Source organism: Dermacentor variabilis, chromosome 3, assembly GCF_050947875.1.
Source record: "Dermacentor variabilis isolate Ectoservices chromosome 3, ASM5094787v1, whole genome shotgun sequence".
Lineage (NCBI taxonomy): Eukaryota > Metazoa > Arthropoda > Arachnida > Ixodida > Ixodidae > Dermacentor > Dermacentor variabilis.
This window is the reverse complement of record NC_134570.1, coordinates 169,821,810-169,965,988: the sequence shown is the minus strand read 5'-3', so window position 1 is coordinate 169,965,988 and position 144,179 is coordinate 169,821,810. Positions and strand designations below refer to the sequence as shown.

At 45.6% G+C, this 144,179-nt stretch overlaps 1 protein-coding gene across 1 annotated transcript; it reads right to left on the bottom strand.

Annotated features, from left to right (window-relative positions):
- Positions 1–29,776: 29,776 nt before the first annotated feature.
- On the bottom strand, positions 29,777–123,090 carry LOC142574315 (neprilysin-1-like). The gene is made up of 23 exons (XM_075683432.1): positions 123,048–123,090; positions 121,946–122,054; positions 115,826–115,929; positions 113,511–113,549; positions 110,564–110,623; positions 102,039–102,218; positions 94,884–94,976; positions 92,799–92,998; positions 91,875–92,042; positions 88,747–88,830; positions 81,345–81,472; positions 80,717–80,954; positions 75,942–76,040; positions 55,516–55,593; positions 52,624–52,727; positions 52,383–52,441; positions 51,905–51,956; positions 50,069–50,136; positions 48,025–48,155; positions 47,830–47,895; positions 34,527–34,634; positions 32,301–32,377; positions 29,777–29,963 (listed from the first exon to the last, which is right to left on the bottom strand). The coding sequence occupies exons 1-23, from the start codon at positions 123,082–123,084 to the stop codon at positions 29,864–29,866; spliced, it is 2,382 nt and encodes a 793-aa protein (XP_075539547.1). The 5' UTR covers positions 123,085–123,090; the 3' UTR covers positions 29,777–29,863.
- Positions 123,091–144,179: the final 21,089 nt, after the last annotated feature.

Below are 144,179 nucleotides of genomic sequence, written 5' to 3'. Positions count from 1 at the left end.
TCGGCTTTTACCCCTGTAAAAACGCATTTGTGAGAATTATTTGAACTCGACATGACCGTTTACCTTATCAGTATACCCTGCGTACTCGAAAAGAGAAACGAATCATAGGAAGTGGGTACAAATGATAATGTATGTGCAAAGTGCACCAGAGGATTAATGATTCTTTTGTTTTGCAAGATGAGTGAAACAGTTACAAATAATGAGACCGCAATGCATTTCTGAGCCACTACTATCTCGCAGTTCCTGGCATATAATTCTTCCAGTCTTGTCATTTCGTCCACCGGTAACAGCTATCTACAAAGGCTGTTTACAGTCTCTTGGGTTATAATCGAATTTTCCTGTTGCATTTCTTCTGGATGAAACAAGATGCGTGATATACAACTCAACACTGCTCTCGCTTAGCTTTTGTCCTCAGCTTCCGTTTTGTGTACAACATAGGCACAACAAGTGCCTCTTAAGCTGCCACCGACAACCGACAATCAAGACTAATTTGCATGCTGACAAGAAGCACACCTAATGATTGCCTGGAGCTGCACGCAACCAGAACCAGATCAGCTGGCACGGCTAACTCCCAAGCTTCTGGGCACCAGAAATGTAAACAAGGCATCTCGTCACTAGCCGCACACAATCACATTCACATGAGCCAGCGCACACCGTGTTAGAGCTCCTGTAAACCACTCATTTCGCTGACACTACTGTCACTGCAGCTGCTGGAGTCGGAACCTAGAGGAATTATGATGCTGTCGAGCCTGGTGTCAACTGCACCATCCCGCTCCCAGGCCCCTTTCTCAAGACGCTCCACATGAGCGCAGTGCCGTACCTAGTTTTCTGGAGTCGTGAGGGCGATGGCTTGGTTCAGCAGTCCTCGGGCTCCAGCGAGAGTGAATGAAGTGTTCTTGGAAGCAATATACCCCTTGACCAGGCTCCATATCATTTCGATAGGGTTGAACTCACAGTGGTAAGGAGGAAGTCGAACAATGTCATGACCAGCAACCTTGGCCAGGGCTTGAATCAGGTATGCAAAAAACTTGAGTTAACCAGCTGAAGGAGCTTGGGCTTCAACTGGTCATTAGACCACGGGATGTTTTCTTCAGTCAACCAAGACTCAATTTCGGCCTCGAGTGACCAAGTTGAGGGCAACTTTTCGAGCTGCACGCTATGGTACGGAGCATTGTCCATGACATTAAAGCTCTGTGGTTCAGTGTTTGGTAGAAGTTGTTTTGTGAACCACATCTCAAAACGTGGGCCACCCATTTCACTGTAGTAGTCAGTCGTAGCACTCTTTTTTACCCGGAAAACGAGACATGCCCCGTCCACTTCTCTTTTCCCTTCCAACATGAAGGACGATGAGCAGACCAACTCTGCCGCTTGGTGCGTGAAGCCCAGTTGTGAGATCCTTGCGAAAGGCGTCCTCACGTGATGACACAGTGGTGTCCCGCCACGCCTTCTTCATGGTGTGCCCAGCATTCACCCACGTCTCGTAGTAGTAGTCTACAGCCTTGCGTAAGCAAGAGAAATGTGTTTTTTTTTTTTGCTAGAGAGGTAAGTTAAGACAGAGAAGGCGTTTGTGACGTGCATCTAACATCATTCTACCGTGCAGGCACGTATTTGTAGTTTTTGGTGGCACCTCAAAATACCAAATCTCCAACCACGATGAGTTGAGCCCTAGCCGCTAGCCGTTGCGTCTTTATCAAGAGGTCTGGCAAGCCCACCCCATTATCTTTCGGAGAACAATATACATTAAGAACAAAGAGACTCTTATCGTCCTTTCTTCTGGGCAGAACCTCTAGCAGGACGTAGTCCTCTCTGCGGCTATCTATGGTATGCTGAATCGCTGTGGTGTTGCGGTAGACTAGCACGGCCGTGAAGACGCTCAATACGACCCCCCCCCCCCCCCCCTATCAATCTCTGGCTGTGTAAATGCCTTAAATCCCGGTAATTTCACCCAGCCACTAGCCTCTTGCAAAGCTATAATGTCCGGTTTACTGTCCAGATTTTGTATGTGCAACTGCAGGTTCCCACGCTTGCGACGGAAGGCCCTGCAGTTCCTCTGCCAAACCTCAATTTGCAAGCGAGGGCCCATGATTAGGCACTAGGTTCTCGAACATCGGCGCCTGGCCGACTACGGGAAGCAAGCTAGCCTGTAGCGTAGCATTGAGCGGTTGAAACAGGCCCATAACCTGAGTTTGGAAAGCCCGCATGTCATTGGTGAAGGTGTCAAGATGCCCCTCAATGTTGTCTAGTCTGGCTTCAATCCTGTCGACCCGAGCTTCCAGCCTATCCTGTCTTTCCTCCAGTTTTCCTATTTTGCCCGCAAGGGCAGACAATTCCCCCCTAAGACTAGTGACTTTAACGACTGGCTGTGGCGTGTCCGCCGTCGAAGTTTCTGCCACTCTTTTTGCATTAGCTTCCTCATCCGCCAACGGCGGATGGGGAAGCTCTTAACCGTCCCGCGATTCTCCACATCCATAGCTGTGCTCTCGCTTTCGCGAGAAGAGGTCGCCTGCGCCGCTTTCAGTGGGGCCTGGACCACTGGCGTCTGTACCTTTTGTCCTTTGTCGCTAATTCTTTGTCGCTTGTCCTTTTTCGTGTAATGGATCAAGCCCTGGGACATTTAGCGATCGCCACTCAAGGCCATGGCAGGCTCTTGTAGAAGATCCTTTTCTGCCCGATGGCATCACTTAGCGCGCCAACTTAGCAAAGCGCGCACTTGGCTAACGGACCCTCGTATGCTAGCTATAATGGCATCAAGGCTTCCACATTCCAGATGTTCACTATGTCTGTCTGAACAAGGAGAAGGGAAACAGAGCAGCTTGATTTTGGTTAATCAAGACGGCCCGCTATTGTGGGCCACGCCATTGTTCTTGTGATCTTGTTGCCAAACCACTGCATACGAACAGTTGTGGTGATGTGTCGATAGACACACAGTCATCGTGAATTTGTAATGAATTACAGAGGGGATATTGGACAAGTCAGGAAATCATCTCAATGCTTTACAGCTTTGAACAGTCCCTGCTTGAATATCTTTTTAAATACGAAGCATTTGTAGGTGAACACTTCCCAACTTGACAGTACCTATATATCTGTTGAGCATCCTACGCCTTGGTGTCCTCATGGTCGTTTTGTTAACTTGGTAGGCTCCCCGCATACTGCTTCGCATAACATCGATTCCCACTGGGTGTGGGCTCTGGCGGTTTTTTTTTTCTCGCGTGGGCACAATTTAGTGTCGCCTAAATAGTCGGCCGTCCAAGTTATGGTGCATCCATGCTTGTAGGTATTAGGTATGCTTCAAGAAAATATCAGCAAGCTTTTCTAATATATCGAATGCGGTTGTGAACTCCATGGGCAGCCACTCTGCCCTGCACGCAGAGTGTCGACGCCACGTTGCCAATCATCGCACTACATTAGTTTTTGAACAAACCAGATTTTGTCATCGCGATATAAGCTCATGAGAAAACTTGGCGGTGGGACCAAAAAAAAAAGAAAAGAAGGAACGAAATCAAGAAGACGAAGTGCTATGTGATGTTCCCTTACTAATTTTGCCCGTTCGTTTGTTTGGTTATTGGTCGTTGATCTGCTGCTGTGTTCAAGCTCCGCAACCATTATGGGTAAGCAGTATGGCACTTAGGCTTAAAACAACGACTCTGAACCGTGTTTATAGCGACTCGTTTCAGCAGATAGAGATTGAAATGGCATGCAGTGGATATTTCTAAACAGCTCGTGCGAGCAAGAAGATCGGCTCTTGGTCGGTAGGTGCATACCGCCGATAGTAGACTAGACAGCTTTTACATGCTCTGCTGTAGTAGGCCGGGATGAATCAACCTAAAAAAAAAATTGGCTCCTACTAACGCCTGATCCTCGTACATGAAGGCGTCTGGCAGAGTGGCATGAGTCCAAAAACATTTCACAAGCCGCGAGTTTTGGATTTGTCTCACGGAGTGGTGGGTAGGCAGTCCATCGATGCCCCATCATCCTGGACCAAGTGGATGCGAAACGGTTCCAAACGCACCGTCGCCAGTCTTCGCATTTGGTGCTCAATTTATCTACTTTTTTCACATAACGGAGCATCACCCATCCTAAAGCACGACGCAGCTAAGGTATACACTAAACGAGCAATAAAAGTAGCAACTATGCTTGTCAAACGACGCTTGTGTATGCGTTGGTGCCAAAGGCTGCTTATCCGCGATCCGATCAACAGCGGCGGACAAAGGATGAGAAACGCTGTCCAAGACTAGCGAATGGATGTCTTAAGGTACTTAGAATGACAGAAAGCTGAGCTAGTTGGTAAGGATTCATTATGCAAAAAAGAGGTGAGGCGTGCAGCCAGGACACAAGAGTAGACAAGTGGACAACACGAACGCCGACTATCATCTGAAGGGAGCACTGAGGCGAAAAAAGAAAGAAGACACAAAACTCTTCTGCGCAAGCTCAGGAATAGTATCACCACTTGTCAGTCGGGTACATGTGCCGGTCTACGTGAAAGATAACTGTTAAGGCACTTAATCTCTTCCTTATGTAAAGTAATCGAAGGCTGACTCACGCACGCACTTCCACCATTAGAGATATACTATGCCTCTACCATAAGATGCGTATCTTCATTCTTGTGCCTCATAAGCTCGGTAAGATATGCGCTGCCGTACAGAAGAAAAAGGAGCAGGTAAAAGGCATAAAAAGACCAGATATTTGTCCAGTAAAGCACAATAAGAACAACAGTTTTACTTACTGTCGTATGGGTGTGGTTTATAAAAATCCCTTTAGCTGTGGCAAGTTCTACGTAGGGCAAACGGGACGGTGTATCAATCAGAGGCTAATGAAACATAAAAGGCCGTTAACCGGTGGATTACCTTCTAACATTTCCCTACATTGCCAAGATTATAACTGCACGCCAGAGTTAGATGAATGAGCGATATTGTACAGGTATAAGAATGAATATACGCGTCTTATGGTAGAGGCATGGCATATCTATAATGGTGGAAGTGCGTGCGTGAGTGAGCCTTCGATTACCTTACATAAGGAAGAGATTAAGTGCCTTAACAGTTATCTCTCACGTAGACCGGCACATGTACCCGAATGACACGTGGTGATACCATTCCTGAGCTTGCGCAGATGAGTTTTGTGTCTTCTTTCTTTTTTCGCCTCAGTGCACCCTTCAGCTGATAGCCGGCGTTCATGTTATCTACTTCTCTACTTTTGTGTCCTGCCTGCACGCCTCACTTCTTTTTTGCATAATGAATCTTAAGGTACGTCCTCACTCGCGGAAACAAACGCGCGCTAGGCGGCGCGCTAACAAACACGAAAGCGCCGCGAAAGGCGTTTTCGCGGCAAGGATTCTCTGCCGCGCGAGGATGGATCCCTAACCCATTTTTTCGCGGCGCCGAGTTTTCGGAAACCCGAGCAAGCCAATCACAGGCACCGAAATCATCACGTGGGCGGTGAGGACCGGCGCGCGCGCCGTGGCCCAGAAGCCGGGGAGAAACGACGACTGAAACGCGCGGGAATTCTCGCGGGCTCCTGAGACATTTCGAGAGAGGGCGAGAACTCTAGCCTAAAACTCCTTAAACTTCGTTAAGTGGCGACACTTCCCTCCTCCGCCTTCACTCCTCCACGTTTCTTGTCTCCTTCGCACTCCCTCCTCGACCGTGGCGCCGCCTACACTGCTCGAGCGTAGCAACGGCGCCAACATGCGCTCCTCGCCACTCCATAGACGCTTCTCGACCAAAAATGGCGCTGATGCGCGGCGCGCGGTTCCACGTGTTGCTATTAGGCCAACGGCGGCGCGGCCTCGGCCAGAGCGCGCGACGAGGAGGCGGCATTCTCCAAAGCGTGGTACTACTTTACGAAGTTTAAGGGGTTTTACTATCGCCTGCCCGCCGCTCTCCGCGACCGCGAACGCGCAGTGGTGTGGCCTTCGGAACGCGGCGCGCGTTTTTAAGCGTGCCGCTTCGTGCGCCCTTATTTCCGCAAGGGAGGACGCACCTTTACACGACGACAAGCGATTCTTTCGACGTTCACTATAAGACTTAGGAAACATTATTAGGCACTTTTATGCACGAACGTCCAGTGTTACTTATTTGATGCATTGTGCTACTCTATCTGTAAGAACTCTGTACTTACAAGTGTGCATTTTCTTCGTTCATTTTTCCTACAGGCAAATCGCTGCCGGGAGGAGCACCACCGGAGCCAGAAGGTCCTGACCGATAAGGTGGGAACGAAGCATTAAACGCAGCACGTTAACCGAATAGAGGAAGCGGACCAGGGCCAAATAGATTTGCGGCAGGTTTAGGGCTGACTTACGCTCGATCCCCACTAATTCTACACGCGTCCGGACAGGAGAAAGGCAGCACATGTCACACACAGGTGCACAAATTTCAATATACAGTAATTGTATGGACGCAGTGTCAGCCGAAGTTTGTGCGTCTGTCTTCGAAATGTGCAGTTTTTCAAACGTTCGCACTTGTACATAGGTAGTGCGGATTGAGCGTGAGTCGACCCTTGAGAGTCGAATCACTTTTATGGTATACGCTCGACAAACGAGTGGAAAAGGCGAATTTTGAATCGTAAAGTACCAAAACATAAAGAAGTCAGTGTTGTTAAAAATATTATATAGTGTTGCTAGAGTGGTGTCGGCAAGCCAACTTATTGAGAGAGCCAACAGGCAGAAATTCAAGGGTATTCAATCCGTATTTAGCATGCACTTTGGTTCCTTACGGGCTTCAGATTTTAATAATAATTGCTGTAATAAAAAAGCGTTAGTTTTCTCCACATATTAGTATTATAACAATATAGAATTATAGATCTTGAAGTCATAGCATCCCCTGAAATTCTTACAAAGTACAAAACAGCATTGTGCCAGCCCTAACATGCAGTAAATATGTGTGGGTGTTGTGTTCTTCAATGAGAAAAAGACACTGCGCGGCTTGAACTATTATTGTCTCGCCAAACTATTTTGCCGGGTCAAGGACATACTTAGGGTGAAAGTCAGCGGGGTCACGGTTTAAATCCCGGATAAGGCAGGCGCACTTATATATGAGTGACTTCCATAGAATTGCAATATCGCTTGTGTACATAAATTTGGGTGTACGTTAGAGAACCACTAGTGGCCCACATTAATCAAGAGTCCCCACTAAGACGTGCTTCATGATCATATTGCGATTTTAGCATGGAAAACGCCAGGTTTCATAATAAAATACAGTCTGTTAAGGCTAACAAAACAAACCCAATACAAAGCAGTAATAAAATGGGTGCTATCTCTAAGTATAACGCAACGCAGGAGGGATGGAGGGAGGGTGTATTGGAGGTGGTGCAAACATCGTCGAAGTTATGTGCTTGTGCTGCGACATCGCACGTACGACTTCTCGGCGTTAAGCTTGAATAGGGGTTCCATAAGTCTGATGTTTTTGCTCAGGTCAACGTAGTTATTCCCAGAGTACAGTGCTATTTTCCACTCGGCTCAAGTTAGGCCACATGAGCATTTTGAGCTAATCTTAACTAAGCCTGGAGCGTTTCTGCAAATCTTGTTGTGTGGCGTTAGTGTAATGTTTCAGAACGTAATGTTGCAGGAAAAACTAACAGTTGCATGAAGTGCCTCATTTAAGCTCGAGAGAGACCTGAATATTTTTTTTTTCACTCATGAGATTGTACGCCTAACAGACTGCAATTTATCGGCGACTTCACATTTATAGATGTGAAAGTTTTGAACGTCTGGTCAAAATAAATCTATTCTAATTCTTTACAATCGTATGCGGGCTATACCAAGCATATCTGTTTTGTCAACCAGTCACGATGAAGCAACGTTTATTGTTGGAGTAATTCCAGTAGATAACCTTTAATACTCGAGGCCAGATTGCTAGGCATTGAAGAAGTACGCCTTAGGTAACAAAAATAGGCAGGCAAGACAGCATATCAGGCGTCCAACTTTGTAAATATAGGCATCAAAAGTTTTAGCAAAAATGACAAATAATTTTAAGACTTGTGCGACCTATATCTACATCAAACAAAACAAAAATTTCATGAATTGTGATTATACAAACGCGTCAACAGTCAAACATGGCCGTTTAGCTGTCTTATGATACAGATGGACTAGCGATGGCCAGTTGGCTTGCTTCAACCAGCACAGCTCCCATTCATGTTCAATGGCCATCTTTCGGTTTACAAAAAAAATGAACATGCATAAAGAAAGAAGTTGCAATTATCACGCTAGGACTGTATAAGGTAAAGCTCTGGCAGTATTCTCTCTCTCACACACACACACACACACAAATATTTTATTGCGATTCCACAGGCGAGACGCCCCAACAGTGCCCATTACTATATCACACATATCAAGAGAATTTTTCAAATATTGTTTCACAGCTGAGGATATTTGTAATAAAAAAGCGTATTTTAGGGCCCATCAGGCATGTGTATTTTAAGGCGTAAAGAAATGCAGCTGCTCAGTGATGTATTGTCGTTGGGTCTTCAACAGTGGGGTGATTCTATAACCGAGGCACGTCAGATGTTGACACGTTGCGTTGAAGATAGACTTGAATTTGAGCATGCTTTTAAAACAAAGGTGTACTGGCACATATAAAAAGAAAATCTACTAGAAAGCACGTAGATAATAAAATTCGCAGTTCCGCCGGAAAGGCAAAACACTGATTGCGATAGCAAATTACTACATAGCTGTAGCAAGTAAGGATAGTAGTTTTAGGGGCCGTATCAACTTGTAAACATTCGCTTATTAACTAAATTAACAATGATATAATGCGTAAGGGTGACTCAACGAGGACGTAGAAATAGACACACGGAGACCACGCTGTCTTTGTGTGTCTGCTTCTTTCTACGTCCTCGTTCAGTGGCGCTTACAGATTCTATCATGGATTCAAGCCAACTAGTCGGTTAACGTGTTTTAAATAAATTAACCAGCACGGTGTCAGGCGCGCAAAGGTAAACATGAACACAAATCGCTCGATGACAGCGGAACCTGTCTGTGAAAACGCTGGAGATAGGAATCGCGCCAGTAGCCGCGAGCCAATTGACCTCCGTGCATATGTCTGCTCAACGCGTACGAAACGTCGAAAGCACAGCGCATACAAAGCTACCGGCACTATGCGCACTCTGCAAATATCGCAGATCGCTTTGAAGATGAGGTCCGCGCGGGCGCGCACTTTAGCCACGTCGTGGAGCACTTTGAAGACACACGAGCGCCGGCAACGCGTCCCTACGGCGTCCGCCAAAGGCGTCTACTACGGCGTCCGCGATTCCCGTGGCCAACGCCGCAGTAGACACCACAGTTCTGTCCGCTCTGTACGAATCGGTGGGCGAGGAGGACATCGAGGAACCATAGCAGCCGCCAGAGAAGAACGCCCCTCCCCCCTCGCCTCACCCTCCTGCCTTGCTGGCCACACATGAGGGCACGCATCCGGGCCACGTCCCTCGCTCGCGCACGCGGGATAGAACCGCGTTCGCCAGCTCACCTTCATACGCTTTCACTCATATGGAACCTCACGGCGACGTGAACGGCAGAAATACGCCTGGAGTGTCCCTATAATTGCTATTGCAATAACATAACAATAACGGCGAATACTGTGGTTACAATATCCGACCAGCACCAGCTCCATATTCCTGAATTCAAAGTTGTGCCATATGGTTGTGCCTCTTGTTGCGGAGAATGTACGCCCAGAAGGAACACTCGACGGCGAGAGAGATTTTTGAGCGTTGTTCTACTTAGGAACACTCGATGGGTTAAATAACCTAAGGACTCACCGGTACGAACCTCTGTAATCTATTTTTGTGCAGAAAATTCTTCGTTTTGGTCCAAGATCTATTGTAACGTTGCACCTATCATCTCGGCTACTGGTCCCTTAGGAACAGTGGCAATTTGTTGCTGTACATTTAAAATTAGCGCCATCTTTCTAATTGGTCTATTTCCCGAAATACCAAGTTTATTTATAGTGTTTGCGAGGAATGAACAAGATGGCGCACAAATACGCGAGGTCTCCTTGAAGGCTTTCCTCCGAGAGGGCAGCATGAGCCTTCCTGAGTGAAACTCTCCCGTCCCATCAAAAGGCGTTGATCACTGCTTTCACTACAGAGAAGTTGCTGTTGTAATACTCACCAGATTCAAGATATGTTTCCCAACATGTGATAAAGGTCACGAGGGTTGCAATGTGAGCTTGTTGGTAATGCATCTTGAAGTGGTGTACGGTAGCACCATTAAAAGATGGGACAAAAAAAGACACACAGGGACACACACAGCGCTAACTTCCAACAATGTTTGTTATCGAAAACCAGGTCGTACTTATACACTCAGCCAACTTGAGTCACAGCCACGTGATCAGGTAAACAATCAATCAGAGCAAAAAAATTTTGTGAGTGATACGTTATGCCATGCGCAAAAATATCAGTTTTCTTTGTTTTTCAGAGAGAGCCAATGACGGTTTGCTGATACATGAATAACCTAGGGCATCAATCTTCTCGGCTTCTATTATAAGTCTTGTGAGTAAGCACTTATTTCTACCAGTAATGGTTGTTGATTCGAAGAGAGGGGAGCACTTATGTTGCTTACAATGAAGGGAGAGAAACCCATCTGTTAAAAATAAAGTCGACAAAGTTGTATCAGATGGGTTTCTCTCCCTTCATTGTAAGCAACACAAGTGCTCCCCTCTCTTCAAATCAACAACCATTAGTGGTAGAAATAAGTGCGAACTCACTAGTCTTATAATAGAAACTGAGCAGATTGATGCCCTAGGGGATTCATGTATCAGCAAACCGTCGTCGGCTCTCTCTGAAAAAGAACTGAAATTTTTGCGCAAGGTTATAACGTATCACTTCCAAAAATGTTTCGCTCTGATTGATTGTTTATTTGATCACGTGGCTGTGACTCATGTTGGCTGAGTATATAAGTACGACCTGGTTTTCGATAATAAACATTGTTGCAAGTTAGCGCTGTGTGTGTCCCAGTGTGTCTTCTTTTGTCCCGTTTTTTTAATCACTCTACCGTACACCCCTTTAAGATGTGATAAACGGTTCAGGTGAAAGGGGTGCGTCGGGCACTCTCTCCTTCTACGAGCGCACGTGAGAGGGCGCCTGCAGGAACACAGCCTTGACTGGAGCAATGACGACCTTGAAGTACTTCCTTAATTCAGAAACGCGGTGTAGTACATGTTCTAGGCGTGTGACATGCATCATCCGGGGGTAGAATGTCTTCAGCCGGTGACCAGCATTGTGCGTGTAGGCTGCGGCGTTCGTGTAGAGTAGCAGAACCTTCGCGTCTTCGATTTCTGTAAGGTACAGGGCTTTGAGGAACTGATACGCGATAGACTCCCCCTTCATTCTCTCCAGAGGATTCGAGCGCACTAGGAAAATACTTGTCCTCTCGTCTGCCGCATGCTTCCCAGCTACAAAGTGGGCGACAATGCGCCCCCTCATGTTTGTCGCCTCGTTACTGGAAAAACAAACGCAGTAGTCGCCAAGCTCTTCTCTGATTTTTCCTAATCTTTCTGCATACACATGCCGGAGGTAGTGCTTCCGCAATGTTGGCTTAGGTGGAACCCTGGGATTGCAGTCTTCCGTACGAATTGTTTCAGCTCATGAGTTTGAGTACAACCACACGGTTAGAAGAACACGGCATCTCAATCAGACGTGTAGCATGCGGAGTCAAGTGTCTCCTGCCGAATCAACACACTCCCGGATGTCTTTCATTTCGGAATGGCTGAGCAGCACAGAGGAGATTGCCTGACCACTATACGAACACAAGAAAAGTAATGTAGACTTGGCCGACGATTTGTTATTGAACCCGGTAGAATTCGAGAACTATTAGTGTTGCTAGGTAACAAGAGAATCTGAAACTGCACTTGAAAGCGTAAAAAGAAGGCTAAATATTGTTTTATAGAAGCCGATGTTCAAAACAAGCATGTATAAGCCCTAATGCCAGAAGCAGGCGCAAAGAGCGTTAATATGTCAATGGATCTTTTTAATCGACTCTGCCATAATTGTTACCCTTGAGTTGGATTATTCGAAGTCGTGGACATTATCAGCACGACAAATCGAAACACATATTCAACTAATTAGCAACAATTCATTAATTAACTCCTTAATTGCTTTACGGCACGTGTTCCAATTTAGCCGGTGTGCTTGCAATACATATCCATTCGAAATGAATTTCAAGGGTGACACCAGTTCGAGGTATTTCCTAAATTGTGGGACGAAAAACATTGGCGTTCCAGTTACTTTCTTGTTCAATTCAAACTCCAAACTGCAATCTCCAAACTGGTGTCATTCTGGAAATTGGAAATTAATGTTCATTGGATGCCCCTTGCAAGCGCGCCGGCTATATTTCGTAAATTGCAGTATGTGACGGACATGAATGAATACATAGTTATTTAGTTAATTTTGGTTCATTAGTGGAATGTGTTTCGATTTCTCGTGCAAGTATTGTCTGCCTCTCTGAATAATCTAGCTCAAGGACTGGAATTATGTGGCCTGCCACAGGCTATCCATAAAAAGTCCTTACAACGTCAAATGATCTCCCTGTATAGGCATTATAAAGACAGTACTGAATGTTTTCCCAACCCTCAGTGTACGCTCGTATAACGAAAAGTTTGATTATGCAGCGAGGAACAAAATAGGGATCCGGTCTCTACTTATTACCTTTTCCCTCTTTGTTCGTTGTATTTTTACCCGTGACATTGTGCACTGCAGGTCAGAGCTGTAGAAGTGACGCAGTTCGTCAACAGACCTGCGCTCCCTTGGGAGGGTGGCTGGAGGACCAGTGGCACCATCGAAACAGCGACATTCGAATGCGGCCCGACACTTGGGGAAATGGATTCCCGGGTCAAGCGCAACGCTGCCCCAGTTGTGCCCTGGCATCACAGCTAGATGAATAAAACGCTCTAAGAAGCAGCATACTGAAAGTGCCCTTTCCTACATCTATTGATGAAGTAAATTTATGCGCACTACCTTACGATGAAAAAAAAATCCTTGTTAAACCACTCTTCGGCTTCACATCTTTGTAGACGACAGCTTTGTAATCATCCCTCAGCATATCATGTTCTGTAGTAATGTACTCACGCACACAGATGCACATATTTAACATTTTTACATATTTACGTATGTTTTTTTACTAGTGCTTTCAATAAATGTCTGCACATTCTTCTCTGCTCCCATCTTCCATCTGATTTTCTTCGTATAGCTGTTCTGTCCGACGCGGTAGATATTGTCGTTCTTTTTCTTCAACAATGCCACTGTCTTGGGAGATGGCATAGAGCAGCGGTCTTTGTTGGGAGGATAAGCTGGTGTACGTTTAGAAGTTTGTACTTGCAGAGCCCTGTCACAAACATGTGATCTAATATTACTTGGCTTTCGCATGTAGCTACAAAGTCCTTTGATGGCCCTACCACGCAGAATTTTATGAAATTGGTGAACCGCACGTTTCCGTGCTTTCCCGCAATAATGAGAATTTCTCCTCCAATACCTTGGCGGCACATCAAGGAGGGCCCTCCATTGGATGAACCGTAGCCAAATAATGGGAGAATATAACCACAGAGCAACCAGGCTATAACGCGTAAAACGTTTACAGGTCTCAATGGTAGAACATATCGTGACACCCACCGCTATTATTGTTCCTCTGCCCACGCAGTACGTACCCACTATGGGAGATCGGCCAAAGTTGGGCGGTTAGCACAAAGTAGGTGAAAGAAGCTGAGGTAGGAATGTACCGGGAAAAGACGTCTTTTGCTCGGTGCTCAAGACTGGAACAGTCATCATTAATAAAAAAAACGTAATGCGGAAAGTCGTATTTTGCTCGGTGTTCAAAATTGAAACACTCATCACGCTAGACTGAGTAAAAATAGATAAATAATTATCAGAAATTTACTGTCTTAGGAAGACAGCCGATTGGTCTGGAGAATAGTCTTTCACTCTTGCGCAAACATTCTTGTGGCTGTACCACCACAGGGGAGTGAGTGAGTGAAAACTTTATTAAATATAAATAAAATAAGGCACGATGGTTGGAGTCCCCATTCCAGGGCGCCACTGGCAGGAACGGTTCGCTGGGCTTTGTCCTGAAGAGCCAACTGGCTCTCCCGACCCTCGTCCGGAAGCCATGCCTCCCATTGCCGATTCCTTATTAGTGGATGTTGGTGTAATATGGGACTGCCTATGTGCGGAGGCTTCCTGTGATGTGTTTTAGTGTGGGTTTGTCTGTGAACCTCGTGGGGTGTATTCTGTGTAGGTGGTGCAGGTTGGGGAATGTATTCGTCTGAATACGACGCCAGTCCCTCTCCTGTTGGCCGTTTAAATCGGAGTTTGCATGTCCGAAACGCCTCCGCTCCTGCCTTTGCTGTAGGAGGATGTCACGAGAATTCGGTGGAACGTCGTCGCTAGGCCATGCCGTTGCTCGGACGTTTAATCCTCGAGCAATACTGCCTACCCTCGCGTTTCCTTCCAGTAGCTCGTGTGCCGGATACCATATGATAGTTTGGTGCCTCTCTAGTTGATTGCCTGAAACTTTGATTATTGATTTGGGTGCCGTTCCATGTAGAAACAGGCGGCAAGCCGCTTGTGGGTCGGATAATATGACAGCCGAATTGGTTTGCCGCTCGGCATCCCGAATGGCCAACGCGATGGCTGCAGCCTCTGCGACGCATGCCGAGGCGGTACTGAAGGATGGCGTTGTTATGTTGTTCTTGCATCTAGATGCTATTGTGAAAGTGTCTGAGCTGCCTCGACTATCATCTGTAAAATACACCCCCGGTCTCATGCCAAAACGTTTGTGAAGAGTCTTTGCCCTTGCTCTGCGTCGTCCGGGACGGTACTTGGGGTGCATATTTTTGGGAATTGGGGCCACCGCGATGTGCGATCGAACGTTGCGGTCTATCTGTGCCGTTTCTTCTCCGCAATACTGGGATCTCAGGGGAAAACCTAACCTGGGCAACACGTTCCTGCCCTGAGTTGAACAAAGTCGTTCTTTCTGAGCATATAACGTCGCGACTGCGTACTCGTCAAAAGTATTGTGCAAACCCAGTCCCTCGAATCTCTGTGCTAGCGCATTCGGGAAGACCAAGGGCGACATTGAAGGCTTTTCTTATTATTGTGTTTGTCTGCATAATCGCTTGGTTTGTCAAGGCCTGATACGGAAGGGCGTATGTGATTCGGCTAATTACGAATGCGTGAACCAGGCTGACGGTCTCTCTCTCCGTTAGGCCGTCTCTGCTTCTTGCCACTCTCCGTATCATTCTGGCCACGTTTCCTGTGACCACCTTTAGTTTTTGAAGGGTGTGGGATGTTCCAGCGTTCTGCTGTATCCAAATCACCAATATTCTGAGCAACGTTACTAGACTAGCTTCAGTCTTGAAACTAGGTTGCGCGGAACCGCAACCCACCCGCGCCTTTGTGGCGCTGCAGTCGCGCCCAGCTTCACTTCCTCACTAGCCGGCTACGCAGGCGGGCCGGACTAAGGACGTGGTGCAGTGTTGGTGTATTCTATGGTTCGTTGTTAACGGAGAATTTCAGCAAGCATGTCATCCGTGAAACTGTAGCCTTCGCCGAGTTAAGAATATCAGCAGACGATGCCGACGTGCTGCGTACTTGGCTGCATAGGGGGCTATCGGAACGATGTCGACAGTTCGGCGCGCCACTTTTTCTGTGCTCCCAGCAATGCGACGCTTCGCTCGGCGTGGAACAGAGCGATTCCTAGCACCGACGGGGAACTCTTTGCGAAATCCACAGCACGCGCTCGTGCCACTGCTAACGTGTTCGTCGTCGTCGTCGTCTTCAACAGCTGGCTGCGTTGCCTTTGATCATTCCAGCGTAGAATTACACTTCTGTCATCGTAAAGGGAAGGCCGCGTTTACGGGGGTATGAACCATTGCTTAAGGCAGTATGGAGGAAGGATGGAAATCAACTTTATGCAAGGTCCTGCAGGCAACGAGAGCTTTGGTCTCTCATGGAGTGGGCCTCTTCCACGACGGAACCGGGAGGTTGGGTTTCCTGGCGGCGTCGGGGACCTGCTGGACAGCCCAGTGTTGGGGAGTTGGGGAGCGAGTTCTTCGCTCCGGATTGCTTCTTCAAACTTGCGCATGTCCGGTTCAGAGTTTATGGGAGCTTGCGAGCACGGCCAGAGTAAATGATAGATGTTAAGGGATGTATTGCAATTGGTGGTAGCGGGGCCGAGCGGTCTAAGGGAGTATAAGCCACTCATTTCCTTACGTAACAGACAACTTTAATTTTGAAGAAATTTAATTTCGAAGAACCACAAGCGGCAAATAGCCGACGAAGGCTGCTAACCATGCCGCCGAGCAAACTCGAGATATCGAACGCAAGCGATAACGGCGGACTGCGGGCATACCGTCAGTGACGTCTTCTCTCCGTCGCAGCCGATTGTGTATGGAACCTCATAATTGCGAGATACTATAATGAACCCTCGGGATTTCCCCAGTGATAAACACAGGGGCCGCACGCATCAGCTTCGCTGGTTAACCATCTTCACCGAGTGTAAGAGCCGACGATTTTTTTTTCGTGGCTTGTGCGTTCAGACTGACCTCATCTTTCTTTTTTAGCGTTTCTTTGGCGTGTTGGGAAGCTTCGGTGGAGATGAAGATCATCCTACAATCACGCACTTTGGCCAGATCTTCAGGCTCCTGCGCCTAAATTGCGCGAAACGTTAAGAAACTGCGCGAAACGCAAAGGCGACAGGAAGAAACACACGACGCTTAGAAACGCAGCTTCTGCGCTTCGCTGTATGCGTTACTTTCTTTCGTGCAGTTTACCCTTCTTTCAGTATGAACCAACTAGATCGCTAATGTTATTGCTGTAGGTGGATACCGCTTTCTTATGGCATCACTAATTCGGACAAGGGAGAACGCGAGCGAGCTTGAAACACGCGCAAACTGCCCGTCCGCACGAGCTCAAGGCTGCGGCGAGGCGTCTGCAGTAGAGCGCGATGGAATGGCGCTGCCATCTGGCGGCTGTCACAGAAGTGGCGACAGCAGCTGTAAGCGCGCGGGCGAAAAGTTTTACAACTGAAGCTAGTCTGGTAACGTTGATTCTGAGTGCCTCCACGTCATGAATTGGCGCCCCGTCGGGAGTCAGAGTGAGTGGCACCCAGTCCTTCTTTCTTGCGTATTTCGCACGCACCCGGATTAAATTCGAATTTTCGGGTGCGCATGCCATGTCCGCCGCCCTCGCGTATTCCATGACTGCGTCTATGGCCTTTTGAAGAGATTCTTGCTTGTCCCCATAGGACCCCTGGTGAGCCCAGAACGTGATGTCATCGGCAGATATCGCACAGCCGAGATTCGAGTGTTTATCTAGCTCCAGGGCTAGCTTTCTCATCCCCACATTAAATAGCAGTGGAGAGAGTATAGCTCCCTGAGGGGTGCCTCTGTCAGGACAGTTGAAGGTGTCGGACCTCGTGGAGCCTAATCCGATTGTGGCCGTGCGACCGCTGAGGAACGAGCGCACGTAGTTATAAATTCGTGTACCGCAGTTCACCGCTTCCAGTCCCTCCAGAATAGTGTGGTGGAAGATGCTGTCGAAGGCCTTTTTGATGTCCAATGCCAGTACAAATTTATCGTTCGACCCTCTGTTGGGGTGCAGGACCTCGTGCTTTAGTAGTAGAAAAACGTCCTGCGCCGACACGTGGGGTCGGAAACCGCACATGTTGGAGGGGAACATGTTTAGCTCTACGTGGTTCGAGAGCCGAACCTGCACAAGCTTTTCAAAGAGTTTCCCCGCGCACGACGTCAGGGAGATGGGTCGAAGGTTGTTGATGTTACGAGGCTTACCTGGTTTAGGAATGAGAATAATTTTTGCTGCCTTCCATTCTTTTGGAAGGACGCCGTCCTCTGCCCAGACCGTGTCGTTAAAGAATTTGGTCACGCTCTTTAGCGTATCGTCACTTAGATTGCGAATCATTGCGTTTGTGATCTGATCTACCCCTGGGGTCGTGTTATTCCTGAAGGAGTGTGCCGCTGCATAAACCTCTTCGAAGGTTATGGGGGCGTCCAGTTCTGGTTGGTCCTGACCTTCGTAAACTGGTTTGGTGGATTGCCGGGTCGGAACAGTTCCCTACGTATTGTTGCGTTTCGCCTGCGACACGTGGTTTTGCCGGCGCGACTGCGGCGGGGCGGCGGACATTTTGGCCCGATCGTCGTCGCCGCAACACTCATCGCCAGGTGTTTCCAGGCGCGACTGCGGCGATGCGACCGCCTAGGGATCATCCTCGCATTCCAGTCATTGTGCCCGAAACAGGCGATGCCAAAGCAGGGATCTCATTCCAGTTATTGGGCCCGAAACAGGCGATGCCCAAAGCAGGGATCTCGTTCCAGTCATTGTGCCCGAAACAGGCGATGCCAAAGCAGGGATCTCATTCCAGTTATTGGGCCCGAAACAGGCGATGCCAAAGCAGGGATCTCGTTCCAGTCATTATGCCCGAAACAGGCGATGCCAAAGCAGGGACCATCTTCTCGTTACAGTCATTGTGTCCGACCGGCAGCGCCACGACAGGGTGCTACGAGATCGTGCGCAGCGCCACGACAGAGTGCTTCGAGATCGTGCGCAGCGCCACGACAGTGTGCGTCACCATTAGCCCATTGTACATTCACGTGCTCGTCTTTTGAGGGGTTCCTTCTTGCCCTCAACTGCGAGAGTATAAAAACAGCTGCCCCCGGACGCCAAAAGGAGGGCTCCGATTTCTTCAGTTGAGTGAAGTGCTCTCCCGTCTCTCTACTTCGGTCAAACCTGACCGCCAACTCTTTGCGATGTTAAAATAAACAAGTTGTTTCGTTGTTGCCAGTCGACTCATGCTTTGCCGGGACCTTCGGATGCTTCGAGTTGTACCCCAGGCCGCCAGGCCAACGCTACCCTTGGGGCTTGCGACCCAGGTACAACCACGGGCGTCAGCGCCGAGTTCCCATCTGATCGCTCCAGTGTCGGATCCAAATATCTGGTTGGCAGCGGTGAGATCGCCTCCGACTTCAAATATCTGGTTGCCAGCGGTGAGATCGCCTACGACTTCAAACAACTGTCTGCCAGCGGCGAGATCGCGACAACGGAGGCCAGCAGCGAAGAGATGCAGTTGACTGTATGCTGAGCAGCTCAACGACGATCCGGGAGCAGTGCAACGAGCCCTGTGTGACGACTGGTTGCCTGCAGCGGAACGACTGCGCGGAATTCCTGCCTGCGAGGTTTGGTGAGTGCGGGACTTTCTTCTTCTGAGCTTTGCCAGGCTTTTGTTAGTGTTAGAAACAGAGCTGGTAATTGTGGTTGTCGTTGCTGCCGGGTTAGTTTGCGGCAAGACAATAGTAAGCAGTAGAGAAAGCAGCATTCAGAGCAGCCATGGATTTGAAGTCGTTGCGCAAACCGAAATTGTTGGAGCTTGCAAGAGAGTTGGGTCTGGATGTCTCAGACAAACTAAGAAAACCGGAACTGATAACGGCTATTCTTGAGTTAGAGGCTGAGGATGACGAGCTGTCGGAATGCCTTGAGACTATTGAGGAGAGGTCAAAAAGACAGGAGCGCGAACTTAAAGAGCAGAAAGAAAAAGAAGAGCGCGAACACGCTTTGGAAATGAAGCGTCTCGAGGTAGAGATGGAACGCGCTCGTAATGGAAGTCAGGCACACGGTGCAGGAGAACGCGTATTGTTCAAAATGACTGACCTGATGCGGCCGTTTAAGCTTGGAGAGGACATTGGTTTGTTCCTAGTTAACTTTGAGCGAACGTGCGAGAAGCAGGGGTTCTCTCGGGAAACGTGGCCACAGCGCTTGCTCACTTTGTTACCCGGCGAGGCGGCCGACGTAGTCGCTCGCTTGGATAGAGAGGAAGCAGAGGATTTCGACAAAGTAAAATCGAGTCTGCTAAAAAAGTACCGGCTGTCTGCGGAGGCGTTCCGTCGGAAGTTTCGGGAAAATGAGAAAGGCAAAAGTGAGTCATATACAGAGTTTGCGTATAGGCTTATGTCGAACATGCAGGAGTGGCTCAAAGAAGAGAAAGCGTTTGGTGACCACGATAAAGTTCTGCAGTGCTTCGGGCTAGAACAGTTTTATAGTCGGTTACCGGAGAACGTGCGATACTGGGTCTTGGATAGGCCAGACGTTTGTACGGTGGCTAAAGCCGCTGAGCTAGCCGAGGAGTTTGTGACGCGTCGAGCTCGCGGAGCTAAGGACGGTCAAAAGGGTGAATTTGGCTCCAAGTCTGAGAGGCCAAGGTTCACGCCCATGAGATTTAAGGGGGACACGCGTAGTGAGGATGCGAGTGAAAGCAATCCGACCAAACGTAAAGAGACGGCAGCCGAAGCCGAACGCAGAAAGCGGTTCGAGATGAGGCGAGCGGGCGTTTGTTATACGTGCCAGAAGCCGGGTCACTTTTCGGCGCAGTGTCCGGAAACAACACCAAAAGTTGTGTTTTTTTCAATAGGCAGCACTGACGAGAACATGAAGCTTCTCGAGCCTTACATGCGAGACCTCCTCGTAAACGGGAAAGAGTGCCGAGTGCTTCGCGATTCCGCAGCTACGATGGATGTAGTTCACCCGTCTTACGTAGAACCCCATATGTTCACGGGCGAGTGCGCATGGATCAAGCAAGCCGTGGAAGCTCATAGCGTGTGTCTGCCGGTAGCAAAAGTGCTTATTGAAGGACCTTTCGGAGCGCTTGAGACAGAGGCGGCAGTGTCATCTATGCTGCCACCCCAGTACCCGTACCTATTTTCAAACAGGTCCGATCACCTCCTGCGCGAGAAGGGGCTTTTGTTTGGTGAAGCTAGTGTTCAGGCCTTAACCAGATCGAAGGTTCGGGAGCTCGCTGCAAAGGCGGTAGTTGCGGGGCCGACGTTATCAAACAACGAAAAAGGGTCAGAGGCGCAGCAAGCTGATATTCAGAGCACGCCCGAACTGAATAAAATTGAGTCTGTAGCGTTGAAGGCGCCAGATACTGGAGAGGAAAATCCCGATTCGGGAAAGTTAGAAGAGCTATCTACTGATTTGCTCATCACGCCTACGTCAGACGGACTTGATAGGTTGCTAAAAGTCAGCCGGTCGGCTTTGATAGCCGAGCAAAAAAAGGATGGCAGCCTGGAAAACGTGCGCTGCAATGTCCAAGAAGGTATCGCCAGGAAAACTGCGCGTTTTGTGGAAAGAGGTGGAGTCCTGTACCGGAAGTATCTAGACCGCCGAGGAGTGGAGTTCGATCAGCTGGTCGTGCCTCAATGCTATCGTCAGGATCTGTTGCGCTTGTCACACGGGGGTTCATGGTCCGGACACCTAGGAGTTAAGAAAACTAAGGACCGTCTCTTGCAAGAGTACTATTGGCCAGGGTGTTTTCGGGACGCAGACCATTTCGTGAGGACATGTGACACTTGTCAGCGGGTGGGCAAACCAGGGGACAAATCGAGGGCGCCGTTGAAATTGGTACCTATCATTACGGAGCCTTTTAGACGGCTCGTTATTGATACTGTGGGACCTCTGCCGGTAACAGCCACGGGGTACAGACACATTTTGACTGTGATCTGCCCAGCGACAAAGTTCCCTGAAGCAGTGCCGCTTAAAGAACTCAGCTCAGTTGAGATAGTTAATGCACTACTGTCCATATTTGCGCGAGTTGGTTTTCCTGCAGAAATTCAATCAGATCAGGGCACAGTGTTTACTAGCGCTTTGACGACAACTTTTCTCGAAAGGTGTGGGGTAAAGCTGTTACACAGCTCAGTGTACCACCCACAGTCGAATTCCGTTGAGAAGCTCCACTCCGTCATGAAGCGCGTGTTGAGAGCGTTGTGTTTTGAACATCGAACTGACTGGGAGCTGTGTCTGCCTGGGGTGATGTTTGCTTTAAGGACCGCGCCGCATGCGGCTACGGGGTTTTCGCCAGCTGAACTGGTGTACGGTCGCTCGCTTCGATCTCCGCTTCGCATGCTTCGAGAATCATGGGAAGGTAGGGGCGACGACCCAGTCGTGGTGGAGTACGTGCTTAAGCTCCTCGAACGCTTAAGAAGGGCACAGGAGTTGTCAGGTGAAGCAATGACAAAGGCCCAGCAGAGGGCCAAGGTTTATTATGATCGGACAGCCAGGGCCCGTCGTTTTGAGGTGGGCGATGAGGTCATGATATTGCGTACATCGCTAAACAACAAACTAGACGTGCAGTGGGAGGGCCCAGCACGAATTGTTCAGAAACTGTCGGACGTTAACTACGTGGTAAGTCTGCCAGGAAAGCGGAAAGCACAGCAAGTTTACCACTGTAATCTGCTCAAACCTTATAGACAAAGGGAAGCAGTGGTGTGCATGATGGTAAACGTTCCTGAAGAGCTTCCGGTCGAGCTTCCGGGACTAGGCTCAGTGACGAACAGGGAAGACACCGGTCAAGTCATTAGTGACCTTATCAGTAAAGCACCGCTGTCGCCTGAGCAGAAAACCGAACTACACCAGCTATTACGAGAGTTTCAAGGTCTGTTCTCTGAGAGGCCTGGTAGGACTTCTGTACTTACTCATGATATTGAACTTACCTCCCCAGAGCCAGTACGATCCAAGGCGTATCGGGTGTCACCCCGCCAGAGCGATATTATGGAGGCTGAGGTAAAGAAAATGCTACAGCTCGGTGTTATTGAGGCAGGTGAGAGTGATTATACCTCCCCTTTGATTTTAGTTGAGGTACCGGGCAAGGAACCTCGTCCTTGCGTCGACTACCGCAGGCTTAATTCCATCACTAAGGATCAAATTTATCCGATCCCTAACATCGAGGAGCGCCTTGAGAAAGTTAGTAGCGCTCAGTTTATTTCCACCCTAGATCTTGTCAGGGGTTATTGGCAGGTTCCACTTACAGAAGAGGCTAGTAGGTATGCGGCGTTCATTTCACCAATGGGAACATTCCGTCCTAAAGTGTTGAGTTTTGGTTTGAAGAACGCGCCATACTGTTTTTCAAGTCTCATGGATAAAGTGTTGCGGGGACAGCAAGAATTCGCTTTACCGTATCTAGACGACGTAGCGATATTCTCCGCATCCTGGTCTGAGCATATGACACACTTGCGGGCAGTGCTAACCCGCCTGCGCGAAGCAGGCTTGACAGTAAAGGCTCCTAAGTGCCAGTTAGCACAGGCCGAGGTTGTCTACCTCGGTCACGTGATTGGTCAGGGTCGTCGCCGCCCCTCTGAAATAAAAGTGGCCGCTGTGCGAGACTTTCCGCAACCGCGCACAAAGACCGATATTCGGTCGTTCTTAGGTGTCGCCGGCTACTATCAGAGGTACATCCCTAGGTACTCTGATATCGCGGCTCCCCTGACGGATGCTCTAAGAAAGACAGAGCCTCAAACAGTCGTCTGGGACGAGACAAAGGAAAGAGCTTTTAGCGCCCTAAAGAGTGCCCTAACAAGCCAGCCTGTGCTACGATCGCCAGACTATACAAAAGGGTTCATTGTTCAGTGCGATGCTAGTGAGCGAGGCATGGGCGTTGTACTGTGCCAACGGGAAAATGGAGAAGTAGAACACCCCGTCCTGTATGCTAGTCGTAAGCTGACCAGTCGTGAGCAGGCGTATAGCGCCACCGAGAAAGAGTGTGCATGTCTCGTGTGGGCCGTTCAGAAATTGTCATGCTATCTAGCCGGCTCGAGGTTTATCATTGAGACAGATCACTGCCCTCTCCAATGGCTGCAGACCATCTCTCCCAAAAATGGCCGCCTCCTGCGCTGGAGCCTCGCTTTACAACAATATTCCTTTGAGGTGCGTTACAAAAAGGGGAGTCTCAACGGTAACGCCGATGGCTTAAGTCGAAGCCCCTAACGTAGGAATCAGCCTCAAAATTGTTTGTTACTGATGTTTTTCTTCCTGAGGCAGGATTTTTTTTAACATATTGCTTTTGTTTAGTGTTTCAAAGTGATGATATGCTTTCTAGTGCAATTTTTCAATTTGTGGACGCGTTCTGAGTGATGCTAGACTACTGTAAGGAACTAGGCAGTGGTATAAAAAGGGGAAAGAGCCTGGCAGGGCTTAGTGAGGGTTGTGCCGTGCTTGCTGACTGAGCGGTTGAGTTTTCAGCGTAGTTCTAACGCTTGCCGGGAACGAGAACAAAAATGTGAACTCTCCCGAAGTCACTTTGCAGTGTCCCGTGCGAACCTGAACGAGAGAACGAGGCCTTCTCTGTGCGCTGCGCTCAAGAAACGTCAAGGGACGCCCGACTTCGGTTATGAGCATCATCGAGCGACATCCCTCCGGACAGCGGATGCAGTCCCCTGTCCATCGGGATCTCCTTCCCCCGGCGGGGCGGTCTGTTGCGTTTCGCCTGCGACACGTGGTTTTGCCGGCGCGACTGCGGCGGGGCGGCGGACATTTTGGCCCGATCGTCGTCGCCGCAACACTCATCGCCAGGTGTTTCCAGGCGCGACTGCGGCGATGCGACCGCCTAGGGATCATCCTCGCATTCCAGTCATTGTGCCCGAAACAGGCGATGCCAAAGCAGGGATCTCATTCCAGTTATTGGGCCCGAAACAGGCGATGCCCAAAGCAGGGATCTCGTTCCAGTCATTGTGCCCGAAACAGGCGATGCCAAAGCAGGGATCTCATTCCAGTTATTGGGCCCGAAACAGGCGATGCCAAAGCAGGGATCTCGTTCCAGTCATTATGCCCGAAACAGGCGATGCCAAAGCAGGGACCATCTTCTCGTTACAGTCATTGTGTCCGACCGGCAGCGCCACGACAGGGTGCTACGAGATCGTGCGCAGCGCCACGACAGAGTGCTTCGAGATCGTGCGCAGCGCCACGACAGTGTGCGTCACCATTAGCCCATTGTACATTCACGTGCTCGTCTTTTGAGGGGTTCCTTCTTGCCCTCAACTGCGAGAGTATAAAAACAGCTGCCCCCGGACGCCAAAAGGAGGGCTCCGATTTCTTCAGTTGAGTGAAGTGCTCTCCCGTCTCTCTACTTCGGTCAAACCTGACCGCCAACTCTTTGCGATGTTAAAATAAACAAGTTGTTTCGTTGTTGCCAGTCGACTCATGCTTTGCCGGGACCTTCGGATGCTTCGAGTTGTACCCCAGGCCGCCAGGCCAACGCTACCCTTGGGGCTTGCGACCCAGGTACAACCACGGGCGTCAGCGCCGAGTTCCCAACAGATCGTACCAGCAGTCGGATCCAAACAGTATATATGTTTAATTTTGTCTATCATGTCAGCTTCGCGAACTTCAAACTCATTTTCAAGCAGCTTGAGTGTGCGACTCGTGACTGTTTTCATTCCTCACGGGTCAATCATACTTCGAAGAATGCGCCACGTTTTCTTTGTAGTCAACGTGCCCCGAAGCGAGTCGCTGAACTGACGCCAATTGCTGTCGCTTAACTTTTGTGCGTTTTCATTAGCTTCCTGCGCTAGCTGAGCTATCCAGATCCTGAGTTTACCATTAAGCTTCTGCCTTTTCCATCTTTTTGTGAGGCCTCTTCGGGCTTCCCAGAGGTGCAAGAGGTGACGATCCATGGTTGGAGCCTCCATTGTCGTTTCAATTGTTTTTGTGACCCCAGCGTGAATAACTGTGATCCGCTCGGCCCATTCTCCTACGTCTGTTATGCTGCCGATTGTTTTCTCTTCTTCACGAAATTTGGTCCAGCCGGATAGCCTTGCCTTGCCAATAGCTCTTCGAATCCTGGCTGCATTAACCGATTTGCTTGAGATATAGTGATCGCTTCCTAGGTTTTCACCTAGGTTCGTCCATCGCGTCTCACTTTCGTTGTTGGTGATACATGAGGTCGGGGGAAGTGTCCTTGGACACGCTGTTCCCGATTCGCGCTGGGAGATCCGGTTGAGTTAGCTGGAAAAGTCCGTAGCGCTCTACAACGTCTCCTAACAAGATGCCCTTGGGATTATCTCTACTGTAGCCTCAGTTTGAGTATTGCGCGTTAAAATCGCCTAACAATATTAATTTGTCCCAACCTTGAGCGAGTCGCACCGCGGTGGCCACCACGTTTTCGAAATCCGCCTGTTTTTCTCTGGGGGAACTGTAAACGTTGACAATTATTGTTTTAGGTTTGCCCCTTTTCTGCGGCCAAATCGTGATTATCTGGTGCTCAATAGGTTCCCCGAAAAAATATTTTCCGCTAATGGCGACATCCTTCTTGGCAAAGGTGGCTACTTCAGGGTAATCTGGGTGAGCATAAAGCTCGTATCCTTTTAGTTTTTGATTTTGTTTCCCTATTTCCTGAATACAGGTAACGTCGGGAGGGTTGGCGCCGATTCTATGTAGTGCGTGAAATTAGCCAATTCCATGCGTAGCGTGCAGCAATTCCATTGCCAGATTTCAATGTGTCCGGTCTTTGTGTGGTTTGCCATATTATCCATGGATATTACTGTCACTATCAGTGTGCTCTATAGCTTTCGGTGTCCTGGTAGGAGCTCCCGGACTTTGATTGACCCTCTTTCGGGGGACGGCTGCGGCTTTTGTTTCACATCCTCTACCATTCGCTTGAGTTTGTGTAGCTCTGCGAACATTAGTTGCATGTTTTGTGCTAACTGTTCCAGCGTTACCGATTGAGCGCTGGAGGCGGTACTTTGTTTCAGTGATGTCTGGGGTGGTGATTCGGAAGTGTGCTCCCCAATTTGTATGGGTTGCTGGAATGTGCTGTTGTTTACCGTGCGCTTAAAAGCCTAAAACGCGGCACGTAGCTAGGCTAAATTGTTTCGAAGAATTTAGTTTTCTTCTTCTATTTTCTTGTACTGTGGGTTTCGTGTGATTGGTGTAGGTGTATTCTTAGCATTGGCAGTGGGAGATGTGACACGGAAACTCCAAACAAAAACAGGACGCGAACGTTCATTCTGAGACCAAGCTAGATTATAGGGACCTCGAGCAACCTTCTAAGTGAGTAAAATCTTCGACACGTACCATGACACGTAGAACCGCGTACCATGACTTCTTTTTCATGCGATGGGATCAAATGGCCCATTGAGCGAAAAAGTTGGCGTCTGTCGGCTGGACAAGCAAAAACAGCACCTAAATGCTCATTGGCTGTGACGTCACATCATGAGCGCACCTTGACCAGCAAAGCGGGCGAAAAGACACACCTGCTGCTGCACTGCGAGCCAGTTGTTGCGTGACGGTAGACGGCATCGCCACGACGCCACGTCACCCTCGCTCTCGCTCTCGAAAGCCTGGGTTACCCGCGCGTTCCTAGTCCGCGCAAACTCTCGCCTGCATTATAACCGCGCCTGGCTAATCTTTGTAAAGAAATTAATGTATAAAAGAAAATGATTCGCCATCCAAGCCCTGTAAAATTGGAGGTCCAGCGAAGCTGTTGAGAACCACCACTGCAGCTGCTAAGGGCGGTATGCAATGCTTTATTGCTCGATTCCTCGTCCGACGCCTCCTTTAGTGTAACATAACTATGTGGTTCATAAGGCGGAAAATCCGGCGTTGTCGACGTTGGTGTGACCACGTGATAGTCCAAAAAGGCTACGCGCCCCCCACTTTTAGTGACAGTCGAACCCACGACCTTTGGTGTTAAGGCTACACCCCTGGACGTTACGCGGGAGACAAGCGCACGACCTTTCAAGTGATTTCGCATTCATCTACGTAGGGGCAACTAAGTGCCCTCTGAATTTTTTTTCAGCCACAGGGGAATACGTACGTGCGGTTTCCCTTTTCTCAAATTACGTGGGTACACGACCAGCGGCAGCCCACCGCTGCTCTTCATACTATCGTCTCTTTTTCCCTTGCCGTTGCTCGTGTTCCCGCTGCTCCTCAGGAGTCCTAACAGTGCGTTGCCTACGCGTAGCGGTGCTGCAACAACAGTGAAATCAGTTTCTAGGTTGGTTCTTTTGTACAAGGTGTCCCAATTATGATGCACCAAGATTTATATATGTGCAAATGCCACGTAGCTGGACGCAACCAAGGTAATGTTGTTTGCCGTCGCTTGGAGATACCCTGATTATTTTTTGCATTCCACCTAATTAACTATTTACTCTCAATACATAATGAACTTCTCAAATGTTACATTGATATTGCTACGGAACAGTATTTGCGATCACGAAGAGGCGAGCAGTGTGAAGACGACGACGACGACAATTAGAGGCTATAGCGCGGGCTGTGGCCTCTTGGCCAAGTGCGGCGTATTTACCTGTAAATACACTTGTATATACCTTTTCGTCTGCGTCTTCCTACGTAACAATATGAAGAGTGTCAATGCAAGAATTGTAGAACAACGTGAAAAACTCCCGATATAGCTTTCTATTACTCAATACATGCTAGATAAAAGTGTTTTTCGTGCGTGAAAGAAGCTCGCAAATACACGCAAAGTGACTCGAGCGGCCCATAGCGCGGTAATTTTGCGTCTATTAGTGGGGGGCATTGGCCCGCTCCCTCTTTCAGTGGCGCGCAGCAAGTAATGCGACACAGCCCTCTCTAGAAGTATGTCAAGCGCTTCATGATGTGACCCCACAGTCTTCGCGTAACGCGAAACTTGTGCGTCTGGTCCCTACCGGTGACAAGTTACCTTTTCGTCCACTTTCATTTCCCCTTCATTATTTTCTACATTTCATTTTCAAGTACAGCTGATTAGCTCGATGTTTTTCTTGGCTTCATTGCCTGCTGCCTCTATATGGTCGTGATTAACAAAAATAGTGCCCTCTAATTGCCTTCTTCTCGTTCAGACGCAGCATCTTGCGTTTCGTACCACTGTTTCACTGTGAGGCTGTAGACACCACGCGTGGGCCTCCGTCACACGTTACCTCACGCGTGAGGGAATCATGTGAGGACACGAAGTTTTGCAGCAGTACATGAATTTATAACAAATAACTAAGTAAAGCCTCGGCCGTTGAGGCAGTGGGGCGCAGTTACCTGCGATGTACTAGAGTCACCTTGCGATTTACCGGACACATCTCTATCACACTGGATGTGGCAGCGCGACGCAATCGAATAAAGTGGCTATTTTCTTTCGGCGTGGGGCTTCCAGAGGCAATAGCTAATATCCCGTAGTGTCATTATTTGAGGAACAAGGACCACCACAAACGTCCGCACAGTAACCATGCCTGTGTTCAAAATGAGAGTGCAGCTCATTCTGCCTGCGCCAAACTACTGTATCGCGGGTCATGCAGGTGGACAGAAGAAAAACATGTGATGGTGCCCCAACGGGCAACTCTAAGGTAATGAAAACCAAATTCAATTTAGGAAAACAGATGATATTCTTCGGCTTTGTAAGTAATGTTACTTTGCTATAGTGAAGCAGCAATGCTCACGGGGTTAATGTTTCTTTATCTTACCAACTTGCCAAAACAAAAATCCTAATGAAGGCTATATCATGCAGCTGCATTATGCCCAAATCAGTTCGGGGAAGAAAAAAATCACGACTTTCGAAATCTGGTTGGCTCCACTAAAGCAGAAAAAAAGGAGGCTCAACTTGATCGTCACTTTTAACAGGGGAAGCTGGATTTCTTCCTCGCTTCGCGCGACACGTTGGTTACCACTGCTACAAAATCATCAGCGATGACCCATAGGAACCAGTCATAAACGCTAGTCGTTGCAACGGCTAGGCGCGGTAACATCTGCACCTGCGTATGAGAGCCGAATTCTCGCCACTTTTATTGCGCATTAGGTGTTTCAAAGTGGAAAAATGTATGTGTGCATAGTGCGGGAACCTGGGCAGGTGGTGTAGATAACTGGTTGTGGTGTGCTTCGTACTTCCGTCAATTGCACTTCGCTCCTCGAACAGGCAGTACGGGTGCTGCGTGAGCTCCTGATTACTTTAAAATACTGCGAACATGGTTTAAACCACGGATATGGTAACTCTACGCGAACCGCAATTTCTTCTATGAAATGTTTATTTCCATCGTCTGTCAGAAAAGCCCGGTCCAACAAACAAAGCCGGCGCAGAACTCGAGTAAACGAAGCAGACAACCGGAAGTGATTGATGAGTTGGAAGGTGGCGTCACCAGAAGGTGCACCGCAGGGTCCTGTTCATGGGGCTGTCCTCGGAGCAGCCGAATGCTTTTGCGAATGACGGCATGTTGCTGAACGGGAGGTTCACCCTGCGACACAATGTCGACGAACGTATACATTTGAACATGCTAAGGATTTGCGCGGTCGGGTACTTTCAACAGACCTATTAACACAATCCGTCTTTTTTTTTTTACCCACAGTGGGACTACCACGCCTACAACCCGCTGTACGCTTTTGAACTGCTCAATTGACTCGTCTGCTCAAGATTAAGCTAAAGAAATCTCGTCAACCTGACTAACAACCAAAATCTTTTGTTTCCTCCTTGTTCCAACGTATCGTGCCGGAACACGTTGACATGAACCGACGAGCCATACTTTGAGCTGCGCTTCTGACAATTCAAAAGTGCCTGTTGCGTAACAAAGTAATAGAGACTGAAAAAGAAATCAATTCAATTCAGAATTTTGACGTACCAAATCTAAGACATCATTTATTTCATTTATTTCATTTCAGCATCAGACGAAAACAGAGCCTGATGCCGGGACAGAAGCTAAAGGCTAATGGAGCCTGACGAGGCCTCTGACCCTAAACTGTCTACAGCGGTAACAGACACAACACAAATCTTAGAAACAAAGGAAATAAAGTAAAAAAAAACGCAGCATTTGACACCTGTACACAAACGTATTGCATGTACGGTTGCACACAAATGACACATAACAAATCATACATAATAGGACGCTAAGCAATTTACTTGAATAAATCCGCACAAACAACTGTTGTACAAAAACATACAAGTGAAATATAATTGTCAGTGAAACTGAATAATGTTGGTTGAAACCACACAAAAGTAAAATAAGAGCAATTGCTAGAGTCATTTTGTGTTATATAGAGTTTTATGTATCCTTTGTGAGAAGACAGTAAAATATGAAAAAGCACTTCAATTTTGGCTATAGTTAAATTGGCAAGATAACAATAGCTCCCTAAGTTGGCTTTTAAATGCTTTTAATTTGCATTCAAAGTTTAGCTTACCTTCACATTTGCTTAAGATCGCAGGTATTTGATACGCCATTGTTTGCCTTCCATAATTTGTTTGGATTTTTGGTGTTCGGTGTTTTCGGTGCCTCAAAAGGTATTCAGCGTTTTCAGAGTCCATAATTCCGTATAGTTTCTTTTGATGGATTACTTGCAGCGCTTTTAAATAATATAACTGGTCTGCCTTTAGGATGCCGTGTTTCTTAAACAGAGGAGCGGTTCTTAAGTCTTGTGCATTACCACAATAAGATTCAAAACAGCGCAGAATAGAGATAATCAATTTACGGTGTACACGGTGTATTTACAGTGTACTTACGGTGTATACGGTGTACCTCATCATAATGAGGTACACCGTAATGAGAGACTCGAGATTAATTTGATCACTTGGGGTTCTTTTACGTACACACATAAACCTAAGTACACGGATAATTTTCAATTTCAGCCCATGGAAATGCAGCCTCAGGAGCCGGGAGTACAACCCACGAGCTCCAGCTCGCGCAACGCCATAGCCGCTAAGTCACCTTGGAGATTACCCAGAAGGAAAGTGCGAAGGGAGAACAGATGGAATATCCAGAAGCCAGCAGAATGTTACGCACGTGAAACTCAAGCACTAGTTTACGCTGCTGTAAGCCTTTATATATAAAGGATGTAGAACTTATATATGCTGCCGCCCAGCCTGCCCGTTTACAAATTTTTGTATTACCTGTTAATCATTTTATCGACTAGTTCGCTTCAACGAGCTTTCTAGTAAAGATGCGAAAGTCCCAGGTTCTTGCTTTCTGTAGTAAGAACAAGATCTACTTATGTTTACTAGTGACGCATCACGGCGGTCCCATATTTAATTTCCTCGAATAATTATAAACGTTCTTCAAGAGGATGGCTTGTGCTTGCTTTGCGAGTAATTTCTCAAGAATTTGTTCACCAACGATAACATTTATGTGGTGCTCACGTATGCATCCTACTTACAAACTAGACTCTATAAAACAAATTAAATTATGAGGTTTTACGTGCCAAAACCACATTTTGATTATGAGGCACGCCGTAGTGAAGGACTCTTGAAATTTTGACCACCTGGGTTCTTTAAAGTGCACCTAAGTACACTGGTGTTTTCGCATTTCGCCCCCATCGAAATACGGCCGCAGTGGCCGGGATTCGATCCCGCGACCTCGTGCTCAGCAGCCCAACACCATAGCCACTGAGCAACGAAGGCGGGTAACTCGGCTCTTCATGCAGCAAGTCTCTCAGTTCTGGAGAGTTACATTAGGCACCAGAGGTACTAAAAGATAACTGAAGCGCATATTACGGAACAAACAATTGAATAGACAAATTATTTTGCACAAAGCGACATTACTATCAGGCCTCTCCCACCCTAAATCAACAAAGACAAGTGCTCTCACCTGTACTTTGCCGGACTTGTGGTACCATGGAGTATTTGCTTCCTGAGAAAGTCCTCCTTCTGCTCTTCACAGAATCCCTGCGTCCAAGCGGTCAATATACAATACATAAGCGCATCCCAGCTTGCAGTGCTTGCTATAATACATTTCATGATAACGTGCGCTGTTTGCAGTACTTTATTCTAGAGTTACCGTCTAAAACAGGTCAGCGTGAAGGACTACTAAACTGAATGCCACCAGAAAGATGATTATGCATTTTGTACCATAACTTCAGGATGAAGAGGACCACAACTGCTATTTTATTCCTGCACTTTATATATCTACAGCTTTATATGATAATCTTGGTTGCACTGAAAGCAAGTCCATATTAACACATAGATATGTGCGTATGTGAAATTCGGCCCTGTTAACGTCGCAGAGCGGGAATATAGCTGTAGAGCATAGTGTATGTATGATTCTGCAATATGTGATTTGCGTCGTTCCGCACGCCTATGCAAGTTCTGTCAGTTATTTTTTAGATCAGTTGCGTTCAGTGGCCTCATGCCAATGTTTCTATAGGTAGTTTTTGCATGTTTCACGTCCGTAACACATTGAATAAGGCGCAAAATTCTGATATTGCATAAACCAATGATAAGCGAATGTGTCTAATCACATCTACAGAGACAGTCTGACAGTGGGTTAGATATATATCCGGCGTGTTTCAGCGAACACTTCCAAACAATTTTAAAGGTTGCCTGTTGCAGATAGTAAAGTTCTAGTTCATGAGCTGGCTTACTCGAAGAGACGGACAGTACTTGCACAAAATTGTAATGCATAATCAACTAATTAAGTCAATTGACTAATTAAATCTAACTAATTACCCTATGGGCCATGTTGCAATTTACAAATTCTTGCCGCGGAGTTCGCAAGACAAATCCACTTGGAACGAATTCTCAGGGTGACACCACTTTCGAGGTATTAATTCCCGAACATTGCGGAGAAATACATCGGCGTTCCAGTCACTTTCTTAACAAAACGTCGTTTTATGCATTGAAGCACAAAAGCAACTGGAACGCCAATGCATTTACCCGCAACGTTCCCCTCATGTAACGTCCCGTTTTGGGACCTTTGAGGTATATTAAATAAATGAATCAAACAACGCTGCGTGTTACCGCCCGATCCTTGCGTAGGTGGTTACGTAAATTTCACGTCAAGAGATTGGAATAAAAACTGATTGACTTAGCTTTACCTTACAGGGCTTCTAGCTTCAAAAATAGTTCTAAGAGAATGTTCCTTTTGAGATTACTGGTTCGATTCCTCTATTCCAATATGTCCGTCTAAAAAGTGAAGAATAACTGGTGAATTTTGTTAATTAGTCAAATATGCGTTCTCACATGCAGTGTGTGTAACATTTATCTCTTCTAGTATTACAGATCAATAAGTGCGTTTGTGCTAAACGACACTGGCTATACTACAGAAATCGGTTAACGTTAAAGTAAAATACCCGTTATGATGTATGTAGATTGTTTGATATCTACAGAGACCATATTGACGGCAGTGGATTCGCAGCCCTTATAGGAAAAATTACGCGAAGCATTTGCATTCAGCGAATTTGCGATTCCGGAATATTTTATGGTTTCTTAAGTAGCCGCAATATCGTTACGAGGGGGAAGTTTACGCACATTTCAGTTCTCCCTTTGAATATCGCGCACTTAAGCCATCATGCTAACGGCTGACGAGGACACTATATACCGATTTGCGCCTAGTATGTTACTACAAAATGGCGCTAACTCTGAAGTGGTTATCAGGGCAAAATAAAGTAGAGTTCACAGAAGGTGCTTATTTTACGCGCGAGCATCGAGGCGCTTTCGCAGCAAGAAAATCCCTACCACCTGACATGAATTTGGGCGAGTTGCTGTTTTTCTTTACAGCAGCTTTTATTTTTGCCGATCATACAATTTTCACGAAGCCGAAATTTCAACCTAAGTTTTCTCTGCGCTGGAGGCTAAAGCTCAGCACCGATGTGCTGCAGCCGTTATCTTTGTTTGTGCCGATTTGTTTGTGTGGTTGACCAATTTCAAACGCTGCGACTTGTTGGCGGAAACATGTTTTATGCACGAGTTCCGTTTCTGTCAAAAGTAATGTAGACAGTACCAACCCTATTATAGTGAAAGAAATTCTTAATTTGTCCTTCGAATGTTTCGAAATGGTTAAAATAAATATATTGTCAAGGAATGTCAATGGAAGTACCATGGCATAGGAAATAAAGAAGAGCTGATCCAGGGTGAATTTGTTGAGTCCAGACATGGAGAAGCGCCGGTTGTCTATGTCCATGTCGTCGACCGTCTGTCGGAAAGCCTGTGATGATGAAAAAAAATGAAAATGGCATACAGTAACAAAATGACGAATAAAGCCTGAGCCATTAGCATATGCTGTTTACATTTTAGGTGAATAACGCAAATTTTTCGTAAATAAGAAAAAGAAGGCCCAACTTCCGAAACCTTCCTTACTTCAGTAAGGGAGCATGAATGGCGGTTGGGCTGCCTTATCTGAATTCTGATAGCTCCCTTAATTAGCCGCCCTCAGTGAAAGCTTCCTTAGCGCTCCCTCACCATAAGGCGGGCTCGAAATTACCTTCGTGCTGCTTTTCCTCGATTTTTTCAGTGAACGAGGATTTCTATGCTATGTCTTTCTCCATTCCTTTCACTGTACGATGGCTTCTCGGCAATGATTGCCCATGTGATGCTCGTCTGCGCACGCGCTATCATTTTGTACTGGCCGGCCTAAAGTTACAATATCGGGGCCGGCTGACAGGCGAGAAGGAAATGGCGGTTGAGAGTTTTGATAAAAAACATCAATGCTTAAATGCAGCGCCACGTCCACCGTTCTCCCCATCTACACGCACGTTCTTGACTTTCAGGCGCCTACTCTTCGACGGTGGCGGCGCCTTCACTGCTGCCACGTAGCAGACGACTTCCGGTATTGTTGGGCCTGTATGGTAGTGGCTGGAGTCGGATGCTTGCAGTCTGACCGCAATTTGTTTCGTTTTTTCTTAGAAATTACACCTTTGATGTGTACCTCTGAACTGAATCGAAAAATAGGTATTCCATTGCTTGCGCGATTACGCGTTTAAATGAGCTACGACGAGCCGGACATTGTGCGCGCATGTACCCGTTTTCTTTCATTCGGTCGCGCTAGAGCACAGTGTGAAATGCTTGGTGCTAATAGAACTCTCCGCAAGCACAGTTGCCGTGGTAAAGCCCCTAATACGTTGCGCGCCTTCTCTGGTGTGGTGTGCCTTTTCGCATATTGCGCTTAGTTTTGGTACAACTGTATGTAATAATTTACTTTTCAGCGTCCCAGCGCACTCGGCGTCGCTGACATAACTCGGCTAACGTGCAACTACTTCAGCGTAAACATCAAGGTAAAACTCAATGGAACAAGTGAGGGGCTCCAAAGCTTAGCTGACAATCTCAGGAAGTCTCCTGCACGGTGCCGCAGTGCCACTCTACCTGTTACTTCAGGTACAAAGTTCGTAAACAGGGATAAGGTGCCTCAGAAAGGCTGGCCGACGTTTCGATAGGGGGACCTATCTTCGTCAAAGGCAGCCTCGTCATCCTCGGCGTGTTAGTTTTAAAGGGTTAGTGCAGTGACGTCACGTGCGGGTGTTGTCGCTGGCGGCTGGTTTTAAAGAGAGAGACTACCAGAGGAAACAAGCGCTGTCGTCGGACGTCTGAGCTTCGTTCCCAAGACGAGGGGACAAGAGCGTGAAAGTGGACACGCGGGGAGAAGAGAAAAGAAACAAAAGCAGAAAAAAAGGAAAAAAGGGGGGGAAGCCAGGGCGGCAGCAAGACAGAAAAAGGGGGGGAGAGAGAAAAAGAACAAGAAAGAGATAAACAAAATTTTAAGAAAGACGGGGGCTAGGGAGCGCTTTGGGGATGCGAGAGGTTAGGAGGCATTTAGGGGGAGTCGTTGGCGGCATGTTTTTGCGGCATTAGAAGGGCCGGTCAGGCGGTCACTGCGCGAGTAACACAAAAGGCAAAAAAAAAAACCAAAAAAGGACACGCACACACACAGAAAAAAAAAGATGAGTTGAAAAAGTGACTTGAGTAGCATAGCAGCAATACGTCGAGTAATCTTGAAATAGTTAAGATGGCGACGAGGAGTCTGCGGTGCAATGTATGGGGTGACTGAAAGGCAGCGGCGTGGTATTTCAAGGGGCATTGCCCCAGTCGCTCAAAGTAGGTGTCGTTACGGCGGCATCCAGAAATGGCGATACTCTGGGTTGAGGCGCCGAAAAGGGCATATTGACTTCGGAATGTGTTGATTAGGGGGTTTAAAAAAATAGATTTAAAGAAAAGGAAGGGAAAAGAGAAGGGGAGGGGGGACCGAAGCCAGAATATCAAACAGGAGGGTGACGCGCGTAGAAGCGGGCGGGGGCAAGTGTACATGGCAGAAGGGGGTCGTAGAGTTGATATAGACGTAAAAACCTGAAAGAGTACATTAAATTGAGTAGTAGGCAGGAAAAAAAATTTCTTCGAAATGGAAGAGTAGGTGAGGTTAAGAATTAAGGTTAGCTGGCGGCCTAATGTGTTTTGTGTCTTGGTTGATGATATGAGAATTTCAGATTTAAGTTACCGCTTTTAAAGATTCTAAGTTGCCGCGTGCCAAATTAATTCCTGTCGGGTGTAGGCAATTAAACTTGTGTATGAGGTATGATTCCGTATACTTCCTTTCGCGAGGGGAACGGAAATTTGTTTGTAGTATATAGAGCCTTGCTTTGTCAAATATATGACCATGTTCATTAAAGAGGCTGGCTGCTGCTTTGGATAAATTGTGTTTTGTGTCCGCGCGGTGACCGTGGAGTCTTGTATGAATTTGTTGTCCAGTCTCACCTATGTATTCTTTGCTACAAGCGGAGCATTCTAGACAGTAGACTACATTGCTTGATGTGCAGGCGAAAGCCGAAGTTACCTTGTGTGCGTAATTCGACGCTGTGGGTTTTACTGTAGTAGTAGATTGAATATGTTTGCATGTAGAGCACCTGGGGCGGCCACAGGGATTGGTTCCCAACTTCCTCTTTGTCTGTAGTTTGGCGTGCACAAGAACATCTTTAAAATTAGTGTTCCGTCTGTAGGCTACTCGGGGAGGGTCGGGAAAAATCTTCCTAAGTTTCTGGTTGCTGGTGAGAATTGGGTAGTATTTATTAAGGATGTTATTCACGTTTGGGAGTGCGTTTGAGAATTTAGTAGTAAGAAGAGGCGTTGTTGTTCTTGTGATCCTCGGGCGGGGCTTGTGGACCTCGGCTCGATCAAGTTTGGTTGCAGCGATGTAGGCTGTTTGAAGGTCACTGTTTGGGTGGTTCCTGTTTGATAGAGTTTCTTTAAGGCGATCGAGTCTATCTATGTAGTCTTGGATTTCAACGCAAATGCGACGTAGTCGTGTGGCTTGGCCTTTAAAGATGCCTTGTTTGCAATGTCTGGCATGGTGGCTGGTATATTCTAGGTACTGTTGTTTGTCGAAAGGTTTCCTATACAGCGTTGTCTTTAGCTCACCATTGTCAATGTATATTGTTGTGTCCAGAAAGTTTATGCGCTCAGTTGAGGATTCTGATGTGAATTTTATTGTTGGGTGAACAGAGTTTAGACTATGCTACATATTTATCTAGACTGTCTTGACCATGTCCCCAGATTATCAGTATGTCGTCTATGTATCGTAGGTATGTGTGGGGCTTGGTAGTGCAGCGCCATAGAAAATCTGTTTCTAGAATCCCCATAAATATGTTCGCGTAGGTTGGTGCAAAAGGCGTGCCCATGCTTGTACCATGTATCTGTAGGTAGTAGCTCTCCTCAAATTCGAAGTAGTTATGTGTTGGAACTAATTCAAGGAGAGACAGGTAGACTTCAGTAGAGTGTTGTGCATTGTGTTTAGACAGCGTTTGTTTTATCGAAGATCAACCATCAGGGATTGGAATGTTGGTGTACAGCGCCGTGACGTCTACGCTGCGAGAATTGTGTTGTGGGGCAGTGTGCCTATAGTATTAATGTCCTCTATAATTCTCAGCAGGTGGGGCGTATCTTGTACAAATGACGGAATGGCTTTTGGCAAGTTACCAAGGTAGTGGTTAAGGAATGTGGAGCTGCTCTCTGTCGGGGTGTTGTTGTTTGATACTATCGGACGGCCTGGGATAATAGCAGTGTATAGTTCAGCGGATGGAATTTTATGAATTTTTGGAAGGAGGTAAAAACGCCCGGCAGTTTTGTTGCTTGGTTTAAGAAATTTGTATTCTGACGGTGTTATCAATTCATCAGCCAAAAGTGATTTCAGCCTGTTGGTAATTGTCACTGTGTAGGACCAATGTCGGATCGTTATCTAGTTTGCGGTAGTGTTCTGGGTTGTTTAGTTGTTTGTAAGCCTCGTGCTTGTACTTTTCTACTGGCCAGATAACTATACTTCCACCCTTATCTGCTTCCTTAATAACAATGCCATTCCGGCAATCCGATTTGAAATGATATGACTCTCCAACGCAGTTTTGTTTTTAGGTCGCTTAGATGTCTTGGATTGGCGTATAATTTCTTTAGTGACAGTCTTAAGGTATATGTCAAGTTCTATGGCTTGTTCTGGTTCGGGAGTCCAAGTGGATTGGGCTCTAAGCGGGGTCGTCCTGGTGTCTGGTGTGTTTGCGAAAAAGTGTCGGATAAGCATTCGTCGGGAGAGTTCTGAGAGGTCCTTGTGAAGCTCGAATTCATTTATTGTGTTGTTCGTGGGGCAAAAGTTTAGGCCCTTTCTGAGTACGTCTACTTCTTTTTGACTTAAATGTTTTTGAAATGTCTATAAAATTGGAGCGGTTTAGTTCTGTGGAAGTTTCCTTCCGGTCTGGTACTTCTAAACTCGAGGTCCCTCTTGTCGGCGTGTGGTGGCTGTTTGGCTGGAAGGTTGTTTTTTGATTAAAATTTACTTTTTTCCTTTGTTTTTGAACCAATTTTCTAGACTGTTTTTCGTCGTAATATTCTAAATCTCTCTTCTCATCTGGTGTCAGGGTTATGTTCCGAAGTCTGTGGCTAAAAGTTTCGATTTGCTGTTCGCAGTATTCCTTGAGGATATTCAAAAGTGAAAGTGAAGCATTGTGCAATGCTGTTTGCTAGTTTGCGCGATGTTGTGGTGGGAGTGTTCCTAGAGCTGGTACAGCATTCAGTGTTAGACCTTTAGGAATTATATTTTTCTCTGTGCAGATTGTGTAGGTTTTCAGATGGGAGGTGTAGCTCACATGTTTTTGGTAAGTTTTCTAGCCTGTAGGAATTCGGTGCTTCATGGCAGTGAAGAGTTATTGATTTGCGATGTCTGTCATTTACTTGTCTTCTTGCGGGCAGATTTGCGTGGGGTGTTTTTCTGTTTGACCGATTTATTACCGCATGCCTGGCTTAATTCGATCTCGGTGTCTGTTTGAATTTGTGTGTGTGCAGGCAGGCGTGTGGGGGTCTGTGTGAAGACTTCGGTGGTGGGTTTTCTGTTGTCTCTTGCAGTTGTGTCTGTTTGCACTGTGGTTGATGTCATTTTTGGTGTTGTGTGTGCCTTGTGGTTCTTTGCACATTCCGCTGTCTGTGTTTCAACTGTTCTTGAGGTGACTGTCGCAGTTGTGTTGTTCGCGGTGGCACGCTCCGCAGAGTTGGTGGGGGTGGTATTTGAGGTGGAATTTAAAAGAGTTTTTCTGTACTTGTCCTTAATAAAGGACTTGATGTGTTGGGAAACTAGCTTTATTCCACTGCGGTTCAAGTGGAGGCCGTCCGAAGCTAGGCGTTCGTGGGGTGCTTCGTGTATTTCTGCGTGGTGCATGGTGTCAACATTCTTATGGACGTGTTCTAAGTTGAAAATTAATGAGTTGAGCTTGTCAATCTCCTCATTGTGCTTCTTGTTTTTGTTACTTCAGGTAGTAAGACCGTGAACAAAGTTGTTATGCGAGAGCAAGAGCGCTGTTAGTTTGTTATTACTCGCTTTTAATAATAGTCGCCTCATTTTGTCTGAGTGCACGCCATATGGTCATTTGCGACCACATGGCGTATACTTGTACATGGCGTACATTTCTCTTATCCCTGCAGTTTTGTGGCCACAATGCTTCTGCGGCGGGTCCCCTTAAGCATCATTCCTCGTAATACTCATGGTGCTATTTTGCTGTGTGTTCGTTTTTGGTTTGAATTAAAAACAGCTTTGCACCCACAGTGCTGTGTTGCGTTACTCCTGTGCCTGAAAGGACGAGATTCATTATTAGACTTTACATAAAAGTGTGAACCTCATCTGGAACTAGAAGCTATAAAATAGCACTTCATTCTTATTTGTTTGTTCGGTTGATTGTCTGGTGCTGGTCATTCTTTGCCAATAAACGAGCTTTTATGGACTGGACTGGACAAACCTTTATTGAGAACCTGCAGATTGGCGGCCTGTCCTAGGCCACCAGGGTGCTCGAGGTGAGGCTAGCCTTTGCACCATTTGCCGCGCCTGCTGAATGGTCCAGACTTGTTCCTGTAATTCTGAGCTAGTTTGAGCTTCGTGCCAGGGCTCCTAAAGGACGTCCGTAATTTTATGATCAAAAAGCATTGTAGTGTATTTCCACTGTCATAAGTTGTGTTTTAAGTATGCGTATTCGTGTTTACATAGGCTGCAGCCAGCGTCGGAGAATTGCCTGTGGTATAGACCGTTTCATCGGGCCAGGAGGATAGGGCGGCCGGAGAGCCTTTCCTCCTCTCTGGCTTGGGCGATCCAGCGCGGCGCTGCTTGAAAGTAATGCTGTCGCGTGCTGCGGAACGATTTCGATATGTTTTAGATCTTACTTTGTGAAATTTACGTCACGTTCGTTCATATAAGGTCGTCAGGGAAGCCGTTCGGTGCATCGGTAACTACTGGAGGCAGAAATATGTCTTGGGGGCGTGAAAATGTGACGCGCAAAATCAACCGCGGTGTGCGCGCATTATCAGTCGCGGTGCGTGTATGTGTTGTTTACTATTTTGCTTATATCGATTTTAATTCAACAAAGAAAACCGGCGTCTCTGTATTACCAGCAATAAATGGTAAATCAGCTCACTGTCTGATCGATTGGCGTAGGGAGTAAAACATAAAACATAACAGCACATACTCGTGCACGGCCAACCTAAGGCAACCACGAAACATCTGAGCGGCAGGCGCTATCAAATATTTGTGATACACTGGCATCGTTCTCACGCATTTCAAGTATAGTATGCTTGAAATTACCATATGTCTACGCTAGCCTTTCTGCATGAGGCCCATGGCGCTGCTCAACACAGCGATCACTGCAGTTGGTGAGCCAGCACGATACATATATAAGCTGTGTGCATCGGCATTGCCTTTTTGGCCTGTATACAGCCATAATATATGAGAGGGTTCGCATAAAAAGAATGTGATGGCTATTTTCGAGCGCAAAATTTCCGTGATACGTGTGAGTCCGTTGTAGAGACCTCAACGAAAACAACCGAAAAAAGAAATTCGGTTATCATCCCCTTTCACTAAAAAGCAAGAGAAAACGGGCGAACGCCGCACAACGTTTATAAATATATAACCGCTGATGCCGTACGCTTTGACCATGCGCTATATAGAACAAATATATCTGTAAACCAGCACCTATTACTACTTAGGACGTTCGCGCAGTTCGTAAACGGTCGCTTTGCTGGACAAGCTTAATTCAGAGTGTAAGGTATGCCCCTATTACTCGCCAAATCTATTTTATTCATGGGTGGAAACCTCATCCATCCAACCAAGTAGTCACACAATGTAACCTGCAGCGAACAGTTTGAACGCTTGTCAAAGTATAACAGTACAGCCCCTATCGTAGCAGAACGGTACCCACGCTGTTACGATCGTCGCGTATGTTTCATGGCTCCTAAACCGCAACTTAGAAATAGAGGATAATACTGAAATAAGGTGAAATTAGTGATTGGAACATTCAGAAAGAAACAATTGATCTCCGAGGCTGCTTGTAGGCTCAAATATCCGTGCACACATCGCGCTGCGTGTTCCGTCCACCTCAACGCGAGCAGAAATTCCGGCCATGACGCCTTAACCACTTCAGCATGTCTCACAGAACCGTTTACCACGTAGAAAACGCACGTCCTACTAAATAGACCACACGACCACGAAAACAAACGCCAGAACGTATAGCTGCCATGCAAAAGACCGCTTTCACCCAAGCCAGTATGGCGCTGCTCATAGGCGGCGCCACTGCGTTCACAATATCGCGGCGCCTACGAAAAAACGGTCTATAGATGCAGCTTAGCTGCACTGCGTTTTGAAACGCTCTTCTTTGTAGACGTATCCAGCCTACTTCTTGTGATCTATGGTGAGTTGGCGCTGGTGAGTTGGCGTGCGACAAGGTGGGCCTTCTCATTCAGGTCGGGAGGGGGGACGGGGGGGGGAGTGTCTGGGTCCTCTTCATCTTCTCCTATGTGCGTCGGCATCCATTTCAATCATTCGGTTGTAATGACTCCGTTCTTGAAGACCTCTGCCGTGCTATTTAGGATCCTGGCCGCTTCACTGGAGAACCACGCTCCTGTGTAGTTTCTAATTGCTAGTTTAGATTAGAGTCACTGATAATTCGGTTGTAGCCCCTGCTGCTGAGTACGGATAGTGCAATGTACACTTTCTTCGTGGCTTCTGAGTGCCTGGCTTTGAGCAGGCCGATGCTGTTTCTCATTTCGTGTCGATGGCCACGGTCGTGAAAGCTTCTTTATCCGGCTACCTGACCGCATCTACGAATAGGGAGTTCTCGTCCGTGCCGTGGGTTTTCGGAATTGCTATCGCATGGCATTTCCGCCCTTCCACATTGTAGATATGGTGTATATTTTTTGGCAGTGCTACGGTGACAATTTTGGCTCTAACGTCAGGGTGGAGCATTTCTTTGGCGCTCCTCATTCCGCGGCAATTTATCTTCAATTTCTCCATGATTTTTCTGCTTGCCCATGTGCTGGAAAGCCTTTCGAGCTTTTATGGTCGCCTGTACTTTTAGAATATCCCATTTGTTATACCTGTTTCTTCTTTTGTGTGTACTTGTGTTTGCCATGTTTACATTGCTATTATTTCCGCTCCTGCATAGTCCTATAAAAAGTTGCAGTATAATTAAAAAAATAAATAAATAAGCAATCATGTAATGTAATATCACGTGTGAAAACGCTTCGTTACTACTGATAGCATTACACAACTTTCCATAAATAAATTTCGAAATTATTGACAGATTGCAATGGTCCTCTTCCGAACTTCAGCGCATTTGCATGCTCAAAAACCAACAAAATGCAACAGCACACAGTACAAACGAATGCACAAGTGACGTGGCATCGGCGAGACGAGTATGCGGTGCAAAACCTCGTAGTATCCACTGCGATTTTGCAGCATCCCATTTACCTCACAATACGGAAGTATGGCCGTTCGTTAATGCTTATGGCTCCCCCTTACTCCGGGAGGCTCGGAATCGCGTTGACTGCACATCTCGTCGGAATCGCATCTCGCCGTCTGCGCGTTTGCACCGAGTAGCTGGTGTCCCTGTATACGCTCCCGCAGGCAACGGGAGCAATAAAGTGACATTAAGAGTAGCAAGATGACAGCGCCGTCGTGGTTGCCGATTTCAATGCTTGGGCGCTATGGGCGAGCGTTTCCTCTAGTTATTTTATGTGTTCTATCGGAGGACTGGCGCGGAGCCAGCGGGCGAACGGCAATATTCAAAGGACAGCTCAACTTTTGTTTATTGAGAAACTTTACGTTCTGACAAACGATAGCGCCCTCTATATAAATTTTTAAGTACAAGCATATTTCAAGCAGGTCCCGAACACTGCAGCTCGATCCGTGCCCCTGCGAGTGATGGCGCCGCAGTTGTAAATTGCATTTTACGCCTGCCACCAGGAACGCTCTTTTCTTAAAGGGCCCCTGAAACAGTTGGGACAAATTTTGTAGACGTGTAGGGTACAGCTAAACTTAAACATTTGCACCACAATTTGTGTGAAGCGTGTTATATTAAGAGAGCTACGGACGATTTCAAGTTACCCTCCTCCATAGCCTTGAATTTTCTCCTCGACTCGTTCGCCGAGTGATGGGGGCTAAGCTCCGCCTTCACTGGCTGTGCGTCATGGTGGCACGTCGTGTCATCTACTTCCGGTTCTCTAGGAGCGCGCGTGCGAAGCCTCTGCAAACTCTTCGCCAGCTGCTTGGCAGTCGATCCCAAGCGAGAACCATCGAAGCAGCGTGCGTTGCGAGCATTCTGTCGCAGCGCCGAACGTCTAATATTCCAGTAACCACAGGCGAGTTGGGCGTTTCGACGGATGGATGGAGGCATCAACTCAAGCTGATGAAGGAACTTTAGCGTAGACATACGTGAGCAGCCAGGTTGGTCTGCACGGTCAAGCCACCGATTGGCGCAGAGCTTACCCAGCCAAACAAAGAGCTAATATTGCTCTAATTGAGTGTAAAACATTTCAGACATTTACAAGAACAACGTGTTAACGATTACGCTCGTGCGAAAAATTCACACCGGCAGCAAAAAAGAATACACTTCGTTACTGCTACTGTGTTTGCTTGAGCTCTATGCCTCCAGGTGGCTGCACCGTGCGGACCATTCACATTTGCGCTCTGCTCATCCCGCGAAACGGCACGGTCACACGGCCAGGCCCTGTCCCCTTGCGCTTGCGTTCACCCGAATACCGGATTGGCGAAACGCTGCTGCTGTTGTAATCCTCCGGTGTAAAGTAACGGCCGCAAACACGCAAATCCTGGCACCGATCGGACAGCGGTAGTCCGATGCGCTGCAGCCACTCCGCTCGTCTGCTGCCTCGCAGAGGGACACGATGTCGTAGCTTGACATATTACCAGTCGCTACTGACCGTGGAGCTATCGTCGAAAGGGAGCGCGTTGTAACACAAGCAGACGACACTTGCTGTGTGCCGGAAGTAATTAAATGTAGTAAGAAATGTTATTGTGAGTTTTTTTCCTGTTACTTTCTTTTTATAGGAGCAAATTAACTAACATTCCAACTATTACGAACAGCATTTGTTCACCATAAAGTTGAAAAAATTATTGATGACGCGCCCCGGGCCGCCCATCGGATAGCTCGCCCTGCTAGTGTCATTAGGGCGATTTGCTTCAAATGGTTAGAAGGGGCTAAAAATTTAGCACAGCGGTGTGCTGCGATCGGCAGCGATGTACATATTTAAAACCTAATAATAATTTACACACTTTACGCGGAGCACTTAGACGCGTCAATGAATGATCAGAAGGACCTACTCTAACGACTCTTTATGTTTGTACAAAATCGTCAAAATCGTTTCAGGGTGCTTTTAAGATGTAATGCTCTATCGGGCCTCATGAATTTTTGTTGCAGAAAAGTTATTCTTATGGAACGAAAATTACCCAAAATTAAGTGTTTGATAGCTTTGCGAATAATGAGGCCACACAAAGCGGCGATTGAGTCCATAGGCCGTGTCCATAGGCGAGCCTGTTTTGGCTGTGCTTTTGCCGTGTATAGCTTCAAGCCCGCCTTTTTCATCGTCATTTGAATCAGAAATGGGGAAGGCGCCATTTACTCCTGCTTTCAGTACGTTGTAATAACGCCTGCAACACGAAAGTTGCGACCGTTGTACACGTGACTGAATACCGAGAACTTTTCGAGGTAAGACGCTGGTTGTTCTAGGGGTGAGTTTAAACTGGTGCAGGCTGTAGGGTACTACTTCTATTCCTTGATTATCTGCGCCACAGATGCATTTTGCGCAAATTGTTCTGAGCAACCACAACAATTTTCGCATAATAACGGGCACGGTCTCTATTTTATTGGTGTGCAGAAAGCCAAAACCTCTCCCCAATCACACGCAATCACACAAAGACAGCGATCTACGTGTAAGAAGCACTGATGTGAGATAGGACTTGCGCAAATCTTCGCTCAGTTATGCATAGCTTTAACGTGCGTCACTTCCGGCGCACTACGGGAGTGTGTCAGCATTTTCTGGGTACCTGCTGCGTAGTTGCTCGCGCTGCTGTATTGCTGATCTAAGGTTTCTGCTCGCACTGCGATCATGCCGATGCGCACAATTGTCGGTTGCCGTGCCAACATAACACCGCCAAGGAAGCAAACTATGCAGAGCGAATTATGTATAGGCCTGCATTGTTTACCAACAGCGATGACGGGGCAGCGCAAACGCACAGTGCCGTCAGAATAATGTAAATGCATGTGGCTAGCCAGGTGAGACGGATAAAACCGAGTGATTTACAGGGAACGAATGACTCCCTTCCAGATTTAAGAACGGATCCATGGTTGAGAGGAGCACAGAAAAAAAAAGAAGAAAGCAAGCGAGGCGATAAACATGGCCTGAGCGCTGTGCAAGCGCCTTGGCTCGTTTTCTTTGTACGTTCCGCTGCCCCATATGCAGTCCAGTCATTTATTTGTTGCTACTTCCAGATGCTCATTACATTGCTGGCGCTCGTTGCCCATCATTGATGATATGAGGGAGTGAGTGCGTCTTTCGTAACAGATTAATATTTCACTATTCGATTTTGCTGCTACCTGCGTGCCTCACAAGTGATATTTGTTAAGCTCGTTGAGCATAGTTATGGCTGTGCAAGTGGAATCACAAATGCTTATCAAAGAAAAGTTTAGCCTGCTTTAGCGTCTTTAGTTTGGGTGTACAATGAAAAAAGAGGGACGTGAAGCCGGAAGGAGGCTACACGTGAATGCCTTATCACTACTGCTGCGCATCGAACCTGCGCATGAGCCAACCGTTCACGCCGAACAGCAGTGGTCACAAGAACGTTAGCCGAAGCGTTTCTCATTCCTTTTAGCTCTATCGCAGTGTCCATTCTTCAGCTAACTGTTCTGTGCCTCTAGCACTATCGTTGTGCGATAGTGGCGATGTGTATCCGAATTTTTCCCTGCCTCAAATGTTACATTTCACGCTCCAGGCTACGTTATCGCGGCATGCTAAAGCATTGTTATCTATACCGGTTCCGCGAAGATGTGGCACAAGCGCATTACGATAACGTATTACACATGAAGCAAACTCTAAGTGGTATGCGTAGCCCACGCGCAACGTGAGAACATAGACTTTCGCTGTAGAATCATCAACAGCGACAGCATTAAAGAAATTCCGGACACAGAAGCACATCTTGCAGTAAGCCATAACTGAGTAACAGTGACAACGGTCACCGGCGAATAGCAAAGCAATGATATTCGCGATAATAAATGTTATCAACGTCTCACATTGGCACCGGCGGCGTAGACGAAAGTAACATCGCTGGTCACGGCACCTTGTGAGTAAATATTGGACTATAGAGCTGTTCCTCGCCCGAAAATTTCTCGCAGAAACGAAAGAAAGGCCGAAAACGTTTTCATGAAGAATATCATGTTCCTGTGCACGTCTCTGCGCGCCGGCGCATCAACCTAGCCGAACATAGCTTCTGCGCCTTCCTTGCGAGAACTGCGCCGGAAGTTGTATTCTGCCAGTGCCGACGTTCCTTTCTACATTTGTGGCATCGCGAATCGCTGCCGCTCTCACGTTGACTGCTATCCTCTCACCTCGAAAAGTACTTCCGGTGCTGCATTGTCGGCGACGTTCATTTCGGAGGTTCCGGAAGAAGTAAGCTGAAAAAAGAAAAAAGAGCTTAGACGTAAAGACAGAGAGACCATCGTTTCTAAGTTACCGAAACATGCGGAAACTATTCCACGAGCCCCTGCATGCCTCTACCCCTCTTTGGGTACGAGTGATCTCACCCGGAGATGGAGCTTGCGGTCGACGATGCCCTTGTACTGTTCCATGAAACAGGACAGTACCTGGGCGTACCGGTAGTGCGTCTCCTCTGTCCACCACTTTCTGTAGGTGCTCGACACGGTGTACAAGAAGCCTGCGTGGATTTTCTTATTTAGAGTCGTGGCGTAGCGCTTGGCACCGTGAGCAAAGTGACAGCACGTCCCAATTTCTGCGGGACGAACCCCACATACGTATGCATACTTATATAATGGTGTCCTTCTATTTTCCTCGTGGTATTAAAATTTAGGAACTTGCCTAAACCCACACTTTACCTAACGATACTAGTCAAAGGCAGCTGCATTGATGTCCACTCGACTCTGCCACGCCTTCGATCCTCCGGCTCGCTCATCCTAATATGAAACGCATCTTGCTGTGACGAATAGTAATACCCAATGTGAGGTTACCCGTGAAGTAGTGAAAAGAATACGACAATATACGTAGACGTCCCTCACTGGAGATCTACGGAGAAAGCAAACCAGTAACACAAATTCTCTCTACGTCGCGATGGTCTTCTTAACTTTTTTCGGGTGAGATCGAGCATATGTAACTCCGAATCTTAATACTTGAGAACCAAAAAAAAAAAGGAACCAGAACTCCGATGAGAAATTCCAAATGAAGGAATCCATACGTTTTTGCGGTTTAAAGTTTATTTGAAATTTATTTTTGCAGCCCTACAGAAAAACAAGCATACATTTAAAGCAGTACATTAAGAGGTATCCAAGTAGAACTATATGGGGCAGCTGCTCTTACACAATGCAAACAAAATGACGATATAAGCAGATCTTGCCTCTATTCCCTAATGCTCGAACGCACTGGATAAATATTGTTACGGCGCAACCAAGAGAGGCGCCAGCCAGAAGAAGACGATTTGACGTTTTTAGGGTTGGCCAGAAGAATTTCAACCGACCATCTCACCCTGCATCATCGAAATGAGGCGTGGCTTCGCCTGCTATTGCTGGCGTCCCGCACCTCGTGCACAAACAACTTTCTCTCACCCGACCTTCTTCCACCAGCCTCGTCGAAATGAAGCGTGACTTCATAATTCGCCATGACCGTTTCGAGTGTCCGCCTGTCTGCCGGAAGCCCCGCAGTGTACAGGCCTCTTTTGTGTGTGTAAGTGTGTGTGGGTGTGCGAGTTTAGAGAGGCCCTTTCGTCGAATTGGACCTAAAGGAGAACTTCGACGAACCCGCAACGCGCAGAAGAGACGGACAGGCGTCTACAATTCCAGGTGGTGTGACGACCTCCTCTCTGCAGCAAGCTCGGTATAACCAGAGGAGGCGGGGCCCTCTTTCTGTGCCGGTCACGTGACGTCGATGGAAGCAAGATCGCGCCCATGATTGTAGAGAGCCTATTTAAGGGGCTCCGAAATGTACTTTTAATGACTTCATGCTCTTCTCATTTTGGTTCATCTACCTCTGAATAAACCGTGCAAGTTTCGCACTAGAAAATCGTCTCGTCCTTGCTTGGTCGCCATGGTCTACCGGATGTCTGCAGCCCGCCGACAACGCCGCGCTACCCAATAAGTAGCCTCGGTCGAGCTTCGATAGGCAGGCGCCGTTACTTCTCGGCAGCAGTACGGTACGCTACCCTGTAGTACGCAACAACGTTTAGAGGTGCAATGGCTCTCGACAGCCATCTTGTATGTGCATCGTTATCTTTCGTGTAAATACTGTAAATACGTCTTTATATGTGACTTCTGCGATGTAACAACATACTTTTCTGCGCTTGTGTTATCGCTCTGCGCTTGGATTCCATGTCAGCGAAAACGTGTGCTGTCTGCCAAATCAGGGTGGCAGTTATCTTGTTCATGCTCTTACGGTCGCCTTGTATGGCGTTTTCAGCGTTTCAGTTCGACGAGTAGTTTTGGCCACCCACGTAGATCGGTACGAAGATATGCATCTCTTTTCACCCTAAAAGGTAATCTCGTCGGTAAAGCGAATGCGATAAGCCACACGAAGAAATAATAGTAGGCTTGTATTAAAGAGTTTCGTATCATGGTTCCTTACCTCGTTTGTCGATAGCGCCGAGCATAGCATGGGCAATCCTTGCGCCTGGCCGAGAGATGCTGAATATACTGGAGAAATTTAGACGGATAATTCACATTTAAATGTACGTGCCAAGCGTTAGTGTTTTTCATATACATTGCTGACTACGGCAGCCACGCATGTCACTTGTTCATCCGTGCAATGACCTATTTTTCGAAAGCGCTTTTATCCAGGATAACACCAATACCAACTTTTCGAAGCTAATTAAGGCGCGCAAGCCACTAGTTTCAGCGACGAAAACCAACTTGACTCCTGAGAAAAGTTGTTTTTACTGCGTATACGAAGCGCCGCACATTCGTAAGTGAAAAGGCACAGTGCCCACACGAAGCGAAGACGACTGTGTAAACACTTGTTTTCTTCGCAGGGCCAATTTGGAGAAATGTGTTTCCTGAGTAACTTCATATGCAAAAGGAATGAAAGTTGGGCGAGTTGGTACGGTAAGATATCCTTATCTTACAGCGTGAAGGGACTTAAATGAGGATTTCAAGCAGACAGGACGAGCGCTTAATCTCAACTGAATCATTATTGAAAGGATCAACACATATAAGTGATTGCAAAAACCTAAGCAAAGAAACATCACATGGCCTAAAGAATATCGCTAGACACATAAACATATCAGCAAGTAGAAAAGCCATAGAAACTAAACAAGAAAAGGCACTACCTGGGAGAGACGCACGTGCTGAGAAGATAATCAAATTGGCTGTCTAACCATGACATTGATACCTGGCTCAAGCAAGTCTCTCCTAGTCTTTAATGTCAAAGAACTCAATTCATTTGATGCTGATCCTGTATTTGTAGAAAGTTCAGAGACTTTGAAATTGACAAAGTGCATTCTTTCTTCTTTTGTGAGCAATGAACGTGACGGCCGAGCACAGCAGCTTCTTGATCTAACGCTCTGCCAAAATGAATATCGGAAAACGAATGCAATATCTCGTTGTCTCTTCGGCCTTTTCGCTGAAATAAAATCGTTGTGCCCAGTGACATACAATTTGTGACGCCTAGGAAACTAGAAAAAATACTGTTGGTAATTTTGTATCAACATTCGCAGGGATAAAAGTAACTTATTTCACATATTCTCACGCAGAGTCAGCGCTTAATCCGTCCTATACAATGCGATTGGATGCAGACTGCTGCAGTTTGACAATACGCACACATCCCCTTTCGAAACTCACATTTTCTCGCCACTGGCGACTCTCGCCTAAGCTACACCCGCCGTGGTTGCTCAGTGGCTATGGTGTTGGGCTGCTGAGCACGAGGTCGCGGGATCGAATCCCGGCCACGGCGGCCGCATTTCGATGGGGGCGAAATGCGAAAACACCCGTGTGCTTAGATTTAGGTGCACGTTAAAGAACCCCAGGTGGTCAAAATTTCCGGAGTCCTCCACTACGGCGTGCCTCATAATCAGAAAGTGGTTTTGGCACGTAAAACCCCAAATATTATTATTATTATTATTATCTCGCTTAAGCTACGACTGCACTTCGGGTTTTGTGGCGCGCCGGCGTCCGACAAGCCTTACCACGATCCGAGGCGTGGTTTGCAGTGCTGGCTTGGCTCCTTACGTCCTCACACTCTCAAGATTTATTACCCTAACAGACTTTCGTCTCACCAGGCTGATGATGAGACTGTTGTCAGTCGCCAGCCCATTATATACGATCACTGCACGAACGAACCACGAAACAACATACCTAAGAGTAAGCACTTCCTCTTCCGCTAACGAACTTCTTGAAGTCGGGGCTGGTAAAGCGTACATTGGTATACTAAGATGAGTGAAAGAAGATCTGGCAACTGATAACTTACGCAGACACGTCCGAATGCAGAATAGGCTCACTGAATAATCCCATTGGTATATCTGAAAGCATTAGATTTGTTTTCAACGTCAACATCAAGTAGAATGAAAGAATATATTTACTTTAATGCCAAGACTTGCCGTTACTATATGCGTCACATGTTTTAAGCACGTTTTCTGACGTTTGTGAATAGGAAGTAACATTTAAGACATATTTTCGCTTTGTTTTTGTAAATGGGCCCCAATTAAAGGAGAACGCATAACACCTATGCTAATCAACACGTTGTAGGATTCTTGTACCTTGAAGCGCAGAAGTAATAAAAGAAGAGATTAGACTATGTCTGTCGTGCCCAAGGCACGAAAAAGGCGCTATTAGAACGAGTGGAACATGACAAAGGCACCTATAATAATACACAATGCCGATGAGATTCGCGGAAGCGACACAGAATGAAACAGAGAATTCACGCGTGTATGTATCTTGTCACGTACACAAGGCGTTGGCTTCGCAGTCGTATCTGCACTCCAAGTCGAAGGCGGAGCCCTGCCACCTATTACGTAAGGAGAAAAATGTATTTCAACATAAATACGTTACTGCTATTTCCTGACATCACAGTGAAAGCAAGCAACGCAATTACTCGCACTTTGTTTGACCTTTTGGCGATTCTGGCCATTAGTTGAGGATAATTTTAAGAAAGAAATCGTCATCATGTGAAGCGAGTGAATCGCTTACTCTGGTTCGGCTTGATCCTTGGAGAACTTGGACCAGTACCGGTGCATGGTTGCCCGGCGGAGGAGGTAGTAGCTCTCGGCTATTTCCTTGCGGTTCACCATGGTCTGCGATGTAGCATGGAGATACAAGAGCAACATGCTTGTCTTTTTTTCTCATTATCACCGATCTACTCTGTTGTGTATCTTAGCTGATGCATTACGTGTTATTTCGGCAAGCTTGGCTGACTGAATAAATGGTTATTCAGCCTGGTGATTTAAGGTATATTGAGGGAAGAAGAAAGAAGGTGACAGGTACGATGCCCAACAAAGTCGATTCTTGAGCACTAGTTGCAGGATCAAAACACTAACATCTCATATGGGGTAGCGGAAGTCGCTTTTTTTATCGAGGACAGTAGCCCGGACGTGGTCCTTATAGTCAGTGCAGATCATCCATGCGAGCGTCATCGAATAGGCGATTGTTGTTGCACTACGCCCTCATAAGAACGCGGTCACTAGGGCAGCAAAAGCAACCCGTGGCTTCTTGATGGGCAGCAAAATACCGTCCGCTCTGGCCTGTCGAATAATTAATATGTATGAAACCGTGGGACTCACCAAAACCTCTCCTTTTTCTAAACGCTAATCATACCGGAACTATATAGTATTGAGGTACAGGGTGTTGAAAATTAAGCTTTATGTTTTCCTTAAAATTGGGCACTGGGAGGCACGCGAAGACCACGTGAGCAAATTAGTTATGCGGCCAGGGGAACGCAAAACGAGATTAATATTATCGCTGTCAGCAGCCCAATCAACTGAAATTGAATAATTAACTTTTTGCTGACTGCAGTAAGTTGGTTTGATTGTATTGAAAAGTTAGAGACTGTCGTGTTTCTACGCAGTATCAGTTGTAAGAATTCTTCTAGCGTGTCTGTGCTCCGAGATATCGGACTGCAAATTTTAATTGTCGCTCGCATGATTACGCTTTCAAGAGAGTGCGGACCGGTGCAAAGCTCCTCCCTGATGTGACGCGGCTGTTGCGTGCGGCGTTTAGTCTGACAACGGGGCGGAGGCCTTGGCCAAGATGATAACTGACCCTCTTCCCCTCGTGGCTGGCGAAATAACAATTCCGAGAACCCGGAACCGCTGTAGTAACGCGACCACGCAGCCTGTAACGTTGGCGACAGCTGCCATGCCGAGATAATGGTGCGACGAACGGAGAAGCCGGAGGGCAGTGCGCGTGCGTAAGGGTGACTAGACGAGCGGGCGTGGTCGTTGCCTCGGCTACGAAAATAAAGTAACTGCCAATTTAGAAGTATATTAAGTTTTATTGAAATCAATAGCAACAACTGCGCGGCACACCGCTTTGTCATATCTTGATTTCGCCGGCCGAGTGAGGAAGGGGGACAATTATCATCTTTGCCAAAGTCTCCGCCCCAATGTCAGACTAAACGCCGCACGCAACAGCCGCGTCACATCAGGGAGGAGCTTTGCGCCGGTCCTCAGCCTCTTGAAAGCGTAATCATGCGAGCGACAATTAAAATTTGCAGTCCGATATCTCGGAGCACAGACACGCTAGAATTCTTCCAAGTGAAACTGTGTAGAAACACGACTGCTTCTAACTTTTGAATACAAGTGTACCCACTTACTGCAGTCAACAGAAAGTTCATTCGTCAATTTTAGTTAATTTGGCTGCCGACCGCCATAATTATCATTTCACTTTGTGTCCCTCTGGCCACATAACTTATTTGCACAGGTGGTCCTTGCGTGCCTCCCAGTGCCTAAATTTAAGAAAACCATAAAGCTTAATTTTGAACGCCTGGTATAAAGGAAAGACAGGGCAGACTCGAGAAATATAAACACTCATGGCCTTCCAGTCATAATTTTCTCTTTCATTAGTGCCTAGGTGCAATTTTGAAATGTATGTGACTGTGCTTAGAGCGACACTTGAAACCGGCTTGGTGCCTTGCCTTTAGCCCATAGTGTTCATAATATTCCTCCGATCGTAACCTTAAACATTTCCGCGAACATTTACTCAGCTTCTTTTGCTTATTCATGTTATGGAAAACTCCCAGCGCCGTAAGAGTCAATTCAACAGCAAAAAAAAAGTCATAGTTTCGCCGGACATCCGAAGCATTGATTGCGGTAGCAAATTATTAGACAGCTTTCCGAAGTAAGCTAAGTCGCTTTATCGGCTGCATAAGCTGCTGCAAAGATTTGCCCACGAGCTAAATTAACCACCACGCTGTCACACACTCACAGACAAAAATGAAGACATCTTTCCCATGACCGCGGGCACTCGCTATAAGAACGCTGGTGTGATGAAGAGCGCTAGCAGAGGTGAGCTAAATACCCTTCGTGCCCCTCTCACTTCAGTGCGAACTATGCCCAAAAGAACACAGCGTCTCAGGTCTGGTAGCCTGCGAACAGAGCGCAGATTGCCTCCAGAGTAGGATGCGCGCTTCCGTTCTCTGCCGCCGCAGTTTGAGTAGAAGAGCAGATGGGCACTAACCTGCTCCCTACACTCCCCCTCCTAGTGCGCGCACATCTCTACGCTTCAACCCCCCCCCCCGGCCGCTGTTGCGCACGAGAGAGTACAGCACGCACCCTTCTCGCCTTCCTCGTTTGCGAGCGCGAGAAGACACTGCCGCATCAAGCCATCATTATTCCTGGCTCACCCTTGGACGCTTTCTTCATTCGCAGCTACATCATCGGGCGCACGGCTTTGACGTTATCGCACATGGACTTACTAGCGAACATCAAGCCGACGCCGATGACGTCGGCGGAAATTAGCCTGGAGTGTACACGTAATTGCTATCGCTATAAAACATGCGGCAGACGCGTATTAAATCACTAATGAAAGTAAAGTGCTTATGCAGGAGCCGAGAGAGTAAAAACAATCCCTGTGGGCTACCCGTACCGAAGAATAGATTCGTGCCAGCTTGTCCGTGTCCATAATCCAAAGAGGGTAAAAGATGTTCAGGCTCATAGTCTTCAGCTGCGAAGAAATTAAAGAGAGGGGAAGTGAGTGTAAGTATCGATGAGTCACAATGCAATAACTCCGCTTGATTATATCGGGTTTTGTCATTCATGCTGTAGGTAGCCTATGCACGAAATAAATATCTCGTGAAAGGGCGACAGGCAGTGACAAAAAACGCAAGCAATGGAACTATATATACTAACAATCACAATATTAAAGAAATGATTCCAATAGTCCACTGACACGAGGCATGAGAGAGAATTTTTGGCAACACTGGTATTTCTGTTTCTCTATAATATATAGCGGTTATAAGTTATGAACTCTGCCTTCATGGGCTGTGTTAAGTCCAATATTATGTTCAGATAATATATCCAAGCACTATGAAGGAGCCCCATTATATAACAGAGCTGCATACGCTATTAGAAATAAGAAAAACAGTAGACTGCGCAAGAGGAATGCGAAAGAAACACAAGGAACCTTTACACTCCATGTACCAGAGCGAAAAAATATAGAAAATAGGAAGGAGCTATAACACAATAAGCCACAGTAGCCAATACATAAGCCACAGAACAACACTATGCCCATTCAAGGCATTGAAAAAGAATGCTGGAACTATTGTTCGGCCGCTGCTTATATTGGGGGCGAGGACTTAGGGAGTCGCCAGTTGTCCGAAGCGCCTCGCTTGCGTAGTAAGAGGGATAACGCGAAGTGCTCCTCATAGGTTTGGCTGTCCGCGCTCAATAAAAACTCCACGCGTGAGCCCTCCTGTAAATTTCTGTAAGTACTCTCGAAACGAAGGAAGTTTTTTTTGCTTTCAAAATAATAATCTTGCACAAACAGAAAGCACAGATTCGTTTACGGACACTATCTCTTTACGGAATACGTGCAGCGAATGCCCACTGCGCGCGGTCGCCGTGCTGGAGTCACCCGAACCAGCTTCTTGCGCGAAAGGGCGGCAATCGCAGAGACCGAACTATGTGAAATAGTTTCTTATAGTGGGCTGTCTGTATAACCAAATGGAGCGTAACAATGAATCCTCAACGCTGCGATCGCACGGCTTCGCAGTGACCAAGAGCGCGTATGCATGCACGTCCGCGCACATTGTTTCACTTTCGCACCGTGATGTGAGCTCTAGGCTGCAGTATATGAGCACTTGACAGTAGACAAGCAACCATTGTTGCGTGGACGCTCTCAGATCTGTTCAAAAATTATTCCGTTATAACTAGGGATTTCGACGCCTATACGGCGGCGACTTGTGATGTCCCGTCGCAACGATTCAATGTTTTTTCTTCTTCTAAAGTCTTGGAAGTTTTAATATAATTATTTCTCAAGTTGCGTCGCACCGTATGCTTATCCGTCTTCTCAGCGAGCAATTACCCGCTGCTTCTTTTTCTTAATGCAGTGCATTTCAGTGCTTGGTGATACAAAAGCATGGGCATATGCCATGCCTTTTCTTAATGTGCTTTTTACCGTTCCCTTTCTATTCCAGTGAACTCGCCCGCATAAAGTATACCAAAGCGTCATGACATTAGTCGGGCAGCGCGCGGGGGGCGAGCGTCTTAGTGCGCGCTTTCTGCTGCTCACCCAACATTGCAACCCCGATGCTACAGCAGAAACCTTCCTAGCGGAATTGCGTGCTGCACACCCGAGTTGTATAGTCGATGGCTGCGTGGAGGTTCTAAGTTTCGCGATCCAAGCTTCACGCAGCTTCTTGTTCTGCGGATACGTGTTAATAAGGCTGACACCGGGCTCCATTAAAGGGAAGCTGAAACGGTTTTCAATTTCCATGAATTGCTGGGATTGGGAAGAACACACCTAATAATTTACGGTTCCCAAATTTTTTTCTTCGTTTCGTTAATATAAGGGGCGGAAATCGCTTTCTAAATCACCCCCGCGGACACGCCCCCATCGCTTCCCGGAGCGCCGGGTGAGGTGGTTGCCAGAGGAGAGAACCGGCGAGAGTGCCGTCATTCGCGGGGACCGAGCTGCCAGACCGGCGTGCTGGCATATGCTGGCATGCCTCTTTCCGTCCTGCGCTTTACTGAACGACGCTATGAGAGATCTGCCGCCGCCGCCGCTCACGTTTGTTTTCTTTTGCGATTTTCGTGAACTGTTCTTTCGTGAAGCTGCCCGTCGCGGTAGCTTCACGTGCATGCTCGCGCGAGCAAACGCCGCTGGCACGCTGCGAAGCATAGACGGAAACGCGCGCAGTAATAAATTTTGGTGACCCGACTTCGTGCGTAGCTTCCACAGCGTTGCACCTGAGGTATGAAATGGAGTATATGCTTGCCTAGTGACATTCGACGTACGGTTGCAGTTATCCTGTTTACCACACGGCGGTGCTAAAACTGGCCAATATCTTTATGTCAACACTAGCATGGAGCACGCATACCGATGCTTGATTGAGCCACAATCGCAAAGTCGTCGAACCATTGTATGAATATTGCACATATAATACATCTGGCCATCTCTGGATGTGTATGATAAGCAACTTCCGTGAGTGCACCTCGCAGCACTGCATGTGCGCGCTTTGAAACGCGGCACTTATGTTCGCGATCGTGTATCAACACTCAAAAACCACGAGAATTTAGACAAGCAGCGGCAAGGTGCTTGACATCGCGGAATTGCACCCGTGTTTATAATCTAATGAGAAGTTAGTGCTTCGGCATTCTTCCAGCAGCAAGTTCCCAGTGACACTTTAGCGCATTTTTTCTCCCGTCATTGGAACGTGCAGCTACATGAAAAAAAGACATACGTACCAGCTAAGATTTTCAACGCGCGAGAAGGTGCACAAATCGCTCTCGCTGTTGGCACACTCAACATCGTCGTTGCCGCCGTTACCGCCGTTGCCGCCATCGTTTTCCGTATCGGCTGTCGGTTCGAACATGTACGGCGAAAATACAAGCTGTCCGAGACAGCGAGAACGTTCCATAATGCTTACAACTCAGCTATGAAGCCAGAACAGAACAGCGTGCTACGCTCTGAAACGGCGGCGTCGACCGGCAATTGCCGCGATTGACGTCACAGCGGCCCCGACCAATCAAGGGCAACAGCGGCGTTCGCGCGATGCCCTGAGGCGCTGGTGCGCGTTTTCTTTAAAAAAACAGCCGCTTGCGTTTGTTTCCGCCCTTTTTGAACCCGATATTCGTGTTCAGGGGACTCAAAACTGTAGAATGCCGCAGAGAATTAATTTTTTTTCGAAAAGCGTTTCAGCTTCCCTGTAAGTACATCTGGTACTGCAGCACCAAGCAGTAGCCTACCATGTCGGACGCTTTCGACACTGCATCGTGATTGGAGATGAGAAAGCGGCAGGGCATTCTTTATCTCATCGGCAGCGCTCGGCCAGCAGCATGCATTTTCGCCGCCATCCGACGGGAGCCGACCTTGTTCACTGAACGCACGCTTGAGAGCAGCACAATACGACTGCGTAAGCGCTCCGTCATGTGGCTTTTTTTTCATATTTCGCGGGCCTTATTTGCAAACCGGAGAAAAGGACTGCGTGAGACGTATCGTAAACGAAACAACTCTGTCGGTTGTTTCTGATGGTGCTCTACAAATCTACGAATCATGCTTGGAGTCCTCAGCCAATGAATAAACAGTTAGAAAATTAAACTTAAAGAATTACTGAATTATGGGGAAAACAAAAAATTGTCTGTGCTACTATACACAAGCTACTAAACATTTTAACACCTTTATGTGTGTTAAAAGGGGTGCTTTCTGCATTTACACCCATGTCTACAGCCTTCATCACCCTTTACTACCAAAACACCCTATCGTAAGGGCGTATACCACACATAAGGTGTGACATCACTCGAAAAAGGGCGTTAAATCGACGACTGAAGGGTGTTGAACGCATTGATGCCTAAATCTGGGTAGCGTGTACACGTCCGCGCATTGAGCAATGTGTTTATGTTCTGCGCTTTTAACGCGAAAGCATTTTATGTCCTTTCAAGCAGAAAAGCTGCCGTTCTCCGCAACAACAATCCATATGGGACCCTGTTCATGCCAATCTTCCGTTTCCCTTGAAAGCATTCAGAAAGCATTCAGAACCGCGCCGCCCATTCATTTCTCTCAAATTATTCACGTCATTCCAGCGTCACGTACATGAAAAGAACACTAGGTCTACCTGACCTTTGGTTACGTCGCAAGTACTCTCGTCTCTGTCTTTTTCATAGACTATGCTAGTTTAACCCTTCTCTTAAAGAGAATCGTTTAACCACACCAGGTTATATCTCGTCTCGCTTCGACCATCAGCAGAAGATTGATATGCCATTCTTTCTATTTGCCAAGAACAGCCACTGAATGGAACCGCCTTCCCGCCTCCACAGTCTCAATTTGCGACACCACTAATTCAATATCGCCGTTCAAATTGTCTTACAGTTTCATTTTCCATTCTTGCCCTGCACTGCAAATATTGTATATTTTCACCACTTCTTTCTGTTGTGCCTACTAGGCTTTGAAAGTATAATAAATAAATAAAATGTGACGTCATCAGCGTCTTGTATGACGTCAGTATGATACAGAAGGTAGTAAATAGAACAACGTTAATTATGTGCAATTATGGGTGATAAATGTGAATTAGGATGGAATAAACTGTATTAAGGTTCGTCCAAACTATAGAAAGGTGGATTTCGGCAGATTAAGGTAGAATTGTAAAGGACACGTGACAACGCATGGACTAACGTGTCATGGTCACGTGATAATTCCAAGGGTACATCCGTGAAGTCATTAAGTTTTCGCATTCCTAAGTGACTGTTAATTTTTTTCTAGGATTTTGATCTTACTGGCATGACGGCCACTCCAAAATGTATCATCCAGAATAAAGTACGCACTTTCACTTACAATTTATTTATTATTATTAGATTTGGCAGCAGCGGCAGCCACCGGCACGCACGACAAGTGAAATCTACTCTGTATATTTACAGCGTCCTTCGCCTGTGGACCAAAGTTCCTGGCCGCCGAGAGCAGCTCCGGCTGCGCTGGTGCAACTGAAAACCGATCGTCGCCCGAAGTTTTTTTTTTTTTTTCGGTGTGGAAGCGAGACAGTTCTGGGGAAGGCAAATCGCCACCTGCATCACCGACGCCAGCGACAACTGACGAACAAGCAAGGACCGAAGGGGCGTCTCCCCCGCATTTGGCAGCAGCGGCAGCCACCGGCACGCACGACAAGTGAAATCTACTCTGTATATTTACAGCGTCCTTCGCCTGTGGACCAAAGTTCCTGGCCGCCGAGAGCAGCTCCGGCTGCGCTGGTGCAACTGAAAACCGATCGTCGCCCGAAGTTTTTTTTTTTTTTTTTTTTTCCTTCGCTGTGGAAGCGAGACAGTTCTGGGGAAGGCAAATCGCCACCTGCATCACCGACGCCAGCGACAACTGACGAACAAGCAAGGACCGAAGGGGCGTCTCCCCCGCATTTGGCAGCAGCGGCAGCCACCGGCACGCACGACAAGTGAAATCTACTCTGTATATTTACAGGTTGGTCGTCTTTACTAATAAGGATTAGACTCTTTTTTGTTGCCGACCCTGCCGCTGCTGCCACGAGTACATTGTTTTCCTGAAGTGTATTTGCCTTTGCACCGCACGACATGTCGAGATGTTGTACATGCCGCTCGCTTGTGCCTGAAAATGTGCCCTCTGCCAGCTGCTGTGAATGTAAGTTTAGTTTTCATTTTGGCGACTGTTCTGGTATAACCGAAGAGGTGTGGCAAACAAAACGTGTGAAAAAAAACTGGAAGTGCAATACATGCAAACATGGCCACACTGTGGAAGATGGAAGTGAGAAGCTTAGTGCAGAAAAGGAAGTGTTAACACGTTTGCTCAAAATTGAGGCTAAACTTGACGCTCTCCAAACCTTGCCCAAAAGAATTAATGAATTAGAAGCCTCAGTGCAGCTTATCTCAGATAAGTTTGACGAATTTCAAAACCGGCTGACTGATCAAGAAAAAAACACCAAAGAACTTTGCCAGCGTGTAGACAAACTTGAGAAGGCGGACTCGGCAAATGAAATTGCTCACCTAAAGCGTGAAGTCGAAAGCTTAGAGTGGCGAAGTCGCCGCTTAAATCTTGAAATACATGGCGTCTCTGAGTCCGTCGATGAGGACCTACTAGAAAAGATAAACGAAGTGGCTACCAAACTGAATGTACCGCATGTAACAAGGAAGGATATAGCTGCCGTGCATAGGCTGCCAGCGAAGGCCGACAAAACGCCAGCTATTATCACTCGCTTTTTGAGGCAAGAGGACCGTGACACTTGGCTGGCAAACAGACATTTGCTGCAAAAAGAGAAAAGCTTGTTTATCTGCGAAAATATCACGCGGCTCTCCCGCACATTGCTAACCTCGACAAAAGAATGGGCAAAAAAGAATGGCTACGCATACGTTTGGCATGCTAACGGAAAAATTCTGCTGCGGAAGCAGACCGGCGACCCCGCTTTCGTCATTCGCAGTGAGCAAGATTTTATCAACTTGCAGTAACGTGCTCTTGTAGCACCCACGATGTGGGCGTTCTTTGTGTTCTTTAGTGCAAGATGATGCACTCATGTTTTGACCTTCCTTGTGAACCTGCTTTCTTAAAAAAAGACACACTTTCTTTGTTTCATCTTAACGCTAGGAGCTTAAAAACTAAACTTGATGAGGTAGACCTATTCCTAAATGACCTTAACTATTCTTTTGACATTCTTTGTTTCACTGAAACGTGGTTTTCCTCTGATGATGAGTGTGCTTTTCTTGATGGTTACGACTGCATATCTGTATGTCGCGCTTTCAAACGTGGTGGTGGTAGTGCGATGTATATTCGCTCACACTTCAAGTACAATGCACTCACAGAATATAATATTATAAATGAAAACATTGAATGTGTCGTTGTACAACTTTATGACATCCTGCTAGGAGTGTTTTATCGCCCGCCATCTGGATCCTTGAACCATTTCTTGAACTGTATGGAAGAACTGTTTGAACTAAGTCTTGAGTTAAAACTACAGTGTGCTTTTGTTGGCGATTTTAATCTCAATGTTTTATCAGATACCTCCGGCTATTCGCGCCTACAAGAGCTGTTTGTGTCATACGCGTGCTGTAACTTAATAGATATGCCAACTAGGATTACTCCTACCTCTCAAAGTATTTTAGACCTTTGCATTACAAGCTTTCCGCCTGACGTTGTCAAATCGGGTGTATTGAAGTGCGATTTAAGTGACCATTTGCCAATCTACTGCATTTTACCTCACAAAAGGCCTAATTCAAATAAGCAACCAGTTTTTATCCGCCATTACTCTGAAAAAAATATCAGCAAATTCAAATATCTTCTCTCAAATCAAAGGTGGGACTCCATTTTAATGGAAACAGATGCAAATAAAGCGTACGAGGCTTTTCTTTCCTGCTTTATGGCTGCATACGAGAAGTGTTTTCCCCTCGAGCCATGGGTAAAACGAAAAAAGATAAGGAAGCCTTGGATCACTCATGAACTGCATATGAGAATCAAACAAAAAAACAGGCTGTTTGAAAAATTCCTGAATACCAAGCATGAAAATGACTTTACACTGTTTAAAAAAGTTCGAAACAAATTAAATGCAGATATTAGAAAATCAAGATTTGAATACTACATAACAAAGTTTGCAGACATTACGGGTAACTCACGGCTAATGTGGCAAACCGTGAGGGAGGTACTCTCGAAAAATTTCCAGCACAAAAAGGTCCCATATCAAAACGATGCTATGACTGACAACGAAGTCGCAAATTTATTTAATGACCATTTCATTGCAGTCGGATCATGCGATGGGAATTCAGTTGATTCACCGTGCGAGCAGTTCATTGCATCAAACGCCGCAAACACATTGTTTTTAGCACCCACTGACGAACGTGAAGTGCTAGATATTATTCTGACACTAAAAAATGGCTGTGCTCCAGGAGCAGATGAAATTAAACCGAAACCTCTAAAGGCTGTAGGTGAAATAATCAGTTGTCCGCTCTCACACATTTGCAACATTATTTTATCTACAGGCGTTTTTCCGCAGAAAATGAAACTGGCCAAAGTGACTGTTGTGCACAAGGGTGGCCCAGCGAACGAACTAACAAATTATAGGCCTATATCAGTACTACCAGTATTTGCAAAGGTAGCCGAACAGGTTATAAACAAAAGATTCGTCCGTTTTCTCACCGCGCAAAATATTATAGCCGATGAACAATTTGGCTTTAGGAAAGATAGATCAGCCGAAACCGCACTCCTTGGGATAAAGGAAAAAATTCTAAACAATATTGAAGAAAAGGCACACACCCTGGGAATTTTCCTCGACTTCAGAAAGGCATTCGACTGTGTTCAGCACGATGTTCTAATAAGAAAGCTTCCACTTTACGGATTCTGTGGCGTGTCGTTGACCTTAATTGAGAGCTATTTAACGTCAAGAGAGCAATTTACTGTCATAAATGCTGCAGCCTCACACGTAAAAACAATAAAATATGGTGTGCCTCAGGGATCTATTCTCGGACCTGTACTCTTTATTTTATACCTGAATGATATTGTGAATATACCAGGCAGCGAAAACCTAGTGTTGTACGCTGATGACACTAATGTCTTTTTCTCAGGTATTGACCCCTACGCGCTCGAAAGAAAGGCTAACTATTGGTTGACCGGCTTGAGTACATGGTTAAAACTAAACAAGATGCAATTAAATGCTAGTAAGACCAAATACATTCTCTTCAGAGCAAAAGGTGTAAAAGCTCCTGACAACCTAAACTTAAACTTTGAAAACACTCAGTTGAAACAGTGCTCGCAAATTCGTTTTCTAGGTGTTCTGTTTCAAGAAAATCTCTCTTGGAATTCGCATGTTGATCAGCTTCGAAGTGATCTTTGTCGGGCGGTTGGCATTTTAAACAAATTGAGATATCTCCCGGCGTCCATAAAGCGGCAAATATACTACTCATTAATACATTCCCGTTTAAGCTACTGTTCCCTTGTATGGTTAACGACGACACAAACAAATCGAGATTCCCTCTTTGCAATTCAAAAGCGGGCGTTACGAGCTATTGGGAAAATACAGTTATTGCGCAGCTGCTGGCCCTTGTTTAGGTCTTATGGAATACTAGAAATAAGTAAACTGCACACATACAAATTATGTCTGGAAATATTACGCCAGTACAAACTAGACAAAATAACCTTCGAAACCACCTATCACACTAAACTTAGCACATACGAACTTAGGAAACAATGTATGGAAACACCTCGTGTACGCACTAATTACGGTTTTCAGAGGTTAGGATGGCAAATTCCTGACTTAATTAATCAATACCCTATTATTCTGGATACTGTACGCAACACTCCTTCTATACGTAAATACAAAATGTTAATTAAAGCAATGCTCATAAATGAACCTTAAAGGTGAAAACTGAACGTATACCTATCACTAGTGTGTTTTGTAAATACTGCTATGGTTGAATTGTGTTTTGAAGTATGCTGTTTGTTTTTCCGCCGAAAGCCTGTGTTTTGTAAGGATGTCTTATGTATTGTGTAAAAAATATTGAATGTGTGTTCTATTATGTAATGCTCTTTCTTGATTTTTGTAGCCTGTGGTGCCGCCTGTCATCCGGGTGGCGTGGCCTCGTCAGGCAAAGTATGCCTTTTGCCACGTCACCCTGGACAACCTTTTCGTTGTCTTAAATAAATTCTGAATGAATGAATGAATGAATTATATTTTGTGAGTTGAGTTGAGTTGTTGTAGCCTACTGGTGGGATTAGCTAGGCAGTTGCTGCCGGCAATTGCTCCACTGTAGCGACACTTGAAATGCATAAATCATATAAATCAGACACAGACATCACCACTACACATAGTCACTCCTAAGGTCACCACGTGGAGGCCAAATCCGTGTCCTTCAGGTAATTTAAAAGAAGGCGAGAAACCTCCTTCCTACCTAACTGTGTCCTGCGCGGGAAAACAATGTCCTGAAGAGAACTGTGAGGAGTTTCTGTCTTATTGAGCGACCAGAATAACACACTCCTTTCCGCGTTAGAGTACACCACATAAGCTAATGTTCTATGTCACCGCACACACCACACGTTGAACATAATGGAGACAACGCCAGGCTAGTCTTATACATCCACGCACGGGTACAAGCAGAGCCCGTGCGAATGCGGAGCAGTAAAGTGGCTTGGTTTCTTTTGAAACCCTTGGTCACACATGGTTTGTGAGGTGAGATCCACAAGGAACTGAAGTGGCACGACACCGTTTCTCTGAAGAGTCTCTTGCCCTCTTGAGGCTCTTTTCTCAATGGATTCGACGACAGCGCTCCATGGGCGAGGCTGTCCGCCGTCTCGTTGCCTATGATACCTATGTGCGAGGGCACCCATTGGAATCGTATGGAGAAGCCTTTGATATGGAGATTGTGCAGCGAGCGTAGGGAGCTTAGAGATAAGGCATCAGTAGGAAACAAGTGCTTTAACCTTTGAAGGGATTGGTAGGTTCGTTTCACTGCAGTCGTGTCCTCCACAACGGCCGAAAGCGTTGCCATTGAGGCAGCTCTAAACAAGCTACACTTTTGTACGTCTCAACCTGTTGTCATTCTTACAGATTCAAAATCCACCCTTCAAAGGTTATATATTGTGCTCACAGTAATATCATCATGCAATTACACACTTCTAAGACTAACTGCAGTACCAGAATGAAAACATGCGAGCAACTTGCACAATTCTGCACGAATATTTCGGTGCCCTTAATAGCCCAACAAAAAGCGGGGAAATTAAATAAGCTGTCTGGATCCATTGCTGAACAAACAGCGACATGCTCTTAGGGGAGCCCCTGTTGTACATAGGCATCAACGTACAATTTGCTTGGTGAACCCATAAAGAAGACATATATAGCGGCAAGATCACGCTGGAAGTTCTCAAATTCAAATCTCCACGTACCTTGCCTTAGTTATTCAGAGCTTTACTAAGCTACTGATCTGCTTTTTAATCGCATCCTCAGACACAGGTCGTAAGGCTCAGCCTATATATTAGGGGCTGGTGTCGTCAAAGCTGTGATTGCTTATCAACAGCATACGCTCCTACAAACGCAGTCTTCAGTGTCCTCATGAATGCTTACGCTTCGCCGTCGCACGACCAAGATGTGAGCGTCTTTATCGAGCCACGATCTCGCTGAAACTACGTTGTTACCTCGCAACGTTGTTTCGTTCGGACGCAGCGAGTAATCTAATCGAACCAGCAGAAGAGCGCCGATCATCTCGCTCACGATTTGTGTGCTGTACCCGCAGTGATGCTGCACAGACTGCATCCCCCCACCAAAAAAAAGATGCTCGGTATGAAACGTAGTAGCAACTGCCCGCTAACCACTTTAGTTAGAGACCACTACGAAACAGCAGCAAACTGGCGGCCATGCGAGCAAGCAAACCTGTCAGAATAAACGGGTCGCAGCAGATGTTTCTCTTTTCTTTTAATTCGATTGACTTGGGCACAGAGCAATGTACGCGGCCGCCTTCCCCAATGAAGAGCGACGGAAGTGACGCGACGACGCTGTAGCATCACAGACATGGAGGAAGGTCACAGACAACTACGAGTGCGACAGGACGGGAAAGCGGAAGCTGCGCCTTCATTGCATTCGCTGCTCTTGGTACATGAAATGCATTGTCTCCTTTTCGCGTGTGTTCGCGTCTCGCGCTGTGCGCAATAATTTTAAAGGTATGATTAGTTTTGTGTGCGATGCAGAAAAAGATGTGGCCCGTGCTTCGTGTATTACTCGTGCCCCACTTCAAAGCAAGGCTTTCGTACGCACTTCAAGATGGATCCATGGAAGCCGACACGGGCAGTTGCAACGTGCCTGGTGTCGGCGGTCGGTAGTACTGCCACAATGGAAATTTTCAGGCAAGTGCACGTTTCTTTGGTATTTGTTTCGTGGGTTACGTGTTTTGTTCGCTCTAGAAGTATCTCACTGTGACCTCGTTGCATAATTCACTAATGTAAGGGCAAGAGTAGCTGCGCTCGCAGTAGGGCAAGTTAACTACCTCGATCACGCCCCGTGTGACTAATGTTTGTCAAACCTACATCGGGCGTGGTACGCCTGCATAGTTCCGATTTGCTTCTCAGCTCTTGAACGTTCATAGATGTGATTCTCTTGTGTGTTCAGCGCGGCTTGTTGTAATACAGTCGTTCGCACTTAATTGATAAGTGGTCGACCACTTTTGCGTCGCGTAGAAAAAAAGACGACTATCTTTGCCACCTTTCGAAAGAACCGGCGCGGTATTGGTTCTCCCTGACGCGGTCGCGTGCTGCTGTTGCTGCTTGCCTGGCGCCTTCAGCATGTTTTCGGCTCGCTTTATGTATGTTTGTGTGCGTGTGCACGCGTACATGCCGGTTTGTATGGGCTGGCGTTTTTGCGCGTACGTGTTTTGTGAGCGTGTTTGTGTATGCGCGCGTGTGTGCGCATGTTTCTGTGTGGATCGCTGTGTGTGCGTGCACGTGTTAGCGTTTAGCGTGTCTGCCTGCATGTATGCGTGCTTGTTGATGCTTATCAATGTTCACGTGCACGCTTGTGTGTCTGCACTTTGAAAGTGCGTACATTTGTTTGTGCGTAGGAGTACGTTTTATGTGGGTGCGTATGTATTGCATAAGGGCGGTAGAGTTTTGCTCGCAATAAAACTCTTCAAATTTGGTGCAGCGAGTGTTCTCGCCTGAAACCCGAGTTTGGTTCACCCTGACAACTGCTGTATGAGGCGCCGTTTCTCGGGAGAGCCAGTGGGAAGGCGTCAGGTATACGCTTCCTCTTTTTTCGCTCCTCTGCCCTGATGAATCCGTATCCTTGATTGTTACATCCAGATCATAAATAAATTATTAGCAATCATGTAGTGGGTTTCGCCATTACACTAATTCTGATCTTAAAGACGTGGATTTCCCATTAGCCCACATTTCCGCTGATGTATACAACCGCTCAAATTGTGAATGGTAGGTTATTCGAAAGGTTCTACGTATATAGCAATTGACTTCAGGAGCTTTAATGAATTTTGAAAATTTGAAGTGCTGTGCTTTAGAGGTATCATATACAAGCTTTAGGTCTCTCTGGGTAGTTTGCATGCGCTTAGAGAGCTGTCGAGTGTAGCCCTATTGAAATTCGTAACTACAGTTTGGAACACTAGGGAAGCTAGAAGGCTTGTCCTGGCTCTCGCGAAAGTGCTTAAGCTGGAAGTGCAGGTTGAGGAGTTTGGGGTTGGTCACACAAAGGGTTTTTTATGCCTTAGCAGTAGGAGTGTCAAAGGATAAAAAAGTGCATGTGTGTCAAGCTTGGGAAGCTTCTCATGTGGTAGAGGCATGTGTGTGTAGAGGCGCGTGTGTGTGTGTGTGTGTGTGTGTGTGTGTGTGTGTGTGTGTGTGTGTGTGTGTGTGTGTGTGAATTCGCCCCTCAAAAGGGAGTATGTGTGTAAATGAGCTACTTCGTTGCTGGTGCTGTTTGCCGAGAATTCGCAAAACACAATAATCACTTTAACTTGAAATAATAAACTATGCAAAGCATGCTGGCACAGTGACGACAGCAGCATATGAGCATACAAACATGCAGGTGTCTGACAATCTTAATTCATGACTGGAACATCTGGAAGGAGCCTCGCTTCTTTTTCAGTAAGCAGCAGAAAGTCCATATTTAGGCATTTCTCTTGCAAACCAAAACGAGGCTCATTGCCAGTGAACTTGTCTTTTGTTCTAACAGCATTTGTTTATCTTGAACTTCAAGCGTCGTTTATCGCAGGTCATGCACATCATAGCAGCAGTTTCACAATGCCCAGCCTTGGTGCCCTCCATCAAGAGCAAGCCACTTGCGTTCGGCTTCAGACAGATGGGTGATGTCTTGTTGGACGCAGTTATTTATTTATTTATTCGTTTAATTTATTTATTAGATACCTGCATCGCCCATGCGGGCATTACAGCAGTGGGGACTACATATTAAAGGGAGGAACAAGTAATCACATACATAAAGCGCGATAAAATGCATCATTGTTTTCAATATTAACAATGTCAGGCGAAAGAGCATTCCATTCTCTTATAGACTGAAGAAAAGAAATACCTAAAGACGTCACCCCTGAAAGGAAACTCGCGGACTTTCAGCGCATGGTCGCGTCTCAACGACGTATAAGTATGCGACTTAATGTATATTTTTCCCTCAATCCCTGTTTTTGAATAATAAACAGCGTGGAAAAATGTTTGCATTAAATTTTGTTGCCGGTCTTGTAATGCTTGCCAGGATAATTTAATTTTATTTTGTCATAGTTAATTTTTACTACAGTTAAGTACAAACCTGCCTGCTCTATTCTGCACTCTTTGAAGCTGTTCCGCGAGATCAGCCGTGTACGGATCCCAACAAATACAACCGTAATCAAGGAAACTACGAACATAAGTGAAATAGAATTGTTCTTTTAATTTATTCGGTATCTGACTGAAGTTACGACTGAAGACAATATTCTAAGTAGATATTGGTGTGTAGTGTAATATAATAGGTCAAGTTATAATTTAAAGCTTTGAGGCTCCTTGGCGCCCTAAGCTTGATATCATGAGCAGCTGTGTGTTGTTTTAAATATTGCCGATGGTACTGTGCATACTGCAGGTATGACTGCTGATGCAAAGTATACACTGTCATTTTCTTGGTGACCTTTCATAATGAGGATTTTCTTTGTGCAAGAATATTCACAGAATGGGGCATTGTAGCATCATATTTATTGTGCATTCAATGCTAATTTCGCATGACCTTCTTGCTACTAATTGATTTGCAGGAAAGAAATATCTGCAATCAGCTTGTTATTTTCTCATTGCATTACTCTTATACCTTTAATTTATACCCATATAATTCTGAACACCTTAAAATTTGAGCAGTTTTTATTTGGAATACAATATCAAAATCAATATGCGCCGGATTGCAATCTAGACTGCGAAGGATTTGAGAGGTCCTGGTTTCTTGTAAATAAACCAGGACCTCTCATGGGTGTTAAAAAACGTTTCAGCAGGCAATGCGCCTATTATTTTTTTTTGTACTGAGCTAGCTGCTCATGAAAATTGCAAGCATATTTCATTTCACTCTGTTTTGCAGCAAATAGCAGGCTTATCATTGTCTCTAAGCACAACCTTTCCTCATTTCCATCATGAAAATCTGCGTTATGCTTAATTTGAAACAAGTCTTGAGAAACGAATGTTTCCTCATCTTGAATCTACACAAAGGATTTGTTGGGGCTGGACAGTTCTCAGACAACTTGACCATGTTCAACCTAGCCATCACAAGACGAAAAAAAAAACATACATGCACAGTGGCACTCATTCAATCAAATGCAACGCTTGTGGTCATTTTCCATGTTGCAAAATCTACTTTTAATCGAGGGCTGGTAGTCAATTTGCAACCATTGCGACTCATGAAGGTAATGGCAACACAGGATGAGAAATGGTTGTGGCTCTGCGGTTCATTGAATATCTCAACATTTACATACACCCCTCCCCCCCAGTGAAGGGTAACCATGCAATATCTTTTGGGCGGTAAAGATGATTGTTTTAGGAGACAAGAAATTGCAGGCTCTAGTTGAGAGGCTACAGAATAAAGGACCACGTAAATAGTCGCAGACCAACATAAACTGCGTAGGAGGGACATCACAGTTTAGAGCATGAAGTAGAAATTGGGAGAAAGAGGAAAGCATCATAACTTTAAATATCGGAATACTACTTGTCAGTATATTGCCAAGCTAAACCATTGAAAGAAGGGGGCGTGCTATAAGGAAAATAGTTGACAACACATGCTAAATTTTCCAGGAAAGTATGCCGAAATGCCAGTTCTTACTAAATTAGTAAATAAGAAATACACAATAAAATTTGGATACAGAAAGGGCCTAATAAACTGCATTGGAGAGTTGTAGATTGTTGGGCTGAAAGCATGTATTGCATGGCAAATGAGAATGCCAGTCGGGCTTTCCTCATTTTCATTTTGTGTGCACTCTGTAAAACAGTACTCTTTGTCTTCTAGTGTAATAATGTTGTGTAAAAAAAATTATTTTTTCATGTCTTGTGTATCTCAGTCTTAATATGCCATGTCGCGTAATGTTGTCAGCTGCAATACTTATAAAGTGTAATGCACAGATATATTGCAGATTTCATAATGTCAGTTTTATATTAAGGTCACATACACGCTCCTGGACGCTCGTTTGCTGTCGAGAGATGTCGTTGGTAGTGTCTTTAAATTTTATTCACTGTTATTTTCTATGGTGAAAAGAAATTGTGGGGTTTTACGTGCCAAAACCACTTTCTGGTTATGAAGCACGCCGTAGTGGAGGACTCCGAAAATATCGACCACCTCGGGTTCCTTAACGTGCACCTAAATCTAAGTACACGGGTGTTTTCGCATTTCGCCGCCATCGGAATGCGGCCGCCGAGGCCGGGATTCGATCCCGCGACCTCGTGCTCAGCAGCCTAACACCATAGCCACTGAGCAACCACGGCGGGTTATGATGAAAAGGCTACTGTAAATTTATTTGCTTTTGCTGTTCTATGTTCCATGTTGTATTGACAATGACATAGTGGTTTAGTGCTCACGGTAACATGCAATTCCTAAATTTGCCAAATTGAAATTTCTCCTACAATTCACTTCTCTTGCCCAGTTACCTAAGTTGTGCTTTTTGCCGGGTCACATTAAGATTGTTATTTTCAAGAGCTTGTTGCCTTATGAAATTTTCCGCAGTTTGCATGTGTAATTGCAGAGACTGAACTCTCATGATTCTCTTCTTATTTTGCTAATGCAGGATGCAAGATTCCAGCATTGCCAAGCACTGCATTTATTGATCAAGACACTCAGAGAATGGAGTCCCTGCACCTCGTGATTAACCATGAACAGGAATTTTTTTTCTTTTTGAAAGCTAAACGCCCTTTGCTGCATCAATTGCATTCTTGCAGGTCAAATGTGTACCATATCTTTTCTAATTTTGAATCAATTATTGTACACTGTTAAGTATATTTATACTGTTTGATACAGCCATTTCTTGCTGGCAAATGTTAACAGTTTGATATTTAACTAGAACTTATGCATGACTGCCTGTGCCTGTGTTCCTTTAGTAACCAGAATATGGCTGATTCATTAAACCGTATTTGCTCATTTGCATACTCATACGCTACAGCAAGCCCTAATCTAGCATTACTGCATCTAAGTGCAAATAATTCAGAAATTTACAATGTATTTTAAAACACTGTCCACCTTTTGTGCTCAGCATGATAGTTTAATCAACAGTGGTTTGTTTTTATCAGGCCTCCATTGATACTGCACTTTGCACCCAAACAGTAGTAAATGTGGAATATTCAGCCTTTTGTTTATTAGTAAGAAAAGAATGCATTTACAAACTACATATTGTATAACAGGCCAGTGCCTTCGGATTAAAAAACAAAAATATAACAATGCCGGAAGTGCAATGAGAAAATCTGCTACACAGCACTTTTAGCCCAGAGAACTCTCGTTTCACAAAAGAAAAGAACTATTTAGACACTAAAATGCTGCATATTTTTCATGCTCAAGTAATCTTTTTGGAAAGAGAAAATTAGCAATAATGCTCTTGGTCTAAACCTTATGCTTATGCACGTCTATGCTTGGAAAATATTGTTTAGATCTCCAAAATGTTAGCCAGTTGTGCCTTACATCGACTTTCCAAACTTTTCATCATGCTTTGCCATGACATTGGTGTACAAATAACAGGTGTGTTGTGTGTTTGCTGTGCATTTCATTTTATTCCCTAATTGACCTTTTTAATATCCGATTTTTTTCAAGGCATCAAAACTGAATTTTCGTTCATTGTAGCTTAATACTGAAAACTTATTCCTTTATGTGGCCCAAAACACTGCGCGGTCAACTCAGGCTCTTTCAGTGCGGCTACACATAGTTTCTTCTCTAATAAGAACAGATTCGATCAATACATATATTTTTAAATATGTTTGTGGAAAATGTACATCTTCTTGTACTTACCAATGTGTTTGGTGATTGTGCATGCTTAGATTTCATGTGATTTATGTATATCTGGTACTCTGTTTTGTAGCATGCAATAAATATATTTACATTTTTCGTGAAAATGCAGCATATGTCATACCAGTCTGTGCTGCATGTTATGTGGTTCTGGAAATCGTGATAACAGTTGGTGTTGATACACATGCTCGAAAGTGTCAAATTTGCTGGGTTGTATTTGTGCAGCGAAGACAGGTTTTGCAATGTACACCATGAATTACTAATATGTAATGTGATTCACACATATAGGTGTTCTGTGTGCCCATCAAAGCTTCAGGGCCGGTTGTTGGATGGTGCGTTTGGTAGCCGAACTTGAACCTTCTGGCACACAGGAGAGTTACGTGTGGATCGCTGTACATAGTAGTAATTGAAGGCGTGTACTGCCGACCATGCCTTCCAGGCACACCAGAAATAAAAGGGTGTACACCTTCCAACACCCACATAGATGGGTGTTAATGTGAACAAGCACCCTTACACTCTAAATTTATTTTGCTGGACACCCTTCCTCTAGCATGCTATACTTGCACCCCAACTGTAGGGTGTAGACAACAGCACCCTTAGGGTGTACGTCTGGCGACAAACTGATTTACACCATTAAGGGTGTTAAAATGTTTAGTGTGAAGGCTATTGCGAATAGTATGCGTTCAGTTCAATTCGCTTCCGACGCGCCTTTTATATTTAAATTCTTCGCTCAATTTATGTAGGACACCCTGTATATACGTAAACAAAAATTTACTGTCTGCTAGCTGTGTGAACATGCTAAAAATGCACATGCTCTGTTAGTATTTGTACACGAATATAAGCGATACATATTCGCGTAATTGCTGCGCCACTTCCTTTCTGTTCTAAAAAAGGGGTAGTGAGGTATTATTGTACCGATTTTCGTACGGTTACTACATATATAATGACTGGTACACAAATTGTTTGTTTTTGAAAAAATAGTTTCAGACGTCAGTGGGCGTCTATAACAGGCTGCATGGGGTTTAGAAATACGCTTGAAATTATATTATTACTCTTTCGGTTGCAACTTGAATAAGTAAGAGTGCCTACAAACTCTGCATTTTGTAACAGGTATATAATTTTCAGCTTCTTCGCTTGTCTCTGCGATATGTATTCATTTATTATGCTAACGCAAATTATTGCGTCAATCGTTTTGACTTGCGCCTCATTATTACAATTGTTGCAAGGCAACAGATCCGCCGTGGTGGCTTAGTGACTTTCCATTGCGCTACTAAGCCCCATGGAGTGGCGTCAAGTTCTGGCCGCGGCGGCCCCATTTCAACGGGGGCAGAATGCAAAAAACGCCCGTGTACCGGGCGTTGGTTGAACGCTACAGAACCCTAGGTAGTGAAGGTTAGTACGAAGCTCCCCCGTTACGGCGTGCCTGATAATCACATCGTGGTTTCGGCAGATAAAACCAGAGAATTTGATAAAAGAGAATTTGCACTGCAACAGACGGCGAGGCTTAAAGCAGATTGTTTTCCCTTTAGGGTGTCACGCTCTGAGCGAACGTGACAAAAGCCGCTAAGCATTAAAAGCAGCACTGAGGACACTGCAGTGTCTTGTACCATGCCCGAGACACGCATACGCATGCGAAACAATAAATCAGACGTCGAGAAGGGCGCAGACAGGTGGGGCCACCTTGAAGTGACCCGTACGTTCTTTCTTGCAAGAAAGTTTTGTTTATAGCATCAATAAATCTTATGACTACGCGTGCATTTTCGTAATAAGTGCCGTGTTTTCCCGGCAAGCATACCGCCAGCCTCGACGCCTGAATTGGAGGCCCGCTTTGCCAAAGAACTACTTTCACTATGCACGTATCACGGAATTGATGAGATGCAAACGAGAGGTCAGGGCACAGCGAAACCGACGTGGCCACCGCAGCATTTGCACGTCGCCAGATTGGATTTGAAAGTCTTTGTCAGTACGCCTCTCGGAAGCCTGTGTGAACAAGGTGTTAGCTATTTAGACTTACTTGCAGTAGATACAGGTTTGGTAATTTTATTTCAAATTGGTACTCAAGTAAAATATTATGCGTTATGCACTGACCCGTGTGCTTCGTTTCTCGCACAGATTACGTTAGCAATATTTAACGCTAGGCACACGTCGAGAAATACGTATAAGGCCTCAAAGCAGGGGCACCCAGGTGATTCACACACTGGTCATCGTTGGCTATATTCGCATGTCCAGGGCCTTGTGTTTTCTAAGACGGGCGGCCACAGATGATGCTTAGGCGCAGACTAATTTTGAATTATCAACGACTAGCCAACCCATCGTTCAGCATGCTCCATTCCTTCCACGTTTAAACACTGTCTCTCCAAAATCGAGCACAATAAAGAATGAAATTATTTTTTCTTAAAGTCGTACAGAACCCGTACTATACCTTGTACCTAGCTGCCATCTTCGATGAATGCTCCATCCAGTGAGCTTGCTCGACGAAGGCCTTCATAAAGTAGCGGATACTTTCCACGCTGTAGATTACCTACAAAAAATATAGAATAGGTCTTGCAGAACAGATAACTGGATCGATTATTAAACACGGTAAAAATTAATCTATTTTCTTTTCTAGCTGGATCTGGGGAATTAGAAATTTATTGAATGGACATAAATGTGGCATGGAGTAATTAAATTTGCCATTCAGACAAAATTCTTGGCACTTTCTATTTGGGCAAGCTGGCAACCTTAGCTATAAGGCGGCGCAGCAGGCATCACTACCAAAGTGAGTTTGATATTCTTCGTAACATACACTTTGCTTCCTACCTGAAAAGAAAGGGAAGGTTGTTGGAGTGCAAACAGTCTTCTATGGACAACAGGATAACCTGGCTTGGGAGATGAGCAGAAAGAAAGACTAACACAGAAACAATCCAGGCATATTGGCTTTTCAATTGTGCTATTATAGTTTCTTACAGCCAAGCTGTCTATGGCTAAGGTGCCGGGATTTCTTCATCGCGTAACGTCGACGAAAACCTATCATCATCTAGAGCCTCACATCCCCAAATGCAATGCCTCATACCACCGTAAGGCAGAGGCTACAAGCACTTAGCAAAGTCAAGCGAACAGTTCACGCCTTCTTTGGAGTCATGCATACAACATACCCAACAGCACAAGTTTCAAAAAGTAACAAAATCAAAATAGGAATCTGAACCGCAGAATTGATGCCAAGGCGCACCTGAGCCTACATGCAATGTGAAGCACGTAGCACTCCCCGCGTACCCTTCCCGGTAAAGATTACTGTTGCGTAAGCTGCCGCGGCGACGGCAGCTTGACTGTAGCATAAGAAGCAGGGAGTGACGCAACTACACTTCCTTGCGTAAAAGAAGAGCCAGCCTAGCAACTCACTTGTGTTGAGACAGTGCCATGGAAAGGTCGCGTATAGTGAGGGCTCCTGAAGAAGAGCGTGCATACGAGGCACGGCGAATTTCTCTTCTCTCTGGTCCCCTTTCGGTAGGTGCACGAAGTAGCGGCACGAGCCAAATCGCAGGCCGTCGAAACGTCTTCACCTAGCACTTAAGTAAAGTGCACGTGAATGTCACCACGTGAATAAATTCAAACTGCGTCGCAATGGGTACTCGTTCTAATTGTCGTTGACAGCTTCGCTCTGTAGCCACTTTCACAGCGTGGATTGGATTCCATGTTTTTTTTTCTAGTGAACACCCTAAAACTACAGCAGCTAGCTGAGATAAGGTGTTGGATTCCTTGACCTTTCTGTGCAGCAAACGCAGATGCATTTAGAAAACGCTGTCGCGTATACAAACCAGCTGTTTTGGGATGAAAATTTATCGACCACTATCTTCTCCTCCTTAAAGCACAAGACGCAGTTGACTTTTATTTCACTCCGCAAAGCTCGCATTTGCCTTGTCAAGTTTGCAGACTAAGCTTGTCTTTTAAACTTATTTGGCGTCTGCGCTGATTTCTTAAGTTCTTAAACATTTGTCTTAGCGTGAAGCCGTATCGAAATACAGCGCTAGCAGTTGAAATATGGACTGAAGTACCGAGATCACAATAAAATTATACAGGTAAATGCTCTACTTCGACTGGAAAAGTTTCAAGAGAATTCGTATAAGTGTGCTAGGAAGATCATAACAGTGAAAATAGGACGCGGAAACATGATAATTATTAACGAAATGTTCCTTGCGAGTTGGGCAAGATGAAACATTCTACTGAACATGAGCGTGCTTTTCATTACGATTATATTACGCAAAGATAATGGCTTCTATGTCAGCTGTTCTCAATTTTCTTTTCATCAAATTGAGGCCCCCAAATTTTCATTTCTTGTCGCTCATGTGTAGGATGCATTAGTCGCCTCGTGAAAATGACTGCTCATGTTCACGTGTACTTCAAGCTTCGGATATGATGCCGAAGGACTCACATTATTATAAAATTACTGAAGAACATTGTGAATATTTTTGGAACTACTCTTTGTTTTATCTCCGGGGCATCAGTGAAAAATGTTAATGAAAAACAAAATTAAATTTAGTCAACTTTAGACCTAGTTTGTCTTGAAGACGTATTTTCGTTACTGAGAGAATTTTGGAAAGGTTTTTCGTATTTGGAGTAAACAGTCCTGTCCAGGAAAGTGCTATCGATAGGATTTCCTTTGAGGTTTATATTAGGATTGTAGTATGTTTTAAAAAAAAGTGATATATCAGGAGTGGAACATGGCGCAATTACTACACTTCAGCAATCTCCTCTTATTAAGGAGAAATCGCAATGAGAACTTAATAACAGGAAAACTGCCCTAATTACGCTCATAAATCAGTTTTCGAGGGCTGGTTGTAGTAACGGTACTAGAGCGGCAATATCCGGCTGCTACAAAATGCGGTGACAAGGTTAGAAAATACGCGTCATTAGATTGAGCATAAAAGTATGGTGGTTCCCGCGTGTAACTTGCAAACAAAGTATTTGTGAAACACTGTGCGACAGAATCATTACAAAAACTAAAGTGTCTTTTGATACATTTTTGTAACCAAGAAATATTGTCATCGGCAAATATCTTGGGGATTGTTTTTTGTTGGAAATGGAAATATTCTTGAGCCGCACAACCTTACGTGCGAGCTCCAGTGCGCTATGGACTTTCTCATATCGGAAGCTTAACTAGCAAATCTCCGTGTAGAATTAAGCAGTGCATTAACTACCTATGTACAGTGGCAGTGCAGTCCATATACCCGGTCGAGCTTGGAATGAATGAGCAAGCAAGGCGGCTCTGCTTCCGGTCGCGAATGCGAGCGGCCGCCGCGCGTTTAACACCACTCCTATCGTCCTCGTCTTGCACGGAAGCAGAATTCCAATAAAGTCACTCCGAGTCCTCGGCCTGGACCTGTACGATTCCGGCTCCGCCGGCCCCTGAATTCGAACAGCACATCAGAAGACATCCCAAATTCTGCAACTCATCCGCAGGATTTCTCAAATGTCAGGTGGTGCCACAACCACCATCGACAGCCTCCTCATGCGCACTGTGCTGCAGCCAAGACTGATATACCAAGCCCAGTTTCATCACATGGCACGAGCAGAGTGGGACCGCTTGGAATCTATCAATCGAGCAGCAATGCGGGTTATTACGGGCCTCCCACAAATTACGCCCATCCACGCACTCCAGGCCGAAGCGCAATTAAATACGCTAGACGAACTGGTCCACCAGCGTCGCCAAGCTCGTTCCGCAAAGTGCCATAATATCCCTGAAGCTGCAGCTCTTGTGAAGTATATGGCAGACGGTTCAGTGATGCCCTGCGATTACTGCTCGCCACGACCACCATGGCTTTATCAGCAAGTTACGGACAATCGGCCTCTGACTCGCATACACACACGATCCATTGGCCACCTTAGAGAGTCGAGTATAATAGCCAATAGCTCATCAGCTACGAGTGCAAGCTCTTCGTGCAGACATGTAGCGTATGTCGACGCTAGTGTGAGCGATGATCACGCCACCACAGCTATCGCTTGTCCGAAAATATTCTCAGAAATCGCAACCTGCTCGTATGTTTGCTCCCCTGCCCGGCCGTCGACACAGGTGGAGCTCTTGGCAATCCGAGACGCAATATCCATCCTCTGTCCGCTGCTTCCGCCGTCTAGTAGACACATTGACATCTTCACCGATTCCTCAGCTGCCATCCGTTGTCTGCGGCGTGTTCTGAATTCCGACGTTTTGGCAGAGGAGATTCAGGACACAGTGGAGAGATTATGCGTTACAGTACCTGTACAATGGATACGTCGCAATGCACATCCCACACAAGCTTTAGTGGATGCAGCGAGCCATAACAAACCTTCGCGTCCACTTCAACTGGCCCCCACCTCTCCGGAGACAAGGCTCCTCACAGAAAAAGAACACCTTCGGCGCACCACGCGAGCACTCCTCCCACGGTGTGGCACCGACCTCCCTGGCGGCATAGCGCGCCGGCAAGAGGTCTTGTTACGAAGGTTACACCTCCGTGTCGCCCTCACCCCTGCGGTAACCTGGTCGTGGTCGGCACAGTACCGTGCCTCCAGCAGCGATTCCTGCCCCTTCTGTCCCGCTCCTGTCTGCGAGGTGGACATTGGGCACCTCCTCTGGACTTGCCCTTCTCTACATGCCATCCGCCAGAAACACCTGCTTTGATGTGGACCACCCCCAGGTCGGCCGCCAGATGTAGAAAGTTGGATCTTGGGGCCCCACCACAGGACATTGCTGGACTTCCTCCGCGAATCCGGAGTGTATCTACATGTTTAAATATTTCTTTATGTCAGAAGGCACGCTGTCGCAATAAAAAAAAGCACGTCATTGGCACAACAGCTGGGAACGTTGTCGGGGAAAAGTGTCCACTGAATGCGTGCCTGGATGCGCAGCCCTGGATGCTGCATTAGAGGCGAGATATACTTTATTTTCTCAAGACCAAATTCAAGGTGGTGGCCAACAGCTGGAAGCACAGTGCGGGACAAAAGTTGTATATACAGGGATCAAGTGCTTTAGACAGGTCAGCCGACGTTTCGATAGGAGGACCTATCTTTGTCAAAGGCGATGAAAATTACAGAACACACACACACGCACACACGCACACACACACACACACACACACACGGTACGTGCGCGTTCTGTGTCAATTTTGTTCTGTCCTGTCTCAAGCGCGCGAAGCTAAGGCCTCAATTATGATGTACGAAGGAGGCCAGCGTGCGACTTCGCCGTACCTTCTCGATGCTCGGCACGTAGACCTTATTGAAGACCACCGCGTACACGTGCAGCACGACCAGCGGCATGGCGTCTTCGGCCAGGTGCAGGCACACGCGTTGGCGGCTCGCTGCCTCGCCGTGGGACTCGAAGCGTCGCCGCAGACGAAGACGGGCCACTTCCTTGGCCGACTCCTCCGACAGCAGCGGAGACAGCGCGAGTACCACGCGGAAGCCCACGTAGTTGAACACCGTGGCACTGGTAATGCGACATTTGTTGACAGTGAAGCCTTCGTAGAAAAGATTGGCGATTTGGGCGAGTTGGAACAGTTCAGTCATAACGGCTCTCAGCCGTACTACGCATAACGTGTGACAAACAAAAAAAAAAACTCAGAGGGTGTCTTCGTTACATACCTTTTTTTTTGTCCTTCGTTTTACCGTAGTGCACTGATCACCATTTTGGCAGAAGCCAAACTGAGATTAAGGCGTTTTGCGGTTAAATATGACAGTGAATGTACGGAACAATGTACGGGTCGTGAAGTCGCCAACAATTATACTATACCCGGGTCGCAGAAATGTGTGCTTTAGAGTGCAGAGCACGGTGTTGGAATTCTAGCACTGTGGTGCAGAGTATGGAAAAATTGTTTACCTTGAGACAGTGTTGAGAATGCGTGACATGTGACCCACGTAGAAAGGGGTCTTGACTCGAATGTAATGCATGTCGTTAACGCTGGTCACTCCATCGAAGACGGTGTTGAGAAACTTTGCCCAGTGCCACTGCGAGAAAGAGATTACAGCTGAGAACAAAGCTCGTATAAAAAACAATAGCTTTCGGCTGTTTAAACATCAACAGAACCAAAAAATAATAAATATTGATAATAAATTCTAGAGTTTTATATGCCTGTCGTATTTTCGGCTGATTTCCGTCTATGGGCTGTGCCTTCAGAATACTTTTGGAGCCGCTTTTGATATAAAGTCAAAGAAACAATCCAACCTGAAGGCCGTATACTTCAATAATTGGCATCAGCCCACCAGAACCAACTACGTATCGGGGTACTTGGAGAAAATGAGGCTCTGCCAATTTTGCTTAGTCAACGCTTAACAATTAGCACCCCCTCTCCCCAACGAGCGCCACACTACGAATAAATCTTCTCGAATTTGCTGTTCGGCACAATCGAAGTACATTAGGTGAATAATTCAAGAGTAACACACACACACACGTGTGTGTGTAAAGGAGAAAAAAGAAAGCGAGGGTCCCGATTTTTATTAGCCTTACAGTGGGAAGCCAACAAACAATGACAAGGCTAGCATAGGGGAAATTACTTGCAGTTCTTAATTGGATTAAGCAAATGATATATAAATGGAAATGAAGATAGATGAAAAAAGTTCCAGTTTCCTGCAAAAGGCTAAGCATCGATTGGTATAGCAAATTAGTAAACAGCTATACGAAATCAGGATACTAATTTTATCGGCCGTAGAAACATGCAAACATTCGCTTACCAAATAAAGTAAAAAGCATGGTGACAGGAGCGCACAAGCAAACTCGAACACATCTCACTCGATGATCGCTGAAGCTCGCTGTGAGAAACACTAGAGGCAGGAAGCACGGTAGCGGCAGTGAACAATTTACCTTCGTGCTGCCTCTCACTTCAACGCGAACTAAGCGGCGAAAACAACGCACGCTAAGCTATCAGCACTCCGCGCACACTGTCGCCATCGCAGATCGCTTTCAAAATAGGGCTCTCGCGATCGCGCCATACGAAGGAGCCGCCAGAGTAGAACGCCCCCCCCCCCTCTCTCCCTCTCTTTCCTCCCCGATGGCCGCGCGCAAAACTGCACGGCCATCATCGGCTCACCCTTGCATGCTTTCACTCACACATACAGCATGCGGTGCACGGCGACGATGTTATCGCCTTCGGACTTTATACGAAACATCACGGCAACGCCGACAAGATAAATGCGTCTGGAGTGTCCATATAATTGCTATGGCAACAAAAAGAACTCGCCGCAGGTGTGTTAGAAGCCAACGTATTCGCATCGCACGACCACCTGCAGTCAGATGTTCTTTTCATCCACTTTGTTTTCCATTTATTTATGATGTCTATAATTAAATAACATAGTACAAGTAATTTCCCCCACGTTGTCCTTGGTGTCATTGTTTAGTGGCTTCTAATAATATGACACTATATATATATATATATATATATATATATCATGGCCACTAAACCGAAACTCAAGGGCCTTTGGTGGTACACCTACGTGGACCAATGCGAGAGCACTGCGACCTCTTCCCGTTAACCGGCCGTTTTACGAAACGCAATGGTATTGTTATAATGTTGCCTAGTGCAATTTCTAGCATCACGTGCCTCAGCCTCGTTCGCGTACTTATGGGGACGTCCAAAGGAGCCAGCTACTGACTAAGAAAAAATAGAAGTCGAAGGTTCGTCCATCAGAATGCACCGTTTTGGAGCACCGCGACGCGCTGCGCGATATGTAGACAGGCCACAAGCGCCGTGTATCTCTGTGACCACGTGACTGTTTGCACCAACCCCGTGGAAGGTTATTCCGTCGGAGCGCACGACAGAACTCACGGCATTCACCACATCGAGTGGTGTGGGCCAGTGCCGTGAACGCCTGTGCAGAGTTAGTGGCAGTATGAGATCGTTCACAATGATGAGTGGCATCGGAGCCAGCTGTGGAAGACGACGACGACGAACGCGCCAGCAGTGTCACGAGCGCGTGTCTGTGACCACGTGACTTTTTGTACCTTCTCCGGCCACACCACCGGATTCTCTGCTTCATGAACCATATCTTACTTTCGCATTAACAATAAAGGCAGATTAACTCAACGAACCCTAGTCTGCCAAAGCAGAATATTAGAGTCGAAATTAAGTAAGAGAATTTTATACATTACTACTTTCCAATTTACTTCGTCTAATGCCTGTCACAAACTGAGAAAGAATCCTGTGAATACGAGAACTTCGGTCTATAGTGTATATAGCTTGGCGTAAGCACGTGAGAACCAGCAGCTTTATTTCGCAGAAAACGAGCATTGGAATTGTTGTTGCGCAAATTTGCCGAAAGCACTCAATCTCAGAATATATCCAAGAAGAATTCAGTTTGCAGGGTGTGCTAGGTAAAAGTAATGGGTCTGCTGTTTAGGGACGAAAGCGTTACCCGATTTAATCCGTGTAACGGAACCACTTTACCAGTTTTCAATGGATGGGGCAACGTACAATTGTCTAAGGATTGCTTAGAAGTTTTTGCCAAAAATTGTAGAAACCTATCTGTATTCGTTTCAAGAATTTCGCGTTGACGTTGGCTGGTACGCATGAAGACGACCATTTAAGAAAACCGATTTTGTTCGCTATGCAATACCAGGATCAAGGGGAACGGCAAACACAAGATAGAAATCAATGCTTGAAGACTGAGCAGTGAGAGCTTCGATGATTTACTAACACAAAATACCATAAAAAACTGATCAACCGATCAGTCAGTTCGCAGAACTGGGTCTCCAAATTCATTATATCGCAGCTAAGGTTGGTGTTTACAGTGAACCAGCATACCTTTGAGTTATTTAGAAGCATATTAGGTAATGTGTCGTTGAATAAGTCTTCTTTAGCAGAGCAAGGAGCACTAATATACTGTTGTTACAAAAAATTACGCATCCCAGCGAGCATCTGCTTTGTGCGGTTTATCCTAGACAAAATAGGGCGCTTTTTTTTATTTGAAGGGCGGGTGAACCTACGGTTATACCATCATGTTCCAGCATTAATTCCAATATCTCTCGCAGGTGTATATGTGATAATATGGTCGTGAGTATTTTAGCTAAAGAAATTGTACAGAGTGGCGATCAAAGTCGGTCAGATAAATGTAAAAAATATACGAATAATACAGCTGCTCATTAATAAATTCAAGTACGCCCTGCTGTGAACGCGGAAAAGTTTAGATTTTGATGGATCACGCGGGCACGTGGAACAATTTACATCAATTTAGAGATAGAGCAGTAAAGAGATACTAGAGACAGAATTTCATGGTGAGCCTTTGGTACCAAATCGAATGTGTTAGCAGAATGTGGAGTGCATTTGGTCTAGTTGGCCTTATTAAGAGCTGAGCGAAATGAAATCGCGAGTGACGTTAAAGCAATTTAGAAATTTCGTGAGGGCAGCGATATAACAGAATAAGTGATGCGACAGCTGGTGTTCGGAAAATTAAAAACGCCCAACAATATAATCGGCCAGCAAGAATACAAACGTACAAAGCTGCTGATAACGTCAGGAAGCTCATCGAAGTTATCGAATATTATCGAAGCATTTGGAGGATGGTTGGAGGACCTAAAATTAACTGTGTTTCTCGAAGCGACGGAGGCCCATACGATTTTAAAATGAGAAGCTACGCCTGCGAAGAAAGATGCAATATCCCCACTGAAAGTGCAAGCAAAGCTTTGAGCCCCGTTTCTGATCTCTGTCGCAGCGACACACGCGAAAAAATGTTTTCGCCATAGAGCATTTCACTACGCCATATGTTTTTGCTCACCCATATTTCAATCAAAAAGATTAGGTCTACGCTCTTTGACTATATTATTCAATGAGGATGGTTGTGCTTGTACATGACGCTCCTTGGACTAACAAACATGGGTGACACTAAAGCACCATAACCTCACCCAAATCGGCATTATCGGTGAAGCTTTAAAGTGGCAATGCAATGACTGCGTATTCCGGTTATTAAATTACACTGCTGCAATGCTATATCTGCACTGTTGGAAGCATGGATCGAATATTTTCCAAGTTATCTTCTGGATGTTGTCTGGTGGACTGTAATAGATTCAAGTGATGTTAAAGAATAGTTTATCATATCGTAAGTGGAATACTAGGCAGTTGAAAGGCACTTGGCAATATCGGCGAGCTGTTGATAGGCTTGACATGTAGCCAAGGAAATATCTTCTGTAACGGAAACCATCTGTAACAACAGAATGGACCCAAGTTTGAAATCAAGTTCCTTTAATTTAACTGCGCTAAATTTCATAATAAGAGGCGTGCATCGGCCATTCTATCATTAACGACCCAGGCGGTGAGCCAGTTGAATCGCAGCAGGCGTAATAATGGAGTCGATATGTTGGATAGGATTTAACAATTACCATTTTTGTGATTTAAAAACGGAAGTTTTGGCTCAGGGGCTCCGATCTAAATAGACGAGAAAGGAGAAATAGTTTTTCTCGGCAACCACTCCACCAAATTTGATGAGATTTGCTACATTCAAATGAAAAAGATAAGTAAATAAATAGACAAATAAATCCTAGTAACTGACTGCCGTCAATATTTTCATGAAACAATGTTCAAACTAGCAAATTACCAGGAAAAAAAGCTACAAAGTTTGCAACTCTAACGCAGCACTAAAAGAAAAAAAAGATGTCACCATTCTGCAACTCGATCTAACCGTACATACTAAGCGGACAAAATCGATGTATTATACGTGACTCTCAAATACATCAATAAGATTTCTGCACACTCCTTGTAAACAATGTAACACATTCACGCAAGACATAAGGTAATAAATAAAATTTGTGCACTTTTGATGCGGTAAACGGATCCAGTTTACAAAACTACAGCATCTGCTTTCGGTGCGGAGCTATGAATTTGTAAACGTCAGGCTTCCCATATTTTTCGAAATTACTAATTTAAACGAAGATTCCTTTTAAAGAATGCAGGCCCTTAATACAAGTTTTACTACCAACCGTCACTAGAATATAAACTTCTCTCTTAAATGCAACAATTTTCTATAAGATCGGCCAAGCAGTAACTCAGAAAAACGTCTCTGCGTTTTTCGTGTATTTGAATGAGCGGTATCGGGGTTCGCACTGAGCTAAAGATTTCACTTAGAAGGCACCTCAATAGGCCACATAGCAAATTTTGGCTTCTAATTTGGAAATCGCAGCGTGCCCTCTAATGAGCATTCTACCGCGATACTACTGCATCTTAGTTCATTATCGGCAGAGATAGACATGTTTAAAGTGTCGGGAACCCATGCTTTCCATGGCACGCTCGTTGTTTGCTCCGTCTAGCTTCCGCAAGCAAAAGTTCCTTCCCTGCGTTCTCCCATACCTCAGCCGGAGGACTGTGTCACGTACACCTCACAGTCCCCGACCTTTTTTTTTTTTTTCTCGTGTTTTTGCTGTGCTTCATGCACTTCCGGTGACGGTCTCGCCCGCGTGCCTGCGAGCTATCGCGCTTGCTTCGTTTCGCTCTTTGGACGATCTTGTGAGCTGAGCACGAGAACAGCTGCGTTCAACCCCTCAATGCGCGCGCGTTTGGAGAGGCTGGCCAGGCTGGCTGACGTTGTAATGTTGGTACAAGACCAGCGATATGATAAGTAAGCGCCTAATGAACACAAAAGTAGACGCGAGCGCATGAAATAGCATAGGCCCTATAACGTAAAACCATTCCAACATGTTTTATTCCAATCTACTGACGTCAAATTTGCGTGACCGCCGACGCAAGCATCGGGCGGTCACCCGCAGGGGCGTCTTCACAGACCAATCAAACGCTCTCCTTGTTCATAGGAGGTCACTATCGTTTGCTTGAAAAACGGATAACATTGCCTACCCTGAGCGGCTTGTCTTACCTAATTGACTGACAAGAGGCGAGGAGCATGCTTGAGTGGAGAGAGATTCGATGGGGCCGAGCCAGTGCACTAAATATTGATAACCGCCTGAAGAAGGTGGTGCCGGCGTCTGCGGTTGGTCCGCTTTCTCTTGCTGAGCTGGCGGTGGCTGGTAGAAAATCGCGGCGGCATGCAACGGAAGCCGCTAAAATGACACTAAAACGGATCCTCAGCAAATAATAGTTGGCAGAAGGCGGTCGTAAACGTTCCGAAAGTGTTCGAAAAGGTTACACAGCCACGCAAAAAGGTTTATTATACGCAACTAAACCGATGCTCTCTGACAGGTGCGAGTAGCCAGTGCATCAGCGATCGGCGGCGGCCATCTTTTATTCCTTTCGGAACGGGTAAGCCTGTGGCTATTCAGAAAACAATTCAGTTTTCTTCAGCATATTAATGCACCTTTACCGCGTACACGTCACTCTGACGCGTTGAGTTTTTGGGGTTTTGTGACGTCGCGTAACAGGCAGGTGAAGTGGTGCAAGCCGAAAACTTTTGGCGAATAGCCGAGGACTAATGCCGAAAAGGCGTCGAATCAGAACTATTTTTCATTCAATCGGTCAAATCATGCATAATCATTGTGTACGCGTCATATCAGATTGTGAGCTATTGCGGTTTTCGTGACGCCGCGTGACAGACAGGTGAAGTAGGGCTGTCCCAAAAGAAGTTTTTGCCAATCCCGGAGTGGTGATTGGAGAATTGGAATAGAAAAGTTTGGAATAGTTTTACGTTATAGCGCCCCATGATCGCGCACCGGAACACGGTAGAAAAGGTCACAGTTTCGCTCTTTGCGCGCGCATACGCACGACGTGGGAACACGCAGAGCAAAACGGAAGTGCACCGTTCTTGCTTACGGTACGCAGTAAAACAAAGACACGCACATATTAGGTTTGTATGCTTTGTTTTTATTTTTCCAAACATTAATTCGTCCTTCGAAGCAGCAGATAAAACAAATAACTGCCGTTGCCTCGAATAATTCTCACTGTCACGTGTCACTGTGGCAGACGGTACAGCACTACAAATTACGTGGGTGCACTTGGGCAAGTGACGTCGACTCTCCGGCTGGGAGCATGGCGCCCGCGAGAAGGACGTACGGCGTTTGGGTTCAAATTTCAGCTGTTTTCGCGGTGCGTAGCGGTGTAAGAGTTTGCAGATAAGATCGTTAGCGTGTATTGTATGTACTGAACTTGCCAGCTCAAAATGGCCAGGCCTGGTGAGGGTCCCTTCTTAAAATGCGAATCGCACTGATTGGGCTCATCCAAAGATCGTGACGTGCGTACAATATGGAAACGCATGCCCGCACAAACAAAGGAATTGCCGCCTCTAAAACGCAAGTCTATGTGAAAGAATGACAATCCAATGGTACAACGAATCCCAATGCGTTCGTTACTTACCCTCGTTTTCGCTTGAAGGCTGTCCAGTCGTTCACGGAGAAAGTGAGAGCCGATTTTCATCCGTTCTTTCGTAGTCTTTGTTGACTGCACAAATAGAAAGCGTCGAAAGCCAATAAAAATAAGAACAAGAACGAAACACAAATTCAAATGGCGACCTGGACACCTCTGTGCCTCACTTTGCTCAGCAAAGGCAGAATGAGCCGGTGTGCCAATTTTACGCTGCCATTTTTGGTGTTAACAGGACAGCTCTTTGTGAATGCAGAATGTTCAAGACCGGTCATGAGAAAAGGTGTCACCGACACAAAACACCGCACAAATATTTTCAGAACGTGAACGACCTAGGTTCGAAAACGACGCGCTAGGAAACGCAATACACATGTGTATTATTGCGCAATCGGGGAAGCCCGCATGCCACCCTCCCAAGTCGTATAAATGGTGATGAAAGTGCAACTGTAGCTCAAAAGGATGCTTGGTGCTCAAAAGGAAGCAGTAGTTACAGGTTGGCTGTCTGAGTGTACCGTTCAAACACATGGGAAACGCATGAATTGTCTCGTTAGAGATCGACGCAGCCGACAGAGGTGTAATTCTTTGCAAATAATACAGGTCGAATATAGCTAGCCACTGTTTGTTTCTTTGTTTATTCAACATGCTCAGGTGTTAAATATGTAAACAAATAAACAACTAACAAATAAACAAAACCATAATAGCAGGCTCCTTTGGCCATGATTTTGATATAGTAATTTCCGGATACGTTCTAAGAAAAGAATGGCGAATAAAGTTCTGCACTCAATACTTAGGTCCCGAACATTTACCTTACTGGCTTGGTAAATCAATCGATTAAGTCCTCTGCAAAATGTGTGTGACCACTCACGTTTGATAATAAACTTTCCTTGCTTTGCGTATTTTACAAATTGTTATATACCAAGGCTAATTCTTGAGCTAATTGGTACGGTTTACTCATAAGGTGAAAGCCTCTAACGCAATTCAAAAAGACAGGGACGTGACAGAGACACAGGACAGCGCTTATATACAGGACAGCGCTGTGGTTATATACCACCTACGAAAATTTGCCTCATTTGCGGTTGTGATGCAATTAACATCCGCCAAATTTGCTGGCCTTCCCGACGACGATACTTTGCCGTTTTTGTCTATCTGATAATTACGTAATCGGGCATAGAAAAGCTAGAAAGGTTCGCTTTGTGAAAGGAGTTGTGCTTTTGACGATGATGATTTTTTGATACCAATGAGGATATTTTGGCATCATTTCATCACCGAATTATTCCGTAGAAAACAAGGCCGGCTGCCCGGTCATATATAAGGGTAGTAAAGGTCGTAGTGTTTGGAAGCGTCTCTTACGGCCTAACTCAGTCGACGTCTACCGGAGACGCCGTTACTGCTTCTTTCCCCAAGTCAATCCACGACAACCTTTACCACAAGGTGACGTCACGGCGGCTCGCGCCACTTGCACGCGGCTGCTCACCTTCGGACATGCGTATGAGCGCCAGACTAGCATGTAACGAAGTGCTCGTCATTAATTGCTTGTAATCAGTCAGGCTTTTTGGTAATAATCTAACCTAACAATTAATGTGTTTGCTAGGTAACGTGCTCGCTGCAATTGAATTGCTTTTTTCAGTAAGCCGATTACATGTGGCCTGTCACTTTATTGACCAGACAAGCTGTATCAAACGACGCAGCTTCGATAACGTGAATTTGGAAAGAAACTACAGCTGAACTGTCAACATGGAGCCATCCAGCAGCCTCGCAAATGCACATGTTCAGACAGGCAAACTCAAGGGCTCAGTATTGGCTTCCTCATCCTAATACTTCATCAGATGTTTGCTCATGAATTGAACAGGTGTTGTTATGTCTCTATAGAGAGAGCCAGAGAGGACGTTATAGCCAGGAAACCACATAAGGACGGTTTTTTTTTTTGCCTTTTCATGGGCCCAGCCGGTAGCGTCTTCTCTCAAGTGCTAGCAAGAACGAAGCGCTGCGCGTCATAGAAGAAACCGATTCTGGACAACCACAATCTTGTGTGCTAGATCACTATAACGTTAAAACACCGCCCCCTCCCCTCTTCCCCCAGAGCGCATATCGAGCGAACTAATTGGTTAAGCTTCCTGCATTTCTCTCTTTTTCTTTCTTTAGCAAGTTTTCAGTGTCGCTGTTGGTGTCCTTCCAAGAAAAAGTCCATGATGATGCAAAAAAAAAATGTAATAGCACTGCCTAATGCAGATCCGCAATTTATGAAGGCTGCAGAGGTCGCACTGAAAGTGCCACGCCGGTTCGTTCTGTTTACTGAATCTACGCGCTGTTATCAAAGGAACGGAGGAAAGTTACGTAGAAGTAATCAATTACTATTGTGTAGTTCCTCAATCACTTTCTTGGCGACAGTAAGTTGTAACTATAGAAAGTTACACTTTTGAGTGAAGTAATTGTAAATATATACGCTTAATTTCTTTCTGTAACGTCAAGAACTACAATGAGCGCCCGCGCGCGTTGCCGCCGGAGCTCAAACGACGCACTTTCGCCACATACCTACTCGCCGTAGCGTCGATATACCTTTGACCCTTGGTAGTCTATGAGTTGGTGCTCACGCTGCGCAGTAGCCTACGCCTCGGGAGATTGCTATCGCTGTGAGTACCCTAATCATCGCTGTGAAACTCTAATTAATAAATGAGTTTGCACACTGATGGACTAGTATTTGTGAATGTGCAATTAAGCTGCCACTGCTTCCTAGAACACACTTTTCACTTTCGCGTTACGTCCGACTCCTTTGAAAGAGAGACGAACTAATATTTTAAGCAATTTTGCAATTTCCCATCAACATCCAACCGAATCATGACGGAACGCAATGCATTATCTCGCTCATTAGAGTCGCGTCCTGAAAGAGCTCCTTCCGCTCAAGAATCTATGGCGTTCCTGCACAACCCCATACGGGTAAGCCACACGGTTCATATTATTTGATTGGGGAACCGTGCGCACATTACACATTTACAACGAGGTCACACCTCGGAGTCGCATAGCTGCAGTGGTACAAACTGAGTGCTCACATTTCATTCCACCTCATTGACTTTTCTAGCCGGTAGGCTTCTATAGGTAGGACGAAACATGTTATTCACGCCTACCCTGGCGATGCGGTGCACTAGGTTCATGACGTCACCAGCGAGTCCATCGAGCTGCTCCTGCGGCTTGGTGAGCGCCATGGCTTGCTTGACGATAATGCGGTACGACTCCAGGTTGCGCGGGTTGCCCAGCAGGTGGCCTCGGCGGATAGACAGCGTGGGTTGGTCCACCTGCGTCACGCGAAGGCAGTGACACATAAATAAACAGCGGCTACTTAATTACCCCTGAAAAGCGACGGCAGTAGTGCGACTTGTTCGGTGAGATTATGGAAGAGGATTTAACTTTCCCAACGCTAACCGATCTAGGTCTTCAGGTATTAAATAATGATGGGTAAATGTAATGCCTCCCTTTTGCGATGTGTTCAACGGCGCAATTGCGGATTTCGTCGTGTCTTCACCAGTTACTTGCTGTTGTGCTGATGAGGAAAATAAAGCCCAAAGTCAATATAGGCGCTCATTATTGCACATCAAAGCGGCAGGAACCTGTCAAGCCCGTCGAGGGAAAAATGATTCCGCAAGTCATAACTACTCCTTTGTGATTTCATCATCATCATCATTTATTGTCCCTTAAAGGCCCCTATCGGGGTATTACATAAGGGGGGAGCGTATACGAGGTACAAGGTATACAAGTACTCTTCTCAGTGATCGTCATAGGTATGATTTCACGACTGTTTAAGAGTGGTGTAATGCGTAAGGTGCTCGAATAATTACTTTCGTAGAATATAACTCAGCACACGTTGAAGAAATATTTCTCCGGCATGCTAGGAAATGTGCAGTTGCCAGTGCTACAGCCTCCGGTGTTTTATAACAATTCCGCTCATAATACAGGAACGAATAATACAGGAACACCACTCGCAGCTCTGAACACGCCTTAGTCTTAGGGAACCATAATGAGCGTGAAAATAGAAGTAGCGTCATCCCCCTCACCGTGATGATGTTGCGGGAACGGTTTGCCAGGTCGGGCCCGTACGAGACCGAGAATACGGTGGACTCTCCCAGCGCCCTTGCGACGAGTCCTGCCACGAACTCGACAGCGGGTTCGGTGGCCCGCACGCTGGGCCACGTCCGAAGGCTCAGGTCGGCGAGCACACGTTTCAGGGGCCGCACGCCGACGTCCACCATGTTTTCTGGAGGCATTGTTCATTAGCGCGTGCTCTGGGTGACGGCTTTGTTGTGTTAGAATTCTTGAGGTACTTCACGCACTTTCAGGTAGTGGATTTGATGTTGCGCTGATAAAACAGTGGGGTCGGATGAAACCCCGACCGCGGCAGCCCCATTTCAAACAGGGCGAAATGCAAAAACACTCTTGTACTGTGCATTGGGCGTTAAAGAAGCCCAGGTGGTCAAAATTGTTCCGGAGTCCCCCCTACGGCGTGCCTCATAATCATATCGTGCTTCCGCACATAAAACCCCAATTTTTTTGTTTTTTTTTTGCATTGAAGAAATACAACGGCACAACGTAATGCCACCGTCGACGCGCGTTAGGTATGATGCACGTAACGCAGTGGGACTCATGTCTCGCGCTTCCCTAAGAAGGTTCAGCGCCATCTAGTGGCACTGCCACGAAGCCTGCGGGTGGACTCCGAAATACATGGCGCACCGGTGAGTGCAGACGCCGAGAAACAAGTCATGAAGCAGGCAGCTTCCTATATCCCGCTTCTCTCTCGACACGCTGCGCCGTTTAGTGGTGCTAACGAAAACAGTGCGCGTGGGCTCCTAAACATGATGCGCGGCACGCCGGTACGTGCGAAAGCTGGTCCTACAACCAGTGGTACATGCTCAGTGACCTCAAGCTGGCGAGAGGTTCATTGAAGAGTGGAACATACCTCTGGTGCAGTCGTGGCGCAGCTCGCTAAAGCGTTGGCGTGAAAGTCGTTCCATTGAATACACATTGCATTTCCGGCGGAGCTTGTTAAAGCGTCGAGCTGCTCTGTTTAATGAACCCGTCTGATGTGCGCTTGATATCACCGACCACGGGAAAAATTTGGGTGTTTTACTAATGGTACATTTCACTGGTCGAAATGCAGCCGGGCTCCTCCTCCGCTCTTCCCACTGCGAATGTCGCGCCATTTAGTGGTACCGCCGGAAATTCTGCACTCGGCGCGGGTTCCATTCAGCCGGACATTGGGGAAATTTATATGCCTTTTTTTGTCATACAAGAACAGAAATTTCCGAATTTCGCATGCCTAGTTACAATGTCGGCGCAAAAGACCTTCATTAAACGTCTTTGACGCACACACCCAACCTGTATTTACTCGAAGTAGAATAAATGTACTTGCACACTGGCACATGTCCCAAGTTCGTATCGAAGAGGTTCATTGAAGTGGCACATACCACAGGGTGGCGCATACCCTGTATGAGCTTTATGTCTGCATGAAAGATATTCATTGAAGAGCGGTAAATACCCAGTGCCGTGTACAGAGCCCCGCCCCCCCCCCCCCCCCCCCCAATTGACCCATGTCGGCATGAAAGTTGTTCGTTGGAAAAAGGTGCATAGCTACATGGTGTCACATACCTACCGACCTAACTTGCCCCGGCCTTTGGTTTCGCACCTCGCTCAGCACAGCAGCCCGATCCCCATTAGACCAAGGACTGCCCGGTGATCGAGGTTGGCGGAAGAACGGTTACAGCCAGAACAGACAGACAGACACTCACGAAAGTGCGTGAGGTCGCGTAAGAATGCTAATCCCATAAGACCAAAGAATCGATTCGAGTGAAAAGAAATCTTTGTTTACACTAGCCCTGTTCAGATGATTTTACAGGGCAGAACTGTTTTTCTATACATGTCCTAATAATTCAGGCAAAAACTAGGTTAGGAGGACAATCGACAACCTCAAGCGAGGGAACACTGAATGCCTAACTGAGAATGGTAGATATCAGCTAAGCAGAGGTTGTTTCTTAAAGACGTGTAAACATTATTAGTATTATTACTAGTATCACTATAAGTGATCCACGCATATATATAGATAAACAGACCTATACGATGACATTTATGCGACAATTGATAGTCACCTTTCTGTTCGCAGCCTCGTATGAAGTTGACCAGCTTCTTGATGATGGACATGTTGTGCGGTGTCTCCGCGCCCACCGGCCCTGTAGTTTCAGCTGGAAGAATTATTGCATATGAGTAAGCTAAATCTTGTACAAGATAGTTTATCAAGGAGGCAAACATTCGACTTGCATGTACGGTCACTTAATTCCACGCCAAATAAGGAAGAGGCCGCACGGATCACTCTTTAACACAGTGAGCACATTATTCAAGAACGCTTCACTTGTGAATTTCTTACAGAATTCGGTTACACGAGTTGCTATTGCTTGTTTACCTCCAAGTAACTTTTTTCAATCCTTAATTGAAACACTGTTATCGTGAGCGCTGATGTAAAGACATGTCAGCCTTTGTTCTGACGTCACAGTCAGCTTTATAGATAACATTTGAGCTACCGTGAGCCAGCTTTGTTTATTTATTTATTTATTCGTCGGTTTTTTAAGCCGTGAGATGTGAATCCCCGCACAATGATGCTATTGATCTTTAACAATTGCTGTCTTTATCCGACGTAAACAGGTTAGAGGAAATCACGATCAAGCCCCAAGTGTAATATTATCAGTATGTGTTGCGCTGTAAATTATTTCTGATGTAAAGGACCAGAAAAGCAAACAAAAATTATCCGTTCCTTTGGGTTCAGCTAATGCGGATATGATGGACAAGGAAGGCAAGCCGGAGATAGCAACAGCGAACACAAGATTTTGAGCTGGCAATATATAAATAATATATATATCTAATTAAGACCCGTATTTGAAGAGCAATTGGTACTCTTGGGCGCTTTATAGTAATATGCACCGAACGATTATCACAGTGAGCCCCTTGTTTGCAAACGAGGCCTTCCAGAGACACAAACTCGCGAAGAACGGAAACATATATAAATACAGCTGGCGAATTCCCTGAGTTGCCTTGCTTCTCACTTGATCAAATTTCGATCGCAGGCGCCTTGGTGACCTAGTGGCTTTGGCATTTAACTGATACGCCCAAGCACGTGGAAGCGAATGCCGGCCGTGGCGGCCGCATTTCGATCGGGACGAAATTCAAGAACGCCCGTATAACGTGCATTGGGTTATCCTTAAAGAACGCCGGATGGTACATTTCTTTCCAGAGCCCCCAACTATGGCGTGTCTCACAATATCATGGTTTTGGTACATGAATCCCGAACATTTATTTTGTACTTTCCCTCGCCTTTTGCACGGACGCTAGCATCGTTACTGTAACACGAAACCGCCTACGCGCCTGACGCATGTGTCATTAAACATCATCGCACACGCTCAGAATATGGGTAAAATGCCAAGCCAAAACCGAATCCCTTAAACATTCCTCTTTATATTGCGCTTGCAGGAATGCTCGTGTGTCTATAGGGGGCAGCCTTCGCTATTATTGGCGCAGGGAGTCGCCAAAATCCGAGTAGCACGCACGTGTAATTAATTTATTCTCAGTGTCTAATAATGTTACTATTTTTCATGGAACCACCATGTATGCCTTGTAACGGACAATCGGCCCAATCAAGCTGTTTTTCCAACAGCTTTTAGCCTATGGTATCCATCAAAACTCTAGTGTTTCTGGAACTAAATTTCTACTGTATTTTGTTGTATGCATTGTAGTGCATTGCATCACATTGTATTGCATCTTTTGGCAACGCAAGTGCCCGCTGTGAGGCAGCTAAAGTAAAACTGCGCCAACTGTGACATGCGGCGCCTTGACTGTATCCACCAGCGGCGCAAGCGCAGGAGCTATCGTCGAAGACCTCGCCTAGTAAGGTCTCACCACGTGTGCTCTGATCAAAACAGGCAGCGAGAAGTGGAATTGCAAGGCAGCTGCAGGCTACGGGGCCATTTAGCTGATTTTGGCGGCGCAATGGGGGACAACAGTGGAATACATTAGGTAGTGGGCACATGATAGCCCGTTAATAAATCGCCTATTTTATAAACAGGCGTCACGCAACAACGATAAAATATTACGTTGGAGTCCCGGTGGACGCACAATTCTAAAACGACGACCATGCAATATGAAAAAACGGGTGGCACTATAGGCTAAGCCACTAAGCGAGGTCACGAGACTATGTAGCATCCTCCTCTGCAGGATTTGCACTTGTGTAACTGTCACTCAAGAATTTCTCACTGAAAATAATAAAAAAAAAGGCTGCCATATGTGACAATGGTATACGATCACGCAACTTTGTACTGCTGTATTGCGGAGTGCTTTGTATGAGCTTTACTCACATATGCTTCCTTTTTAATATTCAAGAAATAAATATTGACCAATATAATTTCCGATAGCATCAGGCAAACACGGCTCCTATCAACTAAAAGTAAAAGCTGGCTTCAGGAAGGAATGTTCCACAAGCGACCTTATCCATGTCATCAATCAGGTAATTACGATCTGCAGAGCACAATCCACCTCTTTATGTGGCTTTCATGGATTACGAAAGGCATTTGATTCTGTCGATATACCAGCAGGCATGGAGGGAATGCGTAATCAAGGAGTACAGGAGACATGCGTGAAAATGTTTTGAAATATCTACAAAGATTCCACATCTACCTTGGTTCTCCACAACAAAAGCAAAAAATTACCCATCAAGAAATTGGTCAGGCAATGAGACGCAATCTCTTCAATTATATCCACTGCATGCCAAGAGGAGGTAGTCAAGCTATTAGGCTGGAAAGGCTTAGGAACGAAGATATACAGTGAATATCTGAGCAGCCTTCGGTTTGCAGATGATATTGTCTTCTTCAGCAATACTGGCGACGAATTACAATAAGTGATAGAGGACCTTAATAGATAATTTGTAAGAGTGGGATTGCAGATTATATGCAGAAGACAATGGTAATGTTTAATTACCTGGCCAGGAAACAAGAATTGATGATCGCCAATCAGCCCCTACAGTCTGTACAATTTATCTAGGTCAATTGCTCACAAGTGACAGTGACCATGAGAAGGAAATATACAGAAGCTTAAAATGGGTGGCAGTGCACACGGAAAGCATTAAAAAATACTGGACTGGCAGGTTACCACCGTCGTTCAATAGTGTACAATCATGGCCTTGTACCAGCGCTACCATACGGGGCAGAAACTTGGAGGTTAACAAAAAATGTTGAGAACAAGTTAAAGATCACGCAAAGAGCGATGGAATGAAAAATGTTATGCATAACGTTAAGAGACAGGAAGAGAGCGGTGTGAATTAGAAAACAAGGGGGGATAGCCGATATTTCATTTGAAATTAGGAGAAAGAAATGGATCTGGGAAGGGCATGTAATGCGTAGGGTAATAACCGGTGGACCATTAAAGTCACAGAAAGAGCGGCAAGAGAAAGGAGGCGCAGTCAAAGAAGGGAGAAAATTAGGTGCGTTGATGAAATTAGGAAATTTCCAGGCGTAAGTTGGAATCAGCTAGCGCCAGACAGGGGTAATTGGAGATCGTTGGGGGAGGCCTTTGTCCTGCAGTGCACATAAAAATATGCTGATCACGATGACTTCCTTTTAAAGCAGTGTAAACCAATATAAGACTGGCAATAGCCTAGTACAAATGTTAGCCCGGTCTGGCAGCCTGCTTCTATGTAAGGTGTCTGTGTCTTGTCCTGATCAAACCGTTTGCGCAAAGCGCAAAACGGGAAACAAAGCACCTCATCATTTTGAATTGACAAGCACAGCTGTCGCATCGATGTAGCTAGGCTGCATCAGTACCAAACAGATTTACAGGGTGAGGACACGGTCTTCGTCGGCGCCATATTGGTTCTCACTTCCGCGAAGGCGTATTCGAGCCTGTACGGAAGCCCTCATTTTGTCGAGATCTTCAACATTTGCGCCGGCAAAGCGACTCATAGCTCGCCATTTCCTAAAAGGAGGTCTTTCGTTTCATAATATAGTGGCAAGAAACTTTGAGACAAGAAATTTAGCATGTAAAAGGAAGGCTTATTCATGCGCTCCTATCTAAAAACATGTGAACGGAAGAGATCGTTTTCTCTGCAACCACAATAAAAGTTTGGAAAGGTGTATTTTTTTGCATATGAAATTCCACCAACTGTATGAGGTACAAATGCACGCGCACAAAGGTAGACACGCACAAATACGCACACCCACACACACACACACACACAGAAATAGAAATGCACGCGCGGGCACACAGAAACACGCCCACACACCCGCGGAAGACACGAATGAACAGGCATAAAAGGCACACAAACACGCGTGCATACACACTAACACATGCACAAGCCTTCGCGTTTGCTCAGAGGCTATGGCGGCGGACTGCTAAGCACGACGTCGACATTGAATCCCGGCCACGGTGGCGGCATTTCGATGGGAGCGAAAGGCGAAAAACACCCGCGCACTTTGGTTCAAGTGTACGTTGAAGAACCCCAGGTGGACTAAGCTATTCCGGAGTCCTCCCACTACGGCGTGCCTCGTGTCAACTCGTCGGCGCACGCACGCGAGCACTACATATGCATACAGACACAAACACGCACACACACGGAGAAATCGAAAAAACATGCGCGCACACATGTACGTACATGAACAAGCCCACGCACGCACAAACAAGCACGCACAGAGGCATATACGCGCACGCGTGGACACACGCATGAAGACACAAGCACGCAGACGAACGAGCACGCACGCAGACACAAACACGCAAGCGCTCATGTACACAGATCACACAAACCTGCACGCAGAAAAAAGCGAACGGGGGAAGCGCATACACCGACAAGCCTACAAAGACGCACAAATACGTGGGTACACGCACGCACGCACAAATACAATCACGAAAGCGCCTACACAAACAGGCACACACACACATACATGCCCATACACGCAAATGGGCGCAAATATGCACAGGCGTGCCCGCACATAAATATGGGCCACGGACGCACACCCGCAAAAGCCCACACAGACGCATGCGCGTTCTGACATACGCATGCCGACACATTAATCGGCACGCGCATACGCACGCATATTCAATCATGCCCGCACATAAAACAGGCACACGTAAGCGCGCGCACAAACCAGTATACACAAACACGCACAGGTATAAACACGTGGCCACACGCACATCTGCATGCGGATGTGCATGGAAACACAAACAAACACACACGCACGCACGCACGCACGTATATCTGCATGCGGACACACACAAACGTAAACACGCTGACATACATGCAAGCACAAAATACACATGATCACACGCATGCCTTCACACACAAACACACTTGCAATCACGCTGCACAAACGCACATACACACAGCCAGCCGATAGCACGCTGAACGGCTAAGATGTCCGGCAATTAGCAAAGCACTACACGAGGGCGCCAGAGGGAGCCAACAAGAAGCTGTCGCTTTCGAAAGGCGGCGAGGACGGGTTCAAAGATGCCTTCACCCTGAACGGCAATGCTTCTATGGATAGCTAGGTAGCTATTGCCATCTGTTCATAAAAAGTCGAACGTGGAAGACGTTTATAACGGCCTCCAAGCTTGCCAACGTGCTACCCACTCATGTTGAAGTCTCGGAGCCTATATATTAGTGCAGTACACGCAGTTTCCGTCCTATAGGTGGCAATAGCAGCCGCTATTCTCGAGAAACGCACAACGTAGTGGGAAAACGCATAACTGTGTGAACAATTGCCTACAAGTTTTCAGATAAAAAGCGTATCTCACATACTGAAAATGCATACAGTCATATTGCACAAAGAAACAATTGTAGAAGGGGCTTTTTTTCTCGGAAAAAACATTCGACTTTGTCCCCTATCGTTTCCAACATTCTGCTATTCAAAAAAAAAAAAAAAAAATAAGAAAGAAGCAGCATCGCGGGTCAGAAAAAGCCACAACACACGTGTGGAATGAAAACTCAGCAAAATGAAGGAAGCTAGCCAACTGCAGAGTCTCAGCTAGAAAGAAATTAAGCAACGTTTAGAAGGTTAGCTTGAGTTGGAAACGGGAAGCACTCAAAACTTTATTTAATTCTTCGTCTGGTTTCTCAAGAATGTGACGGCAACATTTTTATTAAATTAGGCACAACATCTAGCTATTTCTGTTTTCAGTGCTTGCCATTATGTGGAACACTTAAGAGAATTCGATTTGTGAGAATAGTTTAGGTACATTTTAAGCCTTCCAGCATTCGTGTGAGCAAAATTATTTCCGCAATATAATGCGTACATTTCTGGTGATGTTTTGGCCACTTTGTTTTACGCATATATTGACGCATATATCTGAAAGCCACCCATTAGTGAGTACATAGATATGCTGAGACAGCCTGACTCAGATACATATCGACAAATTATCATTTAATTGCAGCCGCTTGCACATGAGACAGCTCGTGTTTGAAACAACCTTATGCTCCTTCCCAACAGTGCACACGTTTGCTTTGCTACCACCTCCATACATGCGCTTGTTTCTTTTATCTACACTCATGACACTTTCGACAACAAAGCAAGAAGGGAAAATTTTGGCTGTCTTGAGTTGACGCTTTAGAAGGTGCCAACTAAATAACCCATTTCATTTTGAATTCTGTGCTGAGGCAAAGGACCGGTTCATGCGTGAGACTGTGTGCGCCAGTCTGCCTACCACAAATCCAGACTAATTTACGAAATACAATCATAATTTAGGATATCACACGGTCGTATAATCCTCACTTTCTACTTTGCGTTGCAGCTGCTCTTCTTTTATTGTCAGCATGAGCGCTTCAGAGTGCTCCAACGTCCCTCTGTCTACAGTGTAGGACCCTTGAAAGACGTTTACCATTCCGTGGATAGATGCCTGTGTTTTTTTTTTCTTCATAACAAGTAACGCTCCGCACATCTTGGCGATTGAGCTACGGAAAGAAGGGAGCAAATAAAACGCTCGCGAGAGCCCGCAATATAATCAATATTCCCCCTTCACATGCACGTTCAGAGCCGCGTATTTACAAAAAGCCCTTAGGCTAGAGGTTGCAGGCCGACCGACGAACTGGCATGACTACAGAACCAACATTTTTTGTCGGCTGCACCACATACACCATCGGGCGACCGCGCAAAATATTGCTCAAACGGTGAAGCTGGCAGTTTACGTGGGCGGTCGAACGTTTCGCTTGCGCATTATCAGCAACGAGCACTGCATTGTACCGCTGCCTTTTGCGATCGTGGTGAGCGTGCTTATACCTTCGATGAAGGACATCATGCCGGCTTCCACCCGCTCCTTGATCTCGAGGCTGTACGATGTGCGGGCGGCTCCTGCCACGACGGGGTTGTCGCTCAGCCAGCCCTGGCAGGTGTACGTGTAGAAGTCCTCGCAGGGGCCCACTTCGGAGCTCTTGTTCAACGACTGCGTGATGCGCTGCGCTGCGCAGCGAAAGCGGAAACGGGAGACACACTTCGATTTTATTTTCACTGCCGGAGCTTGGTGAGGTACTATACCAGAGGCGATGTCTTGGATGGTTAAGAATGAGTTTGGCCACCACGGTTTTCTGGACGCGTAGGTGACGATCACATTTCACGCTCAACTACGATATGAATGCGCCATGCGCTGTTGTGAATTAAAGCCAGGACCTTGTATGCAGTGACAGGACACCGTAGCCTGTCCGACATCGCGGCAGGAAAAAAGAAAATTGAGGAAAGCTTCACCACCACGCCGCAAATTAATTCGCCCTAGCCTGCCCCAAAAAACAAGCTCTCGCTTTTTGGACAATCGAGCAATGTAACCCAAGTTGCTTAGAAGATTGCACGTAAGTTATACGACCATAGGTAATGGTGGCGTCTGTCAGAAGAAGGACGCGTTAAATCCCCTTGGCCATTTAAGGCGTCTTGATACAGCGGCCGCGGCCAACCATCACTCGTTTTGGCTGCATACAAGTGTTTTCTCCTCCTTATTTTACATAACAGTAACATGCCGGTGGAAAGGGCTGATAATGGCAGCCCGTAATAAAGGGGCGGTGAAATACTTTTCTAATTAATCATATAGCGGCCTCAATACTAGAGTACGTCGTCTCCCGAATGTCGTGCCGAAAAAAAAAATATTCCTGCCGCAAGCGCTTCAAATATAGCTGTCTTTATCGCACCCAAACGTGGCTTTTGCTCTCCTTTTTGTATCCACGAGCGCATTGGAATCTACGCAAGGAGGAAGCCAAGCGCCCAAAAGGCCGCCCGCAAGGCCGCCCGCAAGAGTTGCCGGAGTGTCGCGACAAAAGGGCTCATCGCACGAACTCCGTGGCGACTACAGAAGACTAGACACCGTTGAGCGCCGCGGCTGCCTGGGAGGCCACGCGTAACAGACGCAGCAACGCGCCACTCTGGTGCGTTAGACAGGCAGTGCAAAGATTAAGTAATTTTTCCGTTCTATTGAGATCACGCACATATTAGTGTTTCATTTATTTAACTCTTAACACCAGCAGTTATGTATTACTGAGAATGTTTTCGCGATCACGAGATCAGCCAATAGCTGTTGGTGGGTCCAGCTGCTTGCGATGACGCTGCGTGACCACACTGCGAAAGCGACAGCCAGTGATTTTTCGTTATTTTGTGATACAGGATTGTAAATTCCCTGCTGCGTGCAGTGCAATAATATTGGCTCACATGTTCACAGGAGCATTTCAAGCAGATCGGCAACATTTTCTTACTATGTTCAAAAAGTGTTTTCTTAACTTATTTATACTGCCGACCCTACCCGGGCCCAAGCAGGAGTGCTTACGTCAATGATAATAATGGTAATCAATGGTAATCAATAAATAAAAAAGAGCGACGTCAGCATTTGCAACGTAGAATTATCAATAATAAATATGTAGTAGGAACAATAGTTGTAGTTCGCATCTCAAGAAACAAAGCAGTGATATATCATTGACACACAACAGTTCACTACATGCAGAATTTTACCGAATGTCAATACAAAACGCAAACGAGAATTAAGTTCCTTCATTGAGCCTAGTACAATATGAATCAAAAGAAAAAATTATTCACAAGATCAAGGAATGACGGCGGCGCATTAGCGTTAACTACTTCTTTTGGTAAATCATTTCATTTTGAAATAGCATGAGGAAACATGGAATATTGGTGTATGTTAAGGTAACTAAATGGTTGCCTAATTGTTGTTTTGTGTTGCGTACGGTCAAAGCGCTTAGACGGTTCGGTTATGTAACGTTCACGAGGTAAGTGAAAGCGACGATGGTAAAGCTGATAGACAAAATTTTAATCTGGACACCATTCTACGATGATTAGGTTTTTTCCTCTTTGCCATATCGCGAAGGATTGATACGCTCGGTAAACACTAATAGCTAGAATAGGTAAACCTCAAAGGTAAGTTCTGCACCCTTGCTATTTTTCTTAAATATTGCTGATAGCGACTCTAGATTAGGACTGCATATTCTTGGTAATTTTGGCTTGCTGAAAGCTTTGTATGCTGTTGACTTCTCAGCGGGTGACGCATGACGCAGATTTCATTTTAAAAATGCCAGCTCTTTCAGTGCGTTATTACAAAGGTTATCTATGCGGGGTTCCCAACCTATGTTACTCGTGAGTATAAAACCTAAATACCTCACCTGCCAAGTTTCTTTAAAGTAAGGATTTATAATGGTGTAAGCAAATTCTAAAGGATCTTTAGTTTTACTACATGTGATGCTCGCCTTTTTTTAAATATTATTTTATTGAGAGCACAAAAAAAATTTAACATCACAGAGCCGTAAGCAAATAGCTACAATAACTCGCATATTGTTCACTTGCTCGCGATCCTCATCTCATACTAATTACTGTGACCACTGTTAGGGACTGTAGATAAGCTACTACGTGACTTCTGGCGAGCTTATGATATTTTGATAAACAAGATTAATTTGTCTCCAACAAGACATATTTCATAAGAGTGACACGTTAGCATGAAAATTAGTTATTTAGGATGTGCTGCGTTTCTCTGCCGTGAGAGAGCCCGTATATTAGCGCGTATAAGTAGAATAATACAATTCCACGACTAAACGTAAACAGCACACCTGCACTCTTGCTTGCTAAAGAGCATAAAAATTAAGGCTATGGTGTCCAGACTATTTCGAGTTATTCTACCCTAATCTGCACTTTCTCGTGACTTCATTGTTTAACCCGTTTGGGTTCAACAGGTTTTGTTGGTATCACGACAACTTGCATGGTGTCATCATCATCATCATCGTCAACATTATCATACTATTTAATGTCCACTGCAGGACGAAGGCCTCTCCCTGCGATCTCCAATTACCCCTATCCTGCGCCGACCAATTTCATACTAGCGCCTGCGAATTTCTTACTTCATCGCCCCCCCCCTCCCCCGTACTCGTCTACCGTTCTCCACTGCACTTCCCATCTCTTGGCACCCATTCTGTAACCCTAATGGCCCACCAGTTATCTAACCCACGCACTACATTACCTGCCTAGCTTCATTTTTTTTCTCTTAATGTCAATTAGAATATCGGCTATACCCATTTGCTTTCTGATCCAAATCGATCTCTTTCTGTCCCTTAAGGTTATCTAGCATTCTTCTTCCCATCGCTCTTTGCACGGTCCTTGAACTGTTCTCAAGCTTCTTTGTCAGTATGCACGTTTCTGCCCCATATGTAAGCACCGGTAAAATTCACTGATTGTACACCTTTCTTTTCAATGATTATAGAAAGCTACCAGTCAGCAGCTGACGATGTCTGCCGTACGCGCTCCAAGCCATGTTTATTCTTTTGTAAATTTCCTTTTTATGATCAGGGTTCTCTGTGTGTAATTGACATAGATAAATGTACTCCTTCACAGACTCTACAGGCTGACTGCGATCCTGAACTCTTGTTCCCTTTCCTGGCCATTCATCATTATTTTCGTCTTCTGCATAATAATCTTCAACCACACTCTTACATTCTCTCTGTAAAGGTCCTCAATCATTTGTTGTAACTCGTCTCCAGTGTTGCTGAACAGGACATTGTCATCTGCGAACCGCAGGTTGCTGAGGTATTCGCCGTTGATCCTTATGCCTAAGCCTTCCCAGTTTATTCGCTTGAATACTTCTTCCAAGCACGCATTGGAGAGACTGTGTCTCCTTGCCTGACCCCTTTCTTTATAGGTATCTTCCCACTTTTCTTGTGGAGAACTAAGGTAGCTGAGGAGTCTCTGTAGAACTTACAAAAGAGATTTACGTAAGCGGCCTGTACTCCTTGATTACGTATTGCCTCTATGACTTCTGGTATCTCTGCTGAATCAAATGCCTTTTCGTAATCTATGAAAGCCATACAGAGAGGCTGACTGTACTCTGCGGATTTCTTGATTGCCTAATTGATGACATGGATGTGGTTCATTGTAGAGTATCGCTCCTTGAAGCGAGCCTGTTCCTTTGGTTGACTTGTGTTGTGCTGCCCTTATTCTAAGAAAAATTATGTTGGCGTATATTTTATACAATACTGAGAGTAAGCTAATGGGCCTATAATTTTTCAATTCTTTAACATCTCCCTTTTTATGGATTAGTATAACGTTTGCATTCTTCCAGTTCTCTGGGACCCTTGAAGTCGGTAGACAGTTCGTATGCTAATAATGCTATACATCAGAAATACAGCTACTCTGCTCGCACAAGCAATAACTGAATGCTGAGCTATTAGGTAGAGATTTTTCTTACTGAAAGTTAGGCGTGCAAACACGGCCTCTACAAAAAACAAGAATGAAGATAACTACACAATTTTGCTAAGCTTGTCGCCACGGAACATTTATTTTTTTTCTAGAAATATATTAATGGCCAGGCACTCAGCCACACTGTGATTAAGTTTCTCTACCATTTCTCCGGAGGCAGCCACCGAAGACAGAGTATATTCTTTTCTGGACAGGCAAGTAACCTAAGCATAAATTAGGACCTTAACTGACAGTCAGGACGACGACTTTAGAAACGTCGCACGCTCACTGCAATATATAGAGTTCACTCAACATCACTTAACTTTCAAAACAGTATATCGGAATATTTCATTTACTTTCTCGTTCTTATGCCCTATATCATTAATGACGCAAGAAACAAGACTGGAGCAAGAAAAGGCTAAAAAGACGTGGCTATGCTTCAGATAGGAAAATTACCATTTACCATTAGTACCGGCTGTCTGACCATTTAGCAAGCTGCTGTTGCAAATACTGCAGGAGAAAGGACTTCTCCACGATTTAGTTCAAATAAAGAGCTATTTCACAGGTCAAGATTCACAGGGAAAAAAAAAGATGTCTAGCAACACCGTCTATCAAGTACGCCAGAAGCTTTTGTTTTATATTTATTTATTTATTTTATATATTTTTTTATTACACGAATACTTATTTACTCACCCGGACTTTACGCTTGGGGTAAGTGTACAAACATAAAATAATGTGAAATCGTTCTATGTTTCACTTCTGGGCATAAATCATGTGGAAAGTAACTTGATCATTTCGCCAAATATACTGTTCACGCCAGTTCATCGTCGCCCATATCATGCAAGCCACCCCAAAGCTGTTAACCCCCTAGTGAACGGACATTTTGGTCATTCTTAGTCGTTCAAATATGCGATTGGGCGGACATTCCACTCGACGTCGCGCTGGATTGCAATATAATATTTGGGGTTTTACGTGCCAAAACCACTTTCTGATTATGAGGCACGCCGTAGTGGAGGACTCCGGAAATTTCGACCACCTGGGGTTCTTTAACGTGCACCTAAATCTAAGCACACGGGTGTTTTCGCATTTCGCCCCCATCGAAATGCGGCCGCCGTGGCCGGGATTCGATCCCGCGACCTCGTGCTCAGCAGCCGAACACCATAGCCACTGAGCAACCACGGCGGGTTGGATTGCAATGCAGCCACGTCCAGGAACTCATTCAAAATATTCGATTTGTCACTTTTGTCCAAACCTCATGTAATAGCCCCTTTGAAGTACTAAAAGTCAATGAATCGAGAAAAGTACAGTAATTGATTAAATTCTGAGGTTCTACGTCCCGAAACCACTATATAATTATCAGGCATGTCTTATCGGAGGACTCGTGGTTATTATTGGTGGGCTGAGTTTTCCACCGTGCAAGCTGATACAGTTACTGCAAAATATATTAAACATCCGAGAAGACGGTTTACGCCTACAACCTACGTCACAATGGATGTACCCTACAACCCTATAGGCACATTTCAGCGTTATCAGTTAATAATTTCCCAAAATTCGGCTTATATATATATATATATATATATATATATATATATATATATGTATATATATATATATATATATACCTTTTCTTGGTTTTCGTAAAAAGCCGAAAATTACTTTGTTTTTGTTTTCCTGAATATATTTTTGTGTGAGCTTTCACCGGGCTTTTAGTGGTGGATAATCCTTTGCGGCGAGCCGACCACCCTCTCTTTTCTCCGTATATCTCATTCACAAAATTTTTGCATTACTGCCTACTTGATGACTTCACGCTGTAGTTGCATTCAGTGCCCAGAATAACAATTTAAAAAAAAAGCTTTTATAGAAGTAGCGTATTTCATGGGCAGGGCGGCGTACGGCGCGATGTGACTGTGCGGGAATTAAAACAATACCTGCGGAGCAACATAACTGAAGAAGAGCATCATCCCACCCGCGCCAACGCAGCGGAGCGACTACTTCCACGTCGCGCATATGGCAAGGAGGAAACCGGTTTCGACTACCGTGCGGTAGATGGCACGAAGGTAACGTCGGTCCTCGCCCGTGGTGCAGCTCAACCTGTGGAATGTATCCACTAGACAAGATGAGCGCGCCGCCGCACGTCCTCAGCTCATCTAGGCAATTGCTTACGCACAATTGTGCATCGAAGTAATGCAGCTAGTTAGTTTGGGCCATGCGCGTGACTGCAGTGCTTTGCATGTGCTTTGGACGTGCTTCGGCACGCGGCTGAGGCGACTGAAGCGCGAGCGCGAAGTCGGGGCCTCCAAGATTGTCCTGCCCACCTTGTATCTCGAAGGCGTGACTGAAGTTGACAACGTTTTTAGCTACCTGCGAAAGATGGGGCGTCGGGCACGTCAGGTCGCACAGTGCGCAGCGTGGCCTAATCGTGACAATATACAGATTTAGTTTAACGTGGGCGTAATAGCGGGGTTAAGGGAAATAACGTTGCCATTCCACAAACAAACGTTTCAGAATGCTAGTTACAGTTTGGCGTGACAGCGTACTTTACGTGCGGGATGCTATTCCATTACGCTTTGTATTTCGCATGCATAGTGCGTCTAAGTGATTCTATCTCGTTGTGTGTCCGGAAAATGCGAAAGGCGGCGCAATGGAAGCCAGGCGCGTGTTGTATTTGTGCTTTCTACGTACGCCGATCTGCAGCGAAAGGATGATACAAGCTGTCTACCATAGCCTCCGAAATCTTCAAATCTCAGAGGCCATATGCCGTCGTCGCGCCTATCTCCCACCTTCATGATAGGTAGCGCTGGCATCTCGGCGGTTTCTCTTGTTAGGTTTAGACGCGTTCGAAACGAGAAGTGATCTCGAAAACTCCGCAAAGTTGTCCACAATACTCTGTCGCCGAAGCAGCCTCAGACTATGTGAAAGCTGTTTACAACACAGTCATTTGCTACAAACGAAGTGAATTCTGCAAAAACAACGCCAAATTCAGTTCGAAGTGGGCGGCAGGGAGCGCCGCATGTTTTATGTAAAGTACGCAAACCACGCAAAGCCGGTAAGTTAAATATGAGAAATAGGGTGCGTACGCTAAACGGTATGGGTCGTTTGGCGTTCTGCGCATGCGCATGCTCCGCAATTCCAGCATACGTAATATGCGGCCTTATTCCTTATTCTTATATATTATGTAGAAACCCCCAGAAAAATACATAGCAAAAAAAAACATACACATAGATACGTCCCCATCTCACCACCTTGCCCAGTTTATGCATCGCATTGACCGAAGCGCCAACACTGCAAGGGAACGGGCCAAGGCTTCCCCAACACCTCTGTGCACCTGCCTTTACTTTTCGTCGCTGTTACCAAAAACTGACCCAAGCAAGACAAAAATAAACCTCGAGATTTGCTCGGGCGGAAAATGGGCCAGTGAGCGGGACATCGCCACGATTCTTGCACCACAATATATGTACTACACTCATGGCTCTGCGCCTCAGACTGCCCTTGTACTTACAAGGGCAATCACAATTATTACCCAGTTCTCGGGATATTAAGCGGCATTTATGCGATTAATTTCTAAGTTAATATAATTTATTTGTATTACTAATATTATTACTAATTACTAGTAGTATTACAAATGATATTATTAATTTATTTGTATTACTAATATTAATATTTTATCGGTGATACCACCGATATACCATTCGTCGGGACCCGCGAACAAACATGCCAACGCCCATCAGCGTAGAAACGCTGTTACGTAACAGAAGGTGTGCGAACACTGGCCCTGTTTTCCCTGCAATTTCGAAGCCTACATTTATAGACAGCATCGTATTCTTTAAGTGAACGAAGCGTTTCCGCGCCTCTACACGTCTCAGTCAATGTATACATGATAGACGTTGCAAATAACGAAGGACAAACTTCTTGAGCATTGTGAAGCAATATCTGGGGAGCTCGGCAAGGATCTCGCAGCTTTGGGCTTTACACAGGTTCATACTGCGAAAGAAAAGCAAATTGATGTCATGCCATCTGACGTCGGCGAAACATATTATAGATCTATACTATACGTCGAAGGTTTTGATTTTCATTGCAGTTTTATTTTTTATCCTTACCTTCTCTGACGCAAGCATTAGACGAGCAGGAAAATGCACTCCTATGTCGTTGAATGTGTTCTGCAAGGAAATCATGGTATTAACGTTACCTTATGACCCAAGTTAAGATCTAGCGTATCCCGTCTTTAAGAATACAGCTGTTAATTTGAAGGGTGCTGCGCGGATTCAAAGCAGCGTCACACTGGTTCTTCAAGCATAGCAGATACGCACGCTTTAGAGCTGCTTTATGAATGATATGGGGCATCGAGGGACTACTACAAAGCGTTAGCACGTACAGACGCGGCGCCAGTGCAATTTCGGAGGCTATGTAAAAGAAGAGGAAGTTCGTGGGCACGCCGCTAGGTCGCTCAGCTTGCCCAGAGGCAAGCGTTAGAGAGGAACCCAAGTGCAGTACGCGCCTCATACATGACGCGTTTCGGTAGTGTAAATACGGTGTGTTGCTATATTGCGTGAATGCTAATCGCATTAACGTTGGCAAACATCGTGAAATGGGCAGTGCCTCACTCTATTTTTTTTTTTTTTTTTGCACAGGTGCTTTTCGATACGGTGCTCTGTCACTGTACTCGAGGACATGGGACAATTGTAGCTTAGGTTATCCAGGAAAATACAAGGGAATCTTGCAAAGAGGGATTTGCCGAATGGGCAGACTTTTGCTTGTAAAAAATGTCTTTCGCTAGCTCCTGGACAATATTTACGCTAAGGCGATTTTCTAGTTCACAGATGTGAGTACTACAATTCCGTCATTATATTATGTATTTAGCTCACTCGCCGATCACACTATATGGTTTTGTTCCCCACTCGTTTCTCAGAACAAAATGCCGTTACCAATTTTTCTTCGCATTCTTTCGTATTCTTCGTAATAGAATAGTGGAATGACAGATTTACATGCAGTTGAAAAAGAAGACAGAAAAGTTACAAACATTGATTGCTGGCTGAATTGTTGATGTTAATTGCTTTCGTCTTTTGTACGCGCTCTTTCTGCTTTTGTATCTTCATTCTACTTTTTCTGTATGGGAAATTTGCTATGTATGGGGGAGGGGGGGAACTCATCTTTTTTAACCTAGTTTGCAACGACTTCCGCTAGAGTCAGCAGTATATTCTAATCCAGATATTACACTGGAAGTCCGCATATCTGCTAGACAGTAAGTACAATAATAAATAGAGGAAATTTATGACCATTTGAGAGGCGCTGTCCTAAGAACAATGAACCAGGAGCGATGATTGCAATTACTTGTAGCTGCGTGCACTGGCAATTTGTGGTGGTGCTTGATGGGGCCTCACGTATAACAAAGGTAGGGTGGGTACACTCTGAGAGCGAAAAGCGTAGCAGATGGACTTCGAACTTGAAGCTGCTTCTCGCGCTTGCTGAAACTAACACAAATATCGCTGCTTCTCGCTGTTATAAGACACTGACGTGCCACACGGATGATGAAAGCGCGTTCTATATATAGTAAAAAAATTGCAAGAGTCTAGGTAACCAATTACATCAAATTAATTCATTTCCTTCAATTTCATACCTTGGTGATTTGTAATTATTGGAATATTTTTTACTTGGTAACGTTCACTGTAATTCAATTATTTTTTCCGCAACCGATTATATTTCCCGGTTACATTATTGGTGGGAGAAGTTGTAGCAGGCGACGCAGCTTTGAGCATGAGTTCGGCAGGAACTGCAGCAGAATGCCGGCGGTTGTCCCACGCAGTAGCCTTGTGGATGCATTTGCTCAGATAGGCAAATGCGGGGGCGTTCAGTGCTTATATCTTCACTTTAGGCTCCACCACACGTTGCACGACTAATTGAAGCGGCGATGCCACGGCTCCATAGAGATGGTCAACTCGGAAGTTTATGGCAGGAAATTGCGTACGGACAATTTTTGTTACAATTCATTGGGCCTACCGGAAACGCCTCCTCTAAGCCGCAATAATAATAATAATAATGTGCTAAGCTTCATCAAGGATCAAGACACGATGTGGCATTGAGTAACCACAATTCCTTGCGCAACGTCTTCGTAAGGTAAAACACTGCCGTCATCTCCAGAGCCCGCGTCGAGCGAATTTCGGTAATATTGCTGCTGTATTCACAAGAAAACGATGGAAGATGACGGACAAGAATGCTTTAAAGAGATTTTTGGTGCAAATAAACAAGCTGTGAATGGCTCGAGAGGACGCAGAGGAAGCGTCCGACAAGTTAAATGAATTTACTGTATCTGTGCTCGTTCCTCATTTTAACTAAATTTAAATGTGGTGACATCTGCAGTTGTTTTAGGGCTCTAGGAAACATTTTGAATAACAAGAGCATATGTCACTCTTAAACACGTGAATTTCTAGTTTTCTTCAGACAACATGATAAAACTTTACCCTTTGTCATTCTCGAGAAGTTTCCCATTTGCGGGAATTATAGGCAACGTGTCTCGAGTAGTTTATGGAAGAGACTAGAGAAAAAGCTACTTTACACTTCGTACAGCGCATGAAAATTGAGAAAAAGCGATTATTCTGTAATTTACAAAGGCATAACGAGAATAACTAACCCACAGATTTGAAACTTCCAGCAGATGTCGCTGATACGATTGCCTCCTTATTTCCTTTAAATATGATATCCCTGTGGTTCTTGGTGCACCCAGGGATGCTGGGAAATTTTACAAGCGTGTTATATAGGTGCCTTGAAAAAGGACGAAACGATCGTTTCGTAATTTTGCTAGATAAGTAATGTAGAAGTGATCAATTACTTTTTAGTAATTGCTCAGTTACTTACGCATGCGGCAGTAAGTGATCGTCGTAATGAATTACATTATTGAATGAAGTTGTAATTGTAATTCCTAAGAACTTGCTCGTAAGTTTTAATTGCTTTGTCGATGTAATAGTAAGCACGGGCGTTGATAACTCTGAAATTAGTAGTGGCGTGGCTAGCAGACCTATGCCCTAAAAATGAAAGTACGTTTTTCGTTACCCGGCTTGTCATCATCCACGATGTGCGACCTTTTCGAAACTGAAAGTAAAAAAAGAATTCATGCACGTATGAGCATGCGGGAACCTAATCTATGTCCGAACGAATGAGATGACAAAAAAAGAAGGCAGCAGAGTTGTGTGATGTTACAGAATCACAGCGCAATTTCCGGAGCAGGCGTTTCTTCTGAGCGGTTGCCACAAAAATTGCTCTTGGCTGTTATCAAACCACATGCTTTAAAAGATTGCCGTTATAACTCACCCGTTTGAATTAAACCATGCCCGCACAGAACGCCTGATTGCCAGGACTTGTTAAAGTATTTTTTTAAAGAAAGTACTATTACATTCATACATATCTGCATCCGAAGAACAGTGGCCATATTCTTCGCTAAGACTCCCATTTTGGATCGATTGGATCTCGGTGGCTTTCATATTTCTGCGAGAGCAGCACGCTAAATTCAGCGTTGTTGGTACTACAGACTTACGATGCGGCAGATCACTTGCATATCTAATTTACTTCTAAGGTCGTAATCAAACCACACAGAAGTTCGAAGTTCGCCTTCACACCATCTATAACTTTCCTTTAATCTTATACAAATAGAACAAGGTGCGATGTTTAATTCACCGATGACACCAGCGAAACTACTACGAAGCTCGTATAACGCATAAAAATTGGCATAAAAACGGGGTTTCCGTAAATGTTATCAATGCTTCCAATTGCACGAGCAACGTTAACGTTTCGGCACACATTAAATTTAAAACGCCCATTTGTATAAAATCTAAACTTGATGTAACAAAGCTTTCTCGAACTTGGGAAAATAAACCAAAAAGGATCATGCGATGCTTTCAAATACTTGAAGGAAATTTTTTACAAGGGCTGCGCTTGATCCGGATATATTTAATTTCGCAGATATATTTGTCATAAGCTTCCGCTGGCTTTCTTAAAATTTTACCTCTGTTGCTTTTGTAAGCATGGCAGGGCTGCAGGCTGAATTTGGCGCCGCTCGTACAATCGAACACACTTAAATACGCTCAAAACGTTCCAGAGCCCTTGCATGTATCATTCAGTGCCCCAAAAGCCGGAAATTAACTCACACAGTTCGCACTTGGTCAGAGCATTAGCGATGCCATGCGCTTCAGAATTGCATGATACAAATACCGTGCATTGTTTAGTTCAGTGAGAATACTGGGGACACCAACTACGCACCTCAATAAGGCTTGACGATAGGAAATACAAGGAGGGCTCAGTAATTTTTGGAAACCGTTCTAACTAAGTCAGAAATGACAATTTCCCTGCACATTACAATTAACATGCTCGCACCTCATTTTAACTAAATTTAAATTGACATCTGCAGTTGTTTTAGGGCTCTCGGAAACATTGCGAATAACAAGAGTATATGTCACTCCGAAACTGGTGAATTTCTAGTTTTCTTCAGACCCTAGACGTGATAAACATTTGTCCTTTGTCATTCTCAAGAAGGTTCCCATTTTCACGAATTATAAGCAAGTGTCTTGTGTAGTTTACGGAAGAGGCTAGAAAAAAAGCAACTTTACACTTCGTAGAGCGCATGAAAATGGGGCAAAGGTGATTATTCTGTAATTTACAATGGCATAACTGACATAACTAACACGCAGATTTTAAACTTCCAGCACACGTCACCGATACGACGCCCCCCTTATTTCCTTTAAATATGAAATCCCTGTAGTTATTGGTGCACCCAGAGATGCTGGGAAATTTCGCAAGCGTGTTATATAGGTGCCTTGAAACGATGGTTTCGAAATTTTGATTTACTCGTATTTATTGCAGACACGTAATAATTTGCCTGCGGATCGCCCTTAACATCCCTGACATGTCTTCACATATATCGTGAGTTTTCTACTTGTTTCGGTAAACCATGAAAGCAAGCCTTTAACGTTTTCCAGCGAATCTAGTCGCACTCAGCTGCTCTGTAACATTGAAGTCGGAACGCTTGTGGGAAGAGAGACTTGCACCAGCTCTATCAAGTCGCTGCGCACTGTTGACATTTTAAATTGCGCATGTTATTATTTCGTCTAGTTGTCTTTTACGTCTACGTCTCAGGCTCGCTGTGTTCTCCCGAATAGAAATATGGTCCCCTCCATTATGTATACCTATAATGTTTTTTTTAATTCTTTGCTCATCCTCCTTTCTCTCTGCGTCTCGTTTCATTGTAGCAAAGGCAATTTTATTCCATATCTTTCTAACACCATCAAAGCTGTTAAACACTTCCCCTATGCGTCGAAGTTAAGAAATGATTCCGAGCTAAGTTGCACTTAAAGACACAATGAAAACTTGCTCACCAGTCTTTTTCACGGCCACTGTAGTTACGCTCACGGACACTGTCAGTAGGCTGAGAACCGCGGCCACAGAAGCGCAGAGAATGATGTATCTCTTGAATGTCCACCTGCGGCAGTTTTAGAGGGAAGGAAACTTGGGGGAAAAAAAAGTATTGCGGAAAGACCGGAACTATTGTTCGTATGTAAAGGGGTTCTGCACTTTCCCCACAAGAACGCTACAACCTGGACACGATTTTTTTTAATGAGCTCTTTCATGGTATGGGGGGAGGGGAAGCCTTGCCTAGAATGACTATGGCAACCATTTGAAAAATACTTTGCTACCAAAGCGCTTCGGCTAAGTATAGGAAGAGAAGTAGAGCCAGGTAATAGAACACTGACAGGCCTCTCGTTGAGATTTTGAAAGTTCTATCTTTATTCATAATTGTGACCTGTGATCCCTTTTGAAAACACCCATTTCTAGGCCTTTTTTAAACGTGATATTGCCAGTCATAAGATTTTACGAACATTCCACTATTTAAAAACGGTTTGCTTAAAGCATGCTACTGAAAAAAAAGCAGCAAAAACGCACACAAGCAGCAACAAAAAAAGCAGAAACGTCGGCTATCCCTGACGAAGTCGCACTGTACAGGCTATGAAGAAAGACACAAAAATTGTCTAAGCATGAACGTCACCAAAACTTTAGTTGGTATGTGTGTTTTCCTTTTCGTTCCAAGTTTTGTTTCTATTTGACTTTCAGTAACATGATCCCTACCGACTTCAACTTTCAGCCGCTGTTGAATAAAGCGCTGCTTGACTACATTATTTGCTTTGATACAAGTAGGCGCGAATGTGGCCAAACTTTTTCGCAAAAATATAGGAACCTCTGCCAGAGCCATTGTTGAAAACTGTGTGGTCAGTTTCCGAAGTTAAAGAAAGACAAGGAGAATGAGAAGGTTGCGCTCAGTTGACACAGACCGCCGACATGCATTCGAGACTATAGGTGAATATGGCGAGTGAACTTACTGCCCACCACGGACTATTTCGTTGGCTGGCTTTATTCATCACCATCATCATCACCCTATCTATGTCCAGTGCAGGACGAAGGCCTCTCCCTGTGATCTCCAATTGCCCCTGTCCTGCGCCAACAGATTCCAACTAGCTCGCAAATTTCTTAATTTCGTCGCACTACCTAGTCTTCTGTCGTCCTCTACAACGCTTCCCTTCTCTTGGTACCCATTCTGTGATCCTAATGGTCTAACGGTTATCTAACCGGTGCATTACGTGACCTGCCAGCTCCAGTTTTTTCTCTTAATGTCTATTAGCACATCGTCTATACACTTGCTCTTTGATCCAAGCCGCTTTCTGTATCTTAATGTTATGCTTAGCATTCTTCGTTCCATCGATCTTTGAGCAGTCCTTAACTTGTTATCAAGCTTCTTTGTCAGTCTCCAAGTCTCTGCGCCATATGCCAGCACCGGTAAAAAGCACTGATTGTATAGTTTCCTTTTCAATGATAACAGTAAGCTCCCAGTCAGGAGCTCAGGATGTCTGCCGTATGCAATGCAACCCATTTTTATTCTTGTGTGAATATGCTTCTCATGGTCAGGGTTCCCTGTTATTAGTTGACCAAGGTAAACGTACTCCTTCACAGACTCGAGGCTGAATTGCGATCTTGAACTCTTGTTCTCTTGCCCCGTTATTTATCATTATCTTTGTCTTCTGCATATTAACCTTCAACCCCACTCTTACACTCTAACTGTAAAGGTCTACAATCATTTGTTGTAACTCGTCCGCAGTGCTGCTGAATAGGACAATGTCATCAGCAAAAAGAAGGTTGCTAAGGTATTCGGCGTCAATCCTTACTCCTAAACCTTCCCAGTTTAATAGATTGAATACTTCTTCCAAGCACGCAGTGAATAGCATTGGAGAGACTGTGTCTCCTTGTCTGACACCTTTCTTTATAGGTATCTTCCTAATCTTCTTGTGTACAATTAAGGTGGCTCTAGAATCTCTGTAGACATTTTCCAGGGTATTTACGTAAGCGGTATGCTCTCATTTTTCACGCAATGCCTCTATGACTGCTGGTATCTCTACTGAATCAAATGCTTTTTCGTAATTTATGAAAGCCATATGGAGAGGCGCATTGTACTCTGCAAATTTCTCGTTAACATCATTAATGACATAGATGTGACCCACTGTAGAGTATCCTTTCCTGAAGCCAGCCTGTTCCCTTGGTTGACTAAAGTCCAATGTTGCCCTTATTCTATTGGAGATTATTTTTGCAAATATTTTATATAATACTGGGTGTAAGCTAATGGGTCTATAATTTTTCTGTTCTTTAACGTCGACCTTTTTGTGGATTAGTGTAATGCTTGTATTCTTCGAGTTTTCTGGGACCCTTGGAGTCGATAGACACTTAGTATAGAGAGCTGAAAGTTTTCCTAGCATTATGCCTCATCGATATTTGTTTAAATCGACTGTTATTCCATCCTCGCCTGCCGCTTTCCCCCGTTTCATGCCTTGAAAGGCCCTTCTGACCTCATCTCTAGTTATAGGAGGAGTTTCTGTGTACCGTTCATTATTCTTTCAAATAGAGTGCTCCTGAGTCCTCTGAGAATTCTTCCGCTGCTTTTATTATACCTTCTAGATTGCTGATGATATTACCCTGCTTATCTGTCAGTGCATACATCTTGGTTTGTCTTATGCCGAGTATCCTTCTCACGGATTTCAGGCTGCGTCCATTTCTTACGGCTTGTTCAGTCTTTCTCACGTTATAAATCCTAATATCACTTATTTTTGCTTTGTTGATCAGTTTTGACAGTTCGGAGAATTCTGTCTTATCTCTTGAGTTGGACACTTTCATTTTTGGTCGTTTATTAGGTCCTTTGTTACTTGGGAGAGCTTGTCTACTTGTTGCGTTTGTTCCTTGCCTCCCACTTCGATTGCTGCCTCTGAAGCCAGCCTCGTTGCGGTTTCATTCATTACTTCTATGTCATCATCATCATCATCTCTCTGTTTAAAGGCTGCATATTTGTTTGCAAGTACCAGCCTGAATTTGTCTGCTTTTACCCTTCCTGCCTCTAAGTTGATCTGTTTTTTCACCACCAATTTTACTCTCTCTGTTCAAACTGAGGTTAATCCTAGCCCTCACTAAACTATGATCACTGCACTTTACCCTACCTAACACTTCTACATTCTGCGCTGCGCTGGGACCGGCAGAAAGCATGAAATCAATTCCATTTCTTGTTTCACAATTAGGGCTTTTCCAGGTCCACTTTCTGTTGCTACGCTTCCTGAAAAAGGTGTTCATTATTTTCAGCTTATTCCTTGCTGCGAATTCTACCAGCATCTCTCCTCTAGAGTTTCTAGAATCGACACCGCAGTTTCCAATTGCCTGTTTACCCACCTGTTTTTTCCCCACTTTGGCGTTGAAGTCACCCATTACTACTGTATACGGAGTTCGCACTTTCCTCATCGCTAATTCAACGTCTTCATAAAACTGATCTACTTCCTTATCGTCGTGACTGGATGTTGGAACGTAGGCTTGTACTACCTTTAACCTATCCCTGTTAAGTTTTATTGCGACTACTGCTACCGTCTTGTTAATTGCTGTAGAATTCGTCATTGTTGCCCGCTATGTCCTTATGGATTAGGAATCTTACCTCGTATTGCTTCTTACCAGGGAGACCTCTATAGCAGAGGACGTGGCCGTTATTTAGCAATGTGTAAGCCTCACCAGTTCGTGGAATCTCACTAAGGCCGATAATATCCCAAACAATGTCTGACAGTTCCTCCTAGAGTCCTGCTAAGCTAGCCTCACTCGAGAGGATTCGGGTGTTAAACGTTACAACGGTCAGTTTCTATTGGCGGCCTGTCCGGATCCAGAGATTCTTAGCACCCTCTGCTGCGTTACACGTCTGACCGCTGCCGTGGTAAGGTGCTCCGCAGCTGCTGAGGATTGAGGGCCATTGGGTAATTGAGTGAGCCATCTGGGAGTGGGTGGCCGAATACGGCACCAGGGAGGCCAATCGCTGTTCTGGTGAGGGCGTGTCTGGTTCAAGCTTGGTGGGCCTTCGTAATTTGGCTGTACCTGGATTAGCATAGCCCCACTCGCTATCGGCATGTTTCGCCGGTGTCAGGCGTCACTCCGAGCCTGCAGAAGTAGTGCACTGGAGCATGTGAAAAAAAAAACGAACGAGGGGGGGGGATTTCAACTTCCGATTACCGCAACCGAGCATTCGCAACCAAGCATTAGGGACCATGAAACATTTCCATGCCGGCAGGCTGTGCTCTCATAATTTTTTTCAACAGCAGAACCGAGCTTAACGAACAAGAGGCGATTGCTGTATGTTAATATCACCCAGCGTCAAGTAGATAGCATGCTACAAACTCCCCATATGGAAGCCCAAATGAAGCGGCACACAGAGCAGGAGTGAGTAAATTAATAGATAAAGATGACCCAAACATTGCCACAGTTCTTCATGGTCTTAATGTCTTGACTTAATTTGGGCGAAGACACTTTGCAAAAAGGAAAACACGAAATAAAAAAAATGGTTCACCTCTATATTAAACTGCAGACAAGAGAAATGTTGCCCTTCCAATAAAATATTGAATAACGTGTATAGATTGTTCATAGGCGAATTGGTTTACATTTGATGAATACAATGTAGCGTAAATAAGGTAAAGAACAGAGAAACAGAAACCACGGACGCTGTTTCTCCACAGTGTCTGTTTCTCTGTTCTGCGTTTTATTTGCGTTACGATATATTCATGAAAGAATTAAAACACTTTGATCAAGAATATTGGGGGAAATGCTGCCAAGAATAACATAAACTATGAACTCATCGACGTTTCAAGTAATTTATCGCGAGTGAGATATAGTTCATTACCTTAGCTTTTTGTTGTGCCCCTATTTCTTAGCGTTACAGATTCGTTGCACTTGTTCAAGTCTACGGGCAATTCAGTCCAGTACGGTGATTTCCGCTATTGACGTGACTTTGTGCTTTTTCTCGTTTCTACTTACTGAATGTTTTACCAGCACAAGCGGTAAGACAAATAAATTGAAACGAGATTGAGGACAGCCGAACGAGAGGTGTCGAAGTGTCGACACGTATGAAGTTGTGCGCATGCAGTTGAGAAGTAGTGATGAGCTATATATTTTACAAGAAACAGGATAAAATATCCACACTGAGCATTGCACGAAATACGCGCACACAGAGAATGACACCGACGGCGTTGACTTCCAATAGTGTTGATTGTCATTGCGCATATCACTTATGCACAGGAACATGCAGAAATGAAAGAAAAGCAAACAAAGATGACACCTCTGATTCCTTCTGCGCATTTCTCCATACAACTGCTATTTGAACCTGTGGTTTCCTCGAAGCCCAGCTGTTCCTACGTCAGAGGATCGTTCACCCAGAGGGCAGTCGTTGCTCTTTCCCACAAATTCGGGTTACGCATAGAATTCAAACCCTTCCAGGAACTTCGGTGATACTGCCAATTTGAGACATTGATTCCCGCGATAGTTTGCACAGGCAGCATCCTGATGTGATGTCCCTCATAAAATGTTGCTTAGAAAGGCCAGATGGTACCACAGCGACTTCCATCTACCAAGATATGTGTGCACTTTGCACCACCACTAAACGCTCCATGAAGTCAGCGCCGTCTGTGTTGCACGCGGTTCTGCAAGCGGTTCCCGAAAACGAAGAAACAGTGTTTTGCGCTGAAATATTTGCCAGCTGCAAAGTATGAAGAGGGGTGCTACACAATACATCTGTTTATGGGGTGCTTGGTAAGTAACCTGAAGAAACAAAACGGATCTCGCCTACCACGGACAGCAAGACAACCTTTGCTAGTTAATACGCTGCTGACTCAGACTTGGTCCCGTTAACGCAGAATAACTACTGGTGCTTTAGAGCAAGATATAGTTCAGGGAATCTGGTGAAGAACTTGAAAGCATGTGCTAACTCTTACGCTAATTATCTCAATGCGAGCCGAAACGCCACGAGTGATGAAAACACGTAAAAGTATTTATGGACATTAGGAAATAGCATTACCTACATCGGCGGCTATCGCACTGCGCACGTTTTTTATGCAGGGGACTATGGCGAAGGGCGAAGGTTACGGCTTGACTGTGCCCACCTGTTGCTGTCGTCGACTGGAAGTGCAGGGATGAGGTCGCCGAAGCTCAATTCCGGCTCCTCCGTCTGCTGGCGCTGTCTCCTGCGCCGGGTGCTGCCCATGGACAGCGCTGTAACGGCACCACGCGAGCATCGCACGTGGGCGTGTTATCTCGAAGACTGATGATGAAATTACGTTTTGGTACCAGTAAAGTAGCCTAAAACTTGATTTATGTATCCCCCACTTAATTTGTGTCCACTCAATTTTTATTTCCCGCCTCTTTAGAAACTTTGTTAATAAATCCCCCCCCCCCACCGATATATATGTAAATTTCTTCTAGAATATATATTTCGGTGTATTAGCCTACATTCTGTGTAATTAGTTTCTTTGTTGTTCGTCGTGCTGCGTAAAAGAAATTAACTCCGACTATGAGGCCCACAATTTTATTTCCGTCGTGCCTCTAACGGTGCCGCTGGGGTCCCTCGCAAGCAAGATTAATCTCCCTATTGCCAAGTGATCCTCGACTCGAAGTTCTTCCCTCACCCGTCTGAGTTGACGACAGCGCCGCCTCTAGGCTTAAGAATATACTACATTTATCAAAAAATTCTCTGGAGTGTCAATCAAGCGCAGCAGACGGCGTCTGCAGGGAGGGGCCCCTCCATTCACTCTCTTGAGTCGATGTGGAAAGTTCAGTAAAAGACCGTTCCAGACTACGGGCGCAAGTGATGGAGGCCCGATCCTCCCTAAGATATTATTTCAAGCAGTGCACGTGTAGTACGGCGCTGTGGTTTATTTACAAATTTGAAGGACTAGCAAATTTGAGCATATTTTTTTTACTCGGCATAGGTATTTGTTGAAACAAAAGTACAGCTTCCTCTCTTGCAGCGTATACGTGCCCCAACCTGTGAGTGCATTACCGCGGCAGTTCCGGAATTCAGTTGCTCGCTCATTCAATTATCCTAATTATTTAGGCAATACACACACGCACTCCCGGTTTTGTGGTACACGACTGGGAATTACATTTTTGTTCGGCACTCGTGTAGCTCACAAGACAGCATCTACATATATACGGGATCAGTGCGCCTGTTTAGTTTGTAGATAAGTATTTGTCGAAAACACTTACCAGAAAAAGCGCTCATCATCGTTGAGTTCCTGGACATCGTTAAACAACCTGTCGTATGTATAAAAGAAAAGGACGGCTCTATGGAAATCTTTTAAAAAATGTAAGATAACGCTATGAATTCGTTATCTTCAAACACTACGCGTCCTTCACTAATGCCTTCCCTGGACACATGTAGGGAAAATTACGTGACCGCCTCAGCTGGCAGATATTTTTTTCTTCTTTCGGTCCTCACGACGTACGTTCGCATGGGTTGGCAGGATAGTGTCACGTTGCAGCGACGGTGAACAACCACAGTGCCACAACTTAAGTCACAAAACTGTTTATTGGTCAAGCCTGTGTCTAGCAAAACGATTAACACTCACCACAATGACTGCGGCGAGCGCAACCTTCGATCGTTGAAATCTGATCTCCTATTGCGCGACGCATCTGCTATTTGCACATGAATCATGGGAGGTTCCACCGTAACGGCACGGTGCTCGCCCAAGTTCAAGAATGAATCACTCTATTTGCGTCCCGCATGCAACGTGATTACGAATGGTTCGGGGACAACGCAGCCAACAGATAGAATCGGCTAGGAGAATCCAGAATGTTCTGATATATGCAGGCGCGTCCTGCGGCGAGTAAAACCGTTGAATGGTTCTATTCAATACAGTAAACGGTCTCGAGACGTATATGGCGACATTACGTTCAATAGAAAGATTACCAGTAGGGAAATAGGCAGGAAAAATCGATAGAAGGCTACATACCCCAAATACCTCGGCTGTTCTTCTTCTTCTACTGTTTCGAACGGACACTCGTGCTCCTATCTTGATGAGGATCACTGCCAAATTGGGTGTCGCACATAACAGTTGAGAGCCGTAGGCCATGCAACAAAACGGTGGGAGGGGGGGGGGGCGGCTGCAAGCAGTATATGTCGAATTAAAATTTCAAGTAAAATCTGTAGAAAGTACTAAAGAGGCAAGAAAAGCGGAGAAATAGTAACAGACTAAATGAACAAGTGCAGAAAAGAAAAGAAAGATGAAAAAATAATTTAGCAAGGCCCATATCATGATTACTTATGAAAATAATGTGTTCAGCATTGAATCAATGCCAATTTTTAGCTCAGCGTGTTTACGTTTCGCCCTGCTTGTATCCTCAGTGAAGCGCCAGCGCAGCCTCGTGCTAGAAGTGCTTTAGCCCCGGCGATCCTTTGCCCGCTGCAACGCCACCTATCAATCACAGTTGCAGTTATATTGAAATGAATATAAATGAAGCTTAAATTTGTATGCTTGGTGTTATCCTCGTTCGTAGTTGACAGCCCGTGTGTAATCAAGATGTATTACAGGATTTGCTCCTTCTCCAGATATTGCTGATCCATCCCTCACCTGAACAGCCCAGAATGTGAACGTCAGATAAGCATGCGCAGGGAGTGCATAGTATGTGCGGAACGAACAAGGACAGTCGCTGTTTAGGGTTTCTATCGTCTCGCTGCCTTCAGTATTAAACCTGAAGGCCACAGTAACTCTTTAGAGCGAGTAGGGCGACTCACGACTAACTGCCCGTTTGATATATCAATATTCAACAGATCAATATAATATATTCTCGAGGACCTTCATCCACTTGACGTCGCCTCCAAAAGCACTCGTTGCTGCTACTTCCCGCATGACCCACAGGACTTTTTGAGCAGTAAGGAACCTCCGAGGGTTTTTCTTTAGCACAAGTGCTAAAGTCACGTTTGAAGATAACGACCCTGACGTGCCGGTGTTCGTACTGGTGGCTGCCATATTGGTCTCACGAAGCTGTTGGCTCGCTGGGCGCGCCCTGCTGGGGTGAACAGGCAAACGGTCCCGAGTGCCACCCCGTAAACCCGCTGGCCTACATTGCCTTCCGCGCGACGCAGCGCCGAGTGGAGGCCCCAGTGCTCCGAGTGACCACTCGGTGCTGGGGCCCGTAAACGTGCACAGCTAAATGTGTCTAATTTGGTGACACAACGTGCAGCCACCGGCGAAATGAGTTATGTCTGAGGCCTCTACTGCAGCGGCACTCCTCTTCCGAGCTTCCCTAAGAACACTCGGCGTCATCTAGGGCCTCCAAGATGCGTGGCATGTCTGTGCGTGCGAACGCTTATAAACGCGCATTTTGGCAACTCTAGCGCTTCTTTCTGGACATGCTTCGCCATCATGTGGTGCTTCCGAGAAGTATGTGCGCGATCTCCGAGACATGAAAGATGGCGTACCGGTTACTGCGAGCGCTGAGTATTGTTGCCCCACTTGCCGCGAACCCAGTGACATGGTCTGTGACCTACGTTCGAGAGAGGCTCACTGAGGAACGGTACCTACCCAGTGCATTAATGCCGCAGCTCCCTGAAGTGCTGGCGTGAGAGAGGTTCACTAAAACGTGGCACCTGGCTAGTGTATTTGTGGCGCAGCCTGCTAAAACGTCGGGTTGTTGTTCTTGGGACACCCATGTGACATAAGTTTGATACCGCTATGCAGGGAAAAAATCTAAGGCATCGAACTCAATTTGTATGATTTCTTAAAGGTGTGTATAACATGAATGAGGCAAAGTGGAACGCTTCAAAATCTATTTCAGTAATTGTTTCTATTGGAGATAAGTTATCTGTTAATATGAATTTATATTTATGATGTTCCCTGCTGTTTGCTGCTGTAAAAGGTGTGAGACCTTCCTCATACGTTCCTCGCTTTTAGTCTCACACCTTCCACAAATATTATTATTATTATTATTACTAATATTATCATTATTATTGTCATCCTTTTGTCATTGTGGAGCGACACATCCATGTGCACACATATAGCTGCCATACATACATACATACATACATACATACATACATACATACATACATACATACATACATACATACATACATACATACATACATACATACATACATACATACATACATACATACATACATACATACATACATACATACATACATACATAGCTAGCGCCAGCAAAGTGCGGGAATTACCCTAAGAATGCTAACGCAATAAATACTCGCTCTACGGTTGTGAGTGTGTGACCCGAATCTTTACGTGTCAGCTGTGGTGCGAGCCAGGCGTTTTCGCTCCACATAGGGAGGTCACCGAAACCCTCGAGGTTTGGAGGGTGCTTATTCCTCTATGACATTTCAGTGTGAAGATATTTTGTAGATTTATTGTTCAAACTAGTACGCATCTCTCCGATGTTCGAGTGGTCTGCAGCTTTCTAAGCCTACACTGTCACGGTTTGGCGCGCAGCAACGCGCCAAGCGATGCACTGCTGCCGGCACTGTGATGTTAAAGGACATCTGGTTAACGTAACGCTGCTACACACGCCCGCGCCGCGACCCATGCAGGAAGACAAAGACAAGGCGTTACCGCGACACAAAATTGCCATGACACAGTGAGCGCAAATAGCTCGTTTCGATGCCCGCGAGGGGCACAGGACCTCACCGTCTGATGATGCTACAGGGAACTCATCTTTGCGCCATGTCACCAAACAATCCTCTCTGATTGATGGAAGCAGCAGCTCGTCTATACAACCAGCTGGAAGCAGAATATCGTCTATACCCGTTTGCTCTCTGATTCAAACCGCTCTTTTTCTGTCTCTTAAACTTATGCCTAGCATTCTTCGGTCCATCGCCGTTTGCGCGGTCCTTAGAGGGCCCCTGAAACGGTTCGGACAAATTTTCTAGACGCGTAGGGTACAGCTTAAGTAGAACATTCGCACTACAACTTAAGTGAAGCGTTACGTGTTAGTGGAGCTACAAGCGATTACAAGTTACCTTCCTCCCTAGCCATGATTTTCCTCCTCAACTCGTTCGCGGAGCGATTGGGGCTAAGCTCCGCCTTCACTGGTTCTGCGTCACAATGCGACGTCAGATCGTCCACTTCCGGTTCTTTTGGAGCCCGCCCCCGCCCGCGCGACACCTCTCCGCTAGCGGCTGGGCCGTCGACCCCAAGCGAGAGCTATCGAAGCAGCATGCGTTCCGAGGGTTCTGTCGCAGCGCCGAACGTGTCTGGTATTCCGTTAACCACACACTTGCGGAACGTTTCCCCTGAACGGCGGAAGCATAAACACACGCTGATGAAGGAACTTGAGTGTAGACGTACGTGAGCTGCCTGATCGGTCTCCACGGTCCAGCCACCCGTTGGCGCAGAGCTTAACCAGCCAAGGAAAGAGCTAATATTGCTCTAACCAAGTGTAAAATATTTTAAAGATTTACACGAACAACGTGTTAACGATTACACTCCTGAGAAAAATTTACACCAGCAGCAAAGAATACATTTTGTTACTACTACTGTTTGTGGTTGAGCTCTATGCCACCAGGTGGCTGCACCGTGCAGACCATTCACATTTGCGCTTCTGTTCATCCCCTGAAACAACACGCAAGGGGACACGGCCAGGCCTTGTCCCCTTGGGTTTACGTTTACCCTAATACCGGACTCGCGAAACGCTATTGCGTCAGTAATCTTCCGGTGTAAAGTGACGGCCCCTAGTCGAGTAAATCCTGGCGCCGATCGGATATCGGCAGTGAGCTCGTCTACTGGCTTGCAGAGGGACACGGTGTCGCAGCTTGACATATTGCCAGTCGCTACGTTTGCAGTCTACTAAGCAACAAAGTCGAATCATAGAGCTCGCGAAAAGACAGACCGACACTGACGGCGGAGCGCTCGTCAAAGACGGAGCATGTTGAAACACAAGCAGACGACACTTGCTGTGTGCCAGAAGTGCTTAAGTGTACTGAAAAGTTGTTCTTGTGCATTCTCTTTATGTTACTTTCTTTTATAAAAACAGTGTACCTACATTCGAACTATTACGAACATCATTTATTTACAATAAAGTTGGAAAAATTATCGAAAGATTACGCCGAGAAGTGTGCTACGATTGGCAGCGATGTGCATTTTTAAAACCTTATAATAAATTACACGCTTTATGCGGAGCTCTTTGACGTGTCAATTATTGATCAGAGGGACCTACTCGAACGACTCAGTACGTTTGTAGAAAATCGTCATAATCCTTTCAGGGTCCCTTTAACTTGTTCTCACGCTTCATTGTCAGTCTTCAAATGTCGGCCCCATATGTCAGCACAGGTAAAATGCACTGATTGTATTTGAATGATGACGGTATGCTTCCATGCAGGAGCTCACGACGTCTGCCGTATATGCGATTCAACCCATTTTTATTCTTCTGTGAATTTCCTTCTCATGGTCAGGGTGCCCTGTGATTAGTAGACCTAGGTAAACGTACTCCTTCGCCGACTCTAGAGGCTGACTTGCGATCCTGAACTCTTGTTCCTTTGCCTGGTTGTTCATCATTATCCTTGTCTTCTGCATACTAATCTTCTGCCCTACTCTTACACTCTCCATGTTAAGGTCCTCAATCATTTGTTGTAACTCGTCTGCAGTGTTGCTGAATAGAACAATGTCATTGGCAAACCGAAGGTTGCTGAGGTATTCGCCGTCGATCCTTACTTCTAAACCTTCCCAGTTTAATAGCTTGAATTCTGCTTCCAAGCACGCAGTGAATAGCATTGGAGAGTTTGTGCCTCCTTGTCTGACCCCTTTCTTTATAGGTATCCTCCTGCTTGTCTTGTGTACAATTAAGGTGACTGTGGAATCTCCGTAGATATTTTCCAGGGTATTTACGTAAGCCGTCTGTACTCCTTGATTACGCAACGCCTCTATGACTGCTGGTATCTCGACTGAATCAAATATTTTTCGTAATCTATGAAAGCCATATAGAGATGCTTATTGTAATCTGCGGATTTCTGGATTACCTGATTAATGACGTCGATGAAATCCGTTGTAGAGTATCCCTTCCTGAAGCCAGCCTATTCCCTTAGCTGACTAAAGTGCAGTGTTGTCCTTATTGTATTGTTGACTCTTTTGGTAAATATTTTTTATAATACTATAGTAAGCTGATGCACCCATAATTTTTCAGTTCTTTAACGTCTCCCTTTTTGTGGATTAGTATAATGTTTGCATTCTTACAATTTTTTGGTACCCTTGCAGTCGAGAGACACATTGTATAGGCAGCCGCCAGTTTTTCTAGCATTGTGTCTTCTCCATCTTTGATTACATCGACTGTTATTCTATCTTCTCCTGCCGCTTTCCCCGTTTCATGTCTTGCAAGGCCCTTCTGACCACATCTCTAGTTATAGGAGGAGTTTCTGTATGGTGTTCATTATTTTTCGAATAGAGTCCTCCTGAATCCTTTGGGTGCTGTACAGGTCAGTATAGAATTCTTCCGCTGCTTTTATTATACCATAGAGATTGCTGATGATATTACCCTACTTATCTTTAAGTGCCTACATCTTGGTTGGTCCTATGCCAAGTTTCCTTCTCACTGATTTCAAGCTGCGTCCATGTTTTACGGCTTCTTCAGTCTTTCTCACGCTATAATTTCGATTATCACTTATTTTCGCCTTGTTTATCAGTTTTGACAGTTCCTCGAATTCTATCTTATCTCTTGAGTTGGACACTTTCATTCTTTGTCGTTTCTTTATTAGGCCCTTTGTTACTTGGGAGAGCTTGCCTACTGGTTGCCTTGGTGCCTTGCCTCCCACTTAAATTGCTGCCTCTGAAGCCAGCCTAGTTACGGTTTCATTTATTACCTCCATGTCATCTCAATCTCTTTGTTCTAAGGCTGCATATATATTTGCTACCACCAGGCTGAATTTGTCTGCTTTTACCCTTACTGCCTCTACGTTGACCTGTTTCTTCTTGGCCAATTTTACTCTTTCCCTCTTCCTATTGAGGTGAATCCTAGCCCTCACTAACCTGTGATCACTGCACTTTACCCTACCTATCTCTTCTACATCCTGCACTATGCTGGCATCGGCAGAAAGTATGAAATCAGTTTCATTTCTTGTTTCACCATTAGGGTTTGTCCAGGTCCCCTTTCTCTCGCTACGTTTCCTAAAAAAGGTGTTCATGATTCTAAGCTCATTCCTATTTGCGAATTCTACCACCATCTCTCCTCTAGCGTTTCTAGAATCGACGCCGTAGTTGCCAATTGCCTGTTTACCCGCCTGTTCTTCCCCCACTTTAGCATCGAAGTCGCCCATTACTACTGAATACCAAGTTTGCACTTTTCTCATCGCTAATTCAACATCTTCATAAAACTGATCTACTTCCTCATCGTCGTGACTGCATGATGGAGCGTAGGCTTGTAGTACCTTTATTCTACACCTCTTATTAAGTTTGATTACGACTACTGCTACCCCCTCATTAATGCTGTAGGATTCGCCAATGTTGCCCGCTATGTCCTTATGAATTAGGAATCTTACCCCGTATTGCTTCTTATCAGGGAGACCTCTATAGCAGAGGACATAGCCATTATTTAGCATTGTATATGCTTCACCTGTTCCTCTAATCTCACTAAGGCCTATATGGAAGAAGACGACGACGACGAATGCGTAAACACTGCCACGAGCGCGTTGACGTGGTTGCGCCAATGGGCTCTAACGAGCTAGTTCGCCGGCGGTTCGCGGACGACAGCAGTGCCCTAGCCATATGCAGCTTAGTTGTAAATCTTATGCCGGTGCCACGCAATGTGTCAGGCTATGCAAGCTAAGCTTTCTGTGCTGTTTGCTTTGACTGACGACAATTAGCTGTGATGTCGACGGCAAATGTTTAACTTATTCAGCGTTTAGCACAATACCAGATTGGTGAGCTTATGTAGAACTTGCATAAGCCGATAATATATCCAGCCTGTGCAAGGTCAGCCGCGAATCACCGGCGAACTAGCTCGTTAGAACCCATTGGCCCAACCGCGTCAACGCGCTCGTGGCATTGCTTACGCGTTCGTCGTCGTCGTCTCCCTCTATAGCTGGCTCCGTTGCCGCTTAGCGCTTAAGGGAGTAAGAACCATTCGTTGGCAAGCGGAAACTATCGTCATCACCATAAACTATCATGGTCAGCAATTGCTCGAGCATCGTCGTTCTCTTCCACAGCTGGCTCCGTTGCCGCTTATCATTCAAGCGTAGAATTTCATTTTTGTTCTGTCGTCGTAACGTGGAGGCCGCATAAACTTTTTTTTATTTATGGTGGTATGCGCCGTCGCTTAAGGATGTATGAGTCATTCATTAGAAAGCTTTAGTTCAGCGTTTGCAACCAAACGTAAAAGCACTAGGTACGTAAAGAAATAGCGTCGTCCTCATTGTGCATGCTCGGAACGTCATTGGGTTTCTGCGGTTTACGCGCGCTATGATAACGTTCGTTATTTATCGAGTTTAACGCCCGTAATGTTTACGGACGCTAAGAAACAGCGTTGTGGAACATGGCGGCACCCATGGCTCCCGCTTCAGTATGAATTCTCGTGATGGCTATGCTCTCACTCGCGTTGATCGCCACTAACTATTGTAATGAGCTTCCGCTTTCTCTAAACTCACCTGAAAGGTTAGTCACAAGGGCTTAGCACGTCCATGTATGAGATCGTTCGGGTATTGTGGCGCCCGTACGCCTAAAGAAACGCGCCCACATAGCAACAGCAGGATGGTTGCTAATGTACCGTCTTGGCTTGGGTACGTTCGGCAGGAGGCACCAGATGGCGCCCTGTTTTATAACGTTTTCTTTACGTTTGTGTTTCCGTAAGGTAAACTAAAAGACTTGAAAGGACACTCACCGTAATGTCCCGCAAAGGTGCTTACGTTTAACGTACGTAAGGCGACAAACGCTATTCTAAATCTGTCTATTGACTTACGCGACGGACACATTTAATAACAGAGTTGATACCAGAATGCTTGCGCACACCTATCGTCGCGATGACCACGGATCAGGACATTAAATATGTTAGCACTTTCGTCCAAAATAGTATGTCACCTGGGTACCGTGTGCTAAACAGCTTTCACGCTGGCCATGCAGCTTCAAAGATTGGAATGGCTCATGACTTTTCGTCTCGCTTTTACCGCTAAACTGCTACTATATATACTTTACACATAATAGGACTTGTGAACCAAATATGGCGCAATATTTTCTTGTCGGAGTTATAACAGAGAGCGCCAACACGAGTAAATATTTTTTTTTTTTTTCATTGTGGAGAAATAACTATCGGGCTCTTGCTTTATATAAGAAAGGAAGACGGTTGTATCGGTCAACTGGCCATTTATAAGTTAAATGCGACAACAATACCAACTGGCCCCTTCCGAAATTCCAAACTCAATGTGGAAATTGTTAATTCCCTCCCCTCTCGTACGTTTCTTTTAAACCCCCGATTCACGGCGAACACCCCTGTGCGGGTGTACGCCGCGACCGCTCAGGATTACAAAAGAATAACGACAAGAAGGACGGGCTATGTCACCCATGCCAATCTTCACAGTGCCAGATGATATACGGAATGGTGGAGCCAAGAGTCACTGTGATTCTCTACACTGTATATAGGCTTCATCTCAGGAGACTGGGACGTCTGACGACTCCTCTGTTTTGTTTCGCATTTTCCTTGTCTCACTGCTAGGCGGCTGAGCCTTTGCTGGTGCACAGCGCACAGCACTCGGGCTTATGAGAACAGCGGGAAGCTCTTGTGTGAGTAGGGAAGCACAGGCGGCATCACAAAGCCTTGTTTGCGTCCAAAACAGACGCCGACGCGCCGAGTGACTCAGCGCACGCAACGGCTTGACGCGCATTGGAGCGTGAAAAGAGTTTGCCTCCTGCGTCGAAGGGAAATAGGAGACAGTGACGAATGAGGAAGCTACGCGCCGCTGCTTTCTCCTGTGGCGGCAAGGCCGGAGACAGTTTGGGCCGGAGGGATGATCCGGGGGACTCGGGAGTCGCTGAGGTTGGAGTAATAGCAGAGATGGGAGCTCTTCAAACCAGGCTCTTTCCCGAACGCGTAGTTTCGCTCGCTTCTGCGTGGTCCCACCTGCTGAGGTTGCTTGGAAGAAAGACGCAATGAGCTTATATAGAACTAACGAATACAGTTATGCTGCCAACACGTGCCTCCTCCTAATGATGTTCTTCCCCAAGATTGGACGATACCTAACGATGGGAATTTGCGCTCGTGCTTACAGATGTAGACGCTGTGTCGATATGTTTGGCTCAGTTAACTCAAAAATTGGTTTACAGGTAACCAGGTACTGCGCGCGCGTAGTCAGAGCGATTACGCGAAAGTAAATTGCTCATTACGAAAGCTGTCAATAGTGGCACAAAACTTGGTCGCAATGATCTGTAGTTCTTTCCATTGCTCTCATTTATTCACTGAAATAGACGCCCTACCGTCACCTACCTCACTGTCTTCGTTAGACAGACACTTGTATGAAATTAGGGTTTTCTGCCTCATTAGAGGGTCGGAGCTGCCAACTTGGGAAAAATATTTTTGGCCACCTGCGCAGAAATGTCCTGCTTGATACTAAGAAAGTGATGGACAGACTTTTTTCGGTCTACGCACCAAAGCCGCAAGTTTCTTTAGCGACGATACCATAAAGCGCAGGGCCATAAAAACACATAAGAAGGCCTCACGGTCATTTCTTGCCATAAAAAAAAAAAACCCGCAACAATATGTCATGTTAAAGTACGGTAAAAATATTATGTATATTATACACTAAACAATTAACGAGCCTCGGCCAGATGCTGAGAAATTCTCACTGTAAAACAAAATGGTGCATAAGAATGAAAAGTTCATTCGCAGTGCGTGTTGCTTGTCCTCACTTTCGCGGTGCTTCTTTAGGGCCTTCCTCTTCGCGAATACTTAAGGCGAAAGCCTTGAGTAGGTCATACCCCCGATGTCCTTCAAAAAATACGTCGTCCGGTCCAATGGTACAAAAACTGTCATCATCGGCTCATACCCTCTTAAGCAAGCAAACAAATGCAATGGCTCATCCCTCTCGTAATGCAGAGGCTACAAGCACTCATTAACATGAAGCGTGCAGTGTGTTCAATCATTGGAATCCTGCATACAACGTAGATAAATGCGGCGTCTAGTCGAGTGGTACAAAAAGAAAAGAAAGACACGTGGCGTTCTCAATGGCTCGTACCTCCTGAGATAAGCAATGGCTTAATTCCCTTTAAGGATGAGGCTATAAGGGCTTCAGCAAAGTGAAGCGAACAGTGCATACATTCATTGAAATCACACATGTCACCCATACAGCACACAGAACAGCTTACGTTTCAATCCCCTGCTGAGAGGATGCAACGTATAGTCGCAAGAGAAACGTCGTTGGCCGGAGTCTGATCCCGCTACACGAACGCGCGAAGCCGCAGCTAAGCGCCGAAAACGAGCCGAAGAAGCCGAACTTCGAAAGCAGCAACACCATGAGGCGAGACGGGAAATTAGCAAGTGGGCAGCAGGCCTTCGCGTTCACGTGTTACAGGCGTGTAACATGCTTCCGAACTTTTGCTATTTATGAATGCGACAAAACGTAAGGACTGAAAAAAAAAAAGACCATCGACCAACCAACCGCATCCCGTTCTGCGGGAACAGGTATGCGACGTGTCGTTTTGCTCAACTACTACTCGCTGGTAAGCCCAGCGTCTCCGTGACGTGGCATAGCACGTTTCACCGAGGTTTACAAGAATCAAATGAAGTAAAAGAGGTACTTTGCCGGATAACAGCACTTTGAGTCACTATCAAAGTGTACGTCGTCTCCACGCCTTGCCAGAAGCAGCAGTCAAGCGTCTCCACTCCAGTTTAATCCTCGACTAGACGAAGGAAGCGAAGTAACTGACATCTCAAAACGGGTCGCATCTCTGAACCGCGCCTTCTTCCAACTGACTCATAAGCTATAGCGGGATCGTGTACGGACATCCATTCCAACCACACCTGCCGCATTTATCGTTAGTTTTGTCTTTCCTTTCTCCCACTACCATGGCGGAGGCACGTAGAAATGTGGCCCACTTTTGCCTCTGTAATTCGTGTTCTACTGGGAGCTCGCTTCCTGTCTTATTGTCCTTAATGATTTCATTTCTTCTGCACTTGCGGCCGCGTCGTCCGCGACAGTGTAGGATCTGGAAGCTGCGTCCACTCCCACTTACGTTCCTGCGAAGCGCAAGTCGTTCTTCACTACCCCCCCCCCCCCCGCCTTTGTGCAGGGTTACCATTCTCGCGCGTGCGCACAAACGGCCATAACCTGACTCACGGAAGGCCCGCGTACACACGCATGTCGCGTGGTGCGTGTGCCGACACCCTGTGGAGGAACGTAGCGTCGTCGAGTTGGGGGCGCCGGTCCCGATCAGTGGCCTTGCGCAACCGAATATCTAAACCGAAGTTAATGGTTGTGGGAGAGAAGGATGAAAAAAGAAAAAAAGAAACACGCTACATACAGAAAAATTGAAACGCGGCAATGGGTCGGCTGTGTCCCAGCTTCATTTATATGCGTGTATGGGCTCCTGCAAAGGCGAAGCAACAGACTATAGCAGAAACCCGCTTCCCCCCTCGGCACCTCTCCCTGGAAAAAAGGAACAACTTGCGTGTCCCTCCCCGCTCCCTCGCTGTCCCCGACATCACAAAAGCGAGGGATCGGGGAACGCCGAGTGGGGTTTCCCCCGGTCGTACGTTTTGGTGTTTGCGAAAGGTCCGAATAGAGCGGGTCGTCCAGCTGGGGCGACTGCGGTGGGCTCCCGACCTTGCGCCACGAGGGTGCCCTAAGGTGGGAAAAATAATAAAACGTACGGACGAGAAAGGAAAAGAAATCGCTCTACACTGAAGGCCCCGTTTGCTTAGTCACCGCTCGGCCATTCATTCCGCCAGCGACCACGTTATAAGAGAGCGCTGTGGCGACTTCGCAGTCGCGCAATGCAGTGATGATTCAGTGAAGCTAAACAAAACTCTTTGCCTTGCTTTTAAAGCTTGCGGTGAAAGCACTGCGTAGGATGAATTTTTTTAGTAAGACATGATGAAAATAAGATAACGCGCGCTTCGTCCACTCATTAGGCATCAGATATTTGTGGTACAGAATGAAGATCATCTGCTAGGTTTCTTTTTAGTGTCAAACGGTAGTTGTAAACTGTTAAGCGCTGGTTTGCAGTTAACACGTTATCAGAAAACGAGTACATGCGGTGAATACGTATGTTCAATAATATTCAATGTCCGCATAATGTTCTTAATAATTGTCCAGCTTTAGTTTCTGCATAACTATAAAAAAGAACTACTATTATTGCTCTCCTATCACAGGTTATCGAATATATGCGCAACATTGAATTTATTTCTTATATATTTTCTAACACTCACGAAACTGCCATTAGCGAACTTTACTAAGGCAATGGATGCTAACTGTAAGCTATATGCTAAGTAAAAATTATTCATACACCACATCCATCATCAAAAAATAACATGTTTATAATGCCACACCTGTAGAAGCTGTTAAGCTCAGTTATACCATATTTATAGTATTACTGTAGCCCTATCTCACTGTTAGAGTATTTTAAAAACAGCGATCTACAACGCAGTCTTCAGTGAGTAGTCAACGCCAGATAAGGACCTAGAGGCCCACTACAACATCTCTGGGTGGCCGCAAAGAAATCTACAATGCATAATTTTGCATTATGGGCGAATTACACCATCGAAAGCAGGACAAATACATTGCTCAAGCGCGACGCATATTTATTGGAGCTGCGTGCGCAGCCGCTTGACTACCAGGTTTTCTTATTTATTCATAAACATGCTGCATAACCTATCAAAATTCACGCTACTTCTCCCGATATCTACAAATTGCAGGGGTTTACATTGCGCAAGCACCCACTTGCCTTTGCCAGGAAAGCTAGCAGCCGGGCTGCCGGCGCTGGTCCTGTTACGAACATCGTTAATAGCTCTGATATACTGTAACTTAAGAACTTACTTAAGGAGTAAAGAACTACGTCCTGAAAGGAAAAGACTTCACCCACCCGACTTTAGCACGAAGCTAGAAAGGAAAGAAGCATGGTATTCTCTTAAAGAAAGCTTCGCAGTTAAATAAAAATGCGCTATGGACTCGGCATTGAACCAGGGACCAACGCCTGTCTCGGGCAGTCGCTGTACCATTATCGCAAAGCAGGAGGCTAGCCGGTTGCCTCGAAAGGGCGATTTATTTGGCAGTTTGAAGCATTAGGAGACTGAGTATCGCACATAATTTCTGCGGAAGCCAGCAAGGTCGAGGACGGAGCGTGAAAGAGAAAATTTCAATCAACCCGACGGTATAACACGAAACTGTATAAAAAAAAAAAAAACTCGCAAAGCTTTCTCAGAGAAACAGTTATGCAGCTGAATAAACATGCGCCCTTTTGTGAGCCTTCTTCAACTTTAAGGGCGTACGCAGAACTGATATGTTAATTTAGGTCCAGAAATCAGGGAAGTGAAAATAGTTGAGTAGATTACTGGTAGCTATCAAGCCGCTCACAGAGTCGCCCAGCTTGTACTACAGCGAAGAGACTAAGGCGAAAGGTGCTAAAGAGCGTTTCTTGTGTTTATGATCTCCAAGTTACCAGTTTAGAATATATATATATATATATATATATATATATATATATATATATATATATATATATATATATATATATATACATATGCCACTCCATTATAATGGTTTGTGCTAGAAAAAAAAGATACAAAGATTAACACCGCAAAGAGTGAATGGGAATTTAGAAATCCACATTGCCCTGCACCCGTGTGCACGTTGTTTATCTGTACCCTATGAGAAGTGTGTTCTTACTATGTAGATTCGTGTAAGGGCAGCACCAGTGCAAGGGCCCCACTCACAACTTGGCAGCGGAAATTGGGGACAGGAATTTTAAGCTGAGAAGCAATCCCGTATGATGCCCCGATGACTCGTGCGCGCATTGGCGAATTTTTGCTCGTCACGTACTTCCGCGTGCCGCTACTGGATGGCGAGAGCTGCGCGTTGACCTCTGATGCAACGGTACATCAGAAAAACCGGGTTGTGCCCAAGTCGCTTACCGCAGCGGCCCCACTTTGACCAAAATGGTCGGTCCCGTGTAAGGGCCTCAACTTGTCGTTAGCAAAAAAAAAAAAAAAAAAAAATGGGGCTATGTGGTACTTAATGCGAATGACTCGACACCGTTCTCTGAGTCAAAGATACTTGGACCGTGGGCATATCCATCACTGGCACAAAACGCAAAACGCGATTCGTGCACGACTACAGTACTTGAAGTGCACCGGTTTGAGAGACCGCTTATAGTGCCACGTGCACTCAAGGATCGCCTACTTCCTCTGTCCCTTTTTCTGTTCCCCCTTTCCCTTACCTCCAGTGTAGCGTAGCAAACCGGACGAACTTTTCGTTGATCTCCCGGCCTTTCCTCTCCTTCCCTTCTTACTTTTTCTTTCTCTCTCTCCCTCTCCGTGTTCAACCACTTTCTTATAGGCGAGCCTATCTCGCAGTTTTTAGGACTTCCGCCGATAATAGCGCAGTCTGAAATTGTGAGCCACAAGGACGACTCGGCATGTGCACTCGGTATCAGTAGAAGGGCCACTGGGCATGTGCTATGCGGCGATTGGATATCTGCGCTAGTTATGTGAATTGGGTATGTGCACGAGGGCCACTGGTTAATTACCACTGGTTTTAGTTTGATTTCACTGTTATGTCTTGCCAATAGAAGCATCCTCTCATATTGAAATCAAATATAAAAACTAATGCTAATATTCTCTACGCAGCAGTTCATGCTGTTGAGTCGGCCAAATGCTTTATGCGGGTAATTTGCCGCAAGGCATATGCGGGACACAATGAATAATAGGGCATGAAATAAACACATGAACCCCTGTCTGATGCAGATACTGCAGTAATGTGTTAGCGCAGTTGTTATCTGTTATCCAACGAGTGTATTCCGCTGGAATGTTGAGCTTCAGTGGGTGCTCGCTGAGCATCTTGCTCCGAATGTCCTGAGTGCCAGGAAATGGCCACTGATGATAACGAATGCCCACTGTATTCACAGGAGTAGGGCGAATCGGCCACGTTTCAAGGTTGTCGCTTGCAGATCGCCAGACACAAGTGAAAGGTAGTGCCACTCCAACCCATAGCATCCGAAGACCAACTTCATCCAGTCGGGAAGGGCTTCGGGGAAGGAGGCAGACAGCTCGGGGTATAAGGCAAAGTGTGTTCCATCGACAGAACTGACTTCAGCGCTGGAAGGAAAGCTCGGTGGTCAGAAACGAGGCGGGTGGAGTGTCAGATAAAGATCTGTTTAGTGGCAGATTTGAAACGTCTTTGCAGCTTTGTTCAGTCCTTTGATTGCACCGAATGAGTCAGTGCAGATAATAAGTTCCGTATCGTTTACTGATGCGCCGACACAATGGAGGGCACTATGCATGGCTTGTAATTCATCACCATCAGCCTATTTTATGTCCACTTCAATACGAAGACCTATCCCAGCGATACCCAAATAACACCGTCTTGCGATTGCGTATTCCAACTTGCACCTACATATTAAGTGATTTCATCAGCCCACTAGTTTCCTTCCCACCTTGACTGCGCTTCCCGTACCTTGGTACCGAAAATGTAACTCCCATGGTCCAGTGGTTATTGACCCTACGCAAGACATGGCTCTACCGGGCTCCAATTTATTCCCTTATTGCCAAATAGAATATCGGCTATCCCCCTTTGCTTACTGACTCACACCGCTCCCTTACTGTCTCTTAACGTTACGCCTAACACTTTTCTTTCCATCTCTCTTGGTCAGTCCCTAATTTTTCTCGCGCTTCATTTTTAACCTCCAAATTTCTGCCTCATGTTACCTCCGGTTTCTCTTTTAAATGACGGTGGGAAGCTTCCTGTCAGCATGTGGTAATACCTGCCATGTGCACAACTCATTCTTCTCGAAATTTCGTTCTCATGATCAGGGTCCCCTGTGAGTAATTGGTGTAGATAACAGTTACTACTGTACAGACTCTAGAGGCTGACTGTAATCCAGAATTAATGTTCTCTTGCAACGCTATTGAACATTATCTTTGTCTTCTGCATAATAGTCTTCAACCCTACTCTCATACTTACTCAGTTAAGGTCCTCAATCATTTCTTTTATTTCGTCCGCAGTGTTGCTGAACAGGAAAATGGGATCTGCAAACCGAAGGCTGCTCAGCTATTCACCGTTGATCTTCACTTCCAAGCCTTCCAAATCTAATAGTGTGCATACCTCTTCTAAGCATGGAGTGAATAACATTGGAAAGTGTGTCTCCTTGCCTGACCTCTTTCTTTATAGGTAATGTTCTACTTTTCTTGTGGAGAAGCAAGGCAGCTGTTGAATCTTTTCTCAAGATATTCACGTATGCCTCCTGCACTCCTTGGTGCCTCTATGACTGCTCATATCTCTACTAAATCAAATGCAGTTTCATAATCTATGAAAACCATATAGAAAGGTTGATTACACTCCGCGCGTTTCTCAATTACCTTATCATCACGTGGAGGGGACCCATTGTAACATATTCTTTCTTGAAGCACACCCCTTCTCTTTTTCGGCTGAACTCAAGAGTAGCCCCGATTCCATTGTAACTTACTTTGTTGAATATATTATACAATACTGAAAGCCAAAGGTAATGGGCCTATATTTTTTCGATTCAATGTCTTTCTTCTTATTGATTAATATAATGGCATCCTTCCAGCTCTTTGGTACAGTTCAAGTCGTGAGGCATGGACTACAAATGGTCACAAGTTTTTCAAGTATATTATTTTCTCCATCTTTGATTAAGTCGACTGGTATTCCATCTTTACCTGCTACTTTTCCCTGGGACATGCATTGCTTTTCTGGCTTGCATCTTGTTCATCACCACTTCAAATGAAGGTCTCGCGTGGCTGCCTTGGGTTCTGTACAGATGAGTGTACACTTCTTGTGCTGCTTTACTATATAACCGAAATCGTGGGAAACATTACCCTGCTTACCTTTCACTGCATACACATTGCCCTGTCCTATGCCAAGGTGTGATAGGTCTTTCGCATCCGTGTACATCATGCAGTGGCCCTGAGGGATGGTAGGTTAAGTTCTAGAAGCTTCCTGATTAAGTCGGCGAACATTAACTGACTTATTTATGGTAAGAGATCTGTAGCTCCACGCAGGAGGGTCACTCTTTGTCATGTTCAGAGGGCGAGCTTAAGTGAAATTATTTAAAAGACTCTAGGCCGCCACATTGCACTTTCTTTAAAGCCTTATGAATCAGTTCAACAGTATCTCATAATTGTGTTTTAGAATGATTAGCATGTTCGCATGTGTAGATATCTGTCTTTCTAGGTACTATGTATAGTTAACCCCTTGGTCAGCAGCGGTTCAGTGGCACCATTGGCCAAGCACAAGTATGCTATTTCAAATGGCAGGGTCATTATACATAAAGTGACAGGGTCCTTATACAGGAACTTAGATTACATTATAATTGTTCATAAGAGCAAATGCGAGCGAATCGTTAGGCGGGACATAATATTACAATGGCCAGCCGGCCAATGAAAACGTACAATTACTAACGAAAAGACTTCAACGCAGCACCAATTTCTTTTAACTTTTCTTTCACGTGCAAAAGCCTCATCAGTCTCTACATCTATTCCGGCCAATTCATTTACTTACTGGCATTTATGGGAGAAACAAAGCTTGTTTTTGTATCGTTTATATTTATTTCTCTTACCTCTTAAACACTATCATGACTTTTTTCGCATATTTACTACAATTTATTTCTCCTCATAAGCAATAGTGGCTAATATCTGGCTTATGTATTCAAAGAATAAATGTGGTCCTTATTTTGCTTTTTTCTTTCTTCTCGCTTACTAACACAAAAGTTGTCTCACGCAGCTGTCACTGCTATTAAATGGCATACAAGCGACTATTCCTGGTGTCGTTTCATGCTGCATTGCACGCTTCACCATCACCTTCCTCTTGAGCATTCCGGCGATAAATGAAACAGCACATCCTGTTTTCTTAGTCATTTCATCGTAGTTGCACTTTAGTATCCTTACGAGAATCTCTTTATGTAGGTGTATAATGCAGGCAAACGTAAAACCTAACTATATAGTAAATTCCGTCACAAGCCAAGCGCAGTGAAAAAAAATGAACCTAAAATAAATAAAATAACCTGCATAATCATGTAGGAAAGAAACGCAAAGAAAGCGACCAGACTCTCTGACACCATGCAGGAAATAAACGTTTTCCGTTCCCCAACTTCCGCTGACCTGCCATAGTTGTAGTCGAGACACTAAGCACGAATAAAGACAGAGAAAGAGGGGCCCGAATTGGCCGAGACGCTTAGAAAGCGGGTGACGACGCCGAAAATCGCTTTTCTCAGAGGGGCCCGAGGTGAGGGATCGGCGTCCTATTGTCGGCCGCCTCATCGGAACGCGCGGACACGCGCCGATCCATTCAGAGCCACGGCGAAGACCCCCCGCCCGCGCTCTCGCGGTCCCCCTGTCCGATGGGGAGAAGCCTCTGTGACCCAGCCTTTTTGCTTTCCCCAACACGCACCCGTGGAGCAACACCCCACCGAGCAACAGGCTGGATGCCCTGAGCCCGTCGCCTCCGATAATAGAGCAAGCTTGCGCGAAGCGTGCGCCCTGCGCGTGTCATGACGTCATCGATTCGGGGTTTTCCACAATTGGACGTCTTTCGGTATACCCTCTCTAACCATTCCCCTCATTCACCCGAGATTTCGCCCCTGTGTTCCTTTTCTCCCTAGACTAAGCTGAGACCGCCTCGGCAAGGTAGTTCTCTCTTCATGCTTCTTACCTTTTGCTGTAGCTCGCTCAACGAGAGGCAATTCAAACGCGGCGGAAGGTGCCAGCGTTGAGCACCATTTTATTGGCTGGACTCGCCAGTTTCACGACGGACATTTATAAATTCGCTTTTGCATGGGTGGTGCTCAATGAAAAGGAACTGTTTTTAATGTGACTAAGTCGAAACGCCAACTATGCAAACATTATGATAACGTTCTCCTTTTTGCGATAAAATGTTGCGTGCAATTCTCCACAAACGAGTCGCTAACAAATGCGTTTAATATAATTGTTTTGCTCCAGGTAATGCCTACACTTTCGGACAATCTGTTTGCTTCTGGACAAGTGGCGCTGGTCAAAAAGAAAAACAGCGCTAAGGTCGTGCGTTCGTGGGCTCACTAGAAACAATCAAGTGACACAAAAAAGAAAAAAACGACATCTGTAGTTGGAACGATAGAAAGCTGAGGTAGTTGGTAAGGATTCCAACGCGGGGCCCGAAGTTGCAGAGAAGAGTAGAGAAGTTGTCCACTTCTCTACTTTTGTGTCCTGTTTGCATGCCTCACCTTTTTTGCATAATGAACCTGTAGTTCTCCTGCAAAATTCTTAAACATCTTCAAAGTGGACGATCTCTTTCATGGCGTGAGCAGTGATCGTGGTGACAGTTGATGTAACTTACAAGTTATCTACTCTAGAAAGTGCGCGACGAGCAAATGTGACGTGGACCTAGGTGCGAAAATAAACTGATTCCTTTATTTGAGTTTACGTACGCTGTCACAATTGCATGGAGATAACCATTACACGAAGGGTGCAATGTGCAGAAAGCAACAGTGGAGGGGGTAAACAAATTGAAAATTATAATTGGGTGGTTAACGGGCCGAAATCCTGATCTGGCTGTAAGTCACGCCGTAGTGGGGGACTCCAGATTAATAACAATCTGAGGTTCTTCACTATGTGCACAAATTCAAGTACGCGAGCTCTTCGTATTTCGATGGGGTGGCCGGGATTTAACCACTCCACAAAAACGAAATGAAAACTCTGAGCGACTCAACTATGTAGATGGTTGCTTTGACTTGCATACTCATTTTAAAACCGCGAAAAAACATCTGTGAGCCTCTTACACGATGTTTGTAGGCGGCGCCAGCTACAAAGAACGGTACAATGTACATTCATGTGCCAACGCGTGTTTTGCGAAAGATAACCTTATCGTTTCATCAACAACCCGACGGGCAACGAAATTAAAGGTGCGAAGACAAATTATAACGCGTGCCAGGAGAGCATAGGGTGTGCATCGGGGTGCTGTGCAAATGCGGACCACGGAGGCGAACCGCCCCTCCTTACTGGTTAGCCGAGCCTGCCCACGCGGCGTATCACGCTTCGTCACGCTTCTCTGGGGCGGGTTGGGATATTTATTTGTACTTTTATCTTTTCGTTCTCGGTGGCTGGAATTATGCAGCAGTCGAGCCTCTTTTGGCATGGGATTCGCGCCCCCGTGCTGCTGTCACGAGAATATAAATCGTCTCATTCCTCGTAAATGGCAGTTTAAGG

Excerpts from the sequence above, each read along its gene's own strand:
- LOC142574315 (XM_075683432.1), bottom strand. The coding sequence starts at position 123,084 with ATGTCCAGGAACTCAACGATGATGAGCGCTTTTTCTG. Across the intron at positions 81,473-88,746 it reads GCCTTCAAGCGAAAACGAGG|TGGCACTGGGCAAAGTTTCT; the intron begins GTAAGTAACGAA and ends TCTTTCTCGCAG. Across the intron at positions 32,378-34,526 it reads TCTTTATTTCCTATGCCATG|GGATTCTGTGAAGAGCAGAA; the intron begins GTACTTCCATTG and ends GCTTGGACGCAG.